Consider the following 137,697-nt stretch of genomic DNA (forward strand, 5'->3'; position numbering starts at 1 on the left):
CAAGTCCCGTGGGCTCCAACCCGTCCTCCCCGGGAACCAGTCCCACCTCTGGCCACGCCCGGCTGCTCTCACTTCCTCGACAGTCTATTTCGGCCGAACTCCCTCTAGACAGCGGACGCCTGCAAACCTGTGCCGCAACCGCATTTCTGTAAACTGAATCCCCGCAGGCCACTGGCATTCTGAAGCTCTCCGAGCCCCCCTCCCTCCCCCCGCAGCAAACCCTAACATGTGAACTCTGGCTCTGCCGCTGGAAAAGGGCCCAGAAGCTTCCAAAGGGCATTTGGTGCTGACCCTCTCACGCTCAGGATGCGCGTCCCATGGGGTTGCTTTAACCACTGTTCTGTGGGCTGAGCTCCTGGGAGCAGGTCCCGGGGTGCCCCTGGGTGGCCTCCCTTGGTGATCCTCTCCCCACCCTCACCACCCCCACCCCCACCCCTGCTCTTCTCCCCTCTGCACCTCACAAGGGTGACCTCGACAGGCGGATCCGCTGGGCCCTCCTGTCCCCTGCCTTCCGGTGGGGTTTGGCCCATCGAAGGCACAGACAAAGCCTGTGGGCAGGAAGAGACAGGGGTTGGGGTGTTGATCCCCCCTCCCACCTCCAGGGGCAGCATCCCTTCCCCTCACCCCTTGGGGCCCCCCGGGAGGAAAGGCTGCCCACTCCTGCTGGTCCCCGTGGTTCCCTTCCCTCTGCTCACAGGTCTGTGAGTGGTCGACCTCCTGATTGGCCTTTGCTGGGACCTTGGCCGGTGCCATCTGCTTGCCGCCGGGAGCCTGCCTGGTACAATGGTCGTCATGATCATGATGTGGCCACGCTCTGAAACTCCGAGCCCGACTCCTAACCCACCCAGGACCCTGGGGACTCCTTTCTGGCCCGTGGGTAGGATGGAGGACAGACGGATGGCTCTGTGGGGAAGCAGAGCCCCCAAGGTGAGGTACGCACCCCTCGAGCAGGCTTCTCAGCCTGTATATCAACATTTTGGCCCAGATCCTTCTCTGTTGGTGCTGGGGGCTGGAGGGGGGGGAGGGGGACTGGGGGGGAGGGATATCCTATGTTTGTAGGATATTTTGCAGCATCTGTGGACTCCACCACTAGATGCCAGTAGCACTTTCTTCCCCATCCTAATAATCAGAAATATCTGCACGTGCCCAGCCGGTGTGGCTCAGTGGTTGAGCATCAACCTATGAACCAGGAGGTCGCGGTTCGATTCCCAGTCAGGGCGCATGTCCGGGTTTCTGGGGCACAGTCACCCCCTTGAGAACCAGCGCCCTCCAGGAGGACGGGGAATGAGCTGAGAGTTCAGTGGGCTGGTTTCCTTCGTAGGGGAAGGAAAGGACCAGGCTGGCCTCCCAGAACCCAAGAGAGGAGTCCTCAGCCAGGTCCATGGTGGCCCCAACATGTGCCCCTCCAGCCCCTGCCAGCTGGCTTTGTGAACCCCACGCCTCACCCTCAGCCTTCCTGACCCTGGTATTTATCCCTCCTCCTGCCTGGGAGCAGGTTCCGGGGTGTCCCTGGGTGGCTTCCCTTGGTGATACTCCAATGACTGGCCCCTCTTCTGCCCCCTCCCGCCCTCCTGGCCCTCCGCACCCTCCCCTCCTGCTCCCCTTACCCGCCTTGAAATGATTTGGGGAGGTGGCTGGCAGCAGGGGAGTACAGCTGCTGCTAAGTTATCCAAACGATTTATCTTAAGATTCATGCAGAATTCATTGTGTGGGGACCGGGGCGGGTTGCGCTTTAATATTCATGCAGATTTGGAAGAGATGTTAATCACAGGTTTGGGTAATTTGCCCTTCTGCTTGATTCTCCGCCTCCTCCGGCTCCGTGGGCCAGCCCCCCGGCCCTCCTTCCTCCTCTCCTGCAGCCAGGGGTTTCCTGCAGCCCAGCAGGCACTGGGGCTGGGCGGGGAGGGTGGGCGGCCGGCCTGCTGTCTCCCAGGCTGAGCTGAGCCGCTGCGGCACCTTGGGGCGGGCAGGGGAGGCCGGGTGGGCAGCGGTGGAGAGGAGCTGGGGACTTCTGGGCATCTTGACAGGAAATAGATAACCGGCTCTAGCAACCAGATATGTGCAAATGAGTATTGATTATTCTCAGATTAACAGCTTGGGCATTTCAAACCCAAAACAAGGTCTCAGCTCAGCTCTGATCCCTCCCACTCCCCCTCCCCGTTCTCCACTCCCCCCTCCCCGCGCCCCACTCCCCCCTCCCACTGCCTGGCCTGCCCCACAGTGGCAGCTGTCTGCGCCCCACAGGGGAGAGGCAGCCTCCTGGGGAAGGGGGCTGGGGTCTCTGCCCAGATCTCACTCCCCCCAACCTTGTGAGGAGAGAGCTTTCGGGAAACTGACCCTGGTTCTGACCCCCCCAATCCTGGCTTGAGCCCTGCATGCACCTGAGGCCACGCCCCATGAGCGGGTCTCCCGCTCCTGCCAGGTGAGGGGGGGCCAGCTGAGCCCGGGGAGCACCTAGAAAAGCCCGAGTCCCGGGGCAGAGGGTCCGGGGCTCAGCAGGGGCCACCATCTGCGTCCCCCTCTCCCTTTGCAGGTAGGAACCGGACAGTCCAGTGACTGGCCCAAGTTCACACAGCTCGCTGGTGGCAGAAGAGCCATTTGAGTCCAAGCTCGCTGACGGCTGCAGGAAAGGGCTGCAGAGGAAGGTCTGGGAGGGGCATCGTGGGCCGGGGCCCCAGAGGTGACAGAGACAGCGGGGCCGGGCGTGACAGAGGGCGCAGAGCTGGGGGGGACGGTGGCACAGCCCCCTCCCCGGCTGGCTCTCTCCTCCGGGCCCTGTTCTCTCTCCCCTGCTGGCATCTGGGCAGCTTCCAGCCCCAGCGCCCATGTTACCTGTCACTGCCTGTCAGCCCCCCCCCTACACACACACACACACACACACACACACACACACACACACACCACAGCTGCCTCTGTCTGGGCCCAGAATAACAATCAGGGAGCTGCAGACGCCAGATGGAGGAGGCCCAGGGGACACAGAAGGCCACCTCTCACCCTACCTCGCCCTTGTCAGTTACGACGGAGGATCCCAACCCCTGGCACCCGCCTCCGCAACACACACGCACACACGCGCACGCACACGCACACGCACACACCAGCATGGCCTGGAATTAGGTGCCCGGAAGGTTCTCAGCCAAAGCAGAGTGAGTGACATGCCCACTGAGACAAGCCCCGGAAGTGACCCCGTCTCCCTGGCTGGTGGCTCCTTTGCCCACACGGTGGAGGGGCCTGTCCGGAGAACAAGTCCAAGCAGAGGTTTGAGGAGGAGGGAGGTGCGGGGGGGGGGAGGGGCGCGGCAGGGGGAGAGCCGACAACATTGGGTCCAGCTCTGGGTAGCGCGTGGTGAGCAACACGGCCTCACACAAAGCAAAAGTCCCCTTTACTTGATGACGTCACCCTGTGAAGGGGAGTCCAGCCCTGCGACCCGGCTCAACGCCATGGCCGGCAGATCCCCGCAGAGAAGAGATTTTACTAGAAGGTGCGGGGAGCCCCTGTTGGATGCTCCCCCAGAGCATCCTCCTGGCACCCTGTTTGTATATTGGAAATTACTGGCTGAGCATGGGGGTCTGGACTCCAGGGAGCTGTCACCTGGGTGCCCGGGGCGGACACTGCTGCAGCCTGCGCTGGGGCTGAGTCCATGAAGGACCTGCAGTTACTGACTTTCATTGAGCTGCCCCGGACCGTCGCCAACAGCGACACCATCTGGTAGTGGGAGGAATAGCCGTCGTGGACAGATGAGACCACAGTTGTGTGGACTCTCAGCTAAGGGAACAGGGCTGTAGCCCCTGGTACACTGTAAGTCCCCGGGGTTCTTGGACAGATCAGTGGAGGAAATTTTGAGTTTTCTGGAAAATAACTGAAAAAAATAAGAGAGGTATTCTGCTTACATGCCAAGCTGAAAAATCTGTGTTTTTCCCAAAGAATGTTCAGGCTAGAAGGTCAAGACTGTAGCCTGTGGCCTATTTAGTGTGAGACTTAGGGTGAGTCATGTTCATTCTTATCTTTTCATTAACACCCCACCCCCCTGAACCTCTCCTGGCTCCAATATTTGATGTGCTAGGACTGTGGTCGGCAAACTGCGACTCGCGAGCCACATGCGGCTCTTTGGCCCCTTGAGTGTTCTAACGCCACTTCTTCAAAATAGACTTGCCCAGGCCGAAAACTGACTTCTGCGCGTGGTCTACGAAGTTTCAGTCGCACTGTACGTGGGCGCCCGCACGTGGTATTTTGTGGAAGAGCCACACTCAAGGGGCCGAAGAGCCGCATGTGGCTCGCGAGCCGCGGTTTGCCGACCACTGTGCTAGGATATGTGTGCTTTAAGGAATAGGAATACAGTCCTGATGGGCTGGGGAAGGAGCAGGGCCAGGGCCTCCCAAGCAGGCGTGTCCCCTTCCAGCACCCACAGGCTGTGCGGGCAAAGCTCTCTGAGGGCCTCACCTGCAATCAGGTGGGAGTGGCTCCCGTGAAGCCCCTTTCCCACCACCCAACACCCTCAGTCTCTGGGAGGGAGCATCCTTCTGGGGGTGGCTCTCACCCTGGCCGCTCAGGACAACCTCCCGCCGAGCAGGCCGAGTGGGAGAGTCCAGCTCGGCATCCGGGTGAGCCTGCCTCCGATCGCGGCTCGGCCACTGCCTGGCCAGATGAACTTGAGTAAATTACCTCATACGTCTGAGCGCTAGTTCCTTCTCCTATAAAATGGCAAGATAGCATTCACTACTGTATTCGCTTTCTAGGGCTGCTGTGACAGGTGATCACAAAGGTAGTGCCTTAAAACTACAAATGTATTAATCTGAGGAGGCTAAAAGGCTAATTCCGATGTAACCCTGATATTTGGGGGGCGGGGGAGCGGCTAGCAATCTGAATCCATGCCAGCAAGCCCAGTGTACATTCTTGATAGCCTATCATTAAGTCACTGCCTCTTTCCCAGAAACTGGTCCTGCAGAACCTGTTACAGAGGCCATAGCACTGCGAACAGTGCACGGCCCCGGAGGGAGGGTGATTAACGCTGGCGCCAGGCCAGACCATCAGATATGGCCCCAGAGGCCCCCAACACCTTGCAAGGCCCGCGAAAAGGACCGGAAACATAATCCATATTTGCAGGACAAAGACCCCGGGAAGATATGAGAGGGAAGCCCCCTGCATGTTACTTTACTCAGATTTGGAAAGTTACTCTCTGAGTCCGCGGCGTAAATAAACAGTGTCACTCCCCTTCTTTAAAGCGTCGATCGGTTTTTCTTTGGCCTTCTGCCACGACCTTACCTTTTCACAGGGTGGAGACCTACGTGGTCTCCCTGGCTGCATTGGGATGTCAGCAGCGGGTGTCCCTCCGCAGGCTCTCAGGGCTTTGCTTCTCCAGCTCCCAGAGGTCGTGCCCATTCCCTGGCTCTCGGCCCCACCCCTCCACCTTCAAAGCCAACAACCCAGCGCCTCTCCCATTCTGCTGACACACCTCTTCCTCTTTTAGGGACCCTGTGATGACGCTGGGCCTCCAGGAAACCAGGACGAGCTCCATCCGAGGTCCTTCACCGGTCACTTCTGCAGACGCCCTTACGCCACCGAAGGGGACATCTCCGCAGGTTCCCGGGGTGGGAATCCTTATGGGGTGGCTTCGTCTTGTGACCATGGGAGCTCTGCCTGCATGCTTACATACCGGGCTCACCCACCCCCAGGCCCCCGGCACTAGCCGCACACCAGCAGTGCCGGGCACGGAGGGCATGCCCCCGGCCCACTCTCCCTCTGCACAGCTCCCGCCTCTGGCACAGACTCCAGACGCTGCCACGCATTCTGTTTATGCCCAGGCAGTTACATCTGTTTTCACAGATGTTCATATGCTGACATACATGTGTGCAGATACATGATCTGCTCAGGCCCAGTGTAGTGCAAACACACACACATAAACACACACACATACACACAAATACACACAAACACACATACACACACACACAAATACACACACAAACACACATACACACATACACACACAACACATACACATACACACATACATACACACAAACACACAAACACACATATATACACACACAAATACACGCACAAACACACATACACACACAAACACACACACACCTGCGCCTGTACAGGCACATACACTGCTCACCAGGGCCCTGTTCTTGAGCAGGCCCAGCTGCCCGCATGCCCCAGGGTGAGAGATGGGGACCCCCACAGCCCGCCCTCAGCACCCACCCTCCGCCTTGTCCTGGGAGCCACTGCCTCCCGCTCCCGCTCCCGGAGCCCCGCTCACTGATTGGCCCTGCGGCTCTGCAGCCGGAGATGCGCCCCAGCTGGAGGAGCGCACGTAATTTATGGAGTGTCTGATTTTTAATCAGTTTTTTGTTCCTGTGCTCTAATTGTCCTAATTAGATATACATGTTTTGATGAAGGTTTTTCCAAAATAAAAATTGTAATCGAATCTTGCTTGACATTCTTTACACCCACTCGCTCTAATCCAAACTTCCCCCGCCGCCGAGTCCAGAAAGGATGCCGGCGGTTTGCACGCCCTCCCTGGGCACCGCAGGCTGGGGGCCTCCGAGTGCCCCATCAGGGTGGCACCGCCTTGCCCCTGTGGGCTCGGCGGGACCTCCACGGCCTCCCTAGGCTGGGCTTATGCCTGGGGAGGGCCCTGGAGCCTCGGGCACCAACGTGCCCTCTCTCTCTCCTCTGCTTCTCCCGGGGCCTCCGCCCTCATCAAGTGAGCCCCCCCGCCCCGGCCTCCAGGACAAGGGCAGGCTCTGCACCCCCCTTCTTACGAATAAGCAATTCCTCCTACTTACCGAGTGTCAGCTGTGTGCCAGGCGCTGTGTTCCATACACGCTTCCCCGAATCCTCTGACAGCCCTCGGGGAGCTGTTCCAGGGAAGAAACCAAGACTTGGAGAAGGTCATTCTCGCGCTCAAGGTCACACACCAGTAAGTGAAGCATTGTCCCTGCGTCCTCAGTCTGAGCCGAAATGCCCAGAGGCAATGGCTGCTTGGGGGGGGGGGCGCGTCTGGGAAGCCCCTCTGGGTGGGAGCCCCCAACCCTGATCTCCCTTCTGCACCCCGACATCAGTGGCTCGTGATGCACATTTCCTCCTGCCAAGAGTGCTGTGTAGACCGCCTGCGGTGGGCCTGCAGCCCTGTCCTCAGGAGAGTCTCGGCGCCGGGAACCGGGTGCAGGTGCCGTGCCACCGTGTCAGCTCCAGGGCTGGGAGGCGGGACAGGGACTGACTCCCGGGGTCGTCGACCCCAGAGAGCCCCCCACCACCGCAAAGGGACCTCATCGAAGATTCAAGCCCAGAACTATCCGTGTGGGTCCTTCAGCTCCAAACCTGCCCGGTCCTGCAGGGCTGTGGGACGCGGGGCTGGGAAGCCCAGACCACGCTTCTGCTCTGCCCGTTGTGCCCTGTTAGCCGCTGCCAGCAGGGGGCACTAGAGGAACCGGTTCTTCGCCCTAGACGAGAGCTGGCTCTTTCTGGAATCGTGGGTTCCGGTTTGAAGTTTTCTGCCTCTGCACCAGCACCAGCCTCTGGTCCTTTGCCCGCTCAGAGATGCCAGCAATCACAGCCGGCGTGGGCCCTCCCACGGAGCTCTGAGTCCCAGCTCCACGGCCCTCACCTCCAAACTCCTCAGTTCTGACAGCCCCACCCCCATCCAACCAAGCTACCTGGCCAGGCCAAGATGATGTCCACCTTTAAACTCGGAAAAGCACGCAGGAGCTGGGGCAGCCACACCCACCCGGGGCTTGATGCTCTGAATCCTCCATCCAGTTCCCCGAGGCCAGGCTCCCACTGCCGTCCCAGAATCCCTCACAGCCCCTGGACCAGCACAGTCCTTAGCTGCTTAAGCCCGTGGTCGGCAAACTGCGGCTCTCGAGCCACATGAGGCTCTTTGGCCCCTTGAGTGTGGCTCTTTCACAAAATACCACGGCCTGGGCGAGTCTATTTTGAAGAAGTGGCGTTAGAAGAAGTTTAAGTTTAAAAAATTTGGCTCTTAAAAGAAATTTCAATTGTTGTAACTGTTAATATTTGGCTCTGTTGACCACTGAGTTTGCCGACCACTGGCTTAAGCTGGTTACATTGGGTGACGCTGGGTGACGTTGGGTAACATTGGGTGACATTGGGTGACGCTGGGTTTCTAGCCTTGCAAACAAATGAGTCCTGACTCACACGTTGGCTTCACGGCCTTTCTGAGAGCACCCCAGGCTCCACATGGTGCCCGGGAGCCGCCTGGCTGGAGCCTCATCCTGCTGGGAAGGTCTCGGGGACCCCCCACTCCCCTCCCCGGCAGATGGGTCGCGTTAGCCTCACCGGCCCAGTGTGGGTAAGAGTCTGTCCGTTGCCAAGCCTCTGGAGGAAATTTCCGTTCTCAGGGGAGGAAAGGGGGAGAGAGGGAAGCAGACGATCGCCTCGAACCCGCACCACGCTCGGGAGTGCCTCCCGTGATGGAAAAGCACGGGTTCAGTCGCCGGCGTCACACTGGCTGCCTTTGAATCCCGAGACGGCCCCACGAGCTGTGAGCCCTTCAGACATCTCCACGTCGCCCTTCCCCTCGTCTGCTCACTCCGCAAGCCCTTCTCTGAAGTTGCCGCTCCGTGAAGCCCCCCGCGAACCCCGCCCTTCATCACACCCCTTCTGCACCCCTCAGCTGCCCCTCAGATCCTGTCTGCTCCGCGAGGCCCACGTTCTCACAGGGGCATCGTGGGTGCGGTGCCCGGTGCAGCCCAGGCCCGCTCGGTGCCGGCGCACAGTAGGGCTTCAGAATGCCTTTGGATTGCACTGTGGGGGGCACTTACAAGAACCATCTCCTTGTGCCCCCTGCGAATACGTCAGCTCATGGTCTCCCTCCAAAATGCCCACTTCTCCTCCGGACGCCACCCCCTTTCTGTTAGGTGATATTTATGGGTAATAAGCCAAAGCACATCAGAACCGGAGGTGAAAATGCCTCTTAAAATAAATACTCTCCCCAACAAGTCAATCCATCCAGGCAGCACCGGCTCTGCTGGCAGCCGGGAAGTGCAGGCGGGAGCTGGGGGGCGGGGTGTCCATGGCCCCTGGGACCTTGAGGGATGGGGTGGAGGAGGGGGTACATCACTCCATCCCGAGCTGCGGTGAAACGTGGGCTGGGAACGCATCCCTCCTCGGCCTCTCACACTCCACGGCTGCCGGGATGGAGCGGGTCATTTACTGGCTGGCTCTGGAGCGGAGAAGACGGACGGACGGAGCAGAGCGACGCCGCTCCATCCGAGTGGGAAGAACGAGGAGTCAAGGTCGCTGAAAGTCAGCAGCGCCTCCTTCTGCGCTGGCTGCAGTCGGGGCGGTCCTGAGAAATGCGCGGGGCCTGTGCTAGAGCACCCACGGGCCCCGGGACGCGGGTGGGACTGTCAAGTAAGCCGGACCCCTTTGTCAGACCCCCCGCAGCCTATGGCAGCCTCTCCAGAGCCTTCAGTTCCTCCCCAGGGAAGTCGTCACGGGGGTGACACGGTCCCACGCCAAAGGGCTGCAGAATAGCTCTGCCTCCAAAACCCCTCCCCTCCCCCAGGATTTCGCCTGTTTCTGCTCCCAGGGGTGAGTTCTCCTCCCCTGAGGACCCACCTGCCCCAGTCCCCACAGACAATCCCGCCCGGACCCACACGCCCGGGCACCGCCATGTGCCGGTGTCCTTGACACGCACGCGCACACCCAACCGGCTCCCACAGCCCCGGCTCCCACTTGCACAGCCGCACGGAGCGACAACACGGCCCCGCACGCCGTTTAAACCAAACGCGGCCGGCAAAGGCTGCGGGGCTTGTCCTGTGCCGGGGACACGATGGGGAGGGCAGGGGGCCATTCCTCAGGGACCCGGGAGCCCAGCCTTTTCCTGCTGGTGCCCTTTACCCTGGCAGAGGGCACCAGGGGCCTGGGTCCCGGGAGCCTGAAGCTGCCAACTTCCTCCCCAGAACCAGGCTGCAGAAGGAAGGCCCTTAGCCAGAGGTCAGGGCAGCTCTCCCTCTTAAGTCCCCAGCTCCAACGGGCGGCGCGGAGCCCCCTGGGCCAGTCTGGCAGGAAAGGTGAGGTGGGGTGGGACAGGGGGCCGGGCAGGCGGGGGGGGGGGGGGGGGCCTCTGTCAGGAGCACCAGCTCGTGAAGCACAATGAGGGCTGCTTGTCCCGCCTCCCCCAGCGGAGCTCCCCGCTCATTGGCAGACTCTTTAAAAGATGCTCCAAGCTGCCCCCGCTGCCCGGCCTCTGAGTGTCTGCTGCCTGGGCACACGCCCCCGTGGGTGCCTCCCGTCTGGGTTGGAGCAGCTGGGGACCAGGATCTGGGCTTTCGTCTCTTTTCAGAAGACCGAGTCCTGGGTGGAGCCAGCAGCCTGGGGTCCCTGTCTCCGTCACAGGCTGCAGGCAAAGTCCCCTCGGCTCTCTGAGCCACCCGAAGGCAGGAAGGCCGGGGCCTCCGTTTCCTTTCTTCTAACCGGGTGCGTGGAGGCATCTGCAGTGGCATCTCTAGTGGGTGGCGCTGGTGAGACCTTCTCTGCCAGCAAGCTCCGTGCCACCAGGACGGCCTGGGAGCCATGTCTCATCCCATCCCTCGGGGAGGTGGGGGGTGTTGTCCACGAAGGAAAGGTCTAGCCGGATTCCAGCCGGTTGGGGAGTAGGTGTTTGATGAGGAGCGTCTATTAGTGGATGGATGGATGGATGGACAGATGGATGGATGGATGGACGGACGGATGGACAGACGGATGGATGAATGCACCATCCTTAAGAAGAACCCTCCCCTTGCTCATCTGCTTTATTTCCTTCTTTCTCTCCCCACCTAGCTGTTAGCTCTCCTTAAGCGGAAATCAGGAGTGTGGAACGTGGGCCCTTGTGGGCATTGCTCTGGGGGAAGCAAAGCCTGACTTGGCCAATTCCAGCTGCTTCGGCTGCTTCTCCCGCCCTCCACCCAGTCAGCTGACCTGAAAGGATCGAGAAGGATGCACTGCTATCGCCCGCGAGGCATCCGGCAAGATGGACGACCTGCGCCAAGCAGAGCCGAGCTCTTCCCGGGCCGGGAGAGGGGATGGGTGAGCAGCCACGGAGAAAGAACGACCTTTCCCATCGCCTTCAAGGTCGGAGCTGGGGGAGACCGTCTGCTGATCTGAACCCTCCAGCTGGAACGGAGCTTCTCAAATGGGGCCGCACGCGGGAATCGCTTGGGGAGCTTTTAAAAGCACAGGTGCCTGGGCCGCACCCCCAGAGACGCCGGCTTAATTGGTCTGGAGCACAGCCTGGGGCTTAGGGACGGTTTCAAAGCTCCCCGAGTGCTTCTAATTACAGCCAAGACCGAGGCCACAGGGCTGAGGGGAGCCTGGAGGAACCCTAGGCCAGTGCCTCTCAAACTGCCATGTGCAGTGACCCCTAAACAATGGATGGGTGAGGGGCCCCGACCCCCCACACAGCCAGAAGAGTGTATGACCTTTGACTCCACGTACATTCTAATTATCTGTTTAACAGGCAAACTTTGATTGGACCCAGGTTGAGGCCCAAAAGTCAGCATCTCTGACAAGCCTCAGGTGACGCTGCTGCGGGTCCCAGGCCCACAGCAGCAGGAGCAAGGATGGAGGCCAGTGGTTCTCAAAGTGTGGTCCCCGGGAACACAGCGTCAGGGTCACCTGGGCCCTAGTTAGAAATGCAAATTCTTGCGTCCTATCCCAGACCTACTGAGTCAAAAACTCTGGCGGGGCCCAGCTGGTGTGGCTCAGTGGTTGAGCATTGACCTATGAACCAGGAGGTCATGGTTCGATGGTTCGATTCCCAGTCACGGCACATGCCCGGGTTGTGGGCTTGATCCCCAGTAGGGAGCGTGCAGGAGGCAGCCAATCAATGATTCTCTCTCCTCATTGATGTTTCTCTCTCTCTCTCTCTCTCTCTCTCTCTCTCTCCCTCTCCCTCTCTCTTCCTCTCTGAAATCAATAAATAGATCCTATATAATAAAAGGCTAATATACAAATTATCCCCTCCACCCAGAGTTCGACCAGGGGGCAGGGGCCTGCTGGCCAACCGTCCACGGCCCCTCCCCCCAGCCGCCCCCGCCCCCCATCGGCCCAGGGGCAGGCCAGCTGGACCCTACCTGTGCATGAATTCGTGCACTGGGCCTCTGGTATATTTAATAAAAGAAAAAAACTCTGGTGGGATCGCTTACGTGTAGGAACCAGCGATCTCAGACAGAGGCCAGTCCCCTGCCTCCGGGACACACCTGTCCCCGGGTCGGCATGGTTCCTCCAGGAGTCCAGCCGGGTGGGTGTTGGGGGTGAGAACAGTGTGGGAGAATTAATGAGCCCATATGTCAGTTTCTGGCAGGAAATAAATGCACACAGTAAATGCATGAATGCCTAGTTTTCAGACCCCAAGGGAGAAGGAAAAAAAACACCTAAAACATACCAGAGAAATGGAGAGATGGAATCCAATTCCAAACTAAAAATACACGTTATTTATCATTATCTAGAAGGAGATTGGAGAAGGCCATTAGCAGGCATTTGCTGGCTGGGGCTGGTCGGCAGCAGGAGCCCGAGCCAGTGGGCTATTGTCCTACGTTCCCTTTTGTTGCAGCGGCTCCAGCGACGATGGCGGCCCACAGAGGGCCCGTGCCGCTTCCTTCCACCAGAAGCCTCTCCCATCATCTGGAGACAAGTGGGGAGGGCTCCAGGGCTCAGGCAGTGCCACCTCCTAAGGGGCAAGCCACCTCCACTTCCCTGAAACCCAGCCGGCCGTCTCAGACAGGCATCCCCAGGGCTGGGGGGTTCGGGCTGGGGGGTGGCTCACAGACTTGTACTTTCCCCGAGAAGCCTGGCATCCCAGCAGGCCCAGTCACCCCTAGGGCCCGGGCTGGACAGAGAGAGGAAGGGGCCTCCAGGGTGAGTGGCCGTGGCTGCCCCCGCCTGTCCCCTCCCGGGACGCAGGGCGGCTCTGCAGGAGCCCACGTGCAGATCTGGACCTGAACTAGCCTTGGAGAGCAGGGGCGGGCCCAGGAGAGAGGCGGCCAGTTTCACGTACAGAGAATAGGCTGACGGCGAGGGGGCCACACAAGAGGGGTGTCCAGGAGTCCACGGAGGCTGATTCTACCCCCAAAAACCAAACCGCAGCTGCCACCAGGGGGCAGTCCATCTGGGGAGGAAGAGGGTGTCCTTCCCCGCAGAATCTAGCGGGAACACCAGTAATGAAGTCCCCCAACCCTTGGCCGAAGGTTAGAAGCGATCGCTTGTCTCCCAGCTGGAGAAGAAAACAGTGGGTTTTGAGTGAGAACACGTGGGCAGACACGGATTCAGACCTGACTCCCCCATTTGCCAGCCGTGTGCCTTCGGACAAGTAGCATAACCATTCCGGGCCTCGTGTTCCCATCTGTAAAATGGGGAGAGAACAGTGCCTTCCGCGGAGGGTGTGTAAAGCGCATAGTGGGACGGCTGCACGGGGTGGGGCACCCCATAAATGAGGCTGAGCTGAGGATGTGAGGGCCCCCGACATCCCATGGTCATGCCCTCTCCGCTCTAGACTCTCGAAGCTGCCTGTAGAAGGAGCCTCTTTCTGCTCTGGGTCAGGGTGGAGGGAGAGGAGATGGAGAAGAAGGAGGGAGGCGGCAGGGACCAGGCAGGTGCAGGGCCAAGAGCAGCAGCAGCGGGCAGAGCCCCGGAAAGGCTGGGCACAACCCCCAAAGGCCACGGCACTGGGTGTGGGTCTCAGGCCACTGCTGGCCACTGTGTTCCCTCCTCATCCTCCCTCCTCGTCCACATGCACAAGTATAAATGGTCAAACTCGGCCCCAGGTCCTGTCCTGGCTGGGCTGGTGCAAATTCCCTGGGCAGCGAGGGTAGCTGCCGTGAGAGGGCACTGAGCCACGAGGTGGAACCCGGGTTCCAGTCCTGCCTCAGCCACCAGCTGTGCAAACCACCTCCCTGCTCACCCACCCGTCACCTCCCTGCTCACCCACCCCGTCACCCTGCTCACCCATCCCACCACCTCCCTACTCACCCATCCCGTCACCCTGCTCACTCACCCATCACCTCCCTGCTCACCCACCCTGACACCCTGCTCACTCACCCACCCCCCTGCTCACCCATCCCGTCACCTCCCTGCTCACCCACCCCATTACCCTACGTCCGTGTGCACCTGCCGTGTTCCCTGCGCTCGGGACGCCAGGAGAGTGCCAGGGTACCCGTCCTGGCATGCATCTCATTAAAGAGGACATCGTCCCCCTCAGATAGGGACCAGGCGCACTGGTGTGGGACACCTGGCTGCAGGGGCGGCATGATCTGAGTGACCCCGAGAGCTGTCTCCATGACGCGGCTGTATTTCTCTTCCGTGACACCTGACACCCTGGCTGCTCCGGAGCCCCGGGAGGTTCATACCGCCTCGTTCGTCCGTAAACCTTATTACATGCAATAGCCCGCGTGAGCCTCCAGCCTGACAACCTGGAGAACCTCTTACGGCTGTAGGTCAATTCCTTAAACCACCATCATGAAGACAAAATGAAAACCAGCCAACAAAAACGGAAGAGTTGACGGCAGCAAATAAATTCAGCAAATGGACCGTTGGGCGCACTGGCTGAGGGGTGAATTGGATTTCGGGGACTGGGGCTGCCTCGCACCTCAGGACTCATAGTCGGGAGCTGGTGAGCCTTGCCCGGGGATGTGCCCCTCCCCGCATGTCCCCATAGCCCAGTGGCTCCCTCTGGGTCCTTAACACTGGTTTCCCCTGACTTCCTCAGTCCAGCTGTAGGTTACACAGATGGCAGAGCATGGGACTTCTCTCCATAATGCAATGAGCAATTCCTATAAATGTTGATAGGTAGACAGATGGATGGATGGATGGATGGATGGATGGATGGATAGATAGATAGATAGATAGCTGGATGACAGATAGATAGATGATAGATAGATAGATAGATAGATAGATAGATAGATAGATAGATAAATAGATAGATAGATGATAGATAGATGATAGACAGATATAGATAGATAGATGATAGACATATAGATAGATCGATAGATAGATGATAGACATAGATAGATGATAGATGATAGACAGATATAGATAAATAGATAGATAGATGATAGACAGATATAGATAGATGATAGACAGAGATAGATAGATAGATAGATAGATAGATAGATAGATAGATAGATAGATAGATAGACAGACGATAGACAGAGATAGATAGATGATAGATAGATAGATAGATAGATAGATAGATAGATAGATAGATAGACAGATGATAGATGGATAGGTAGATAGATGACAGATAGATATAGATACATGATTGATAGATAGATAGATAGATAGATAGATAGATAGATAGATGATAGATAGATGATTGATAGCAGGTAGATATCCTATTGGCTGTTTCTCGGAGGCCCCTGACTAATCCGTCTCCTTGCTGCTCCTTGTCACACTGTGTGCTCCTGCTTCCTCCCCTCTGGCTGCTCCTTCCCACTTGCCTTTTGTTAAAGAACCTGATTGAGGCAGAATTTAAATACCATCAAATTTACCAGGTGACTTGCTTGACCCACACCTTTCACCTGAGTCCCAGGGACTTTGAACTCAGGGGTGTCAACTTCCGCTCATCCGGTTGTCTGCTCCTTTGCGTTCCTACCACAGAGGACAGCACCATCACCTGCCCGGGCCCACGCCAGGCAGCGCCCAGCCACGCTTGCCGTCCCTGACAGGCCGGAAATCCATGCCTGCTCTCTGGCGGCACCTGAAGGCGCCACCATCCCTCTGAGCGGGTCCTGCAGTGTCTCCACTTCGTCCTCCTTCCCGCCATCTTGGCCACCACCCCACCCCGACGTGGCACCAGTGGCATCTAAGACACACATGGTCACGCCACGCCCTCTTAAATCCTCCGGGGCCCCACCGACAGGGGCTGATGCAGCTCCCCTGTTGGTTTCACACGGCTCTGCTCCGAGCGCTCTGATGCGGTTCGGTTCCGTGCCGCTCTGACGCGGAAAGATTCTGGTGGTCCCAGCTCTGTCCCAAGGACCCTGGCCCAGGCGCTTGGTTAGGAACAGACAGACTCAGGAAGGATTTGGGGGTCACCGGTCTCCAGTCGGCTTCCTGTCCCAGTGGGCCGTGGGCGATTTCTGAATTCATTGAATGGACAGCTGGTTTGGGTATCGACTGGTCCAGCTTCAGAGACAAACAGAACAGGCCCTGGGACGAGCCGCCCTGAGCCGCCCTTACTGCAGCCTGGGGTTAGGGCAAGCAGGCGGCTTTCCTTCCTGCTTTGTCAGAGAGAGAGAGAGAGAGAGAGAGAGAGAGAGAGAGAGAGAGAGAGAGAGAGAGGAGAGCAGCTGGCTTTGCATCTCTAATGGGTTAAAAAAAAAAAAAGGCAATTCCATCTATTTATAAAATAGGATTACAGTTTTGCAGAATCCTGCTGGGGCCTGGGGGAGACTTCGAAAACACATTTATTTTGTTTCATCCTTATCAGAGCCACCTGCTCCGACTTCTCCCACCCCGACCGGTCTGTGCGTGAGCAGGAGACCTTTCCTCCCGCCCTTGGGAGCGGCTGCGGCTGGTCCTCGCCCACCTGGGCTCCTGGCCAGGAGGCGCCCACATCCTTGGTCCAAAAAGTGCCCCTCGAGAGAGAGACAGAAGGGTCAGCAGCTTTCTCAAGAGAGTGGACCTGCCCACGGAGGCCGCCCTTCCCCCGAGACCTCCCCGAGACACACGGAACCCCAACCCAGGAAGAAGGGCTCTCCCTCCCAGACCCCGTCTGTCTATCGGAGAAGGGAACAGGCCAAAGCAAGGAAGGGTGTGGGACGCGAGTTATGGTAGCTGGTGCTTGGGCTCCCGTAGTCGTAACGCGTTGGACAGATCGCAGGCTCCTGGTGGAACCACTCATCTGGGTGCAAAGCCTTTCCTCCCTGCACCGGAGCAGAAGCCACGGGACACAGGAGGAGAAATCAGTCCCAAGTGCCCTGTGTTCGTGGCGGGAGAGCATCCAGCCCAAGCCGGTCCCTTCCTCCTCTACATTAACTTGGCCCGTTTCCCACCGCCTGCCCCTCTTGTGAGTGGCTGACTGTGCGTGATGGGGTGGGTCAAGGTGTGGGAGGTGAGCTAGAGGGGGCAGACGATCCCCTGGGCTGGGCCATGACCTCTTCACTCTGTTATATTGGGGGTGGGGGCGGGGAGAAGGGTGTCCAGGCTGAAGGAAAGAAATCGCAGGACGTGAGGGGCCTTGGAGAGCATCTGTTTCAGCCAGCTGACTTCACACAGGAGGAAAAATGAATTTCAGGGAGGTCCAGGTCTCGCCCAAGGTCCTTTGGCCACAAGCGGCAGAGCCAGCCCATCAAGGAGCTAAATGAATGGAGGGACCCCACTTGCTCCCGCAGGTCCCGGGCGGGAAGGGGCCCGAGGCAGGAGGAAGCTGGCTCTGCGGCTCCTTGGATGTCGCTGCCGGAGGTCGAATGAAGAACTCTTCCCGAAATAACGGCTCCGTAACTCAGGCGCTAAGGTAACGGAGCCAGAGGGAAGATCGCCTCCCGACTCTAAATCTCGGGGGACAGCTGGAGGTGGGAAGGGGAGAGAAGTAATGGGGGCCTCGATGTCCCCGACACAAATCCAGAGAGAAGCGCTTAGGAACCTAATCGGGTCTCCAAGCGGGAGGCGGGTGCCCTTCGGAGAGTAAATCTCTCTATTACCAAGGACCGCTCCTTTCCTGCCAACGCGCAGGCCCTCCCGGGCTCCATCCGGGTGCTGGCGCCTCCCTCGCTTCTGAGCCTCCCCCCCCCAGGTGCCCCCACGGGTCCCTGGGCCGGTCCCTGGCACTGTGGCGGGCAGCTGGGAGGACCCAAAGCCCCCACCCCCTGCCACCTGGGGAAGTAAGTCACCAGTCTAGATTGGTATTGGCAGATTTAGCAAATAAAAACACAGACGCCCAGGAAAGTTTGAAAACTGGCTCTAATTGCCTCCCTATGGGAATGACCCGGGCAGGGGAGCTGAATGTGGACATGTAGGGTGTTCTCACCGGGCCGGTATGCGTCCTTGGACAACATCGTGAACACAGGCCTGTCATGTATGTGCAGGACTCCTGAGCACGCTCCCAAGCCCTGAGCCCCCAGCAGGTGTGTGGGAATGCGTCCTGCCGCCAACACAGGGGCCTGTCTGCTTCCTCGGGGTGGACTCCATCTCGGCGTCCACCTGGCCGTTTCAGTGTTTCCTCCGTGTCCCCAGGACCCTCCTCACCCAGAAGAAAAAGGCTCTCCAGGGTGGGCTGGTGCTTCATCCCAGGAGGACTTCCTGGTGGAAGCAGGCTTTGAGAAAAGGGGAAGGGGGGATAATTCCATAACACCCTAGAGCTCCAGCACCTCCTACATTTAAGAGGTTGGGGCCCCAGGGATAAAGCCAAAATTACCATTTACAAAGCATTTCCTCTGTGCCAGGCACTGTGCCAGGCACTGTCCATGGTAGGAATAATGGTATTCCCATTTTACCAACAGGAAACCAGGACTCCGAGACATTGAGTGGCAAGCCCAAGGCCACACAGCTAACACATGGTAGAGTCTGAATTTGTGTGTGTTTTTTTATTTGTGTGTTTTTTCTTTATTTATTTTTTTTTTAATCTATATTTTTATTTTTTTTAAATATATTTTTATTGATTTTAGAGAGGAAGAGAGAGATAGAAACATCAATGATGAGAGAGAATCATTAATCGGCTGCCTCCTGCACGCCCCACACTGGGGATGGAGTCCAAAACCCAGGCATGTGCCCTGACCGGGAATCCAGCTGTGACTTCCTGGTTCATAGGTCGACACTCAACCACTGAGCCATGCCAGCTGGGCTGGATTTGAACCCAGGTCACCTGACCCTGGAGGTCTTGTTATACTATGCAGACAAAAGGCTTTTATCATCATCATCATCATCGTCATCACAAGCTCCCTGAGCCCTGGTGAGGGGGTCTGACACCTTTCTAAGTCGCGCTTCGGGGTCAGGCCTGTGAAGTGCGGGGAGAAGAGGAGCACGCCAGGGGCCGCCTCCCGAAAACGCGCCGCAGGCAGGAGCGAAGGTTTTCCTTTCGGGGTGAGGACGGGCGTGCACAGCGGAGGCTGCGGCTCAGAGACAAAGAGGGAGAGAGATGGGCCTTCATATCATGATCAGCAGCATCTCCACGTCGGCACGGCTGCGTCTCATCTCCCCAGGTCCCCTCGGAAGGACTCGCTCTCCGTTAAGAGTGTGCGGGCAGCTCATCCATCAGACAGACCCGTGGTGCTCGGGGCTCAGAGCTCCCGCGTCCAGGAGAGGAGGGCGGCCACCCCAGGTCCCCACCCGCCCAGGCTGCCACGCCACCAGGGGAGGGAGAGATGGCTCGAGCCGCCTGTACATTAAGAAGCATGTAATTATGCATAATAAAAAGACGCCGGCCCTCGTGTATACAAACACAGCGATGACGGAGTACCTTCTCCCAACAGCCCTTCTGGCTCACACAGCCGCAATCCAACATCCTAAACATACGGCTGCCATCCAGGGCCCCGGGCGCATATGGACTGGGGTGTGGGAGGTGGGGCCGTGCCGGGGAAGGCTGCCTCTTTGGGGAAGGGGCTGAGCAGAGAGCTGGCGGGGCCGGGGAGAAGGACATTTATAATCAGGACAGAATCTGGGACAGAGATCAAGGCCACCAACCCCAAGATCAGCTGCCATTCTGTCTGCCCCCCTCCCTATTATTCTGCTCTCCCCCCAAAAAAACAAACACGGTAGGCAGCTCTGCCTCGCTTCTCCAGAGAGGGGGTGAGGGGCAGCTGCCGAGCAGCCGGGCCTGTCCATCAGGAATGCTTTCTAGTGTTGATTTGGGGGGTCTTGCCCAGGCCCGCCTACAATGATTGGAGCACCTGCCACCTGCGGAGAGGACGTGCACAGGTGGGTCCGTTGAGAGTGTTTACGATCTGGTCAGTGCAGCAGGAGCGGGCGCCCCCGCCACCGCCTTGCTCGGCCCCCCCGGGGTCCAGCCTGCTGAGCAGGACGGCCCTGTGCTGCCGGCTGCTCCTGATCGGAGCGGTCCCCCCAGTGCCTCCAGGCTGACCCAGAGAGCCTGCGCGGTGCCCCACCCCTCCCGCCTGGTGACTCCACGCTGCGTCGCGGGAGGGCCTGCTCCCCTCCGTGCTGGGCCCTCCCTGCTGTCACCTCCCCACACAGCCCACCGTCCTCCCACTTTGCAGGGAAAGAACCGGCTTTTTGCAGGCGGCCCAAGGGCCAGGTGGAGCCGCCTCCTGTTCAGGCCCCTCAGCAGGTGTGAGGCCCAGGTGAGCCGGGTGCTCTGTCCACGTGGGGTGGGGGGAGGGGATGAGGATGAAGCAGACGCTGGAGGACACTGTGCTCAGGGCCCTCTTGCTCCGAAGCCCCAAAAAGCTGTCGGTGTTGGCCTCGCTCCGAGTCCCCCTGGGAGTGGAGTCTGAGAGGAAGACTTGGGTTCGAGGTGGGGGAGGGGGAAGTTTACGTGGGAGGTGAGCCCAGGAAGCCGGAGTGCAGGGGGCAGGGGGAGTGAGGCTGGGAAGGGAGAGGCCGTGGAGGGGCGTGCCTGGGCACCGGGCTCACTCCCACGGGGCCCCTGCAGGAGCAGGCGGCCGTGCCCTCCGACTGTCCTGCTGCAGGGCCTGGACCAGGGCGTTCCTGTCACTGACTCCCTGCCCCCGTGGCATGAGGTGTGCCCTGGGGGTTAACGCCTGCTTTTCCAGCTGCTGGGATGCTCCTCCTCCTTCGGAGAAAGCCTGGGTGGAGACATCGGGCAGGTGGGGAGGACTCAGCACAGAGCGAATGAATGAATGAATGAATGAATGAAGACGTGGAAAAGGAACTTTTAAGAAGGCTTCGGAGCATGGGTGGGAGCGGGGAGACCCACTCTGTGCCTGAGTGTGTGGTCTCATGGGTCTCAGCTCTGCCTTGAACCCGGGCGATGCCAGGAACGCCGGGTCCGAAAGTGTTCCCCACCCCGCAGTCTCGGGACCTGAGAGGCAAAGGGGCACGCAGAGCGCAGAGCGTGGGGACTGAGCAGGGGTGGTGAGGCGGGGGTGGCTCGGGCCTGGAACGGAGGAAAGGGCCGACAGGAGGGAGCTCTCCGGGCAGGACTGAGATGGTCCGCTTTTGCTTTAGAAAAACCAGAGTTAAGGAGAGAATGGCTGGGAGTAGGGAGGAGGAGGGAGGGGTCAGTGGTTCCCAACCAGGTGTCACCATCCACGTGCCCCCTCCCCCCCCACACACACACACACACCTGTTGTGACTTTCTCCTTCTTACAATGACTGTGGAGCTAGGCGTCCTGCAGGGCACACGACAGCCCCCCAGCGATAGCGGGCCTGGCTGGTCAGGGAGCAAAGGGTTTGGATGGAGACAGTCTAGCTGTGTGGTCGTCACGGGAACCACCATGGGACTGCCAGTGTGAGCACTGCCATCTGGGCCGGGTCTCCGCGGTGCCAAGCGGGAAAATGGGCCGCAGAACCACTGCTCCTCCCGGCCCCTGGCAGCAGGGTCGCCGCGCCCCCAGCAGCTAGGTGGCTCCAGGCAGCGGGAAGGAAGAGGGGAAGGAAGGGGCTGGGAGAGGAGGGAGGCGCCTCCTGGAAATTCTAATATCTCCCTCCCGAACCCCACCCGGCAGCTGGAGGGGGGCTGCAGATGCTAATTTCATTTCATCAAGTCCCAGCAGCCCTCCATGCCGGCAGCCAGGAGGGAGGAAGCGAAGCTGATGTGGTTTAAAAAGCCGCCGTTTTGCGCTGTTTTTAATTTACTGCTGCCGGTAAAAGATGCCGCCTTGGAGTCGCTAATGATCCTCGTGAATTATTTTGGCTGATTTGCACACCCCTCCGACTTTAAATAACGAGGAGGAAGGGGAGCCGGGTCCCCCCTGGAGCTGCGAGCCTGCAGCTGGAAGGCCACGCGGCTGAGACGGAGACGCCAGGGTGCTTTTCTCTCAACCGTCTCCTCGGGGCGGGCACCCGGCTCCCCCCAGGTACCCCCCCAGGCACTGGGCATTCATAAACAGGCATGGCCCGGCCGGCATGGCTCAGTGGTTGACAGTCTACCTAGGAACCAGGAGATCCTGGTTCCATTCCCAGGCAGGGCACATGGCGGGTTGTGAGCTCGATGCCCAGTAGGGGGCATGCAGGAGGCAGCCAATGGATGATATTTCTCTCATCCAAGTTTCTATCTTTCTATGCCTTTCCCTTTCTCTCTCTCTAAAAATCAATCTATCTATATATATAAAAGCCTAAGCAACCGTTAAGACAGAATGACCAGTCGACCAGTCGCTATGATGCGCACTGACCACCGGGGGCAGAAGCTCAATGCAAGAGCTGCCCCCTGGTGGTCAGTGCACTCCCACAGCCAACCTCCCATGACTGGCCAACCTCCCATGGTCCCTCCACCCTGCCAGCAGGCCCCAATGGCCTGCTGCCCGCCTGTCACAGTGGTGGCTTGGGAGTAAGGGAAGGAGGAGGGGAGGAGGCGGGGCTCCTATGTCGGCGTCCGGTGTCTGTTCCTTCCGCACCAGGCCCGGCGACGCTCAGCCAGGTCTAGGAACCCCACCTGTGCACGAATTCGTGCACCAGGCCTCTAGTATATATATAAAAGGCTAATATGCAAATTGTGCGGTTGCTGTCACAATGTTTGTCCAGGCCAGCGTCAGTTAAGGTGCTATGACATGCAGTGGCCACCAGGGGGCACGCGCACAGGTGAGCAGGCTGTGGTGGGGGAGCGGGGGTGGGGGATCAGTACCCCTGCCACCAGCCCAGCCAGGGCTGGAGGGAGGCCGGAGACTGGCACAGCCGCAGGTGCAGAGCCATGGGACCGCCCCCCCCCCCAGTGCACAAATTCGTGCACTGGGCCCCTAGTAATAAATAAAAAGAAAACATATATAAACAGGGCATGAACTTGGGATGCCCATCCCTCACCCTCTCCCCAAGCCACGTCATGGTCCCAGTAGCCGTGAGCTTGCTTGGCGGCGATGGTGCGCCAGACCCCGAGCCAGGCGCTTGCTCTGCACACACTCTGAGGCTCACGCTCCACTGAGGACCAGTGTGACTCGCCCTGTGTCCCCGAGGAGTTCAGGGAGGCTCCGAGAGGCTGGGGAGCGTGCTCCAGGTCACCCCGCTAGGAAGTGGTAGACACGGGGCTCAACCTCACTCGTGGAAACGAGACCCTTCGGGTTTGCCTCCATCTTGCCCCTGCAGGCCTGCAAGGAATCAATGAGAAAATGGCCCGACATGTCTGACTCCAAAGACGGTGCCCCTCCCTTTAGGGCCCAGGGGGCTCCAAGGGGACCATGCTGGCCAGAAAGGCCAAGGCCAAAGACAGAGAGGGACCGAGAAACCGAGAAACCGAGAAACCGCTCTCCAGACCCCCAGCATCCCACAGGCATCCAATTAGCAGCGGCTCCAAGGGTCCTGTTCTGCCACTTGCCCCAGGGCCCCCTGGTGGGACGTGTCTGCCAGGAAGATGTCTCCTGTCTGCTGGTGCCCCTCTCCTCCTCCTTCCCCTCAAAATAAAACCAGCGGCAGCCGGCTGGAGCGTGAAGCCCTGCCCAGCTGTCATGTCAGGGCCCGGGCTCTGTGCTGCAGCTGGGAGTGAGGGTCTGGTGGGGAGCAGCAGGTGGTGGGCAGGGGCGGGAAGGAGCCCAGTTCCGGGAGCCAGGGGGAGGCCGGCCTCTCTGGCATCAGGGGGCCGGGGCAGCTGCATTAGAGATTCAGGCCCAGTGGGAAGGCTTTGAACCTGGCTGGGTCCAGACAATCAGAAAAACAACCTGAATCAGGAGCTGCGAAATCGAGGCCCCAGGAGGGAGGCGGGGGGGGGGGGGGGGGGGGGCCTTTCCCATTAAAGGAGAAGCAATCAGCGTCTATGCAAAGTGCTGCCGATTCCCCATTTCCAGCGCAGGCCTGGGACCTGGGCTCCCAGCTCTGGGCACAGCGAGGGCTCTGGAGACGGAGGCCTGGGTTCAGCTCCCAATTCGACTGCTGGCAGCGACGTGGCCTCGGGCAAGGTGTTGAGCTTCCTTCCAATTCCGTGTGCCCGATGCCAAGCAGACCTGGCAGGAAGCGATGGGGCTCTGGCTGAGCAGGAGAGGTGGGCGACCTCTCAGCTTGTCGGGAGGACTTGGGTTCACGGGATGAATGGGGTCCGGCACAGAGGGGCCCTCTAAGAGCCATTCCGCCTCCCCCCGGGCGTGTGTCACCCTCCTAACGCCCTTGTCCTCCATCTTCTGTCTTGCTTTTCTCTTACTATATAGATAGGGTTCCTTGTGGGGCCCCGCCCGGCCGAGTCTTCATTATCCGGTGGAATTTCCCGGCGGGGACACAGTGGCACTCAGCAACGCTGGTTCTGGGACGAATCCGCTTGTGAGGGGGAGCCACTTACAGCAAATCTGGGTGCTGCCTCGAGCTCCGCCTTCACGGGTGAGCCAGGACAGGGCAGGGGACCAAGCATGCTGGTCCCCAGGCTCTGTACCCCCCACCCCCAAGCCAGCCCAGGCAGAGGCTGCGGCCCTGGGGACAGCGGCCAGACACAGGGAGATGAAGGGAGAAGTGGGAGCAAAGCAGGGGAAGTCAAGGCCCAGAGCCACAGGGAGAGGCTGTGGGCGGAGGGGGGTGCTGGGTGGAAATGGGGGTGCTCCAGGACCCAGACCCCAGCCCACACTGGGGGCCTCTGCCAGCTAAGCCCTCCTGCCGGCCCTCAGGGAAAAGCCACAGCCAGGGGCACGGGCGCTCTCAGCTCTAGGTCATTGCAAGGTCACACCAGCCAGCGCGTTAGCAATGAGTCATCCTGCCTGGGAGAAGCACCCTTGTGTGCGGAAAACCACCTATGCCTCACGGGAGCCAGCTGCAGGCTGCGTGCTGGGACAGCCACATTCTCCCCCACCCCCCACCCCCGGGGCCCACTCTCCCCACAAAGAACGAGAGAGGCCCTGCCGAGGTCAGAGCCACAAGCCCAGGGAGTCCGTGGAGAACCCACGACGCACGCGGGGAGGTCCCTGCTGGTGGGGTGGGAGCCATAAGAGGCAGGCGTGTGGCGGCCGCTCCCATTCTCCACGGACTCCACCTATCGAGCGCTGGACACCCGCCAGGCCATGTGCCAGGCCATCAATGGAGGCGCTGGCCCCCACGATCCAGCTGTCCCGCTCTAAGATCCAAGGGATCAAGGCCAGACTCCCCAGGGAAGAGGATCCAGTCTCGGGCCAGTGCATTTGGACTCTTTTCCAAGAGGGCTTCGGGGCTGAGCCACAGAGGGACTGGATTTTCAGGCGGGGCCACGTGTCCAGCCCCCGCAAAGGATTGGACGAGAGCTGCTCAGCTGCGTGCGATTGACATTTTGGATCACGTCCTTCTTTGTTGGGGGCCGTCCTGTGCTCGTAGGACATCCCTGGCCTCTACTCTCTAGATCCAAGTGGCAAGCCCACCTCCTCGCCAGCGGAGAGGACCAAAGCGGCTCCAGACACTGGCAACCCTCCCCAGGGGGCCACATCGCTGGCCGCCGGGCTAACCGTGGCCTGGCGTGATGCTCAAGCAGCCCCGCGTGGAGCCTTTTCTCAGCTCGGGGTCCGTTTGATGTTCCCTCCTGCGGCTCACTCACACCGCCGGGGCCTTTTCATCTTCCGACCCCTTCCACCATCTTCAAGAGCACGCCCCTGGCCACGTAGCCCCTCTCACTCTGTAACCGGAAGCTTAGAACCAGGCCTGTTTCCGGCACGGGCGGCCGGGGCGCCTCCTCCGTCTTATCTCCACTCCACTCCGCTCCCTTTCTTCTCGCCCCCGAACTTTTCACTTACGTCCGCCTTCTTATGTTTTATGCATTCGCTTTGTCTGCTTTCAGTCTTTTCTAGAAGAACGGAGGCTACAAAGAGCAAAATAAATATCTGATGTCCAGGTACGTGCCCACAGGGATGACCTCAGAGAGAAGGCAGACACTTGCCCGGAGGGAAGTAAGATTGCCAGTAATTAGGGGCCTGGGAGGAGGCAGAACGGAGCCGGTGCCAGCCAATCGCAGGGCAAGACGGGTGGGGGTCGCCAGGGAATGACAGCAGCCGGGCTGGTCCGAGCGTCTCCCCAGGGAAGGGCCTGGCTGCACCTCCTTCCTGTTCACAGCGAGGTGTTTTCATAGACGGTGTTGGGGTGTCAGCCGGTGGCCAGACCCAACTGGCCAGCCACGTGAACGGACCATCGAACGTGGCGCTTCCAGCCCCGGCCGAGCCTCCCGTGCGGACAGACGGACGGACGCTCACAGAGCAGAGACGGGCTGTCCCCACGAAGACCTCCCCAAAGTGCAGAACCAAGAGCAAAATCAATGCCAGCTGCTGTTCCAGACACCGAGTTTTGGAGCTGTTTGTTACACAGCAAGGGATCGCTGGAAACCTGGGCTCCGTCATGTAACCCTCAGAGGCTCGGTTTCCTTAGCGGGACGGTGAGCCTTGCAGGGCCCACTGGGGGGCCTGACATGGAGAAAGGACTCCGCCATCAGCAGGGAGTATTAGCCGTGCTACTGCCAAGGGGGCAGGTACAAAGCCAAAGCCCAGCCACGCCTCCGAACGGCTGGCTAGCGAAACAGACAGGCAGCGACAGCAGGACCGCATCCGTTCCTTCTAAGCTCCCATCAGGAGCCCCCACGGGGCACCTAAAGGAGGCCTAGAAGGAAGTGCGGAACTGCGGGTCTCAATGAGAGGGGGCACCCCACGCTTGGTCTGACCCTCTCTTCTCCATCTCCACCCCCCAGGTCCCGGTTACTGTCCACGTCCCCAGGCAAAGTCTCTCTTCTAGTCCCTCGTGCACATTTGATATTGCTTTCAGGGGCCTCAAAGACACCCCCCCCCCCACTACCTCGACGGGTCCAAATCCAATCGTATGCCCATCCCCACCCAGCCAGCCACCCACCACCATCAACTTGACCTTCTCCTGCTCTTCCCAGCTAGTGAGTGGCTCTGTCCAGGGCCATAAGTCATAAACTGGCCACCCTGCCCCTCCCTCCATCCCCCCACATCCTAAATGTCACTGAGTCCTGATGGTTTTGCTTCCTAAATACCACTCAAACCGGTCCACTGCTCTCCATCCCCACGCCGGCCCCTACCATCAGCTCCTGCGTGGACCACTGCCTCGTCCCTCCCACCACCTACACATCCCTCCCACCTGTTCTACACACAGCACGAGCGAGCTTTTCAAAATACAAATCAAATCATTTGCCTCTGCTTGAAAGTTCCTGCTGGTGTCCCACGCCTCCTGGGACAAAGAATGGTGCCCGGTCGCACCTGTAATGGGCCCTGTGAGGCCTGGCCCCTGTCCCACCTGCCCGTCCCCCCTCAATCACCCTCACCCCTGCCCTGCCTTCTGTGTTTCAGCCACACTGGCTTCTTCCCGTTTCCCAAACTCCCCACTTGCCCTCCTGCCCCAGGGCCTTTGCACATGCCGCCCCCTTATGCTCTCCCAGTCACCCACCTCCAACACACACACGTTTAAGAAGCCTCCCTGCTCTCTCTGACCTCTCCAGCCCCTCCCTGCCCAGCCCACGGGTACCAGGCGGTATCTCCTTCATGGGGTTAATCTCCATTCCATGTTGCTTTCCTTTCTGCAACTCTTCGATGGGTGTCTTCCTTCCACGCTAGACTTCAAGGTCTTCCAGGCTGTGACTGGTTTTGGTTATTATTCTAACCCAAGGAGTGGTGTGGCACCCTGACACATAGTAGGTCTTGACAAACATTTGTTGAATATTGGTCGGAAAGGACAGCAAAAGTGGAGGAGAGGGTGCTGAGGGGCAACCCAGTTCATGGTCATCTGAAAAGCCGGGCAGCATGTTAAGGAGCAGGTGGGAGCTGAGCAGACCTGGACGCTGAAATAGGTTTTGTATTGCTGGAGTCATCTGGAAGGGCGTTCTAGGCGTATGGAACAGAACAAAGAAGTAGATACAACAAGTTTTGTGTGTGTGTGTGTGTGTGTGTGTGTGTGTGCATGCTCACACATGTGTGTTGAGTCCAAGGTCAGGCTAGTGGAGGAGCAGGTTGGGAAGAAGTGGGACATGGGGGCTGGTGGATGACTGCGGGTCCTGAAGCCAGACAGAGGAGCTGGTATGTGAGAAATGGAAGACTCAGCCCCGCGGGCATGGCTCAGTGGTCGAGGGTCGGCCTGTGAACCAGAAGGTCCTGGTCAGGGCACAGGCCCGGGTTACAGGCTTGATCCCCAGTAGGAGGCGTGCAGGAGGCTGGCGATCAATGGTGCTCTCTCATCATTGATGTTTCTATCTCTCCCTCCCTCTTCCGTCCTCTCTGAAATCAACAAAAGTAGATTTAAAGTGGGAGACTTCAGAGCAGTGGTGACTCCAGGCAGGCGGTCAGAGAGAAGCAGACAGGAAGCAGAGGGAGTGGACATAGGGGCGGGGCCAGTGAGGAGGCTGGTCAGTGCCATGGATGTTCCCGTGAGGCCCTGGACGGTGAGGGCGGTGAGGATGGTGAGCATGGGGAGGCCAAGGTGGATGAGGAGATGTTAAGAAGAGAGCCATCCTGCAGCCCGGGGACCCCTGTCGGCAACGACCTCTCGTCCTCCTCGCCCCTGAGTGTGAGGAGCCAGACTGCCAGGCAGAGGGAGGAGCGGCCGTGCAAAAGGCACCAGTGTGATGTCGAGGCTCTCTGTCCCCCGGGCGCTTTGCTCCACGCCGTGCCCCCTTCTGACCAAGCGGATCGATACCAGCCATCAGGAATGACGCAAGGGACGGAGGACAAGGTTAGCCGTCTGCACAGGACACCCTGAAAACCCCAGTGGCGCGGGGCTGCCTGGGTGACTTATTGCTTATTAATAATATAAATATGTAAATGTTCCCAGGGCCATATTGATCCCGACATGTGCACCATCCATCATGAGGGTGAGGAACAGTGTGTTATAAATATCAAACAATAAGTCTGGTGGGCAGAGGCCGGGACCAGCCCGAGGCAGCTTTACCAGGGAGAGCAACAGCCCCACCCGCTGTGCGGGGTTATGAGGGGCGGGGGAGATGGAGGGCCCCCCAGAGGGAAGGAGATGCACTCACGTAGGGATTCTCGGGCGAAATCCTCCCCTTTTCTCCTTGTCCGTGAGCAGGAAGAGCAGTCATGAGAGCTCCCGAAATCTCTGACTCGGGGTCCAACAGCCTGGAAAAGCATCCATCCAAGTGAGGGGCGGGGTCCCGTGTCCATTTCCCCGGGGACGGCGCTCAGAGGCTAAGGATTCGGTCTCGGAGTCAGGCCAGCCCCGGATCGAGTCCCGCCTCTGCTGCTGACTAGCTTTGTAAATGTCCGTTTGCTCATCTGGAAAGTGGGCATGTTGATGCCAACCTGCAGGGTTGCGATGGAGATTAAACCGGGCGATGTCTGTACAGGTGACCCTGTGGTGGTCAGGGTTTAAGCAGGACGATGTCTGTACAGCAAAGTCTACCTGGTGGAGCACAGCGGACCAGGTACGTACCATGTTCAAGGTTCAGTAATATCCTGCAGCTAAAAAAACAAAAAACACAGAAAACTATTTGATTTTATTGAGCTCAGCATTTCCCAAACTCATTGGCCACAAAAATCTTTTCCATAGAGACCTCCCTGGACCGATGTTCCACGTTGTCCTCTTCAGCAGACCCTGACCCGACCCGAGCGTAGCTTCAGAGTTTTCTGCCAGGTCCAAGGAGCCCTGCCAGGATCGATACCTGACCTTGACCTCCGCCCTTCACTCCCAGGTTTCCAAGATGGTCCAGGGGCTGGGAGAGGAGGGAGGGGCTTTAGGAGGAGCTGGGCAGGCAGTTTTCAGGGTTTGCATTGAATATTTCTGCATTGTTTGATTGCCTCCCAGCACACGAATTACTCTGGTGAGGAGGGAGAGAGGGAGAGAGGGAGGGAGGGAGGGAGGGAGGGAGGGAGGGAGGGAGGGAGGGAGGGAGGACTTGTCTCCAGCTCTTCCTGCCCATCCTCTTAAACTAAAGCAAACCTGCAGCACGGAGGGGGGGGGGGATCTATTCTGCAGACACCACCCTTTCTCGTGGCTCTTCCCTATTCCCCACTCAGGCTCCCCGACCTCCCGCCCCCCAAACAACCCTGCAAGCACATCTAATGAAAAGCCACCCCACTGTCACGGCTGTGCCTCTGCCTATGCCTTAGCCACACGGACTTTCACAACAACTATCTCTTGACTCAGTTCCCCAGAAAGAAAGGGGCGCTCAGGGTCCCGGGAGCACCCCAGCCGGCCCAGGGTCCCGGGAGCACCCCAGCCGGCTCAGGGTCCCGGGAGCACCCCAGCCGGCCCAGGACCCCATTGGTATGCGCATCGCCCCCGTCATGGGCCCTCTTCACGCCGGGTTGGTTTTATTATGATGCCAACAACACACCAGCTTAATTCTCCGCTGTCTTTCTTCTTAGTGTTTTAATTATACAATTCAGCACTCCTTAAAACATGAAAAACTGCTCAACTTTTCAAGCAATTAAAAGGCAGTGGAGTATATCAGCCGATCGGAGACGAGATGAGTAAATCACACAATTAAAAAAACTCATCTGGTGAAAATGCAGCCACCCCCCTCCCAGGAGCGAGTTTCCGGGCCCCCCTGACAAGAACGTCCCAGACAGGTGTCTCCTGCCTCTCACCTTCCACCTGGGCCCACGGGCTCCCCCGGCACCTCCCTCCCTCCCTCTGTGGAGCGAGCTGCTTGGGGGACCTCCCACGGGGCCTGCGCCACGGGAGCTGGGCGGGAAGAGCCAGGCGGGCAACCTGGCCACTGAGCAGCTCGTACACGTGGCTGTGTCCGTCCCTCTCGGCCTCAGTTTCCCATCTGCAAATGGGCTGTGTCGATGAGTCGGTGTTTGTTTTGGTTTGTAGTTTGGTAAACTACACATGACATAAAAGGCACCCCCTTACCGTGTGAAGTGCATAGCTCAGGGGTGGTAAGGGCATTCACCTTGTTGTGCAGCCGCCGCCCATCCATCTCCAGAGCTCTTGCAAAACTGAAACTCTGTCCCCATTAACCACCACCACCACCACCACCCCATCCCTGGGGCTTCCTGCATCACTGGTTTTAAACTGGCCTTTGGGGAGACTGGAGAGGGAGGGGGGCAGGCATCAGGGCTGCCTGGGAGGGAGGAGGGGAAGGGAAGAGTGAGCAGGGGGTTCTATTTCCATGGAAGTCAGCAGGCAGCTCCAGTTTGATCAGCCTAAGCCCCTGGGCTCCCGGGCGAGGCTGCATTTGAGGAAAAGGCTGCCATGCCATTTTGAAGTCTGAAACGGGGTGGGGTGATCAGAGAGGTCTTCTGCTCTCGGGGGAACCGGGCCCAGGGGCTTGGTCTCTAAGGAGCGCTCCGGCCCGAAGCAAAGAGGATTGGGGACCTGCTTCTCGGAGTTTAGAGCAGGACGGAAAGAGTCCCCCAGGAAGGGCTGAGCACACCCCAGAACCCGGCCTCCCCCACCCCCAGGTCTTTGTCTATTCCTTTCTCCCTGCACACTTGACATCACGACCCCAGGCTCGTGGGACCCCAAAACCACGACTTCCCTGCATCTGAAAGTAAGGGAGTGGGGACAGGAGTGCACAGCCCCCCTCACCCAGCACACGGGGAGCTGGAGAGCCTGGGGGTGCCACCTGGCCCTGCTCGCTGACCAGGGGGCGCCTGGGCTGGCTCGGGGGGACGGAGAGGCCAGGGGCCGCTGCCTCGATCCACAGCATCTGGTCGGGATGGAGCCTCCCTGCGTGGTCAGGCCTCCTCCACGCTTCCTCCCACGCTGACGGGATTGCAAGTGCTGAGTGGTGGGCCCGAATCTCAGCCAGGTGGGTCTCTGCGGAAGGAGGCGAGGTCGGGGGCCCAGGCATGGTCTCTAGGACCGGGGCCCAGGTTTCCTGCAGGAGGCTCCACACCCCAGAAACGTGCTGGCTCCACACAGCCCTGTGAGGGGGAGAGGGATGGGAATCCGGACGTGCCCTTCCCTTTAACGACACCTGAGGGTCAGCTGATCGGGCTCTGAACTGCCCGTCCCTGCGTGACCTGCTTTGCGGGTGCAGCCTCCCCTCTGGGTCTTTCCCGGGAGAACCAGGTCCCCAGCCACTGAGGGGGCCTGGCCGTGTGAGGTGGGTCGTAGGCTTGGGACACACCCATGTGCACTCGAGCGGGACAGGTGCACACGCAGGTCCAGCCTTTACGATCACTTCCGGCCCCTGGGCTCCAGCCTGGTCCACGCACCGAGCCACGTTCTCTGCAGTCACCTCTGCGGGGCCACCGCCCGTGCCCGTGCCCGTGCCCGTGCCAGCCACTCCTCGCTGACACCCCGCCCTGCCCCGCCCCTTCCCGGGGTCCACAGAACGTCCCCCACCTGGGCCCACACTCTCTTCAAGGTTACTCCCCCGAGCAATTTCGGTTCCAAACAGTTCCTGCTGGTTGCACTTGGTGATTCCAGAACCGCCATTAATCATTCTTAAGCCCTTTGAATGCGATATTTTCCCCAAGAACCGAAATTTCTTCACAACTCTGCACCCACCTGCCATCTCCAATTACCCACGCCCATCAGTCATTAACAGAGAGCATTAGCATAGCCATAACTCTGTACACCGTGATTGATCTGGCGTGGAGTTTCCTCCCCAGCCCCTCATTGGCTGAGGAGTGAGCTGGAGGGGGCGGGGGTGGCGAGGGCAGGCACCTCACCCCATCTCAGAGTTAAGATGTTGGAGCAGAAATAGAGTCCTGATGGCATTAAACCCAGCTCTTTCTTTTTACAGATGAGGAAACTGAGGCCGGAAGAGATGAAGTAACTCCTCTTCCTCCTCCTCCTCCTCCTCTTCCTCCTCCTCCTCCTCTTCCTCCTCCTCCTCTTCTTCCTCCTCCTCCTCTTACTCCTCCTCCTCCTCCTCCTCCTCCTCCTCCTCTTCCTCCTCCTCCTCCTCCTCCTCTTCCTCCTCCTCCTCCTCCTCCTCTTCTTCTTCCTCATCCTCCTCCTCCTCCTCCTCTTCCTCCTCCTCCTCCTCCAACCACCCTAGGCAGCCTCTCCTCCACTGTGTTTCCTACACACTAGTTGCCAGAAATGCTGTGCAGCCGAAACCGGTTTGGCTCAGTGGATAGAGCATCAGCCTTCGGACTGAAAGGTCCTGGGTTCAATTCCGGTCAAGGGCATGTACCTTGGTTGCGGGCACATCCCCAGTGGGGGGTGTGCGGGAGGCAGCTGATCAATGTTTCTCTCTCATCGATGTTTCTAACTCTCTATCCCTCTCCCTTCCACTCTGTAAAAAAAAAATCAATAAAATATATTTTAAAAAAGAAAAAAGAAATGCTGTGCAGACAGTAAAAGTGAGGAGGGGGTGGCAGGGGATGCCCGGAGCCCAGGGGACCTGTGATCCGATGCCTTTTGGGAAGCCTGAATATTAATTAGGTCACACGCCCGGGTATGGACAATGCCCCACAGGAGGGCATTCCAGGCTCCTGAGAAGTCTCGCAGTGAAGAAACTCCTTTCGGCGTTATCTCTTCCGGGCCTCGGCTTGGAGGCTCTCTGCCTCCGGGCAGCCCCCAGCCTCGGCGAAGGCCAGGCTGACTCCTCTCTTCCATGCGGGAGCCCCTCCTGAGCCCCCGGTTCCAGTGTGAAGGCGGCTCTAAGAAGGATTGAAATTTGCTAACACTTCTCAAGAGCTTATGGCGAGCCAGGCACGGCGCCAACCGCTTCCCAGGAGCTGTTTCATTTCACTCTCAATGACCCCGCGAGGTGGTTCCTCTATCCCCATTGGACAGACAAGAAAACTGAGGCTCCAGCCAGTCAAGGAATCCTGCCAACAACACCCCGCTGAGAGCGGCACGGATGAAATTAAACTGGGACTCTGATGCCAGAGCCCCAGCCGCTGACGATGGAGCGATATTACCTCCAGCTTCCAGGTCACCTGTGGCCTGGGGGCGTCTTTTCTAGCTCCAGCGACCCTGTTCTCTCACTTCACCAGGAGTTCCAGGGACCACCCTCCCCCAGGGCGATGCTCTGGATCATTCGATTTTAAAATGCCGTATACAGCCCTAGCCGGTTTTGCTCAGTGGATAGAGCATCGGCCTGGGGACTGAAGGGTCCCAGGTTCGATTCGGGTCAAGGGCATGTACCTTGGTTGTAGGCACATCCCCAGTAGGAGGTGTGCAGGAGGCAGCTGATCAGTGTTTCTCTCTCATCGATGTTTCTAACTCTCTATCCCTTTCCCTTCCTCTCTGTAAAAAATCAATAAAATATATATTTTTTAAATAAAAAATAAAATGCCGCATACAGAATGATATTTACAGAACATCGTCTCCCAACAACATAAAGGTGTCTTCTTCACCTGCCCCCTCAAAACAGGTTTTAAAAGGCAAACGAATATCCTGAAAGACAGCCAGTTAAGCACCAGTAAGAATATGAGCAGAAAGACAAGCGGCGATGCTGGCACGCTGGGTAACCGGAGGCCCGTGCAGTGAACGGATGCTTTACAAACCCGTGACCGGGTGTAAGAGGACGCAAAGGCGTGGTGGCAGGTGCACGTCCTTACTGAGTCCTCCAGAAGCGTTCCACTGCCCCGAACCCTGCGGGCTTCATGTCTTCACCTTCTCTCCCTCTCCCAAACCCCCGGAAACCACTGAATGTGTTACTGTCTCCATCGTCAGAGTTGCCATCCTTCAGCGCCTCCGCTGTCTTTGATCCCTGGGGCCCACCGAGCACTGGAGAACCACAAGGATCGTCCACACACACAAATGAACCGACTGAGAGACGCCCACATTCTAGGGGTTTAGAGTGGATCAGGAAGGAGTAAGCTCAGGCCCCTTCCCCCGTTGGAGGAAGAATCCATTTCACTCCCTTTTCTGCCCTCCCCACCCCCAGCCTCCCTTGCGTCCCTCATTCCCTTTAAATGATCCAGGTTTCCTCCTACGAAAGCTAATTTAGGCCCCAGAACAGAGACTCGGTTTAATGTAAATGGAAGAAGTAGACCCGGAAGGATTGATGGTGATAATAACCTGCTCGGAATGACGCCAGCGGGTCACCTGCTCACGGCACAGCGGACTACAGAGGACATTTGCCTACCCACAGGGCGTGGTGTCACCGGCAAACTGCCGGGGCACCGAGGCTTGGATGATCTTATTAAATCCCATAGATCTTACCTTTCCTACGGGAAGAGGCCACTCCTTCCCCTGGTTCAGACAGTGGCCAGGGGGAGCCCTGATGTGGAGATGGGGTGGAGGGTGGAGCGAGGGCGGTTCCCCAAAGGCCCAGAGTCAGTGCTTAGTGGACAGAGGGCCAGCCCCCCAGTGAGGCCACGTGCTGCGGGGACCCAGGGAGTCCTAAGGGTGGGAGGGGGTTCCTGGTGGGAGCGGAATAGGAGAGAAGGCAGCAGGAATGGCTCTTTGTGAGGGTTGGCTCGGACGTCACGGATCCAACCTTTCCCAGGCGGGGAGCTGAGCTGAACGAGGAAGGGGGAGGTTTCGCCCGGCCGGCGTGGCTCAGTGGTTGAGCGTCAACCTATGAACCAGGAGGTCAGGGGCACATGCCCGGGTTGTGGGCTCGATCCCCAGTGTGGAGCTTGAAGGAGGCAGCCAATCAACGAGTGATTCTCTCTCATCATTGATGTGTTTATCCCTCCCTCTCCCATCTGCTCTGAAATCAATAAATATATATATATTTTTATAATTTTTTTATTTATTGATTAAGGTATTACATATGTATCCTTATTGCCCCATTGCCTCCCACCCCCGCTCATGCCCTCACCCCCGCCCCCGTTGTCTGTGTCCATTGGTTAGGCTTATGTGCATGCATACAAGTCCTTTGGTTGATCTCTCCCCCTTACCACCACCCTCCCCTACCTTCCCTCTGAGGTTTGAGCATCTGATCAATGTTTCTCTGTCTCTGGATCTGTTTTTGTTCATCAGTTTATGTTGTTCATTATAGTCCACAAATGAGTAAGATCATGTGATATTTATCTTTCTCTGACTGGCTTATTTCGCTTAGCATAATGCTCTCCAGGTCCATCCATGCTGTTGCAAATGGTAAGAACTCCTTCTTTTTTACAACAGCGTAGTATTCCATTGTGTAGATGTACCACCGTTTTTTAATCCACTCATCTGCTGATGGGCACTTAGGCTGTTTCCAAATCTTAGCTGGGGTGAATTGTGCTGCTATGAACATAGGGGTGCATCTATCCTTTCTGATTGGTGTTTCTGGTTTCTTGGGAACTATTCCTAGAAGTGGGGTCACTGGGTCAAAGGGGAGTTCCACTTTTTTTTTTTTAAGAGGGAGGTTTCAGAAAGCTGGGACGCCATGAACGCCGAGCCCCGGGTGGTGGTTAGCCATGGCAGGAGGCTTTGGTGAACCAGAAGCTTTGCACATGTGAAGGAACTTGGGTTCCGATGCCAGCCCCATACTCCCAGCCGGCGTGGTGATGGACAAATGGGAAAACGTGCTTCACGCACGCCCAGCACTGAGTCGATCTGATGCGGGCGCGTTGGCCCCAGGATCTGGGTGGCCCTGGCCAGGGGTGGAAGCCTCCTTGCTGCTGGCGGGTCCACAGCCTGGGTGTCTTCTTAAGGACCCTCATCCCAGGAGAAACCCCAGCCCCCCGCCGCTGCCCTCACCCCACCTTGGAGAAGCAGAGGAGGGGTACAAACCCTGTCTGCTGTTAGCTCGGCCTCCGCAGCTGGTGGCCCCAGCCCCAGCCCCTCCCGCCCCCCTCCTGGCCCCTCCCGCCTCCTCCCGCCCCCTCCTGCCTCCTCTCTGTGCTAATGGTTCGTTAGGAAATGGGTAATCTGGGGAGGATCATTAATGCAGTGAACGGAGATACTGCACCAAGGATAACGGCAGCTTCCCCAGTGCACTGCGGCTTTTTAATGTGTTTGCATGAAATCACCCCGTTATGAGAGCTCCTCATGGGGGAGGAGGGCGCAAAGGGCACCACGCCCGGGAATGAGGGCAAAGCCATGTGTGCTGAGTCCCCTAGACCCAGTCTGGGACCCCTTAAATGACCGTGTCTCCACGGAGGCCTCCACCCAAGGCAGGTGCTGCACACTCTGGAGAGAAGGCCAGGCCTCTCGCTGCCAAGCAGGGGCCTGGGCCTCAGTTCCTTCCCCAGGGGCCTGCGTGAGGAGGCCTGGGCTGGGGGACGTGAGGCAGCCCTGGTCCCAGCAAAAACAAAGCACAATCCAGCCCCCGTGGGTGCTCACCACGTGCTTCCTGAAGGAACACACCGCCCGGGCCCCTACGAGCAGCGGCTGGCTGCTGTCCTACCGCGTTCATTGCCCCTCTACCTGCTGCTCCCACGTGTCCTGGGAACTCCCCTCCAGGCCCAGAGGAACCCAACCTCAACCGTATCCCCGAACCTCCACAGCGCGAGGCCCTTTCTAAAGCGGATGGGAAACCTGAGACAAACCCGGTGTTCTGCTCACATTCAAAATGCTGCTTCCACACTCAGAGGGTGGCTGTGGGCACCCACACACTCAGAGGCCCTCTCGGGGCCCCCGAAGCTCCAGGGTGCCCTGCAGGACGTGGGACAGGCAGCTCAGTCTGGCTCCCTCCCTCCGCTCACTGGTGCCCAGCTCCCCCGCGCAGGTTTCTCATCACCCCAGATGTCTTTGCACTCACGGGGTGCAATTAACTCGAGCCTCAGGAGCTCTCCTTTCATCAGGCCTCCTAATGAGACTGCGTCTCAGCCCACCACCCAGCACCGCCCGCCCGGTGCCCGGGGAACTGCTCACTCCGCCCTCGGATCCTGAAAGCTCCTCCTTCGAGGTCCCTGAGCTCCCCTGGGACTCGACCCTCACCCCCCTCACCTCCTCAAGCCCCCAGCACAGTGCCCACTTTCCAGATGGGCACACTGAGGCCCAGAACCATCCAGCGAGTTGGTGGCTGAATCGAGACCAGGACTCAGAGTCTCTCCCCTGCCCCAGCCACAGGCTCACCAAGAACGGGAAAGGGAACCGAGGTTATGGGGCAATGAGGGCGGCTCAACCTTTGCCTCAGGACTAGACCGGGCACGTCATGGGGGAGATTACAAGTATCAATTTATTTTCCGGGGGAAGGGGGGGGTAATAATCCTGGAAAACGCCTGCAATTACAGCTCATCACCGCTGCCCGTAACTGCAGCCTAAATACCTGGTAATCAGGAGACCGGAGACAATGAGACCTGGGCTTTATTTAGCTCCTCCCTACCCCATCTCCCCCCCCCCCCCCGCCCCCCCCCCACCTCCAGCTTCCTGTGCGAGTGACAGAGAATGGGGTCCCTCTAGGGACTCTTGGAAGGTCAGGCCACTGGCCCTTGGCAGCCCTCGCCCACGCTGACCCCTTCCCTTTCCCCAGAGGTCAGGCTGGGGGTCATGGAGCCGCCCGACTCCTCTCAGCCCCTCTCTCTTGTCCATGCACCTTTTACTCAGTGTTTATTGAGTGTCACCGACGTGTCACTCCTGGAGAGAGGAGCAGAGGGCCCGGCAGTGGACAAGCCAGGCCCGGCCCCGTCCTCAGGGAGAGTGTATTCTGGTCTGAGAAACAGTCGACAAGCAAGCGGATGTGTGACAAAGAGAATGACAGCACGCCACAGAGCGATGTATGGAAAACGCATAGGGTGATGGCATAGAGGAGACACGTCAGATCCCAGACCCCCTCCATCAGGCCCCTTCTCTCTCTCTCTCTCTCTCTCTCTCTCTCTCCATTGATTCATTCATTTAACAAGCCTGTGCTGAGACCCCTTAAATGACCCCTCCATACCCCAGAAACTGGGAAGCCATGAGAGGGTTGAGTGAGGCAAAGGCGCACGACCACGTGTTTGTCTTTGGACACGACCCACGGGAAGAGGCCGTGTGCCCCTTGCATCTCGTCTCCTTCCCTCTGGGAGGCTCACAGCCCGCCCTCCTCCTCCTTTTCCCCTTTGCTTTCTTCACCTGGCTCTCCTCCACCTTCACGCTCTCTGCCTCCTGCGCCTGCGTCCCTTTCTCTCTGTGCTCCCCGCATCTGTCACCCCTCTCACTGCGCCCCTACCCCAACCTCCCCCCTCAGGTAACGAGACAATGACCAGCGGAGCAATGACGCCAGGCGGTGGGTTGGCAGTGACCATATTTTCTGAGTTTGTTCGGAATAAAGATCTGAGAAATGCAACTGCCCTGGAGGGTGAGGGGCAAGGCTTGCTGTCGGCCTGCTGTGGGAGTTCTCGGATGAGTGTTTGACGTGACTGCATCGTGCATCTAAATGCGGGGATCAGCCCGGAGAGGAGACGAAATCACTCTCCCCGTGTGCCCCAAGTGTCAGAGGTGAGCGGTGCAGGAGCGATAGCAGCCCACACACCTGGCTTCTCTCCGAGGCCCACCTCCCACCTCCACTCGCCGAGCGACCATGGGCAAGTGACTTAACCTCTCTCACATGCACTCCCTTCGTTTTGAATAAAAAGACAAGACTACCACATGTGTTAGAACTCTTGGTCGCAAGCAACAGAAAGATACACAAACTCGTTTCAAACAAAGAGGGGGATTGATTCTCCCAGAACACCAGGAGGGGGTTCGAGCAGGCTTCCAGAGAGGATGGAAGGATAGGGCTCCTTATCTCTCCCAGACCAGCGCCTCCTTCCCAGCCAGGTCGCAGAAATCCAGAACACAGAGAGAGCTCCTGGGTGTGCATGGTCTGGCCGCACTCGCTCTACCCCTTCCCCCTCCACCCCCAATTCCAAATTCCCCAGAGGGATCTGGCCCAGCAGGTCAGGTGACTCTCGTGCACCAATCAGCTGTGGCTGGGGCATCGCCATCTGGGGAAGGAAGTCTGGGAGCCCAGCTGACTCAGGTTAGCCTGGACCGAGAAGCTCCAGGCACCCGTGGGCTGGTGATGTGCTGACTCGACCACAGAACCCCACGCTGGTGGGGGCTGGGCAGCTCATTGGTGCCCCCCACACCCACCTAATCCCAGAAATAGGCCGTGTGGGTGACGGGCCGTGGCAGCTGCATGCAGTGAGCGGCCCGGCTGCTGTAGCCCGAGGCCCACGATGCCGTGTATCTGCTCCTCCAGCAAAGCTCAGAGCTTCTCCGTCACTGCCTCCTCTCCACGCCTCTGCTGACCGCTCCACGGGGACTGGGACCCCACCTGGGAGACTGTGCTCATCAAACCGCTCCTGCTTCTCCACAGGCCCACGTCCAAGGTAATCCTTCTGCTCTCATCCCACAGTCGTGCTCAACAGCATCGGACAGAACCCCACTTTGACCTTGAAATCCTCACTTCACTGGCCTTGGTGATCCTACCTTCTCCCAGTTCTCCCTCCCTCTCCCCCCCCGCCCCCGCCACGTTCCTGGCCTGTATTTCTCTGTCTCCTTTACTGGTTATGCCTTGAGCTATGAAGGTTGCTTAAGTGGCTTTCTTCTTTAGAAAAAAATATATTTATTTTTATTGATTTCAGAGAGGAAGGGAGAGGGAGAGATAGAAACATCAATGATGAGAGAATCGTCGATTTGGCTGCCTCCTTGCAAGCCCCACACTGGGGATGGAGCCTGCAACCCTGGCACGTGCCCTGACCGGGAATCGAACCGCGACCTCCTGGTTCACAGGTCGGTGCTCAACCACTGAGCCATGCCAGCCAAGCCAAAGGCAACATCTTCAAGAAGAGTTCTGTGTAGTCTAAGTCATGGGTTGACATAGTGAGAAACTGCAAGATATTTTGAACTGATGAGGAACATAATTTTTCTCTCAAAAATAATTTTTAAAAATGTATACTTAAAAAAAGAATGTACCAATCATGATCTAAACATAAGCAAAAGTTTGAGCAAATGATGGAGAATAGAGAAAGGTGATCTATTTGATTTTGATGTGCGTCTCCTTCCCATCTCTGCACGAGGCGTGTGATGGAAGACTGAGAGAGAAGCCAGCACAAGCCCTCTCTACTCCCTGGTTCACGGGGGAGACGGTATTTCCATCCTGATCAGATGTCAAGGCTGTTGATTGGATTTCAGCTTTTAAGATCAATCTATAGATAAAACATGGGTGACTTGCAGGCGGTTAAAGAACAGAATGAAATGTTACTAACTTTGGCAATGTCAACCTAAAGATAAAGCCGGTAGAACTGGGAGGCTAACAGGGGTGGGGGGAGGCGAGGTGAATCGAAAGACAGGAGGTCTCGTGATGGCCACATCTTACGGCATAAGCACCCAGGGGTTACTGTCTCATAAGGGAATAAAAATTGAGTGTTTTAAGTGCATTGCTTAAAATCGCTAAGGTAACTAGTGTAAAAAAATACAATTACCAAAAATGGGATGATACAGAATCATCGTCGTTCATGGTAGGGAATCAGTATAGGTCTCAAGTCAACAAATCAAGAAATGAAGATATATAGCCCTAACAGGTTTGGCTCAGTGGATAGAGTGTCAGCCTACAGACTCAAGGGTCCCAGGTTCAATTCTGGTCAAGGGCATGTACCTTGGTTGCAGGCACATCCCCGGTAGGGGTCATGCAGGAGGCAGCTGATCGATGTTTCTCTCTCATCAATGTTTCTAACTCTCTCTCTCCTCTCCCTTCCTCTCTGTAAAAAATCAATAAAATATATATTTTTTTAAAGAAATGAAGATATAACAACATTAGAGACGACCCAAGGTGTACGGAAAACGAAAACATAGCGGTTGTCTCGGAAGGTCAGAACGACACGGAGGGAGTCGTAGGGAGTTCTCTGCGACCCGTTGACGGAAAAGGACGGAAGTCAGATCCGTGTACAGGCGGTTCTGCACGATACGTGGGCACCGGCCCGAAGTGGCCTGGAGCAGGACCACCCGGTCAGCACGGTGTCCCTGGAAGCGTGGTCAAGCAGAGTCCTCCCCACGGGCGGAAGTCCGAGCATCTCTCTGGCTGTCCCTTTGGCTGAGCTGAGAGACAGCCAGAAGGAAGGGTCTGAGTTACCTGGTGGGCTGTGGTTAGTGGTTTTACCGGATGGTCAGGGACTTGGGAAGACCGAGATTAGAAGACGGTGCCAAGGACATGGGGGAGGAGGTCTGTGGCTGGAGCTCCTGGAGTGAGTGCAGAGGACAAACATAGGGCGTGCTTTCCGAATGCCCACCAAAGGCAGTCGCTCCGGGGGAGGCTTTCAATAACCCCCTTAGACAGCAGACCCAGAGAGGAGGCGGAGCGGCAGGAGAGGAAGGGGGAGGCAGCCGGGAGGGACAGAGCTCCTGGGCTGCGGCCCCTCCACGGCTTCCCTCTCACCCCCCTCTTGGCGTCACCCTCCCCAGCTGGACTCACCAGGACCTCCCCTGCCGCTCTGGCTCCTTCCCACGCCCCTGTGTGCAGGTCCCTCCCAGAGGCCACAGGAGAGGCCGGTCCTGGAGGAAGAGGCTGGGCCGGGGAACGGGGAGTCAGAGGCCTAGGCTCCCGCAGCTGATCCCCTGCATATTACCCCGGGGAATCGTTACCCAGGCCTCAGCTATGTTCCCTGGTCTCATTGTTCCCATCTCTGAAATGGGCACAACCTGGAAACTTCTACCCCCCTAAGATGGTCCAGAACTTCCCTCTCCATCTTTCCTTCTCCAGACTCCACCTTCCATCCATTAAGAAACACCGACATCTAGTGGTTCGGTGAGGGACCTGCAGCCCAGACTCACCCTCCAAGGAGAGGGATACAGAAGGATCTAGAAACAGGGAAACCACCCCCCCCACCCCACCCCCTGCCACCCCAATCTCACATTATCCTCTGCAACTTCCCTCCCTGTCTCCCTGAAGTACCCCCAAATCCCTAGCCAGCCTGGGAGTCGGGAGCCACTGCTGAAACGGCCGTGAGTACTGATTCTCGCTAAAGACGGCCGGGCAGCCTCCTGGTCGGCGAGGGGGGAGACCTTGGAGAAAACACCAGGGATCATCCACAAAGTGAATCAGAGGAGCCGAGTACAAGCCCAGATTCCAGCAGCCACGCAGGGCCCCGCCCCCACGGCCACCACGGACAGGGCCACAGACAGCAAGGGGGATGGAGGTAGCTTCCGGCCAATCATCATCTGCCAGCCGCTCGGACATGTGGGCCACAGGTGCTCACTCAGCACTCCCAGGTGCCCAGCACCACACCGGCAGCTGACCGTGTATGTGTATGTGTCTGTGTGTGTCTGTGTGTGTGTGTGTGCATGCACATGTGCGGGCTGGGGGCAGGTGTGCAAAGGAAGGCGAGGATGTACACAGTGTGAATCACTGGCAGACATAAGCAGATGAACCATAAAATAATTTAAACTCATTTATTCAACACATCCTCCCCACACACCTGCTGTGCACCAAGCCCGGAGCCGCCTCCCAAGCTGCAGGAGGCCCCCAACCCTGCAGGAGGCCCCCCAGCCTGCAGGAGGCCCCCCACCCTGCAGGAGGCCCCCCACCCTGCAGGAGGCCCCCCACCCTGGCAGCTCCCCGGGCCTGCCGCCCCTCACTCCTACCCTCCAACTGACCTACTTCACATGGATGCCAAGCAACTCACTATCGTCTTCCAGGCTGCATCCCCAGGCCCCAGCACACAGAAGGTGCCTCATACGTGCTTACTGAAACCGTTCATCCAGTCCAGGCCCCAGAGCGGGAACCCCTCCTCATGACGTCACTGACGCTCTCTCACCTGCCTTCCTCGATGCCGCCACTGATGGCTACTCACTACATCACGTGCTGTTCCTTTGTCAGGGCTCCGTGACAAGTGAGAAACGAGGGGGTTAGCGGCCCCGTCACTGTAGAGAGAGGAGAGGTGCAGCTTGGTGTGGGCGGGCCTGGGTTCCAGGAGGGTGGCCCCTGTTTCTCCCCCCACCCCCACCCCCCCCCCCCGTCCCCATTTCCCTTGTTCTGTCTTTCTTGACCCCGACCACCAACCCCCATTTCCAGGGTCTGCCCTCTTGTCCTGTCCTTCCACACCCTGGCTTCCTCCAGGCAGCAGGAGGGAGGGAGGCGGCCCTCCAGGTGTGCATGAACCAGCTCAGGGTACCAGAGGGCCCTCCCTCCCTCCCTCCCTCTCCCTCCTGCTCCCACCGAACACAGGCTGCTCTTCAGGCGATTTGGGGGCTCCCTGGGAAACAAACACTTTGAAGCCTCTTCAAAGCCGATGACACCAAGTGGCCCTGAACCCCTGGGCGACCTCCAGTCACCGAGCCCCGTGCCGCCCACTCACCCCAGCGATTGCGAGCAAAAGCCTAGGGCCGTCCCCCAGGGGCAAAGCCCGGGCTGAGAAACTTCCAGGAAGCACAGTCATGAGCCCCCCACGCCACCCCTCCAGCCACAGCCCCCAGAGCAGGAAGAAGAGGGGTGTCTGTGTGGGGGAGCTCCTCCCAGGTAACCGGGAATCAAAGAGAACTGCTCCCGGGAAAACCAGCCGCTGACCTGGCACTATGCGCGGTGGTGGCCACGCTGCAGAGCTGGGCCTGGCCGACACTATGGGGGCACTACCTCCGCTCTCCTGGCTTCTCTCTCTCTCTCTCTCTCTCTCTCTCTCTTAAATATGTTTTTATTGATTTCAGAGAGGAAGGGAGAGGGAGAGAGAGAAACATCAATGATGAGAGGGAATCATGGATCAGCTGCCTCCTACACACCCCATACTGGGGATCGAGCCCACAACCCAGGCATGTGCCCTGACCAGGAATCGAACCGTGACCTCCTGGTTCATAGGCCGATGCTCAGCCACTGAGCCACGCCAGCCAGCCCCCAGCTTCTCTCCTCTGTGCTTTAAGCCCAGGCTGCAGAGCCCCCTCCCCAGCAGCCTCTGGTGCCTGCGGCCTGGGGCAGGGGCACAGCTCCTGGGTCCCGTCACAGCCACAGCCAGGCCCAGGGCCCTCCCCTTGTCCCTGCCTCATCCCCCCGGATCCTCAGTTAAAACCATGCCAGCTCGCCTTCTCCATTAGCAGGGTGATTTCAGCAGATGCCCGCAGAGCAGGGGCCCCAAACCTCCTCCCCCACCCCCACCCCCGTGCCCTGCAGTTTTTACTCCTCCCCACTCCCTGCTCCGAACCCCAGACCACAAGGGCCAACCAGGGGGACACCCCAGGCAACCAAGGGCCCTGAGAGATAACCCGCCCACCTGCCCCCTTAAGAACCCGAGCCCCCTCCCCACCCTCTGGCCCTGGCTTCCGAGTATGGGGCTGAATCTCATCAACAAGGAATCTGAAGCCATTAAAATATAATAAAAGAGAAATTAAACGTAATCGCTCTGTAAATTATAACTAATTGAAACATCAATTGTGATGTTTATGATCTGCACTGGAGTGAGTGATGCCTGGAGTCCCAGATGAAAGTTAAATGACGGTGCAACGTCCTGGACGGCCCTCCCCACCCCAGCCTCCCCCCGCCTCACAGGGGGGACTTGGAAAGGACACGGGGAGATGAGAAACAGGGGTGGGGGGGGCACTGGAGAGAGGGCTGGAGCCACCGGTGGCCTCCCTCAGGTCGGCCTGCTGGGGACCTGTGCTCCTGGCACATCTCTAAGTGTGGCGTGTGTCACCTCCCGAGCAGTCCCACCAAGCCCACCTGCTGGGCACATGACCTTCCTCATGACCTTCCTCGAGTCTCCTCTACGCAGCAGCTTTGGGCTGGGGTGTGGACGCCGGTTTCCAACCACCATAATCCAGTTTCTGGAGTCCCGGCGAGCACAGGGCTTGAGTGGATCCGTACGTTAGCGTCTCAGACTGTCTACTGGACCCGAGTTGTCTCTGTGCCCCAGCACCCACCTGGCGGCACTCCCTGCCCGCCGGTGAAAGGAATGTATGGAGCGGCCTTCCCGGAAGCCGAAGGCCCGTCAGCCAGGGGTCAGGGGTCCCTGCTGACACCTGGAGAAAAGAGCCGTGAGAAGCCGAGTCTGTAAAGCCAGGGCCCCCACGTTCCTGGGTTAAGGAGAGGCAGGGTCTCCGGGGCCGGGATTTGTGGCTCCTGGTTAAATGCCCAGTTGAATGGGCTTGCGAGGCAAAACTGGTTTTCGGGGAGCGATGCATGGCTCCCAGGTGACTGCAGCGGTAATTGCTTCGCTGGGACGATCTCCTAACACGCTCCTGGCTGGCAGGTGGGGAGGGCTCTGGGCAGAGGGACCAGGTCAGGAGCTGGGGCCAAGGGCACCTCTCTGAGGAGGCGGAGGGAGGAAGGAGGGAGAGACACAGGGCAGCCCACACCGGGGTGAGCTCTGATGAGAGTGTCCTGGGGAACCAGGGCCCTGCAGCCATTGGGTGAATGCTTCCAGTTGGATTACTGGGTCATCCAGCAAACCCTAGCCAGGCAGCTGGTAGCACTGAGGCCGAGCCCCGTGTGCCAGGCCCTGTGCTAAGCAAAGGCAACCATTTTAAAATACAGAGAATGCGTCCATGCTGTACGCAGCACGTCTCATCAGTACCCCTTCCAGAAGAAGGCGCCGTGGCTCCGAGGGGCCAAAGAATTCAGCTGAAAGGCACAGAAGACGGAGAGATCAATGAGACGCAGTCTCTACCCGGATGAGGTTGCAGTCCAGGGCGGGGTGGGCCAGACTCCAACCAGGCCGTTTTTAAGTAGCTTTTGTTTGCATTACAAAACACGCGTCCAGGATGCGCTGGCCGTCAGGACAGACAGCCCACGTTCACCGAGTGGACAGTGCCATGACCAGCCCCCCAGGAACCCCCTTTCGTCCTTGCCTGTCACCACCCTTCCCAAAGGTGACCATTGCCCGGGCCTCCGCCACCACGTCCTGCCTGAACAACTGGATTTTATCAGGGGTGACAAATGGGAAGGGGGCCGTATGCCGGCGGGATCCTGGAGGGACGTGTCCCACAGCCCAGGGCATGGAGAAGACTCCGGAAGGAGGCCGTATCTGAACAAAATTCTGTTGGATGAGCAGGAGTGCAGGCAGAGGTGGAGGAAGGGTTGTGTGGAGGGGGGGGGGGGGCGGGGGGGGCGGGGGGGGGGGTCACCCAAGTGCATGGGTTCCAAATCTCTCACCTGTGGCTACTGGTCTTCTTTCTGAGCTACAAAAAGAAGTGAGTTCAGGAAGGACTTAGGGCCCGGCCAGAGTGGCTCAGTGGTTGAGTGTTGACCTATGAACCAGGAAGTTATGGTTCGATTCCCAGTCAGGGGCACATGCCCTGGTTGTGGGCTCGATCCCCAATGTGAGGTGTGCAGGAGGCAGCCAATCCGTGATTCTCTCTCATCATTGATGTTTCTATCTCTCTCTCCTTCTCCCTTCCTCTCTGAAATCAGTAAAAGTATATATTTTTAAAAGACCTAAAATAACACGAAAAAAAAAAGTTTGAGGTTAATTTCTCTCTCTCACTGCAGTCTGGATGTTAGCAGCCCAGGGCTGGTCTAGAAGCTCTGTTCTGCACCGTCCTCCGAAGTCTCGCTCTTTATTTCTGTCCTGTTGTGCTAAGCTGCCTGGCTCCCAAGCCTAAGATGGCTGCCCCAGCTCCAGCCATCACACCCACCGTTCAGCCAACAGGAAGGAGGGCGTGAAGGAGAAGGGGTGCCCCCCTCGCTTTACACCACTTCTCCTTACACCCCATTGGCTATAAGTTAGTCACATGGCCACAGATAACTGCAAGGAATGCTGGGAGACGAGATGTGGGGATTTCTGGAAATCTCTGCTCTAACTTCCTGTCGTGTGTATGCAGCCTAAGGGATGGGATTGTCCTTTTGTATCAAATCCTTACCCACCCTTTCAACAACCTGGCCATGATTCTCTGTCCCTCGTTGTTTCATCAAACACATTTTTTTAAAATATATTTTATTGATTTTTTTACAGAGAGGAAGAGAGAGGGATAGAGAGTTAGAAACATCGATGAGAGAGAAACATTGATCAGCTGCCTCTTGCACACTTCCCACTGGGGATGTGCCTGCAACCAAGGCACATGCCCTTGACCAGAACCGAACCTGGGACCTCTCAGTCCGAAGGCTGACACTCTATCCACCGAGCCAAACTGGTTTCGGTTCATCAAACACATTATTATTCAGGGATTTCTTCCCTCACTCCTCTGTCCACTCATGTACTCACTGGTTCATTCATTCATTCATTCATTCATTCATTTCTCAACAAATTCTATCCCCGTGCCTTGCATTCAGGGCATGGAGAAGATCATGCAGGCCCTGCACTCAAGTTGCTTATAAACTAGTAGGGAAAACAGCCAAGGAAACGTAGCATTTTAGTGCCCGGACGTAGGTGCTCTGAGAATGTGCAAAGGCTGCCACCCAGACACCGTGGGCCCTAACCCATCTGGGGCTGCACGCAAGGTTCCCAGGGGGAGGTGATGTCCCCTCTGAGTCTTGGAAAAACAAACATCACAGGGAGCAAAAGGCACAGGGAGGACTTACCAGGCTGTGGGAGTGTAGAGCGAGGCTATCCCTGTCCATGGTGCTGACCCACAGCCCCCGGTCCCACCTCTCACCCGCTCGGGGCTGGCACTCTGGGTGGGCAGGTGGAATGGCATGGTGTGGCATTTAACTACACACTTCATTTTCGTAACGACCTTCCCATCTCCCCTCTCAGTCTTGCTTGTCAGTCTATGACCATTAAACTCCTCATTAGCAAATGAGATTTGGATGGGCTCATTAAGATGAGGGATGGCCCCAAGATGCAGCTGGCCGGGGGTGAGTTAGAACTCCTTTTCTCTCGCTTAATTAGAAAATAATGCAGCTCCCATTCTGGGCACCCCTCTCCAGGTCTACTATGAGGCTCCAATAGACCCCCGGGAGGTATTCAGGGGGACCAGCTTAAGGGGAGGCCAGGCCATAGTAGACAACAAATAGGATGCAGCTGCTGATTCACACACACCCTCCAAAGTCACCCTATCGGGGCCTAGGCTTCCACCACCTCCTACTGAAGCCCACACTCTGAATGTGACCTTCAAAACCCTGCCCAGCCAGGCCTCAGCCCGCCTGGCCAGCCCCCTGCCCACATGTGCCCTGCAGGGAGGCAGCGGCAGATGGCCTGGTGTGTGGCCTGCTGGAACTGGCTCTCGTGCCAGCTCGTGAGAGCTGCTTGTTACATGGTCAAAAGCTGGCACCACACGGGCAGCTTGAACTTGGCCATGGTGGGGGTATTTACACCACAGGAATTGGCAAATGCTCCAAAGTAAGATTTTTTTTTTTTTCTCATAAGGAAGCCAAATTTTAGACATGTGCCAGCCCAGCCCTGTCGGAAGGTCCCTGACAATGTCACGCACTCGGTAGCTCCCCGCCTTTGAATGTGCTGTTCTCTCTGTCAGCTTCCCCTCCCGTCCCCTGAAGGGCCTCCCCTGTCTCTGTTCTCTGCCTGGTGGAATCCCGGTCACTCATTGAGGCCCCGGGAAGGAGTCCAGTCCCCTCTTCTGTGTCCTGCACCGTGGGAATCATGTGCCCCAGTCAGACTTCTACCTGAGGGATCATCCAGCTTCTAAAAATGGAAACCCGTTCAACCCATCTACGGGGAAAGGCAGAAACATGGAGGACAGAGCACCTCCCCGTACCCAGGGACGGAGGGCTAGCTGCTGCCACCGGCACCGGAAGTTGTCCCACGGCTGCTCTTCTTCGGAGCCACTTGGCTCTGCCCTCTGCTTGCACACACCCATGTGGCTTCCCTCGGACAGGTGCCCTCGGCCCCCAGTTTGCATGAAATCCCGGCCCCGTTAGCCACAGACCAGGGTTGTTCCAGGTTAGTCCAATCCTCTGAGGCCACGGGGTGTGGTCACAGGTCATGGAAGCGGGGGGAGGGGGGTCCGCACAGCCACTGCCTCCTCCGCAGTTGCCATGGGGCTGGCTCTGGAGAGAGAGGTGGGGAGAGCTGGCCCACCTCCCAGGCTGGAGGGCAAGCTCCGTGAGGACCAGCAGTCCTCGCACAGAGGAGATGCTTAATAAGCATTTGCAGATTACATGAGTCACCTCACAGGTTGGGTCCTCCTCTCAGCAGCCTGTGACCCAGCTGGTCCCTGAAGAGGGAGGCCAGGGGCTTTGAGGGAGTCAGTGAGGAGGCACTTCGTGCCTAAGTAGGGAGGCATCCTTTTCCTCCCGTTACTCGCTGTGTGACCTCAGGCAAGTGGATCAACCTCTCTGTGCTTTGGGGGCCTCATCCGTAAAATGGGGGTTGTGATCTCGCCTAATGTAGAGCTGTAGTGAGGAGGACAGGAGACCACCTCCATGGAGCAGCTGGCGTGGCACCTGACACAGAGCAGGCAGTGTCCCCGCTCGATCCTGAAGCCACAGAACAGGGTCCCCCTGCTCAGCGGCTTCCTCCCCAGGTCTGATGTGACTCGGGTCAGCCACACACAGTGATGCTCTTGCAATCCCATGGGCGCCTGCTCTGAGGGTTACATCCCAGGGTAGGGCCTGCTGACAATGACGGCAGCCCCTCCTCCCGCCCTCGCCCTCGGGGACGACGTCTGAGCTGAAGACTTCATCTGCGGTAATTAACAGGCCAACTGCATCAGTCTTGCTCCATTAACCGCAGAGCAGCCCGTCAGGCAGGGGTGAGAGGGAAGTGATGATCGGGAAGGTGAGGAGGAAGTGGACAGGAGCCTGGGGTGACCCAGCCGGAGTCCAGCCTGCCCGCCACCTCCCTCCCCCTTCTTTCGCTTCCTTTCCCTCAGGCCCGGGCAAGGACTACAGAGGCCAAGGGACACATCTAAGCGGAGAAGGGACAGCCCATGTCACCCCGCCAGGTGCTCCTGAGAGCCGTGGGGTTCAGGGGAAGCCTTCTCTGGCGGAGCAGACTGCGGGGAGCAGCCAGACCCCTCCCCCAGGAAGAGCCCCAGCCCTGAGACTCAGCCAGGCAGGAGGCTGGCCGGGGCCACTCTGCCTCCATCCCTCCATCTCCAAAGACGCTGTGATTTCCAGACAGGGAGCCGTGTGGCGGCCCATGAGCCTTTGCGGGAGGCTGTGGCACAGGTTTCTCAGCACGGGGACCCCTGCTGTTGGCTCATCCTTATTTACAAGCAGGCAGCCGCCTCCCTGTCCCCCCCGGGATGAGTCTAGATTCATACAAATTGTTTCTCTCCGCTGGCAGTAGGCAAGGAAACAGGAAGGACATGGGAACCGGGGCTGCTGGCCTCCGGGCTGCACGCCCCCCGCCTCCACCGGGACCCTCTCCTTCTCCCTCCCTGAGCACGCGCACGAGCCCAGAGCAGGTCCACGCACGCACGCGGTGCCGCCCAGGCTGGCTCCCCACCGCCCCTGCTTCCGGCTGCACAGCAGTGACCCACTTCTCTAATCTCCTCACCTCGGGAGCCGCCGCAGCATCGAGAATTGCTTTTGGAAGCGCGGTCCCCAGTTTAATTGTAGAACTTGTCCTGGGCGAGGCAGCAGCACGAAGCCACCCTGGCCTCCCGTGTCTCTGGAAGTACGTGCCCAGGCTCACCTGTGCGCAGGCTCGCTCTGCACAGGGTTCCCGCCGGCCAGAGCCGGTCCTCCCCCATGAACGGCACAGGAGCCTGAAGACTGCCCGGGTTTGGGGATCAGGGAGTGTGGGGGACGGACAGGACAGAAGAGAGCCTGCTGGGCCCTGCGGGACGTCTCTGCCTTAGACCCACTAAGGAGACAGTGACCCAGGGACCCGGCCACCTGAGGTCACAAGGCCACCTGAGGTCACAAGGCCACCCGAGGTCACAAGGCCACCCCGTCCAAGTGGAGGAGTGGGTGGATGGAGTGTCTTCCACTGCCTCCGGGTCCGAACCGCCACCCTGCTCCGTGCCCCAGGGGGGGCCATCCTGAACCTGTTGGGCTCAGCCAGGGGGATGCCCAGCAGGAGACAGATCAGAGGGAGGGAGGGACAGAGAGAGGGAGGGATTGAGGGAGGGAGGGATTGAGGGAGGGAGGGACAGAGGGAGGGAGGGACTGAGGGAGGGAGGGAGGGACAGAGGGAGGGAGGGACGGAGGGAGGGAGGGATTGAGGGAGGGAGGGACAGAGGGAGGGAGGGACAGAGGGAGGGAGGGACAGAGGGAGGGAGGGAGGGACAGAGGGAGGGAGGGACGGAGGGAGGGAGGGACGGAGGGAGGGAGGGATTGAGGGAGGGAGGGACTGAGGGAGGGAGGGACAGAGGGAGTGAGGGAGGGACAGAGGGAGGGAGGGAGGAAGACAGAGGGAGGGAGGGACGGAGGGAGGGAGGGATTGAGGGAGGGAGGGACAGAGAGAGGGAGGGACAGAGGGAGGAAGGGACAGAGGGAGGGAGGGAGGGAGGGATTGAGGGAGGGAGGGACAGAGAGAGGGAGGGACTGAGGGAGGGAGGGACTGAGGGAGGGAGGGACGGAGGGAGGGAGGGACAGAGAGAGGGAGGGACTGAGGGAGGGAGGGACTGAGGGAGGGAGGGACAGAGGGAGGGAGGGAGGGACTGAGGGAGAGAGACAGTGAGCTTGAGATACTGGGTCCCAGCTCTCTCCCTGAGAGGTTGCCACAGTCTGAGCTTGTCCTTTGGCTGAAGGTATCGGGGCTGTGTGACCTTGGCATGTAGGTTCACCTCTCTGTGGAGGTCCAGAGGCCCACCCTCCATGCAGCCTGGCTGCCCCAGGTCAGGCCCCGAGTGGTGGTCTCCCTCCTGCCTTCATGCACCTGCCTGCACCTTCACAACCCGGCTCTTTATTCACGTGACCTCCAGTCACCTGGTCTTGCTTTGTCTGCCCCATGAGAGGGAGTAGTTAAAAGAGAGCAAAGTGCCGCTCCCCCCGCCCCCGCCCCCGCCCCCCGAAGGCCCCCCCCCACCCACATATCGCAGGCTCTGAGGCTGTCATTCATTTCATCTTGCTCCCCTGCCACACACCCGTCCAGCCCCACCCTCACCCCCACTGGGCATTAATAACACTGTTAATACAAGAGGCCTGCCCACTCTCTCCCCTCCCTCCCCACTCCTGCCCGGCAGGGGGAGCCAGGCCCGGGACACCGCTGCCCATCCGGGTCTCCTGTCACTCACAGCCAGGGTGCTCGCTGAGCCTCGTGATTTATGGACTTTAATTTTCCTGGAGCCTCCGCCGCGTCCCTTCCTTCCCTCTGGTCTGTCAGGGTGTTTATCTCCCACCCCTCAGCCCGCCCCTCCCCTGGTTTTTAATTTGAAGCATCCTTCTGGCGCATCCTGAGCAGGCCGTCTGCAGCGGGAATGCATTAAGCCGCTGACAGCTCTATTGATTTCCTCTCCGCCGCCGCATATGCAAGATCTGTACAAGCTGATAGGCTGGCCCTGTCCCCTGCTTTGAGGAGCCGTGCCCTTTCCCTCGCTCACGCGAATGTCCCCTCACCCTGCACGCGCCGAGGCGGGCGGAGGAGGGGCGCGCGTTTCTCGCAGAGGATGGCTTCCCCTCTGCCTGCCCGTGTGCTTGTCCTGTGGACCCCGCCTCCTCGGCAGCAGCTCGGGCCTCGAGCAGCCGCTGATGGGTGAGAGGGGCCATGGAGGGAAGCAGGGGGGTTGAGGAAGCCGGGGTTTATCATCTGTCAACACCGACTGTGCCCTGCCCCCCCCCCCCCAGAAGACCAGGCAGGCTCTCTGAGGGGTCCCTCTGCCTGTATCCCCGAGCGCCGGGGAGGGGATGTGGGCGCCTCCAGCCGCCTCCTTTCTCCAGGTGGAATTCTCCAAGTGCGCCGGCAGCTCTCGCCTTGGACTCGCGTTCAATGAGCAGCCACGGGGCCGGCTGCTGGCTCAGCACTCTCTGCGCCTCGTGTCTCCTGGCTTCTCAGAAGCAGGGCAGCCGCAGACGGTGGTGCAGCTGCCCGCAGTTGGCACGGGAGGTTGGGAGGGAGGGATTCGTACCTTCTCCTCAACAGAGACCGGGGTTCGGAGATGCCAGGAGGCTCTGTCAGGGTCTCCCAGCCAGACACAGGGTTTGACCCCAAGACTGACTGTCTCCAGGAACAGTTTTCTTCCCATCTCAGCACAATGCCTCCTCCAGGAAGACCTCCAGGATTGGTGCTGGTTGCTTCTTTATGATGGCCCCCCTCCCCGGAACATACATGCGGTGAGGGTGTGCACGGTCAGGCAGGCTGCTGTGCGCGTGTTGGGTGGGCTCTCCCCGTGGGGACCGGCACCACTGTTACTTGCTCCTGGAGGATCTCCCTGGGCCCACCCCCACCCCCATCCCGATCAGTCCCCCCAAGGCACCCATCTGGTCCCACAGTGAGAAGCTTTGGGGTTCCCCCAAAAGCACCAGCCCCCAGGCCCGCACCTGCCTTCTTCCCGTCCTCCCGCTCTTTCCCAGGGAGCCGAGCTCAGGGAGGACGCCAGACTCTCCCGCCAGAACCTTCCCGATTTAATAAACAGCTCCCTTCCGAGATGATGGAAGGCCAGCCCGCCGCCGCCAGATGCATGGGCCCCTCGGGGGCCGCTTGGAGATTAAATGAGATGGTAGATGTGAAAGCGCCGTCAGGTATGAAATGCTATCCAAACAGGACTTCTCATTTATATCAGCAGTCACAGCCTGGATGTTAGAATTCAAGGCAGACAGGGGCCGCTAGCTCTCCTTTTCCAGTCTCGGCCTCCATCCCTCCATCTCTGCCTCCCTCCCTCCACCTCTGCCTCCATCCCTCCACCTCTGCCTCCATCCCTCCACCTCTGCCTCCATCCCTCCACCTCTGCCTCCATCCCTCCATCTCTGCCACTCCATCCCCATGTGGCCACTTTGGGACACCACACCCAGGGCAGGGGGTGCCTTCCAGACCTGGAGGAAGCCGGGGTGGCGCTGCCTGGCTTTTTATTTTTTTTTTTTTTTTTAATATATTTTACTGATTTTTTACAGAGAGGAAGGGAGAGGGATAGAGAGAGCCAGAAACATCGATGAGAGAGAAACATCCATCAGCTGCCTCCTGCACACCCCCCACCGGGGATGTGCCCGCAACCAAGGTACATGCCCTTGACCGGAATCGAACCTGGGACCTTTCAGTCCACAGACCAACGCTCTATCCACTGAGCCAAACCGGCTTCGGCGCTGCCTGGCTTTTTAAATGATCCCGTTGAGGTTTCACAGCAGCCCTGCCAGGAGGAGAGGAGGCAGTGGACCCCACACGCCTCGCTTCAGAAGCCAGCAAGTGACGGAGGCGAGACTGGACTGGGCCACGGGCTACTGTGCGGTGAGCCCGGCGGGTGCCAGCCCAGGGCGCCCAGGCAGACCCACCAGAGCAGCGGAAAGTGGGGGAGGCCGCTTAGGGTGCCCCCCTCCTCCACCCACCCCCACCCCCGCCCCATCTCGAACCCGGGCCTCCATGTCCTGCGGGGTGCGCCCTGGGCCCCTGTAGACTTCTCCATGCGTCTTCACCGGGGCGCTCCTGGCTCCTCTCACAGGGGTCAGGGCTTGGGCCCCTTGGTTACCGCAGTCACGGCCACACCGTGACCTTTGGACTCACCCTCCCCTGAAGCGTGGGAGGTGCCCCCTCCGGGCTCCTGGCTTCGCCTTTCAGTAGCTGCGTTTATTTCGCCATTCATCCCCCCGGAGGAAAACTTTGGTACTTGAACAAATTTGCCTCTGTGTGTCATTACTGCTCATCTATGTTCGCTCATTATACAATGCAAGAGGGCGAGCATCTGTCTCTCTGGGATCTCTGCCAAAAGGGAGGCCCAGCCCCTCCCACCGTCCCTGTCCCTGTCCCGCAGGCCCTGCAGTGGGCAGAAGCACCAGGCATTCACTCAACAAATATGTGTGTGGACCTACTGTGTGCCCGGCACGGCGTGGTCCAGTTTAACCCTCCATCCCTCCCTCCCTCCCCATCGCTCCATCCCTTCATTCGTTCACTCCTCCATCCCTACATCTATCGACCCACCCTGCACAGAGGGAGTGAGCTCTGAAGCTGCATCCGGCTTGAGAATCCTAAGGTGTCCGCATTGAGCACCCACTGTATACATGGATGAGGAATGCATTTCAGGAGCTGTCCACCCACAGAATGTGGAACCCCTTTCTCGCCTTCAAAGAAAGTCAGCACAAATGTGTGAAAGGTTGAGGGCTGCTGCACGGTCTGCGAGAGGTGTGTGTCCGGAGTCGGAGGCGAAGGGTCATGCCTGAAGGGGAGGTGGGAGCTGAGCCCTGGAGGTGAGCAGGGCTTGTTATTGGACGGACAGCCCAGGCTCAGCCTGGGGTCAGTGCCCAGCGCGTTAAGAGGCTAGTCGTTCGGGCCCGGAGGGCGATCACCTGTGGTGGAGCCGGTGGAATAGAAAAGACCAGAAAGGCATCAGCCCAAGGTGGAGGAGGCCGGGCGGAGGGTCTGGGAACACGCTTCTCTGCTCGGGATGGAGGCACCCATCTCTCTCAGGCTGAACCCCAACCTTCAGACAATCTAAAGCGTCGCCCCTCCCAGTGGACTTTTCCCACTGCTGACACCCAGAGGCGTCCGCAGTTACAGAAACAGGGTTTGGCTTCTTCTAAAAGGCTCTCTAGTACAATCAGAGGAATTCGGGGGTCTCCCTGTTGGTCTATTCTTCCCTGTAGCCCAGCGCCCCGGGAAAATATGCTCAGCCTGGTCTCGTCTGACCCGAGAGAGATGGGCGAGTTCCAAGTGAAGTTCATGGTAAAGTTACACTCTCGCTTCAAGTGTAATAAACACACAAGGCAATTACATTCTGTTGTGCAGTTATTAAATTTTTGAGAAACAAATATAATAAAACGTAGACACTGGTAGAGAGGTTAAAAATAAAATAAAAGCGGAGCATAAAAATAAAGTCGATAACCACGGGTCTCCCGGAGCCGCCTGAAGAGAGGCTGCCTAAGAGTTGAGAGTAATTATGTGCCACGAAAATAACATCTAACAGCGGCGTGGGCCGGAGGCGGCCGAGGAAGCGCTGCCCTCCCCGACTGACGGCGGTTTTAGGTGCAGCCTCGAAAGTCCTCGGCAGCCTGGGCTCGGGGATCTGAGCATCCTGGGTTCAAGCCCGGACTTCTTTCCCGGCTCCGACAACCCTTCACGCTTATCTCCATGGGTAAGGACAGAAACTTGGCTATTGTTTCCAGAAGGAAATGTGTGGAATGCCTAGAAAGAGGTTCTAAAATATACATAAGAAGGTCCCGCCCCACTGGTATGGCTCAGTGGTTGAGCGGTGACCCAGGAACCAAGAGGTCACGGTTGGATTCCTGGTCAGGGCACATGTCTGGGTTTCGGGCTCCATCCCCAGTAGGGGTGCATGCAGGAAGCAGCCGATCAATGTTTCTCTCTCATCTGTGTTTCCATCTCTATTCCTCTCCCTTTCTCTCTCTGTAAAAATCAAGAAAAAAAACACACATTTTAAAAATAAAAGAAGGTCCCTTCATTCAAATGAGAAAAATCCCCGTGTAGATGCCCAGGTCTAATGACAGTGGTAGATATAAGATTTAGGTCTTCAAACTGAGTCTAAAATAAAATCTAAAAGCAAAGCCACGGGGTAGGGGGTAGAAAAGGGAAGGGAGTGGAGGAGGGAGGCGGCCCGGTCCATGCGTGGAGCTGCACTTTTAATCTAGGCCTACAGGGGGCAGAGGTGCTGCAATGGGAAGGGCGAACGCTTACATACTGGTAATTCTTGACCCTTTGCAGACACCGTACCCAGTTTCCTCCGGGGGAGGGTTTAGTTGCCCGGAAACGGAAGTTTCGTTCTTTTTTTTCACCCTCTTCGCCTCTGGCCACTTGGTGTAAGTCCCTCTTTGGCGGTACACCGGGACTAGGGGAGGTAATCCGAGGTAATCCACGGCCCAGTGAGACTTGTGGACCCCCGGCCTGGGTCAAGGGTGCGAGGAAAGAGGATGGAGTGCAGGGGGGCCAGCATTTCGGGGGCTCGGGGAGGGAAAGCGGGGGTCCCTGTGGGTCCCCGCGCCCTGTTCACGCTCATGTCTGTCCTCCCCGCAGGCGCCGGCCGCACGCCCCGTGCCTCGCAGCCATGGTGAGTACGGCCCCTGCCTGAGCCTCCCCGGGGGGTGGGGGCCCCCGGGGCGAGGGTCTCCGGTGGCCCGAGCGGGGCCGGGGACTCGACCCTCGCCAGAGATGCCTGGCCTGCAGCTCACTCCCCGTTTCCTCTGTGTCGCAGCCTCGCAAAATCGAGGAGATCAAGGACTTCCTGCTCACAGCCCGGCGGAAGGACGCCAAATGTAAGTGGGCGCTCTGGGGTGCGGGTGAGGGGAAGGGGAGGATCGCGTTGGCGTGGAGCCGCCCCCACCCCGGCGCTGCCCCGGGAGCGTCTTCCCACATGTCACGCGGGAGGCCCATTGGTTGTGGACATTTTAAAAAGCCGGCCCCTCGTGGCTTGGGTTTGGGGCTCTGAACGGAAGCCTTACTGGGCGAACGTCTGCAAATGCGTGTCCCGCAGACCCGGGATTAGTGCTTGCAGGTTCGGTTCTGGGCCGAGTGCAGGCCCTGCTCGCGGGGAACTTGATTGACTCAGTAATTTCGCCCCTACGGGTCTTCGCTCCTCGGGCTGTGTAAAGGGGAAAGGGAGCGAAGCATCGGAAACATCAGGGGCGAGCCTCTGCCTGCTGTGTGCTGGCCCCTGGTGCCCGGGTGGGTCTTCTCATTCCTGCACCAGGCAGCGGGGTCCTGCTGTTACCCCTTCACGGTAGTTGAAGGAGGTCTGGGGGCTTGTGCTTAGTGCAAGATAGAGCTTGGATTCCTGCGCGGTGTTAAACCAGAGTCATCTTTCTTCATAAGAGCTTCCTCTCCCCCGGAGGGTTCTCCAAAGGGAATGTCCTTCTGTGGAAGTGGGGCCCTGCCGGGCTGAGAGCCGGTCCTCGCTAATGCTCCTTGTCCCCACGGGACAGAGGGGTGTCGGGAGAGCCTTTCAGTGGGTTCTTGGGAAGGCGAGGGTCCTGTTTGTGTCCCTGGGACCTGAAGCCGGCTGCTGCCTTGGACCCTCCGGTAACTTGAATGAGATGGTGATCACCGGTTGGGGGATGAGCGGCGGCTGGGGGAATGCCCGCCCTGCCGGATGGTTGTGGGGACCATGGGTGCCGGGGTGGCCGTGTTGCTTTGCTGTCGTGCGATAAAGAGGGGGTGATCTTCATGTCAGTTTTAGGGAATTGGGGGTCACTGCCCGGTTCAATCCCAGCTCTAGCAATAGCTGTGTCGAAGGTAAGCATGACACCATTTCCTTGTGTTGAGGGGTGACAGTGGTATGATGATCCATTAGAGACCTTAATGCGTTGGAGAAATGACACTAAATCCATTGATTTGTTTGCATTTTAATTCTGTTTGGGGGCCTGATTCTAGACCGTTTGTCCTGTGAAGATGGGTTGTGGTCCCCTGGGCAGAATAGGGCATTTTTTAATTCTAAAATGTACATGATACAAATTTACCATTTTTAAGTATATGTTTCGCTGCTATGAAGTACATTCCCACTGCATCTCCAAAAGTCTTGCTCTTGCAAACTGAAACTGTACATGCCACTAAATCAGTTTGACTGACCTAGGGACCTCTTAAATGAGATCAGACAATGTTTGTTCTTTGTGACTGGCTTTCTCGTTTAGCATCATGTCCTCCAGGCCGAGTCCCCGTGGTATGGATAGACCGCGCTGTTTATCCGGGCATCCTGCTGCCGACATGGAGGGCTTCCTCCTCTGGCTGTTAGGAATAATGTTGCTGTGAACAGGGACATGCGGGTGTCTCTTGTCCCTCGGTGCTGGGTGTACACCTGTAACTGGAATTAATGCAGCATGTGACAATGTAGAATAAATATCTCTTAAGAGATCCTATTCCTTACAAGTGCGTGTAGGTGTACAGCAGGCGCTAGGGCCGACGCAGCTACTTGAGCGAAGGCGGCCAGTGCCGGGTGCCGGCTGAGCCACCGTGCTTCAGCTTCCTGCTTCGAGCCCTGTCCCCTTAGCAGCTGTTGGCAGGAACGGGGTTGTGGGTACAAGTTGGCCTGTGAGATGCGGGGGCCGAGCACAGGAGCCCTGTTGGGTCCTTACCCCGGCCTCTTGATTGGCCTTCCTATTAGCACATCCTGCGGGCGGGCGCCTGGGCTGTCTCTGAAGAAGTTGGGATGCGGGGTTTGGTGGGCCCTGAAATGACTGGCCCTCGGGGAAGCAGTTGTCTCCCAGTAGCCGGAGGAGCTGCAATGCATTGATGCTTGTCCCTGACCAGTCTCCCCAGGTCTCGCACCCTGCTCTGGGGGGGTGGGCTGCAGTTGGGGCTCCTCGCCACCTGAGTGGTGGTCCTGAAATGGAATTTGGCGGCAGTGAAGAGCCCAGAAATGGCTCCGTGTCCGTTTTAGGAAAAGTGTGAGGCACACTCACTGTCCTTTCCCATCACCCCCAGTGGCGTGTCATCCACAGAGTCCGGTTTCCAGAAGTGGAGCGGCGAGGTCTGGTCCCAGCAGTTAGCCATCTCCTTGCTTCATAAGCTGCCTCCTTCCCTTCAGAAAATAAGGCGGGACAGTGTCCTAGGGTGTGTTCAGCGTACAGATACATAAACAAGCCGTGAAGACCAAGCCCCAGGTTCTCGAGTACTAATAACCGGGAAAAGCAGGCTTCTGGCGGTTTTTGAATATTGGGGTCATAGAGGGAAGCTTGTTTTCTGTCTCGACAGAGGGACAGGACAGGTCAAGCACAGCTGTGGCCGTGGTTGCGGTCATAAGTGCCACTTTCTGCGTTTGTATAAAGCAGGTGAACCAGGTGATGTCTGTCACGATTAAATTATTGATTCTGGTCCATTTGGTAGCTGTCAAGATCAAGAAAAACAAGGATAATGTGAAGTTCAAAGTCCGATGCAGCAGATACCTGTATACCTTGGTCATCACGGACAAAGAGAAGGCCGAGAAGCTGAAGCAGTCCCTGCCCCCGGGTGAGTGAGCGGGATTCCTGGGCAGGTGCGCAGGCTGTGGGCGGTGCACGTGTCGCCATCCTGTTCTTGAGTTGTGCCCAAGTAGAGGCGAGTCCATTTTGTGGTCTAAGCATCTATCTGTTCTTGCCATTGTCGTGCGAGCGTGGTTATTTCCGACATGGTGCCTTGGCCAAGGCGAATTTGTTTGCCTCGTTCATACTTTTCTAGTGCAGAATAGTAACAGCTCACACCTCCTCTGTACCTCATTTCATCCCACCAGGCAGATGCTGGTTTTGAGTATCTCCATTTTTAAAAAATATATATGTATTTTATTGATTTTTTACAGAGAGGAAGGGAGAGGGATAGAGAGTCAGAAACATCCATCAGCTGCCTCCTGCACACCTCCCACTGGGGATGTGCCCGTAACCACGGTACATGCCCTTGACCGGAATCGAACCTGAGACCTTTCAGTCCGGAGGCCTGAGCCAAACCGGTTAGGGCAGAGGATCCCCATTTTTACAGGTTGGAAAACTGATTGAGTACCGTAGGCTGTGAGCATGAGTTAATAACAAAGGTCCATCCTGGGGTGGAGGAAGCCACCCAGGGAGCACCAAGCAGCACCGAGGAAGTTAGCCGGTGCTGCTCGAGTGTGAGAGCCCGCTGGGCCCGTTTATGAAGGCTGACAGGTGCTTGGTTTTTGTTTTTTGTTTGTTTGTTTTATCAAACACTAAATATTTTATTCGAAACCTCCCAGGTGGGCTTAATGTCTGAGCTTTGTGAGCCTTCTTGGCTTAAGAACAAATCCCAGACAGGCAGCTGTGACTGATCTTCTGATGCCTCGCGTTTGCCTCTCTTGCTCTAGGTTTGGCGGTGAAGGAGCTGAAATGAACCCGACATGCTGATCTGTATTAAAACGTTAAAAACTCTTCTCGTGTGTCTTGTCTTTGAATGCCGGAAGGGAAATGTATGAGTTGCTAGACACGGGTGGGGATGGGATGGGGGTCCTGGTGGCAGCCTCCTTGCATCCCTGATCTTGGGCTGTGGTCCCAATGGACAGAGAAAGCTGTTTTATTTGCTCCTAAGTTTGAACATCAATAGATGGCAGTAGGCAGAAGAGCCGGATGTTTGTGGAAATGAGCCAGCAAGCACTCAAGATTTAAAGTCACTTAGGTAAAAGGAGCTCCCTGATAATGAAAAGGCTGGTTAAAAGGAGGAGTTGATTAGCCTTTGTCCTTGGGATGTAGCCCCACCTCAGCCCGTCACCACTCCCAACCCTCTCCCCGCCCTGTGGCAGGAGGGGAGTGTCCTACTGAGAAACTGCTCCCCCTCTCCCCACCCCCAGCACTGCTCACAGGATCTCAGGAGCAGTGCTCTGCAGGAGGTGAATGCAGGGCAATTTGGAGCCAAAGCTGAGAGAACATGAGGGCTTGTTAGCCCAGCAAAGGAGCCGGGTTTCCTTGCAGAGGTCTGCCCTGGGCCTCCAGGCAGTGGGGCAGAGATGGAGTTCGCTGGGCGGTGGGTGTGTGGAGGGGCCAAAACGGCATGAGTGGCAGTTTAGGTCCAGCCAGGCCTGAGTCGGGATTAAATCCTGGTTCTGCCGCTTGCCCACCTGCTTGACGCCTCTGAGCCCCCTGAGGAAAGCGCTCACAGCTTGGAGCAAAGCTACTCCAGGAGGTGACAGGCCAGCACAGGCTGGGGGCTCCAAGACCCTTGGCAGGGAAGTGTCCCATCATTGCTTCACTTTCCGAATAGTTATGGCCAATGCCCATACTAGAACTTACCCCAGTGGTTTATTGTGAGGGTTAAATTGGGTACTGGTGAAGATTTAGAAGTGCTCTTGGCAAATTTGGAAGATTGAGGTGGTGGTCATGTCAGCATTGGCCACAAGGTGGAGACATACTCCAACATAAACCCTTGACCAGGCCAGTCGGGGAATGGTTTACCAAGTAGCTAAGAGCCTGAGGCCTGGTTTTTCTGTAAGTTTTAAGGGTGTTTGAATTGGGTCCTGAAGGACATGGGTTTTGTTTCTTCCGGGTGCTCAGTGGCCAGTAGCCCCAGGCCACTTTCAGTGGCTTCCGTCCCCATTCTTTTAACGTCTGGTGCCCAGGAGGGAGGGTGCACCGCTCTGGCTCCGTGTGTCCGGCACATTGTCCAGGGACTAGCCCCAGCTCCTAGGAGACAAGCCCTCCGGGGCCAAAGAAGGCAGCCTTTCATGGGAAGTTCTCGGCTCTGGCTTGTGCCCTGCTGTCACTGGCCCAGCTGACTCCAGAGCTGAAGCTGGTTTGAAGCACAGGTGTGTTAAGCCTTCCAGTGGCTGGTGAGTCGGCTTGGGAGGCTTGTTCTGACTGTGCTGGGCAGGCCCCGGGCCCGTTTGGAAAGGCGGGTACCGTTCTCACTTCATCTCCCCAGGAGGCCTGTGTGTTCAGCTTCTGCTTCCCTGGCGCACCTGTTGGGCGGCTGGGCTCCGGGGATGCAGCCAGAATACTGTCTAGCTGGGCGCAGACCGGCCAAGCAGGTTTGGGTCTGTCACATGTGAGGGAGCTTTTGCAGTTGCTGTCTTCAGTGGGTGAGCAGGCCTTCCCCTTCCCCCGCCCACTCCCTCGGGCCCAATCCCAGCTCTGGGAAGGCTGCCCTACACCAGTTCAAGGTCAATCCTAAAGGCAAGACACCCTGCCACTCCCCAGGAGACGGGCCCTCCCAGCTGGGGTCCCTTGTCCTTTCCCTCCTGAAGGACCGCCAGCTCCCAGTTGTGACTAATCCTCCTGAAGGAATGCAGCTGTCGCCTTCTGTGCTGTGGACATGGAGGAAGGGGACACTATAGGCCGCGGCTGCGTGGTCCCGCCTGTTAGAGATGCCCCCTGAGGGCCCTACGTGATTGCTCCAAGCCCATCTTCCTCTGCAGCCAGCAGTGGCTGCTTCAAAGACCAAAACCCTTACCACGTGTGCTCTGGCCCTTGCCTATCTATATTTAAAAATGCAGGCCCTGGCCAGGTAGCTCAGTTGGTTAGAGCGTTGTCCCGACATGTGCCAGGGTTGCGGGTTCAATCCCTGGTCAGGGCACATACAAGAAGCAACCAATGAAGGTGGAACAACAAATTGATGTTTCTCTCCCTCTCTAGAATCAATAAGTATATATATATATAGGTCTTTATTCTTGTAAAGGCATTTATTTTAAAGTAAGGCTTATTGGGTGTCATTTACAGTGACATTCACCCTTTTTGGTGTGCAGTTGTGCGAATTTTGACATTTACAGCCGTGTAACTGCCACTGCAATCGAGTGTTTCTGTCCCCCCTAAGGGCCTCTTGCACCCCAGCCGCAGACCTGTTCTCGGCAGTTTTCCAGTCTTTCCTCCTTGTCCCTCCCCTGACGCGGGTTTGCACTTGCCCAGCGTGGTCCCTGACCTCTATCATAGTCACTGCCCTCTGCTCAGAGTCCTCCCTGAGTTGCCTCCGCTCCGTCATTCTTCAGCTCTCACCTCATCTCATTCTCCAGGAAACATCCCTGGACCACCCTCCCTCCCCCCAGACTCCATCCCCCTCTGGGATCAAAGGCTGCCCACTCACCTATTAGATGCAGACCCCATGCTGACAGGAACCTGTGGTGTGTTTTTTTTAATATATTTTATTGATTTTTTTACAGAGAGGAAGGGAGAGGGATAGAGAGTTAGAAACATCAATGGGAGAGAAACATCGATCAGCTGCCTCCTGCATACCTCCTACTGGGGAATCGAACCTGGGACCCTTCAGTCCGCAGGCCAACGCTCTATCCACTGAGCCAAACGCAGGAACCTGTGTTTTATTTATCACTGTGTTCCCTGGATCCACATTTCTTGAATGAAAGAAAACCCCTGTGAGAGGAGCTTGGTCTCCAACCTTCTGTGCCCCAGCTCTGGGCATGCGCAGATGAGATGGCCCAGTCAAGCTCCGGGAAAACTGACCCAGACTGACAACCAGGAGGAGAGGCCGGGACACAGGACTCCTTCCCCTGCCCTGTGTCTCCGCGGCTTGGGGCCGCTGAGGACTGTCCACGGGTGTTTGTAGGCGTTCGCGGACTCCCGCATCCACCTAGTTCCTGGAGCCAGGAACCTGGGAGTTTGCCCCAGTCGCTACTACCCCTTAGGCTGGCTGCCAGGACCCCGTACCTCCACTCCCATCTCCCCAACCCCGGCCTGCCCTTTGCCCTGCCCTCCACCTGCCGGCCCAGCGTCCTCCGGTCACGCCCGCGCTATTTTTAGGTTCGGGACCGCGACCCTCTGCTGCCGGGGGCCTCTGTCGACCCTGAACTCCAGGGAAGCGCCTCCGAGGCTATCAGATCTGCGGCTGCCCCCACCGTCCTATCAGCTGACCCTGCTGCGCCTTTGCCTTTCTCCAAAGCACCCCTAACGTCGCTCCGTGCGTCTTTGCGTGTCAACTGTCACCATCTGCCCACTGAGATGTGCTGCCCTCGAGGGGGGGGTTCTGTCTGCTTCGCTCACGACAGAACAGTGCTGGCACACAGTAGGTGCTCAGTAAACATGTGCAGCTGATGGCCTGGCGTCCCTTCCCCCCTCCCCTCCAGGAGGCCCGCCCAGTCCCGCCTGCCCTAAAGAATTACGAGGTTTTCCTCGGCCCCTAGTGCCCCCCAGGGGACAACTACTAAATGTTGCCCCCTTCTGTCCCCAGTCTGTCAGTTCACCACCCCCTAAATAAAAGCCCTAAGGACGGCCAACCTCGCCCCCAGTGCCACGACGGCTAGCTGCACCCACTGACACCTTACACTCCGGATCTGATAGTAAGTCAGGAAGGAGAAACCGGGGGCTTAGAGAGGAACTAGGAAGAAACAGATTTAGGCCCTAACCGGTTTGGCTCAGTGGATAAAGCGTCGGCCTGCGGACTGAAGGGTCCCAGGTTCGATTCTGGTCAAGGGCATGTACCTTGGTTGTGGGCACATCCCCAGTGGGGGGTGTGCAGGAGGCAGCTGATTGATGTTTCCCTCTCATCGATGTTTCTGACTCTCTCTTCCTCTCTGTGAAAAAATCAATAAAATGTATTTAAAAAAAAAAGAAACAGATTTAGGAGCGTTTTGGGGCTGTTTTCACTTCTTCCACCTTTTTCTCCTAGGCCAGGACAGATCCCAGATCCCAAAAGGATTCTTGGGCAGGACGCCCTGCAGAAAAGTGGACGCCCAGAGGGCGGGGCCGAGGCTGGGGCGGGGCAGGGATGTGGGCGGGGCCGGGGGGGCCGGGGCCGGGGCGGGGCCGGAGGCGGGGCGGGGCCTGGGGCGGGCGCGCGTCCCGGGCCGGGTGGCGGCGGGCTGCAGCGGCGGCAGAGCGAGCGGGCTCTCCGGCTGGGCCATGCCGGCCGCACGCGTGGAGTACCTCGCGCCCTGGTGGGTGGTGTGGCTGCACAGGGTCCCGCACCTCAGCCTGCGCCTGCAGTGGGTGAACAGCACCTTCAACCCCCGCGATGAGGATTACCAGGAGGTGAGTCTGCGCCGCCCCGGACCCGGGCCGCCCCCCCAGCCTCCCACTCTCTGCCAGCCTCCCAGACCGCCCCCTCCCCCCTCTCCCCCTTTCCCCGGGGACCCTCGCCTCGGCGCTCCCGCCTGGGAACCTCGTGGGCCGGGACAACTGGGAATTGGAGTTCAGTCGGTGGTGGGAAGGGGAGGAGGGGAGCGGAGGCTGCCTGCGGGGGTGGAGCTGAGCGCGGAGCGGGAGGGCCGCGAGGGGCGGGGTGGGGACCTTTGTGCCGGAACCCGGGGACCTCCTCCGCGCCAGCGAGGGACTCCCGGAGTTTTCCTTCTGGGGCTTCGAGAAAAGCGCTCTCTTTCCGGGGCTGGGCGACCTGGGAGAAGTTTGGGCTGAAACTAACTGGAGTCTCCCAAGTGGGGCCCGCAGCACCCCTCCTCCCAGCCCCTGCCCGCAGGGTGGGAGCGGCGGGCACACCTCTTCCTGGGCCTTCCTGGGAGGCTGCAGGGCTGGGGGCGGGGGCGGGGGTCCCCACTGGCGCGTGGGTGTTCGGGGGAAGGACGGTGGTCCGGGGTCGGCCCCATCTCCCCAGCGTCAGCCTCCCGTACAAACAGCCTTCCATGCCCTGGGTTTTCGGGGTCTTAGCCGGCCACCTCCCTTCTCCTTGCACTTCTGCCATTTCTCTGTTGTGCTGGCCCTTCGCCCTGCGGTCTCTGTACCCCACAGGGGGAGGGGTACCCCCCAGACTTCCTCGCCCAGGCTGAGCTACAGAAGCTCCCCCACCTTCCCAGGTCTGGCCTGGGCCAAGTCAGTTCTCTGCCGGGTCACAGATCGGGCTGCAGCCCTGGCGGGGCCCGTTTGTTCAGAGCTATGGGCCCATTTCGGGACTTTGACCCCCGCGCGCTCTGCCTGCAGTCAGGTTCACGGGCACCGTATCCGGTGTGGGGCCCGGCAGGCCTGCAGGACGCTGAGCCTGGAGCCGGCTGTCCGCCTCCTGCCCGCCAGGCCCTTCTCCTGCCGGCCTGGGAATGGGGATCCCCACCGGGCAGTGGACTGGGAGTCTTAATAACCCCTGTGGCTCCCCCACCCTCCCCCTCCTTCCAGAACCCGGGAGAATCAGGACCCTCCCTGCCTGGCTCCCTCCCCTCCTAATCTGCACGTGCCCCTCCCTGTCCGAGAGCCCCGCCCGGGGAAGTCAGAGTCCCTGAGAATGCCTCTGCCCGGGGCAGCCCTGGGGGATCCAGTCCCCCTGAGTGCCGGAGAGGCGGATATGATTTCAGAGACAGCTGTGCCGGGCTGTGTATGTGTCCCAAACCCTGCGTCCCAGATCCTGCCCCTGGGCTCTCCAACCACAGCTTTCTCCTCCCGGGGCGGGATGGTGGGCGATCCCAGGCACAGCACCTGTGTGTCCAGCAGCCCCGGCTAGCACGGCCTGAGCCTGCCCCACCCCCCTTAGTCCCACGGAGAGGTGGCATCTGAGCCAGAAGGACCCACTCACAGCCCTGCCCCTCCCCTCCCGGGGTTTGGACCTGGCACACTGTGCTGGGTGTCAAGTGACTCCAGAGGGCATCCCCTTCCCCTGGGCCACTGCTCCTGGCAGCCGGCCCCACGGCCCCACCCCCATGCTCCTTGGCCCCGTCAGGCCTCCTGAGGACACTGAGTGGGAGATGAGGTGGATGAGCCAGGCCAGGGTGGGAGTGGCTCTGGCTGTTACTGAAGGAGGGTCCTATTTGGTAAGTTCTCCTGTCGTCTGACCCCCGTCTCTCCCAGAGGTCCACTTTCTCCTGAGAGGCCGTCACCGCCAGAGCCAGGCAGCAGGCGGTAGCACCCTGGATTGGGCACCTTCTGCCGCCAGTCATCTGGGCGCTCAGCAAACTTGATCCGAAACAAGCCCCCTGCCAGGCTGGGGTGGCGGGGTGACCAGGGCAGCCGTGACGCGGTCTGGGTCGGCATCCCAGTTCTATCGCTTACTGTGTGACCATGGCAGGTGTCTGTACCTCTCTGAGCCTCGCTTGTCTCACCTGCACATGTTAGGCCAGATGTCCCATGCAACATGCTTAGTACATAGAGGGTCCCACAGCACATAGGACCCCAGACACTGGTGAGCTAATGTACTTGACATATACCGATGTCTGAACAAGCCCCACGGCGCCGTGCAGTGCTCGCTGTTGCTGCAGTCACCGTGTGAGCGCCGCGTGCGCTTCCTGTCCCCTCTGCGGCATCGTAGACCCGCCCTTCGGGACACGCGTGAAGAGGCAGCGGTGCTTGTAACTGTATATTCGGGGCATGCATGAAGCAGCAGAGATATTTTTGTGTTTCGGCATGTACTTTCATGTCTTAACCTGGGGTGCTTCTGTTTATAGACTCCTCAGAGGGTGCCGAAGTATGTGCTCAGGCCAGGGAGGGGACAGTGTGGGGGCTAGATCCCGAATTACAGGCTCACCTCACTAACCCCCTCTTCGACGTGGGGGCAGGTCTCAGGGGGAGCGGACAGGCAGGGAGCCCCCGGGAAGGGTTGGGGCGAGCCAAGGTTGGGATGAGGAAGCACCATTCATCCAGCCTAAACGTTGAGTCATGGTCATCGGACAATCACGCTACACCCCCACAAACCCCACCACGAGAGGGTGGGAGGGCAGGCTGGGGGTGCTTAACCCTTCCCAGCCTGTGGGCTCCAGCTGCCCGGCCTCCCCGCTAGGCTGGCTCACTCTGTCTTCTGTGGTCTTCGGGTAAAGGGGTTCCCCCGCCCCCACTGAGTGCAGAAGCCCCTTGGGGTCCAGTCCTAGCCTCAGGCTTCCCAGAATGCAAGTGGGTCACTGCTGCCCCCAGCTTGGGGCCTGGATCTCTGCTCTGGGTTTCTCAAAACCAAAGTCACTTCAATGAGGAGAGGCTGGGACCGAGGGGCTGTGGGCAAGACGTTGGGGTGGGATGGGAGGTGGTGGCTGCAGGGCACTGGGGGGGCAGGTGACATGGGAAATTGTCCTGTCCAGGCTGTCAGAGCAGGACGGTGTGTGAGCTGAGCTCCTGGCTCCCTCCGGCCGTTTTCTCCCTCTTCCATCCTCCCTCACCCCTGCACACGGGGACCTGCTCCATCCTCCCTCACCCCTGCACACGGGGACCTGCTCCATCCTCCCTCACCCCTGCACACGGGGACCTGCTCCATCCTCCCTCACCCCTGCACATGGGGACCTGCTGTGCTGCTCAGAAGCACGACTATTATCCCCTCGACTATCATCCCCTGTGAGAGGGCGGCGGGGACACGGAGGTGGGGAGGTGGCTGTGGGAGCAGTCCTGCTGGTTAGCCCTCCACTTCCCTCCTCCTCCTCCCCCACCTTCCTCTTCCCTTCCCACCTCCTTCTCTCCCAGCCCAGCAGTAAACCACTAACAATGCCCACCCTCTGAGTTTGGGCTTCCGAGCCAGGCCTTCCGGCCCTCCCCCACCCCCACCCCGCCCTCCTACCCTGGGCTGACGGCATTATCTGTGACCTCATTGAGGCCAGATTCCCAGCTCAGAGAGGCCCCGGGCCCAGGCCTGCAGCCCCAGCCTCTGATTTTCAGAATTATCTCCCCCTGGGACCTGAAGGGTCCCAGCATCTCCCCCACCCTGCTGATTGCCGCCATCAGCACGGGGTCCCCGAAACAGGCTCCCGCCCCGACAGCCCAAACTGGAGCGCTGGGGGTTCTGGGCCAGGACCCACTCGGGGGCACGTGGGAAGCTGGGTGAGGCTGTCCCCTCAGGATCCTGACTGACAGCCAGGTCCAGCGCTGGCTGGCGGCCACCAATCCTGGTGCCATCTGGCGCCCATCTGGCTGCATCAAGAGATCGGAGGGCATGGAGTGGGCACGGGCCTCCTGGCAGACAGCCGCTCCCTTTACGGGACCTGAGGTCCTCGCTGGGCCTGAGTCAGCACCTCCTACCCTGTCAGAATTCTGGGTTTTGCTGCCACCATTGGCACGTGGGGTCGCTGTCCCGTTCAGGACGCGGTGAGAGGGACCCCAGGGGGTCCATCCCGACATCTCCCCTCCCCTAGCACAGTGCTGGCTTCTGGCTTCTCTGGATGGACCCCACACCTAGGACAAGGCTCGGAGGAAGCAGATCCGCCAGGACATCCCTTCCTGGGCCTGGCCCCGGTCCCACTGAGCTCCTGAGGGGTCCCTGTCCTTGCCTGTCTCCCTCAGTCACTTGGCACCCTCAGCCCTCCCTGCCAGCAGATGCCTCCTGCCCTGTGGGGTTCTGAGCGTCTCCTCGGGCGGGGCCTCATCCATGTCCATCCAGGCGTGTCAGCCACACACCTGGAGCTGGCCTGCAGCCGCCCCCGTCCCACACCTCCCCCTCAGCTGGTCCTCCCTGACCCCCCAGCACCCGTGTCTGCAGACGCACTGCTGGGCCTGGTTCCGACACCCACAGCCCTGTGGGCGCCCCAGGCCTGAGCGCAGGGCTCTCCCCAGACCCCCAGTAGGGCCAGCGCTGACTCCATGCCTCTCCCTCTGCAGTCGCTGCTGTTCCTGGGGCTGGTGGCCGCCGTCTGCCTGGGCCTGAACCTCCTCTTCCTCGCGGCTTACCTGGTGTGCGCGTGCTGCTGCGGACAGGCCAAGCCGCGCCGGTCCTGCTGCGTCACCTGGTCGGCCGTGGTGGCCGGGCTGGTCTGCTGGTGAGTGTCCCTCCGCGCCGGCCCCACGGGGGCGGCTCGGGGTCAGCGTGCAAGAGCGCGAGGGGGCACGGTGGACGGAAAGTGGGCCTGCCCACCGCGTCTTGCCCGTGGTTAGCCCATGACTGTGACACCCCTTCCTCACCCTCCACCATCAGCCCCCCAACAAACCCCAAGCGGTGGGTGCATCAGCTTTCTGGCCACGTCCTCCTGACGGAGCTCTGGGTACCTCATGGAGAGCCTGCCCCTGGGGTGGGCTTTGTCCCTTTTCTTGCCGGGCAGCGGGAATCGGAGGCCTGGAGAGGGGATGGGGCCTCTGCTGTGCTATGTCCCCTGCCCGGCTGCGAGCCTGCCCAGCAGTGTGTTGGGTGGCACATGCGAGCAGAGGGCATCTGCTCTGAGTCCCTGTCCCCTCCCAGCCGCTGCCTTGAATCTGAGGTTAGAGGAAGTCTGACTCCGGCCCAGATCAATCCATCTTCTCACGGGATCAGTAGCTCTTAGCACCCCAAAGACTCTTCTTTGGGATGCAGAAGTGAGGGTGTCTGACTTCGGGCCGGAGCCGTGCTGCCCCGGCTGTGTCTGCGTGCTCCCCTGTGGGGCTGGTTGTGTTACTCTTGTTTTCAATCCCCAGAGGTTCTTCCCAAAGCCTCAGGGCCACCCTGAGACCTCCCGGGTGGCCGCCCTCAAGGGGTAGAGTCCCCAAGTGCCTGGTGTCCGCTGCATCCAAGAACCCACAGCGGAGTGATTCCGGCAGGAGGGGACGCCCACGGGACCCTGTGAGCCTGGGAGCGAGGATGTGGGTTCTCACCCCAGGAGGCTCACCTGTTAGGGCACGTTCAACTGCAGGACGCAGGGGTGACGCAGCGCCGAGCACGTGGGCGGGACCTGGGCTGGGGAGACAGGCAGCCAGGGCCCAAGTCCTCCACGGAAAGCAGAGTCCAAGCCCGGGTCTGGAGTTTGCAGACACCTGGGGGTCCCTGCAGAGAGGAGCGCCTTCAAAGTGACCTTGGCGTCGGAAAATGGGACTGAGCCCATGGACGAGAGCGAGAGAGGCGGGATGTGAGACAGACAGACAGACAGACAAAGGAAGTGCTGACGCACAGGGGGCCCTGACTTTTTAAAAACACGACAAAGGACAGAAGAACCCCATGGAACAGTGAAAATGACTCCGGAGGGTCAGATCTCCTAAGTAATAATCACCTGCCTTTGAAGGGAAACTACACAGGAGTGTGCAGTGCGCTTAGCGTGGTCTACACGGTATTTGTGCCGGGAAGGAGGGAGCCAGTGGTGAGAAAGACGGCACTGTACCCGGGAGGGCCCAGCCCAGCCCACTCTGACACATGGGCGCAGGGCGGGCACCCGGACCTGCACTTTTTTTTTTTTTAACATTTTTTATTGATTTCAGAGAGGAAAGGTGAAGGAGAGAAAGATAGAAACATCAGTGATGAGAGAGAATCATTGACTGGCTGCCTCCTGCACGCCCCCCACTGGGAGCCCACAACCCAGGCATGTGCCCTTGTCCGGAATTGAACCTGGGACCCTTCAGTCCCCAGGCCAACGCTCTATCCACTGAGCCACACCAGCCAGGGCCTGACCTGCCCTGTTAATGGGAACACTGAGCTGGGGTCAAGGCACCTGGAAGGTTCCTGTCACAGTCTCCCAGGATCCCGTCCTAGCTCCTGTCATGTTTAAAGAGAGAAGAATCAGCACACACACGTATGCATGTGTGCATTCGTCACCCCCACCCCCGGGATCACTGTTTTGAATGAACACTCCGGAGGTTGCTTAATGAGGCCGCTCATGGCCCCCTGGGGTGTGGGTGAGAAACACGCCGTGGGTGACAGAGGCGGGATCTGAGCTGATTTGTTCCGCCTGGAATGCTGGACTAAATCCCACCCGATGAAGTTTCACAGAGATAGAGGCAAAGCTCTACTATTGGTTAAAACCAAACAAACACCCATTCAACGCTGCGGAAGGGAGGGGAGGGGGGACGGGGCTTCAGGGCAGATCCTGTGGAGAAATCCGGGGCTTGTGAGCACCGGGTCGGCGGTGGGGAGAGGGGATCTCAGGACATCAGCGTCCCCCCTGCCTGCCCCCGCCCGTGCTCAGAGCTGGATGGACAGCCTGGGCACCTCACTCAGGCCATGTTTAGGGGCAACACTGACCAGTTAGCGTGGAGCCTAGAAGACAGTAAGAATGTCGACAAGGGTCTGCAGGACCCGTGTCTGACCTTAGGTGTCCGACGGGGTGTCTGCAGAATTGGAGGCTTATTCGGGGGGACCTAGAGGACACCCGGGAGCCAGCGGGGGCCTGATTCAAGGAGGTGGGCTCCGGCTCAGGGTAAGAAGGGACTTTCTTCAGCTGGAGTCACGGGGCCAGAGCAGGAGGGTTTCCTGCTGCCTCGCTGCCCTGAGCTGTGGAGCGAGGCAGCCAGGCCGGGGACAGGCTGGCCCTGAAGCCACCCCGGAGAGAGCGCCTCAGCTAAAGTCAAAAACCCACCTTCTCTCCCTGGAGAGACCAGCTCTGTTCATAACATCAGACCTGGAAGCAACCAAGACTTCCTTCCGTGGGCAATGGCTAGATAAGCTGTGGTCCATCCAGACCATGGAATAGTTCTCAGCGCCAATAGGAAATTAGCCACCTGGCCGGCGTGGCTCAGTGGTGGAGCGTCGACCTGTGAACCAGGAGGCCACGGTTCCATTCCCCCGTCAGGACACGTGCCTGGGTTGCAGGCTCGATCCCCAGTGTGGGGTGTCCAGGAGGCAGCCAATCCATGATTCTCATCATTGATGTTTCTATCTCCCTCTCCCTTCCTCTCTGAAATCAATAAAAATATATTTAAAAAGAAATGAGCCATCCAGCCATGACAAGCTGGAGGAATGGGAGTGCGTGCTAGTGAGAGAAGGAAGCCGATCCGAAGAGGCCACGTGCTGTGTGGTTCCCACCACATGACATTCTGGGAAAGGCAAAACTGTGGAGACAGGGAAATACCAGGGGATGCCAGGGGCTGGGGGTGGGGATGGATAGATTGGACAGAGGATTTCTAGGGCAAGGAACATGCTCTGTGTGGTACTTAATGGAGGACGCGTGTCATTATATGCTTGTCCAAACCCGTAGCATGTTCCACACCGAGAGGGAACCTAATGCACACATGGACTTTGGGTGATACAATATGTCCATGTAGTTATAACCAATGTTCCACTCTGGTGGGGGCTGTAGACAGTAGGGGAATCTGGGAGGGGAGGCAGGAGGTATATGTGTAACGCTGAACTTTCCATTCAGTTTTGCTGTGAGCCTAAACTACTCTAAAATAGCACATTAAACAAGTTCTCTGGTGCCACCTCTAACTTCATTTGGGGTCTTGCCCACAGTGCCGCGGTGGGCGTTGGTTTCTATGGAAACAGCGAGACCAACGATGGGGTGTACCAGCTGATCTACTCCTTGGAAAACGCAAACCACACCTTCTCCGGGATCGATGCGCTGGTAAGGCTCTGGGCAGCGGGCCGGGCCGGGCCGGGCACAGCGGGTGAGGTCAGTGTGGTCAGAACAAGGGCCCAGTCAGATCCCGCCCGCTCGGCTCCCGGGGAGGAGGGGGTGTTGGACTCCATTTGGGGCTGCAGTTGGTCCTGCCAGGAACGAACAGGCAATTGCTGCTTCCCGGGCGGGTGGGGTGCCAGGGAAGTGAGGACCAAAGGAGAAAGGCTGTGGGGCGCGGGGACAGGGTGGAGCCGGATCCCATTCATCTTCAGGAGAGCAGGACTCCCTCCCCCTGGCCCGGGGAGACCCTGCACTTGGAAAATGAGCCCCACGGTGCTCCGATGTTCACATGTAGAGTATCATGGGTCCAGGAGGTGTCAAGGGGAAAACTCTTCAAAAGCAAGTCAGCCATGGAAGGCACGCCCGGGGCGGGTGAGACTGCCCGGAGCCCGCAAGGTGCCCTCGGCTCTGGCTCCTGAGCGCCGTGGGTGCGGCCGGGGCCTCAGGGTGAAGGACGTGCTGGGTGGGCAGAGATGTCGGACTTTTAGGGGACGAAGGAGCTGCTCTGCTGAGCCTTGGGCCTGAGAGACAGCGACAGGAGGGGGGGAGGGGGAGTCCGGGTTTCTCAAATGTAGACCTTGGCCCCCAAGTGTGCCCCCTTCACTGGCAGGGCCAGGTCACATGGGCTGATCTTTCAGGCCGCCCCCCGGCAGCCCCGTGCCCGAGGAGGCAGGCTCCGGGGCAGTTCTCAGGGAAACCAGTCCTCGGACGTCACGCCGTTCCCGACCCCTCCGGCCCAGCAGAGGGTGACCTCCCGGGTGGCCTGCTCGTGTCAGAGCCTCGCCAGGAAAGGCGGCCCCAACCGCAGCCTGGGCCATTGTCCCGGCGCTCCCGCAAGAGGATGCTGAGGAGGACTCACCCCCATGCCCTCCTTCTCCCTGAAGCTCCTCTACAGCCTTCATCCCTCAGCCCTTCCAGGCCTCGCCTTAAGGAGACAGCAGAGCTGCTCTTCAGTGCCCAGCATGGCAGGGGCCATGGCTCTGGCCTCAGAGAACTTCCTGGGGAGCTGAGGGTCCCCAGGACCCAGCTCTCCTGCAGGGCCTGTCCGTGCACACCTGTGCCCACGGGGCCCTATCCCCGGGGACTGAGCTCTGACACTGGTTTGGGCAGCTCTGGGGTGAGCGAGAAGCACTGGCTGGAGGCCTGGGCACAACCCGGCTGCAGGGAGCTGACCTCTGCCTGGTGGTCCCATGTCTCTGCCTCTGGGTTCTCCCTCTCCCCCCGCCCCCCCCTCCACACCCCAGCATCAGGACCCTGGAGGAGGAACCCAGCCCCGAAAGGAGAACCCCCGGCCAGGGAAGGCCCAGCGCCGGGACCTTCACTAGCTGATGGTGACAAGGAATGGCCTTGTCTCCGGGGCTGGAGGAAAGGAGAAGGACCCAGAGCCGTCCCCATGGGGACGCTTGAATTCTGTCCTCGTCCTGAACCGTGAGGACAGGAACCCCGGGCTTTGTGGCCCAGCCAGCGGAGCTGCTTCCATCCTGAGGACAACCCCTCCTGCCTCTGCGTGACCAGAGCTCTCCTGGGGCCAGGCTCCGGGCCTGCAGGGCTGGTTTGGGCCTTGGGGGAGGGGGAAGCCCCCAACACGCCCGGGCCCAAGGGCTCCGGGGGAGGCAGCAGGTCTCGGAGGGCTCCCAGGTCCAAGGGGTGAAGGCCACACGTCAGACAGGTGGTGAGGTGCTGTCCGTGAAAGGCCTGGTAATCTCCGAAGCGCCCTCCAAATTGGGGTGCCGAGGATAGACAATGAGTGCCATTATTGTAACTGATGTGATTATGCGTATTACTGTAATCACCTTCAAGGGGCGAGGAGGCTTGAATTGGGGGGGACGGGGACTTGAGGAACAGGTCAGGTGACTCAGAACAGAGCCAGAGCCAGGTGGACCCTCCCGGGCTCCCTTTCCTGGGCCCGAGCCCCACACGGGTGCCTCGGCGGGAGGGAGGCGGGAGGGAGGTGGGAGGGGCCGAGGCTCAAGGCTCCGGCTGGCCTAGCGGGTTCTGGATCAGCTAACGCTCTGATGTGAGGGTCATCCAGGGTCATTTGGGAGTGCCAGTGGGTCCTTCCTCTGGATCCAGTGCCCCCATCTGTGCCCCAATGAGGGGGCCTGGGCTCCAGTTACCCAGGGACCAGGCCCACCCCTCACCCTCAGAGGCTCAGCTGGAAGTAAGGGCCTTGGACTCTACCTCCCTGAGGCCTGTCGGGGCCAGGGTGCTTCCTCCTCCTCTCACCTGGGCTGCAGCAGCCTGTGGGCAGCCCCGGGTGGGGAGGGGGGGGGGGGGCCCTGGGCCAGGAGGCCGCATTCCTGTCCCAGGTTGGAAGCTGGCACTTTCAGAGCAAGAACTAGAACCCAGGTGTCTGGTCCTCACCCTCCCCTCCGAGGATCTGAGATGGGGCTCCTCCCCTTGAGCCTGCCGAGTGAGGCTCCCCCCCTCTGACTCCTAGGTTCTGCCCTTCCAGAAAACCTCTGAGAGAAGCTGCCTCCCTCCCCGAGGTTGCCCAGAATCCCCTGGGGAGCTTGATGGCCTGGAGTGCTGGCCCCCCCCGTGTCTGATTCTGTAGGTCTGGGTGGGGCTGAGAATTTGTGCTTCTAATGAGTTCCCAGCTGCTCACCCTGCTGCTGCTGCTGCATCCTATATCCTATGGGACCACAGCTCCATCCTATACCCTATGGGACCACAGCTCCATCCTATACCCTATGGGACCACAGCTCCATCCTATATCCTATGGGACCACAGCTCCATCCTATATCCTATGGGACCGCAGCTCCATCCTATATCCTATGGGACCGCAGCTCCATCCTATATCCTATGGGACCACAGCTCCATCCTATATCCTATGGGACCGCAGCTCCATCCTATACCCTATGGGACCACAGCTCCATCCTATATCCTATGGGAACACGGCTCCATCCTATACCCTATGGGACCACGGCTCCATCCTATACCCTATGGGACCACGGCTCCATCCTATACCCTATGGGACCACAGCTCCATCCTGTATCCTATGGGACCACAGCTCCATCCTATATCCTATGGGACCACAGCTCCATTCTATGGGACCACAGCTCCATTCTATGGGACCACAGCTCCATCCTATACCCTATGGGACCACAGCTCCATCCTATATCCTATGGGACCACAGCTCCATCCTATATCCTATGGGACCACAGCTCCATCCTATACCCTATGGGAACACAGCTCCATCCTATATCCTATGGGACCGCAGCTCCATCCTATACCCTATGGGAACACAGCTCCATCCTATATCCTATGGGACCGCAGCTCCATCCTATACCCTATGGGACCACAGCTCCATCCTATATCCTATGGGAACACGGCTCCATCCTATACCCTATGGGACCACGGCTCCATCCTATACCCTATGGGACCACAGCTCCATCCTATATCCTATGGGACCGCAGCTCCATCCTATACCCTATGGGAACACAGCTCCATCCTATATCCTATGGGACCACAGCTTCCACCACCTGCTAACTGGCCTGTATCCTCACCCCAGCCTGGGGCGCTGAGCTGCCTCTGCCCCTCGGTGCGGGGAGCTATTCAGTTCTGGAGCATCCCCCCCTCTGCCTCCCTGCTGGGAGCTGTCTGGAACCTCTAAGGCCTGGGGTGGCGTGGAGAAGGGGTGCTGCAGCAGGCCGGCGCTGGGGTCTTTATTTTTGCGTTGTTCTGTTTCCTTCGAGAAGACAAGAGGAAAGAGAGGCAGCTAGGTCCTGGCGTCTGTCTTTTCGAGGAGGGATTTAAGAAAATAGAGCAGTTGAAAACGTGGCGCTGTGGAGGGGAAGTGGCCTCACAGCTGAAGTTGACAGATCATGTTCACAGCCCTGGGCTGTCACGTTTATAACAGGAACGTGAAAATGCCACGGAGTTCACGGTTTGTGCCTGCGACCACGTGTGCGTCCATCTTATTGAATTAAAAAGGACAGTTTTTCGGGGTGACGTTTAGTTGCTGGGTTTACTTCCACGTGGTTTTCGCCCCAAGTGAGGCCAAAAGCCGCCGAGGCCCTAAGGGGTGGGCATCTCTGCACTCCGCCCCGCCCACTCCTCAGCCAGCCCCGCCCCCTCCTCAGCCAGCCCCGCCCCCTCCTCAGCCAGCCTGTGAGAGCCGGGCACTAGCTGGGAACCAAACAAGCCGCCGAGAACAATGAAACACAAAACAAAACAAAGAGGGCCTTTCTCCTTCTGGAACCAGGACCTCGCAGAGCACAGAGCGGTGCAGATGTGAAGGCCGCCCCCCCAATCAGGCGGTCATCTGCCTCCTGCTGAGCTCCGGCTGTGGGAAGCGCCTGCCCCTTCTCCTGGGTCATCTTTATCTTCCTTCCCGGCCTGGGCTTCACACGCTCCCCCTCCCAGCCGGTCGTGCTGGTCGGGTTAGTGTGACAATCTCAGAACAGCCCCGCTCTGCCTCCCCTCACGGCCAGCACGCCGGCCCGAGCAGGCCCGCAGGGAGGGAGGGATGCGCTGGCCTCGGGGCTGGGTCCCTGGGTCCCACGGGGACCCTAGGTCTGAGTTCCTTATCGTCAAGCCACAGACAGTCCCTGCCATCGCCCCTCCCTCTCGACCTTCGAATAGCAAGTTGCTTCCTTCAGGGTCTGCTCAACTCCGGGTTCTTGAGGCTCAGCCGGGGGACTGGAGCCTGTCCATCCGCCTGCGGGACAGACGTGCAGACAGAGAAGGCGTGGGTTTCCTCCCGCCAGGTGTCCAGGGGGCAGGATGGGGTCTCTCTGTTCGTGCAAAGCTGCCTTGTCTGCCTTCACGCGAGCTGGCAGCTGCCGCTGGCTGGGCTACGGGCGTCTCTCGCGCACGAGGCCTTTCCATCCTGTTGCGGGACGAACGGTCAGGCGGCGGCGGCAACAGGAACTCTGGGCTCAGACAGATGATTCCTCGCCCTAAGAGAGAATTCGTAATCCAACGTGTTGAGAGTTTTAGGAGAATCACAAGGAAGCAACAGGGGGATCCGCGTGTTTCCCCGCCTGGGTCTCTCTTTAGAGTGAGGTGCTGGATCGCGGGGCCAGGTCCTGGTCAGGCCGGGTCGGGGCCTGTCCCCTGGAGGGCGGGGCCAGAGGGCTGGGTGGGTAATGGGAGCCTCTGTCCTCCGTCTGAGCAGCAGCCTCTGGAGCCCTGCAGGGCTGGGGTGGGCGTGCGTGCGAGGTGCGCTCACTTGAGCCCAAGCGCCGACCTCCGCTCCTCGCAGCACTTCTCCGGAGTCGGGGTCCAGAGCTACACCCTCTGGCTTCCTCCCGCCCCCGGGCCAGATTCCCACCCCAGCCCCTCCCCAGGTGTCCGGAACCACCCAGAAGATGGAGGTGGACCTGGCGCGGCACCTGGCCCGGCTCGGTGAGATCTTCGCCGCCCGGAGCGATTACCTCCAGGTCCTGACGTTGGTGCAGCAGAGGGCCGCCAGCGTCATCGAGCAGCTGTCAGGGGTGCCCGTGTGGACGGAGGTCACAGCCCAGCTGACCCGGCTGGCCGACCAGACCGGCTACGTGGAGTACTACAGGTGAGGGGCCCGCGGGGGCAGAGCGGGGGCTACACTGGCTTCCTTCACCCGAGCCTGCGTCCTGGGCCCTGCAGGGAGGTGCCCCGAGGTCTTCCTAAGCCATTAGCTGAAGTGAGAGGACATGAGGGCGAGTGCTGGGCCTTAGACCAGCCTCCTGAGACAGGCAGGCGCGAGGCCCGTGAGGGGCGGTGCTAAGCCAGGACCCCAGCGTGGACCTCCCGCACCCAGCATGGGGCTCCCGGGACCAGCATGCTCCCCGGCTGCTGCTGGGTCAAGTGCAAGTGGTTGACAGTTCCCTCACCTGCCACGGTGTGTGGGGCAGGCGGCCAGGGACATGGGGGTCTCTTTGCCTGCACGGAGCCTCCCCTGACGGCAATGTCTTAGCAAGCCCAGAGGTGCCCCCGGCTGGAGTGATGGGGGCTGGGGGACACCACCCCCCCCCTTGCTATACTCGGTGCAAACTCATCCCTATGTCACCTGTTCTTTGGGGGCCCGATGATGTCTGTCCTGCCTCCCCACTCCTCAGACCCCGTCCCAAGGGAAGACGCTGGGCACTCGCTGGTCAGCCGAAGGGTCTAGTGAAGGTCCCTCTGGGAGAGCCGGGGAGGGCGGCAGCCGTCTGGCTGGGTGTCTCCCGGCTGAAGGCGGCACCCACTCATGAAGTCACTGCACCCAGGCCTGGCACCGAGGAGGCTCGAGGGCGGAGCAGATAAATGAATCCCGACCAAGAGGTGTCAGCTCTTTGAACCCCCTCCCCCACCCCCCACCCCCAATTCATTGGTTCCTTTTCAAGCCATTTGCAAAGGTCACTGCCTTTAGCCCAGCGTTGCACAACTTACTCTGGCTTTCTGGATTCATTTCCCCTTTATGGGGAAGCCCCACCCCCGGAGCCAGAGACCTCCCTGCCCTGGGCTCTCGCCGCCCCAGGGGTAGGGTCCTGCTGAGAGGCAACACATGAGGTCTTGGCTCCAGGTAGCGCCCAACCACCCCCCCCCCCCAACCTCCCCCTGCAGCCGTCCAGTCCCTGCCCCAGATGGGTGATCGTGTGCAACAGCGCCTTTCTCCCTGGTGACAGAAAGAGACGGCCAACTCTGAGGACTGGCTGTGACCCGTGACCCCAAACAGTGGCCTCTGATTAGTCCTGGGCCGTGAGAGACATTCATTGCCTGAGCCTCCGCAGTCTTTTTGTCATGCGGGGTCAGGGGAGGTCGGGCGCAGCCATCCATGGTGCCCCTGCTTTCTCTGAGAGGACCTAGCAGAGGGCGTACCTAAAGGAGCTCCTTTTTAAGGTAGTTTTATTAAAAGTGGGAGAGGAGGGTGGTGCCAACTGCCCAGAAGCTATTTCAATCTGGGTGATTGACAGGCACCCCTAGAACTCCCGTCCCCAACTCCCACCCCTTGTTCAGATCTGGGCAGCAGAGGTCTCCTCCAAGGTTAGCGCCTGCAGCTCCTGAGCCCTGAGGATGACCTGTCCCTGGTCCTTATCTTCCACTGTTTGCTCGCTCCTTCTCTCACCCGAGCGACTCTGGGCGCACTCTGTCTATTCTTGGCTAACCGGCCCCTCCAGACAGCCTCCCCATCTCTGCTTTCCGGATGGTGTAGAGCAGTGGTCGGCAAACTCATTAGTCAACAGAGCCAAATGTCAACAGGACAACGATTGAAATTTCTTTTGAGAGCCACATTTTTTAAACTTAAACTTCTTCTAACGCCACTTCTTCAAAATAGACTCGCCCAGGTCGTGGTATTTTGTGGAAGAGCCACACTCAAGGGGCCAAAGAGCCGCATGTGGCTCGCGAGCCGCCGTTTGCCGACCACGGGTATAGAGCATGGCCATCCAGCTCAGCAGACATTTCTTAGCACTTCCTGCAGGCCTGCCTAAGCATTGGAGGCATGACAAGCCTGCACAGACGACCTTGTGACGGAGTGAGCCCAGGAGTGAACCAGCAGAGGCCGGATGTGGGCGGGGCCATGGGAGTCAGGGCTGGCAGCTTCGTGGAGAGCCACGAGCCACGTTTTCCGTTAGAAATACAAACCCAGGTCATCCCCCAGCTCCTCTGGGGAAATGCATCCGCCTCGCAGCGCTGTTTCCAGGAACCGCCTGCGGCATGAGCGTGGCTGCAGAATGAGGGGTTGAGCTCGGTCCTGGAGAGGGAGCTAGAAGCAGTCCGAACTTGATTTCCTGCTGATGGGGAGAGAAGCCACGAGAAACCTTTGGTTTGAAACATGAAACCAGGACTTTGAGAGGGGCCTGGTGGCTGGCCTTGTCTCTCTCTCTCTCTCTCTCTCTCCCCCCCCCTCTCTCTCTCTCTCTCTCTCTCTCTCTATATATATATATATATATATATATATATATACACAGATAGATATGTGTGTGTGTGTGTGTTGATTTGTGAGAGAAGAAGAGAGAGGGAGAAGAGAGAAAGAAATAGAAACATCAATGGTGAGGGAAGCATTGATCAGCTGCCTCCTGCATGTCCCCTACTGGGGATCGAGCCTGCATCCCGGCATGTGCCCTGACCGGGAATCGAACCATGACCTCCTGGTTCATGAGTCGATGCTCAACCACTGAGCCACCCCATCCAGACATGGCCTTGTCTCTTGTAGGAAGGCTGGAGAGTTGGGGAACTCCTGGGCCAGGCTCCCCTGCTGCCGGCCTCAGTTTCCCAATCTGTGAATGGGGATCCTAACACCAGATGGTCCCCGGGTCCTTCTGGCTCTGATTCTGAGAAAGCTGGCTCCTTGATGGCCTCGTCCCAGGGGAGGGTGGGCCCTGCAATCTCCCCAGAGCCCCCACCTCCACGTCTGGGCACCACAGACACCAAAGGTCTGCCCCACTCCACGCAGGGGGTGTTTCCATCAGGCGCTTTGGGGGCCTCCATTCACAAAGGCAGAAAGAGCCACACTTGGCTGCCAGGCCTCCAGCGAGCTCCCTCCCCCTCGGAACCCTTTTGTCCCTTTCTCCCGGCTCCGTCCCACTTCCTACCCGCACGCCAGCCCTCTCACCCTCTTGGGGTAGCAGTGAAGCAGGAACCCAGCGCTGGAGAGGAGGGGTCAAACTGAATTTATTTGGCTCTGGCATCGAGAAAAAAATATGAGCAGGAAGCTTCCCTTGCGGGCACTAGGAGAAGGCCCTCCTGGGCCCCATCCCGACCCCGGGGCAGTGGTACAATGAAGGGTCAGTGGGCCTGGGGCTGCTGGTCAGGCCCCCGAGTGGGGAGTTGTGCCCTGCTCCCCCTGACCGTCCCTCGCACCCTCCCCCCCGCCCCCTCAGGTGGCTTTCCTACCTCCTGCTCTTCATCCTGGACTTGGCCATCTGCCTCTTCGCCTGCGTGGGACTGGCCAAGCGCTCCAGGTGCCTCCTGGCCTTGTGAGTAGCCCGGCCTGCGGGCCTGGGACAAAGATCTGGGCAAGCAGGTGGGGTGGCGGGGCCACCGGCAGAGAGAAGGGGACCCGGTCAGGCAAGGAGGTGGTGGGAACAACAGCCTGCAGCTGCCTCCTCCCCTGCTCAGTGCCCAGCCAGGAGGGGGCAGCAGCCACCACCTCGTTATCTGGACCCCAAGCAAGGGCTGGCCTTTCCTCTCTGTGTCCCCCTCCTGGGCCTGCCCAGGCATTAGCCTCCCACCAGCACCCCCTCCCTAGCCAGCACCCCCTCCGCTGTCTCCGGCACAGCGACCTATGTCCAGGGTTGGGCCCTTCTCCCTGTCCCGGCAGTCAGCAGGGCCGATGTCAGGGCCGGGACCAAGACTCAGGGCTCAGGGAGGGCAAGTTCATGCCAAGCGGAAGGGCGCTGAGGTTGGTGGGGTGACAGCCGTCAGGGGGTCCCCTGCCTGCCAGCCTTCGCCTGGACCCCACCGCTGTGCCTCTCTCCCAGGCTGCTGTGCTGTGGGCTGCTGGCCGTGATCCTCAGCTGGACGTCCCTGGCCGCCGACGCCGCTGCAGCCGTGGTGAGTGGGGGTGAGGAGGCGGGGAGTGGGGAGGTCTGACCAGGACCAGCTGAGGTGGGTGGTACATCAGTGTGTCCCGCCCGGATCCCCCAGGGCAGGTCCGCTTCCAGTCTCTGTCCCTAAGCTTGAACCCCAGAATCTCCAGGCTGAAGGGCCTGAGGTCTCCCGCACCAGCCCCCCCCTCACGCTTCAGAGGGGGACACAGGCCCAGGGAGAGGAAGAGGCTTCCCCAAGACCATGAGGCGTTTAGCCGAGATAATAAGACAGCTGAAGCCTGTCCTTTGCCCCCACCTGGCCCGGGCCTAGCCACCGGCTTCCTGCTTGTAAGGACGTGCGGGGGTGACGAGGTGACGGCTCTCTGGGCTGGAAGAAGTGACCGGGACGGACGGGTGGGGTCTGGCCCTCGGGCCCTGGGACGTGGCATTGAGCTTGCCTCCGCCCCCTTCCCTCCCACCCGGTCTGACACACAGCGATGCACGTGTGTGGATGCGGCGCCTCAAAAATGTTAGAAACTAAAACATAAAAACACAGGGTGGGGAGCTTCCTATGTAGATGCTCGGGCTTCAGTAGACCTGGCGTCGGAGTTAAGCTGCGTGCCGTGAGTCCTTCATTCCTTCGTTCCTTCATTTGTTCATCCGCTGTTGTCTGGCTCTGTGGCAGCCAGTGGTGCCGGGTGCCATGTCTGTTCTTCACTAAGTGGCAGGAGAAAGACCGGCAGGCATATCTGCACCCCCATGTGAATGGGGGTGCAGCGGAGGTGCCTGCTGTGTGTGTGGCGGGGGGCCCAGGATTTACCAGGGGGTTTCAGGGAGCCCCTAGCTGATTCAAGGGCCCCAGCTACCTGGAGCGAAAAGAATGGGCTCCTGCTGGGAGCCCTCTACCCAGACGTAAGCCCAGGGACCTCAGGGGCTGGGCGTTCGCTCACAGGACCCAGAGAATGAACGGCCCCAGTGCTGTTGGGCTCACGGCAGCTTTTGGCAGAGCCGGCCGGAAGGGAGAGGAGGCGGGCAGCTCCTGTTCGGCTTTGTTCCCCCAGAACTGGACGGGCGTGAGCATGTGTCCCAAGGTGGGGGGCCCCTTCAGATACAGGGAAGGGCAGGTCAGAGGGCGCACGTCATGCTCAAAGGCATCCTGACACCATCGGGGGGCGGGAGGGCTGTGCGTAGTCAGGGGAGTGGCTGCTGGCCAGGGCAACACGCACCGCTGCCTGGCCCACGGCCTCTCCTGGGACAAGTGTGAGCACGGGGAAGCTCACACGTGCTGGGCGATGCTGGGGCCTCCTCCTGCCCCCGGGCAGCCTCTGCCCCCGGGTGCAGCAGCAGCCAGCTGCCCCCTGAAGCTGCCCTATGGGAGGCAGCCTCCTCCTGGCTCCTTCTCCCCCGGCTGCAGCATCCAAGGAACCCAGCGGTGATTTACAGTCTCCCGGCCGGGCTCTCTGGAATGCAGGGCCGCCGAGAGAAAGGCCATTTACCTGACGGGTGTAGCCAGGCCCCCGGGTGCCAGAGCCCGTGAATGAGCCTTTGACTTGCTGCAGATCCTGCTGCATTTCAAACGGAAGCGGGGCGAGGAGGAGCCGGGAGGGGGAGGCAGGCCGTCCAAGGCTACTGGGGGCAGCTTTTGTGTGGCCTCCCTGGCCCTGCGCTCTGAGGCCTGGCTTTTGTTTGTGGGTTATTTTTAGAGCTGTGGGGTCAGAGAACTGACACTGTGCCCCCCTGCCTTTTCTGTCCCCCAAAAAGGACCTCCCCAAGGAGGCGAGGGGCATTAGGAGGTTTGGCTGCACAGCACCACTGATTTGAGGGGAGCTCCCCGGGAATCTGGGCACTCCTTCCCCGCAGTGGGCCCCTGGGAAGGTCACTGCGGTTCTTCAGGCCTCAGCCTTCTCCTCTGTAAAATGGGGAGAATCATAGCCCTTGCCTTAGGGGATGGTTTGTTGGTGGGATGAGATGGGTGGTTAATCCATGTGTGTGTGTGTGGGGGGGGCTATAACACATGCTCACTGAACAGCAGCTGCCACTGGTTAGCACCGTTGTTGTCATGGGAGGGTCCCAGGCTGACTCCTTCAGAGTCGGGAGCTGCCTGCAGGCTCAGCCACCAGCTGGGCACTGGGTGGCTTCTCCCCCTGCCCCAGCTGTGCTCGGCCCCCTTTCTCTCCCCTCCCCGTCCCCGTCCCCAATGCGTGGACAGTGCACACACAGGCCCGTGTCCTGGTGGACAGACAAGGGGGAGTCCTCCTGGCCGGAGGGGGGAGGCGGGGACGAGGAGGCCACATTCCTGGCAGAGCTCCTGACAGGGCCTCCTGCCCGTCTTAGGATCTCAAACTTCTCCGGGGTGACCCAGACAAAGATGGTGGCCTCACTCTCTCCCCACCACCCCCCTCAGGCTGGCTCCCCTCCTTCTGCCCCTCCAGTGACAGGGTGGGGTGCTCCTGGGCCTTGCTGGTCACTAGCCAGGCCATGCGGTGGGTCATCAGTGGCAGAGCCTGGAGCTCATGTCCTCTGACTCCCAGCCCCGTGCTCTGCCCAGCCCCCCAAGTCTTCCTGAGCAGGGCCTTCCCCCAAAAGCGCAAAGATGGATTCAGCACCAACATCGTTCTTTAGAGAGTCCAGGGAAGGCTTCCCAGATTGACACCCCGGAGGGTGTGGGACTGGATAACAGCAAGACAAACAATGAAACGGATGAGCAAGTGAGGCCCTGGTGCAAATAGCCCAACACCCGTCCTGCAGCCGCCCGTGGCCCCGGCTCGCCAGCGTCCATCCCAGAGGAGGCATCGGAGACGTGGGAGGCTTGATGGACATTAGTTCATAAAGGGAACGTTATAGGCAAGGCGCCTGCAACAGAGCTAGGAAGGGCAGAGCCAGGACTCAAACCCGGGAGCCCGGTTCCTGGCTGTTCTTGGCCACCCAGGACTGAGCTGAAGGGGTCCAGTGGCTGGGGACTGGGGGCACAGGGCTCTTACCAGGGCCCTAGAGTCGTGACTTTGCCCCGCCCCTCCCGTCTCTCCCTGGCTTAGGGCACCAGTGACTTCTGCGCGGCTCCCGACACCTTCATCCTGAACGTTACGGAGGGCCAGCTCAGCACAGGTAACCAGCTTTTGGGCCTCCGTGGTCAGAGCTGCCTGGTCAGCCAGACTGTGCCTCTACTTACCTGTTTCAGCCCTGTAGTCCCAGTCTCTCCCAAACCCCGCACTTCCAGCACCAGCTAGACCTCTGGGTCGTTTCTTTTTGTTATTTATTTTTATTGATTTCAGAGAGGAAGGGAGAGGGAGGGAGAGAGAGAAACATCAGTGATGAGAGAGAATCATTGATCGGCTGCCTCCTGCATGCCCCCCACCGACAGTGAGCCCGGGATCCCGTCATGTGCCCCGACTAGGAATCAAACTGTGACCTCCTGGTTCACAGATGGATGCTCAACCACTGAGCAACACCGGCCGAGCTGCCTGGTCAGCCAGACTGGGCCGTTTCTCAGAACCTGCCTCCTCGGGGAGCTTGGGGGTGGCTCCGCCACTGAGGATGGACGAGGGCCTGGTCCCTTTCCTGCCTGACCTGGTCTTTGCCTTGCAGAGGTGACCCGTTACTACCTGTACTGCAATCAGAGCATCAGCAGCCCCTTCCAGCAGGTACCGCACCCGCCCAGCCCTCACCCTGCCCACAGTCCCCTGCGTCAGCATGCCCCCCTCCCGGACCCCCGGACCCAGCACTGACCGGGCAGGTGGAGGCGGCCGGGTGTCCTGTGCTCCGCTGTGGTCCTCTGAAGGGGACAGTGCTCTCGGTCAGCATCTTCCAGGTCACACGTCGGCGTGTATGATGCCCGAGACCCAGGGTGTGGTTGGCGTGCAGATGCTGTGAAGTGGGTCTGGGTGGGGTCCAAGAGTCTGCATTTCTCCCAGGCCAGGCCAGCGCTGCTGGTCCGAGGACCACACTTAGAGTAGCAAGAAGCAGGAGGACCCCGCAGCTCCCAAGAAGCCTGGGGATGAGGGGAAGGTTCCTGCAGGCGGGAAGGGCCATAGTCAGGGGTGTGAGTGCAGAGGCAGCCGGGGGAGGGGCGCTACAGGGGAACAGCCCTCCGCAGCGGGGGGGGGGGGGGCCCTGGGGCGTGAACCCTCACAGTGGGGCCGGGTCTCTCCTGGGGCAGGCACTGACCGTCTTCCAGCGCTCGCTGACTGCCATGCAGATCCAGGTGGCCGGACTGCTGCACTTTGCTGTGCCCATGTTCCCCACGGCGGAGGTGAGGCGGTCTCCCCAGTGTCCACGCCGAGGAGGGGGAGCCCTGGGCCAGGGCTTCAGGGAGCCAGGCTGGGGAGAGGTTCCCGGCCCCCCCCTCCCCTCCCCCATAGTCTGGCTCCTTTGGCTTTAGAGGCCTCTGTGCACCCACTGCTGTGTGTGGTCTTAGCCACATCCCCGCCCCCACCACTCAATCTCTGCCTCTCTGTCTGTCCATCTGTCCGTCTTCAGGAGGATCTGCTCAGCATCCAACTCCTGCTAAACTCCTCAGAGTCCAGCCTCCACCAGCTGACGGCCTTGTTGGATTGCCGAGGGCTGCACAAGGTGCCGGGCTGGCCCTGGGGGCGTGCGGGGGGTGGGGACACACACACACACACACACACACACACACACACACACACCCGCTGGCCACATTTTCCCAGAGCAGCCAGGAGAGGCTTAGAAGAGGGATTGCCCGGGTGTCCTGCAGGCCTGGGGATGGCGAGGAAGCTGGGCAACGGGAAGGTGGAAGCGGTGCTGGCTGCTTGGTTCTCTCCAGCAGCTGCGACAGGGAGACTCGGTGAAAGCACCAGGGGGCGAGGTGGCAGCACTGGGTCAGGTCACCTCTAGGATCCTGGGGACCCTGACCTCGGTGAGGGCGGCCGCTCCCCACTGTCCACACTCCCGGCCACCTGGTCGTCCCATCCATCTCCCCGGGTTGCAAGTGGACATCCCAGGCTCACGGGCAAGGTCAGCTCCAGGAATGGGAACCATCAGACACTGATGCAGGGAACACACTGGGATTGTGCCAACAGCTTTCACATCTGGGTGGACGGGGAGCAAAGGGTCATCGTGCCAGTCCAGGCCGAGGGGGAGGGGCTTCCAGGGACAAGCCCAGCCCCCAGGCCGTGCCCACTCCCGTCCAGCTGCGTGTCCCTCTCCCGCAGGACTACCTGGACGCCCTCGCCGGCGTCTGCTACGATGGCATCGAGGGCCTGCTCTACCTGGGCCTCTTCTCCCTCCTGGCGGCCCTGGCCCTCTCCACCATGATCCGCGCGGGGCCGCCGGCCTGGAAGCGCTTCACAGCCAGGTGGGTGCCTGGAGGGGGCCTCCTGGGGGAGCAGGGGGAGGCTCTGCTCTGACGGAGCCGAGAGCTGACCACCCGGGACGGACCAGAGCGGCGGAGGGCGCAGGCACTCACCCCCAGCAGGCTCCTGGGTTTCCGCAGGAGCCGGGGCAGGAGTGGGTCTGAGGATGGTGACGGCATCAGACCACCACCTGGCATCCCTTGCTGGTCCTCTCTTCCTCCGCAGGACTCTGCGGTGTGACATAAATGAGGGGAGTTTTCACTGCTGGGAGGGGTGTCCCGGGATACCAGGAAGCATAGATGGTAGCACTGTTACCCGGACACCTACAGAATCATTGAGGAGGTAGACAGAGGAGAGATGGCAGGTCAGACGAGAGGAAGCAGCTTAAGGAGGTTCCGTGGTCAGCATGGGGGGCTGCCTGGAGGCAGTGGCTGTGAAGTTGGGATCAGGGTTGAGGGATCCGTGGGAGTCAGGGCTGAGGAGCGTGTTTTAGAGGAAAGTCAAGGGCACAGCTGTGGCCAGAGGGAGAGTCCTGGGAGGAAAGATGGGGGAGCAGGCCGGGATCCCGCGGCCTCGGAGCCTCCCTCGCCCCTCACGGCGGGCCGCCTCCTTTGTCATTCTAGGGACAGAGACTATAACGACATCGATGACGACGACCCCTTCAACCCCCAGGCCCGGCGCATCGCCGCCTACATGCCCTCGCGGGGGCGGCTTCCCAGCTTCTGCAGCTACAGCAGCAGCCTGGACAGCCAGCCCGGCCTGCAGCCGCCGGCCCAGACCGTCTCCAACGCCCCGGTCTCGGAGTACATGTACGGCAGGGCTCCGGGCCCCCTGGGCCCCCCTGGGCCGCCTCGCCCACAGGGAGATAGGTCTGCAGGTCCAAGGGGCCAAGTGATCCCCTCCCTGGAGCCATGGGGTGCTGGCAGGGAGGCCCCCAGGAGCAGTTAGTCACATGACCCCTGCATAGCCACGTGTGCGGAGGGAAGAGCCCACTGTAGGTGCCAGGCCTCCCGGAGCCGGCCGGGTGGGTCTCGGGCCTAGAATCTGCATTTCTCCAGGCCACGCTGCCCCTGGGCCCTGCCGCTCACCGAGGCCTCTTCCCCGGGCCCCCCCACACTTATCTTCCTGCCCACACTCCCTCGCTCTCTCCATAGTCCGTTTCCACCTGCTCCCTCCCATAGCCACACCCATGGGACCCCCCCTCTTTCCCCGCACCCTCCCCGCTGAGCTCTCCTCTCGGCCCTGCAGGAACCAGGCTGTGCTGTTCGGTGGGAACCCCCGCTACGAGAACACGCCGCTCATCCGGAGAGGCTCGCCTCCGCCCACGGTAACCGGGCTCCCGCGGCAGGGGTGCGGGGGGCTCCGGGCCCGGTGTCTGTCGGGTTAGGGCTGCACCTGCCCCGTCCAGTAGGTAAATTAGGAGCCCTGGCGTCCCAGGACCTGGGATCCGTGGCGTAGGCCTGGCCCTAAGACCAGGATGCTCAGGGGTGCCCAGCCCGGTCATCAGGAAGTGTGTCCCCTGCAGGGGCACTCGGGGACGCTGCTGCAGGAAGTGCCTGGATACTTAGGGGCCTGCAGGGAGGAGCCGGCCCCACTGCCCTGTGGGCCCGGAGAGGTCCTGGGGAGAGCGGATGGCATGAGCCAGACCTCAGAGCAGCGGGTCTCGCCCTGGGCGACGAGGCCCCCAGCGGACACCTGGCCACGTCTGTTGGCATTTTCGGTTGTCACCCCTGGGGGTAGTTGCCGCCGGCATCTACCCGGGATGCTGCTCAGCGCCCAGCACGGCCCCACCTCAAAGAAGGACCGGCCCCAGGGTCCCTCGTGCTGTGGTTGAGAATCTGCTCTGACCCACCATCTGACTCTCCCGGCCGGGGCCCCTCCTTGCTGGGTTTTGCCCAGAGCGCCTCCCCACTGTCTTTTGGTAAACAGCACTGGGTCCGGGCCCTGGTGCCAGGGGACGGGGTGGGAGGAGGCCTGCGTTCGGACTCGGCTCCTTTTACTTTATGTTTTTAAGTATATTTTTATTGATTTCAGAGAGGAAGGGAGAGGGAGAGAGAAACATCAGTGATGAGAGGGAATCACTGATCGGCTGCCTCCTGCATGCCCCCTACTGGGGGATCGAGCCCACAACCCAGGCATGTGCCCTGACCGGAATCAAACCGTGACCTCCTGGTTCGTAGGTCGACGCTCAACCTCTGAGCCACACCGGCCGAGCCCAGAGTCGGTGCCTTATAAACCTCGCCCGGCTTCTCTCTAACCGGAAGCCCCGTGGGTTCCTTGTCCTCGCCACCAGCTGCTGTGGCCCCGGGACTGTAAATTGACTCTAGTATCCACCTGAGCACTGAGCACAGTTAGGGGAGGCCTGCTGCGGGGAGAAGTGAGCCACTCGAAGCCCTGTGATGCCCGATAAAAAGGGTTTTCGGGTTACTTTCTGCTTGGGAAGATCCGGGCCACTCTCCCTGCCATTAGACAGTCAAGGACCGGCCTTATTTGCGGGGCTCAAGGACAGAATCAGCCGTCCGCCCTAGAATTGAGACCTGCTCAGAAACCCCCGTCACTTTGCGGGGAGACACCCCCATCCCTGCCTACCATTGCCAGGGCACGAGGAGCCCCAGGAGCGCACAGCTGGCTGGCCCGGCTCTCTCGCCCTCAGAAATCCCCGGCACCTTCGCGAGTACAGTGTCCGGTTTAGCTGGTGACATGTCTGACCCTGTGCTGCTGTCTCCTCCCCGCCCCCCCCCGCCCCCCCCTCCTCCCCCTCCCCCGCAGTACTCTCCCAGCATGCGGGCCACCTACCTGTCTGTCGGGGACCAGCACCTGCGGCACTACGGGAATGAGTTTCCAGCCTAACCCTCCCCGAGGCGCCTGCCGCCTCCGTCCGGCTTGGTTTGTGATTCGTTCGCCTGAAAGCTGCGTGTCTTCAATAGAAGCCAAAGGCCTCTGGGAACCGCCTGCGGGATGGCAGGGCTGGACGGCGCCTGGGCCTGGCTGGGACCCTGACCAAAGCCGCAGGCAGACGGAGGGCCCACCACCTGGACCCACCACCTGGACCAGCCTCTCCCTCCGCTGGCCTCCTCTCCACACCAGAAATGTCCCCCAGCTGCTCGGCTGCCCCTACACCGGGAGCCTGGATCCGCTCGCTCCTAATCCTGCCCTCGCCGGGTGGGGATGGCAGCCAGGAGGGGCCGGCTCAGGCCCGAGGGTCCCATTGCCAGCCCTGTGCCTCCTGCGAGCGTTTTCCTGCAGGCAGAGGTGGGAGCGCTGATCAGGAGATGCTTTTAGGAAGGCGATGTCCCCAGTGAGACCAGAGACTGTCCAAATCCGTCTCCTGGGGCCTGGGGGCCTCTTCCCGGGCCACAGGGAAGGTGCTGGGGACCCCCGCCTAGGAGGACGGCTGCCTCACGCCTGGCAGCTCCGCAGTGACACCAGGTGGGAATGTGGGTGTCAGTCTGCTCCATCCCCGGCCTTTCCGCAGTCCTCGGTCGCCTCACCTCCATTCCAGCTCGATGCTGGGAGTGCGTTCACGGCCGACAGGGGCCGTCTCAGGAATTCGCGGACACTTTGAAAGAGACTAACTCGTCTTTCCCCAGCGTTTTAAATGCTTGGATTAGCCAAAGAATTGAGCCTCAGGGCACAGTTTTTACAGTAGATCTGGCTCGTTCCCTTACCCCTGGTTTGGATCCCACTCCTTTTCCGGTCTTGCTGACACTGCCAGGCCATTAAGGACCTAGGGGAGGGGGGGAGATGGGGGGATTTTTAAACAGAATAAAGATCAGTGAGACCTCCTGTCCTAAGCTGCTGTTTGATGGCCCTTTAAGGGGGGAAGGAAGGACAAACGCCCGGGCCAGCGTTCCCCTCCCTTTTGTCTTCAGGCAAGTTTGTCAGTAAAGGTTTCAGCAAAGCTGGACAACTGTGTCGTCTTTCCTGCCATCACCGACCCCCCCCCCCCCCCCCCCGCCCAGCCCTGTCCCCATGCTCCCTGCTAGCTGAGAAGGCACTATTAACCGGGAGAAAACGGCCCACGGTTCTGCCCGCGGAGGAGCCAGGGTTAGGGTCTTGGGTGCCGCCAACGTCCTGCCAACTCGCAGTGCCCAGCCGAGGCCCCCACAGCCTCACGCGCCAACGCAGGGACATGGGTGGCAGGGCTTGGGACAAGGCTCTAGTTGCGTTTTGGAAGAGCCACCTTCGCATCAAACACGGACAGCAGAGTGGTTCTCAGCCCCAGCCAGGCCCCCAGGACAGAATGGGGCCACGGGGCAGCCGGGACTCACGGCATTGACCTCTACGAGCCGTGCACCGTAGACACGCCTCCGATGGCCCCGTCCTGTGCGGATGGAAACGGCGACGCCAGGCCCGTGCTGCTCACTGTGTCGTCGCTGACACCCGGAGAGCTGTTGCTAATACACGTAGGCCACACTGGGTGGCTCCTGGCGGGGCCGGGTGGGCACACCTCTGCCTGGTACAGTGCACCCTCCTGGGGGCCAATAAACCGCTTGTCCTAGAATGTCTGTACTCAGTGTCTGCCTCCCTTGGCTGTGGAGGAAGGAGGGGCTGTCGGGGCCCTGCTGCCTGGGTAATGGCTGGAGGGCCTCAGAGCAGGTTTCAGGGGCAATGTCAGTCTGCGGGTTGAAAGATGGGGCTACCGAGTGAACGTCTCGGGGCCTCTCGTGTGGCCCCCCGCTACCCTTACACTCAGACCTCGTGTCTGCCCGCCCCTTTCCCCAGCGATCCCCCGAAAGGGCGTTGCTCTTACTGTCGCTAATAATGAGGAGCTTGTGTCGGACGCCTGCAAGGCACCAGGGCCTAGCCCACGTGTTTCTGCTCCTTGCTGGTCAGACCTCACAGTAACCCTGTGGGTCCCTCCTTTTGCAGACAGGCCAACAGCAGCTCAGAGAGGGTCACTGGGAGCGAGGGCCAACCCAGAAGCCAAGCTGGGGGCCTCCGTGCAAACGCTAGGAGCACGTGTGTTCACGGAAGATGTCATTCATTTTACATGTGTGAGACTCTAACATTCCACCAACAATGGTGACAACTAGGAAATGAATCGGCAGAGTGGCTGCATTCAAGGTGAACACAAAAACAACACTTGCATTTCAACAATGAACTCCCTGAAAAGAAACTTGTTTTCATTCTCTTGACAATGGCACCTGCACAGAACACTGGGAAGGAGGAAAGGGGGTGGACGCCAGAGAACTGGGGACTGGCCTGGGGATGAGGGGGCCAGGGGGTGCTCTCGCAAACAACTTCAGTCGCCAGCTCCAGCTCGCTGTGAGTGGGCGGAGATCAGAGAATGCAGTTTTTCTGAACTTGATCCCTGTGCAAACTCCAAATTGTATGACCTCAACGCTGGCTTCCCAGGGTAGGGACCTCTGCTCCCCCTCTCTGAGCCTCAGTTTTAGCATCTAGAATATGGGCACAACAACCCAGTGGCTGGCTCCTGTCAACCCAGGGGCTCCAGGAAGCGGAGGCCCAGGCGGGACCCATTGGTGGGAAGGCCTGGGAGGTAAGGGCAGGGATATGGGTACCCTGCATCATCCTGTTGCTGAGGGCTCGGCAAGGAGGCGAGGCGTCCCTGAGCCTCGAAGCCTGCACTTCCCACCATGCGGCCTGCCCTGGTGTGCCCACTGCACTGTCACTGCCCAGGAGCCCCCGGGGCAGCGAGAGATAGGGCCCAGGCACAGACAGAAATGAATCTCCCTGCCCTGGCCGGCTTGGCTCAGTGGATAGAGCATCAGCCTGCGGACTGAAGGGTCCCAGGTTCGATTCCGGCCAAGGGCACATGCCTGGGTTGCGGGCTTGATCCCCAGTAGGGGGCGTGCAGGAGGCAGCCGATCAATGATTCTCTCTCATCATTGATGTTTCTATCTCTCTCTCCTTCTCCCTTCCTCTCTAAAATCAATAAAAAAATATATTTAAAAAAAAAAAAAAGAAATGAATCTCCCTCCCTGTGAGCCCCTGCACTGCGAGGTCTAGGGGGTCTCCTGTGCCGGGGGACAGGGCTCAGCTGTTCCCAGACCCGGTCAAAGCCCCAAAAGAGGGAGCAAGGTCAGGTCTAATTCCTGAAGCTGCTGCTCCGATGACTACAGACTGCCCGGAACAGACGGGACCATGGGCTCTCCCTGTTCTGGGGCCAGAATGTGAAATCAGGGTGTCGGGGGCTGTAGTCCCTCAAAGGCCTCCAGGGGAGGGTCCTTCCCGCCTATTCGCTTTCTGGGGGCTCCTGGCCGCATCCCTTCAATCTTCACGTGGCCCCTCTTGCCAACTCCAGTCCTTCTGAGACTTCTAGGACTCACCCCCTCCCCGCCTCTGTCACCTGCCCCACTTCCGGCCAGTCACTTGGCCCTCCCCCTCCCTGATCACCTGCCCCACTTTTTGCCAATCACTTGGCCCCGCCCCCCTTCACCTGCCCGCTGCAGGCTGATCAGTTGGCCTCGCCCCCTTGTTTAGGTGCCTACTCTGGCCTGATCACGTGCCCTTTGCCCCTGGGCAGCTGGGGGAGCTGCTTGAGAGCTGGGCTGAGTTCGGAGGGCCCTGGGCCTGACAGGGGTGATGGCTGTTTTGCCGGGGAACAGAGCGGCCTTCAGCAGTTGGCAGCAGGGCGGCCTGAGTGACGGTGACGGTGGGGGTGGGGAGCCTGTGTTAACATTGCAATAACATGAGGAAGGTGGCTACAGCTTGCCTTCCAGCTTTCCTCTTCCCCCTTTTGTACCTTCCGGGCACTTGCCCACCTGCGGAATCACGGGGGTGCAGAGGGCCTCACGTCCCGGGTCTGGGTGGGGTGAGGAGGGTGTCAGTGACCAGTGCTGGCAGTCTCCAGTCTCCACGCCGGAAGTGGTCTGCGTCTTACTCCCGGATGCTTTGTCTGGAACCTATTCGCCTCTGACCACACAAAACCACCTCAGTGGGGCTTTCAGATGCTCCGCCCCCAGCCCCCAGCACCCCTGAGCACCCACCCCAGGCGCTCAGAGAAGCCAGTGGAAGCTTAGGGGCTTGTCTTTTGGTTGGTGTGGTTGGGCAAAGTGCCATCTCGCTGGGAATTGTGTTGCCCAGCCCAGTTCAAGGCAGGTGGGTGGTGGTGAAGACATACGTGCAGAAGTTGGGGAGCTGGGAAGGGGGGGGGTGACTGATGCACCCTCTATCCCCCAAATGCCTTTCCTCCACCACCACCACCCCTCACTTGCTCACACCACACTCCCTCCCCCAATCTGGAATGCTCTCCTTTGCCCTGCAACTCACAACCATTGTTCAAGACCCGGTTCCCGCCCGAAATCCCACTTCTTGGAGGACACATCCCTTGTCCGCCTGCGCCCAGATCTCTAGCGCCTACCCTGGATTCAGGTCAGCCGGTCCCCCGCGGTGGGAGGTACAGACGGGCACTGTCAGGCACCAGCCCTGCCATCAGCACGGGGCTGGGCACGCGTGCATCATCTCAGTTGGCCCTCCCAGTTACCCTGAGGAATTACTGTCCCCCCACTTTGCAGAAGAGGAAGGTTGAGTCTTAGAAAAGGGAAGTAACTTGCCCAAGGTCATGCGATTAGTAAATGGCCGAGCTGGGATTCAAACTCACGCCTTCTGGCCCCAAGTTTTACATGATCTCACTTCATCCCCTTTACCCCAAGAGAAATGTCATTGCATCAATTCATTCATTCAGTGAACACGCAGCGCCTGCTTAGCCCCTCCTTCTGTCCAGCCCCTACTTTCCACTGTGGCCGGTTTGGGTCAGACTTAGGATTCTTACACGATGAGGTGTTTTTTTTTTTTGTTTTGTTTTGTTTTTGGCGGGGGGAGGGAGGCTGGCAGAAGAGAGGAGGCTGGGGTTATAATTCCCACTTAGTGGATGAGGTCACTGAACGATGGGGTGGTCAAAAGACCTGCCAGATCACAAGCAAATAAATAGCAGAGCCAGGCCTCCCCATCCTGGGCTCAGGACTCCGGGGGCACTGCCCACACATTGGCGTTTCCTCCGGATCCTGCCCAGGGCATATCGGTAGGCTTGGACCAGGGCCTTGGCAAGCCCTTGCCAACGCTTCTGTTCCCGGTGTTTGGCTAACGGTTATTTCCCTCCTCACCCTCCAGACCTCCAGAACAGGGAGCAGGGAGCCGCTGCGCCCCCCGCCGGCCGGAACGGGAAGGTCACCCGCTCGCGTTCGCCGCCGCGCGGTCCCGCGTCCCCGGCCCGGCCAGGGTTGCCAGGCAACGGGTAAACGCCGCGGCTGGGAGCCGTTTGAGAGGCGCTGGAGCGGGCACCGCGACTCGGGCGCTTCCCCCCGCTTCCCCGGGGCAGGAGGAGCGGACCCAGGGTAAGGGCGGGCGCGGGAGGACGTCGGCGGCTGTGGAGGGGAGTGGGGAGGGACGGCGGGAGCCCGCCCCCACCCAAGATGATAACCTCGGACCGGGCGAGGGACTCCTGGTGGGGGCGTCCCCCTGGGGGAGCTCTGCCGAGTGGTGGATGCCAGGAATCGCGCTCTCAGGGTGCCCACTCCGTTGGTCCTCTCTGCCCTCAGCACCTCCGAGTCACAGGGCCCTGCAGGTTCTAAACACCTGGCCTCCTGTGCCCTCTCCTCCCAGTCCGCTGGCCCCGATGCCATCTGCCTGCCGGCGGGGGTGGGGGGCCAAGGGGGTTACAGCGGAATGGAGGGGAAATACAGCCTGGGCTGGGGAGAGCCTGCTGATGAGGATGGAGGGGAGGGCACGTACAGTGACCGGGCACCTGCTGGGGGGCAGGGGCTGTACATGCACCATCTCAGCTCTTGGCCGCTTTAGAGCCGGTCCTGGCTCTGTCTGTCTGTCTGGACTCAAGTGCTGTGACCTTTGACCAGGTGCTTAACCTCCCCCGGCACCAGCTTCTTCACCTGTAGAACGAGAATTGTGATACCTGTTTTGGGGGCTGTGGTGGTGGTGGGCGGGGGGGGGGGGGTTCGCAGCGCCTGGGACCCAGTCGGTCTTGATCGATTCGGGATCCAAGCCCTTTATCAGGTTTGTGATTTGCAAGGACTTTCTCCAAGCCTGTGTCTTGTCTTCGTGTTGTCGTTCGAAGTGCAAAGGTTTTCATTCCTAATGAAGTCCAAGTTATTGTTTTTTCTCTTGTGTGGACCGTGCTTTTGATGCCATAGTTAGGAAATCTTATCCCAAAAAAGCTTATCTCAATCAGGGTCAGGATGATTTCCCTCCGTGTTCTCCCGCTGTAGCGATGCAGTGTTTGCTCTCTCATTTATGCCTGTGGCCCCTTTGAGCTCAGTGTTGAGTGTGGTGTGAGGTGGGGTCTGTGATCATTCTTTGCAGGTCAAGGCCCAGTTATCCAAGCTCCATTTTCATGTTCTGCTGGCTTATAAAGTGCGTTGGTAATTTTACCAAAAATCAGTTGACCATAAATAGAAAGGTTTTTATTTCTGAATTCTCAATTTCATTCCATTGATATATATGAGCTTAAGTGACCATTACGGCAGGTTCACTGGTCGCTATGACGCGCACTGACCACCAGGGGGCAGACGCTCAACGCATAAGCTGCTTCCTGGTGGTCAGTTCGCTCCTACAACCAACCGTCCACAGCTGGCCAACTTCCCGCCGTCCCTCCCCTCCCACTCCTTCTGCCGGCTGGTCCTGATCGGATGGCCAGCCAGGCCGAAGGATCCCACCCGTGCATGAATTCATGCACTGGACCTCTAGTTGATGTATGTATGTCTGTCCTTATGCTAGTACAACACTGTCTTGATTAGTCAGTTTCAATAATGTCTGCTGAATAAGTGAAATTATAATCAAAACAAGTATAAAGCATACAGTTGGCACTCATACAACCTGTAAATTCCTAGAAAAATCTGTATAATTAGATTTTAAAAAAATAGACTCATTGTGGGTGCCCCAGAAAGCATTTGTGGGCACAAACTATGGTACAGAGTTGCTTAGGAAAGTGAATTACCACTGTTGCATTTTTTCATCTTTTCTTTAAGTTTAAATATTTGTTTTTACTTAAATCAGGGGCCATGTCCTCCAAGCATTTTTCTACCAGGTCCCCTTATCATTCAAAGATTAGCAACACCTGCTCACAGGTAAGACCCTAAACTCTTGGGAGTTGAAAGGCCCTTGGAGGTGAGTCCTACCACGGCGAGGCTCTTGTAAAGTTGACCTTCCCCACGCCACCCCTCCAACAGCTTGCTCCCTAGGCCTCCACGCAGGCCCAGACCCTCACAGACCCACATCAGAGACGTGCCATCAGACACACTTCCTGAGCGAAAGGCGTGGCCAGCAGGTGGCAGCTCTGCTCAGCTCCACAGCTGACAGGCCCCATCAGATGGCCAGCCATTTAGGCCACTGAGGAGCAGTCACACCCCACAGTCTATTGCCGTGACAGGGGTCAGAGGGGTCCAGGTCTCTTTCGGGGGTGAGTGAAGAGCCATCTGTGGACCTGCCCACGGCATTGCCGAGCCTTCCAATTAGCGCCAGTGAGAAAACATTGCATTGGAGAGCTTGCGTTGCCCTCTCTCCCCAAAGTGTCTGGTCTCAGAAGGACCAAGGTCAAGCCGCGGGTGAGTGTCAAGGCCAGAAGTTGAAGTTCGAACCCAGCCCAATCCTTCTTTCCAGTTCCACACTGTGCCTTTCAAAGGAACAAATCAGAGCGGTTCTCCAAGGCCTACCTATTCTGCCTGCTGCGGTCCAGCCTTCTGGCCTCCTCAGGTGGACTCCCAGGCCTGTCCTAGGGGGAGTGAGGTGGAGGGAGGAGTTTCCAGTGGGGTCCCCAGAGAGTGGTGGCGGGCAGAGTCCCAGAACCTAGCACTCTGGCATGGGTGAGCCTTTGGACAACTGGGCGGTTGAGGCCTAGACTCTCAAATCAGTGTGCTGTGTGGTCGGTCCTGTGACAGGCCAGGAGCCCAGCCCAACATAGTCACCACCAGTGCTGCCTCCTGCCTCGCAGTAGACATATTGGCTCCGTGACAACTGTACCGGCCCTACCACATTCTAGCTGTGTGATCGGACAAGGCCCTCGAGGCACCCCTGAGCATCGGACTCCTCCAAAGTAAAATGGAGATGGTCCGGTCCATTCGGAGGGCCACTCAAGGACTGAGCAAGATAACACTCAGCTCGCGATCGTTACTCCTCAGTACATGGTGTGTTTTTTTTTACTTTTTTAAAAATATATTTCTTTATTGATTTCAGAGAGGAAGGGAGGAGAGTACATGATGTTTTAAAACGCAGACTCAGCCTCTGGACAAACCCCTAGGCCCCCTGCCCTCCACCAGATGGGGAACCTGGAGCCGGGCCCAGTGAGGCCCAGGGGGACAGGAAGCGGCCAGGCGGGTCCCTCACCGAACACTGCACCCCCGCCCCCGCCCCTGCAGCTGCCGGCACCATGGAGATCGTGTACGTGTACGTCAAGAAGCGCAGCGAGTTCGGGAAGCAGTGCAACTTCTCGGACCGCCAGGCGGAGCTGCACATCGACATCCCGCCCAACCCCGAGCTGGCCGAGCAGTTCATGGAGCGGAACCCCGTGGACACGGGCATCCAGTGCTCCACCAGCATGTCGGAGCACGAGGTGGGTGTGTGGCCCGGGGAACTGCATCCACCTGGAGGCCAGGTAGCGTGGCCCAGGGCGGATGCCGGAGGGTGAGGGCAGGATGGCACAGAGCCCCGCCGCGATGCTCAGGGCCGGGGAACGGGCGGGAAACCCCGCATGGAGCAGCCCCAGGGCCAAGGGAATGTCAATCACGACATTCTCTCTCCCGGTGGCTCTGGCCTCACCTCTCAAATTCTTTCTAGAATCCTTCTAGGCATTTGGGACAGGGGACGAGGTGTTCTGAGGGGCAGAGTCCTATAGCCACAGGCAACTGCCCAGCTGTGAAAAATCAGGGTTGCACACTACCTGGTTTGGCTCAGTGGATAGAACGTCGGCCTGCGGACTGCAGGGTCCTGGGTTCGATTCTGATCAAGGGCACATGCCTGGGTTGTGGACTCCATCCCCAGTGGGGGGCATGCAGGAGGCAGCCAATCAATGATTCCCTCTCATCATTGATGTTTCTATCTCTCTCTCCCTTTCCCTTCCTCTCTGAAATCAATAAAAATATATATATATATATTTTTAAATATATTTTATTGATTTTTTACAGAGAGGAAGGGAGAGGGATAGAGAGCTAGAAACATCGATGAGAGAGAATCATCAACCAGCTGCCTCCTGCACACCCCCCACCAGGGATGTGCCCGCAGCCAATGTACATGCCCTTGACCGGAATCAAACCCGGGACCTTTCAGTCCGCAGACCGACGCTCTATCCATTGAGCCAAACCGGTTTCGGCTAAAAATATATTTAAAAAAAAGAAAAGAAAGGAAAAGAAAAGTCAGGATTGCCCTAGAAAGTTCTGGGGAGAGGGGCTCCGAGATCAGAGAACTGGGTCACGGTGCTGTTCATACGCCAGCCAGCGCCCCGCCTGTCTGAGCCAGGTGGCCAGCGCCTGATGGCGTCGGGAACTGCTGCGAGGAGATCAGATGGACGGAGAGAACCCATTTATCACGTCCCAGACCACCTGGCGAACCTCACCTTTGATTCATCAAAACGCGCGGGGGTGGTTCTGATAACTCAGTCCCACGAACGGCGTTGCTCGTGGTCCCGGGGCTAGCTGCCGGCACGGGGCAGGGCAACGTTGTCCCTGGCAGAGAGTTAGGGACTGCTGTCAGCAGCTGTGCCTGCGAGACCTCTAACTTGAGGGAGCGCTTAAAAACGCAAAGGAACCGAAACCGGTTTGGCTCAGTGGATAGAGCGTCGGCCTGTGGACTGAAGGGTCCCAGGTTCGATTCCGGTTAAGGGCATGTACCTTGGTTGCGGGCACATCCCCGGTAGGGGGTGTGCAGGAGGCAGCTGGTCGATGTCTCTCTCTCATCGATGTTTCTAACTCTCTATCCCTCTCCCTTCCTCTCTGTAAAAAATCAGTAAAATATATATTTTTAAAAAATACAAAGGAGCCCGGTCAGCGCGGCTCAGTGTTTGAGCATCGACCCCTGAACCAAGAGGTCACTGGTTCGATTCCCGATCTCGGCATCTGCCTGGGGTGTGGGCTCAATCCCCAGGAGCGGGTGTGCCGGAGGCAGCCGATCAATGTTTCTCTCCTCTCCCTCTCCCTTCCTCTCTCTCTATAATCAATAAAAACATATTTTTAAAAAATGCAAAGGAGAAGCAAGTGACTGCTTAACGAGAACGGGGTCTCCCCAGGGGGCGATGCAGAAGTCCTGGAACTAGACGCGGTGGCGGCGGCACAATCTTCGCGTGCCCAACGCCATGACCTGCGCACGTGAACTGTTTAAAGTGGTAAACGTGATGTTATGTGCCGTTTACCACAATTTCAAAAACGGGGGAAGATGGAAGGTGGCCAGGTGCTAGGTTTAAAGGGTAAAACTACCTCCGTCCCCTCCTCACTGCCACAGAGAACGGCCGAAGCCAACCCCCACGCCTCGCTGGTCCCTGTGCCACCGCACACGGAGGGCGGAGAGGCGGGCTCCATCCCTTCCTTGGGCTCTTAGGGAGCAGGTGGGTGCGACTCAGAGGGGGCTTTCCTTGGCCTCTGGCGTCAGCTGCGAAGATGGGGCACGTCCATGGCTGCCTGTGACCCCCTGAGGCCCCCTGACCGCCTTCCTGGTACCCGAAAATCGTGTGGCTTTGGCCAGGCACCCCCTCGGTCCATCCTGCGCGCTCGGGGCTCGGGGCAAGTGTCTGAATGCTCACACCAGGGCCGGGGGTCCTCACCTGGGGCTCTCTCTTCAGGCCAACACAGAGCGGTTCGAGATGGAGACCCGGGGTGTCAACCACGTGGAGGGGGGTTGGCCCAAGGACGTGAACCCCCAGGAGCTGGAGCAGACCATCCGCTTCCGGAAGAAGGTGGAGAAAGACGAGAACTACATCAACGCCATCATGCAGCTGGGCCTGGTAAGGCTTCCTTCCGCCCCGGCGGTCAGAGCCACGGCCATCGCTCAGGCTCCCCAACGGCATGGCACGCCTAGATGTGCCTGGCCCTGTGCTCGGCTCCCGTGGCCGCTCAGGGGAAGAACAGCGGCTGCCGCAAGGAGCCTTCTACCGGGGAGCAGGCACATCCACCACAGCAGGCCAGAGGGGAAGCCGGGAGGTGCAGGAGCGAACAGGCTCTGGGAGGAGTCTGAAAAGTGGCCCCTGTGGGCAGAGAGAACCCCAAAGAACCCCACCCGCCAGCTTCACTAGGGAACATCCTTTCACTCGGCACATTGGGACCACGCTTCTGGTCTCTGCCAGGCACAGGAGAGACTGCAGAAACGAAATTCACACGCATCCTGCTCCAAAGAGTTTATGATCCAACAGAGGGCCAAGATAAACACAGAGATATCACCACCCCACGTAGAAATAAAGGATGTTAGAGGATCGATGACTTGCCGTTTTGCCCCGTTAGGAGAGAGAGAGTCCATTTCCTGCTGGAGGGGATCACGGAGGGCTTCCTGGAAGAGGTGGCACTCGAGCCTGGGCTTTTCCATGAGGGACATCTGGAATAATGGGGAGGGCTTTCGGGGTGAAGGAACAGGAGATGGGTGCTCTATGTGGAGTCATGGATGCTTCTGTTTGCCGGGAGCAGTGTTTTGTCACCGTTTTTCTTTTTCTTTTCACTTTTGTCCCCAAGGAGTCTTTTTAGATATTCTTTTCCTAATTGCCTCCCTCCATGAAACGCCAGTGCCATAGGTATCCGTACATCTGTTCATGGACTGTACGTCCGTCTGTGCTTTGTATAGAAAAAGCAGTATCATTCACCACTGAAAACCAGTTTCCGCCCTGTTGGGGGCGATGCTGCCTCATTGGGAATGCAGGGGCTGAAGGGTGGGAAAGGGCCACCAGCTACGTCTCAGCCCTCCCAGACCTCATCTCAGCCCCGGTCAGCCAGCAGGGCCCCCCCATTCCCGCTGAGAGCTCCTGTGTGTCCCCCTCAGATCATGGAGCACTGCATCAAGCAGAACAACGCCATCGACATCTACCAGGAGTACTTCGATGACGAGGACGCCGTGGAAGTGACGGAAGAGGCCCCTTCCGCTAAGACCATCAATGTTTTCAGGTATTTTCTAAAAATTGATTTCGGAGAGGAAGGGAGAGGGGGAGAGAGAGAGAGAGAGAGAGAGAGAGAGAGAGAGAGAGAGAGGGAGGGAGAAAGAGAAAGAGAAAGAAGAGAGACAGAGAGAGAGAGAGAAACATCCAGGATGAGAGAGAATCATTGATCGGCTGCCTCCTGCACGCCCCCTACTGGGGATCGAGCCCACAATCTGGGTGTGTACCCTGACGGGGAATCGAACCAGTGACCTCCTGGTTCATAGGTTGACACTCAACCAGTGAGCCAGGCTGGCTGGGCTTCAGGCATTTCTAGAGTCAGGCAGGTGCCGGCCAACCTCGGTCCCCTCTGTGGGCGGGTGTTCCCAATGTGACCATCGGGCCTGTTCCCAAGGTTCAACACGTGAGACCAAAACAAGGTGCAGGGCGGCGTGCAGAGAGCACCGCTCCGTTTGAAACACTCCTGGGTGTCTGTGCCTGTGTGCATGGGTACATGTACGTGTGTACATGTGTGTGTGTGCTTGCATATGCAGAGAATACCTGGGGCTTCGAAAGTGTCTAGCCGCAAAGGCCAACCCTGGGAGATTCATTTTGCGACCAGAACCCCCGGAGGGGTCTGACCTCGGCGGAATGACGCATTACAAATCACCCCGTCCAACCCCCGGAGGAGGAAACGGCCCCCAGGGAGGGGAAGTGCTCGGAGCACACGGTGGGTGGGGGACCCAGCCAAGGCTGGAACCCTGGTCTCCTGACTCCTCCAGGGAGGAGGGACGGGGCGGGGGGGTGTGAAGCACACACTGAGACAGCAGGTTTGTTCATTCCTCCTGTATTCTTCAAGGAAACAGTCTCAGTTTGGGGCCCTTGTCTTTAATACTTAACTCTTTTTCATGCTCTCACCCCCCCCCCCCCCCCCCCCCCGCTTGCTCTTTAAATGAAGAACTTTTTTAAAAAATATATTTTATTGATTTTTTACAGAGAGGAAGAGAGAGGGATAGAGAGTTAGAAACATCGATGAGAGAGAAACATCGATCAGCTGCCTCTTGCAAACCCCCTACTGGGGATGTGCCCGCAACCAAGGTACATGCCCCTGACCGGAATCGAACCTGGGACCCTTGAGTCCGCAGGCCGACGCTCTATCCACTGAGCTAAACCGGTTAGAGCAGAACTTTCTATTTTTTGAGCAATTTTAAGTCCACAGCAAAACTGATCAGAAAGAACAGAGTTTCCATACACACCCCTCCCCGCTCCGCCCCATTCACACAGCCTCCCCCACTGTCACCATCAGCCCCAGAGTGGCAGGTACATTTGTCCCAGTGATGAGCCAACTTTGACAAAGATCATCACCCTGTCTGAATCGGCCCCAGGCTGCGGTAGCAAAAGACCATAAAAAAAATATCATAGCAAACTAGGTAGCTTAGGAACTACAGAAGTCTATTTGTCACCGTTCTGGAGGCCGGGCGTTAGGTTGGGTTCTGTGTCAGGTGAGGACCCACTTCCTAACTCACGGACACCCACCTCCTCGCTCTGGGGTGAGGCTGCTCCCTGGAGCCCCATTTAAAAGGGCACTAATCGCATCACGAGAGCCCCACCCTCCTGACCTAATCACCCCTCAAGGCCCCCACCTTAATGCCATCCACATTGGAGATTAGGTCTCAGCAGATGAATTTGGGGCGGGGATGGGGACACACATACCTTCAGCCTATAGCACACCCCAAGTCCGTAGTTTACAACTCACTCTGAGCTGTCCGTTCCATGAGTTTTGACACAATTATCATACACAATAGCTGCACTGCCCTGAAAATCACCCGTGTCTCACCTATGTATCCCTTTCGCCCCCAAACCTTTGGCGACAACTAATTTCTTCTCCTGTCTCCGTGGTTTTTACCTTTCCCAGAATGCCATGGCCTCTGGCATACAGTATGCAGCCTTAGCAGGTCGGCATCATTTCTTTTTAATACTGAATAATATTCCAATGTGTGAATGGATCACAATTTATCCGTCCACCTACTAAAGGACATTTTGGTTGGTTCCAAGTTCTAAGAATTAAGAATAGCTCAGTGGTTGAGCGTCGACCTATGAGCCAGAAGGTCACAGTTCGATTCCCGGTCAGGGCACATGCCCGGGTCGCAGGCTCCATCCCCAGTGTGGGGCGTGCAGGAGGCAGCCGATCTATGATTCTCTCTCATCATCGATGTTTCTATCTCTCTCTCAATAAAGCTGCTGGAAACATCCACGTGCAGGTTTTGTGGGGACGTACGTTTTGGGCAAATACCAGAGAGCATGATTGCTGGCTTCCCCATGCCCCCTTTTATTTTAATATTAACGGGCAATCAAGCCTCAGGCTCCGAACCTTCAGCAAGTGAAAAAGGCCGACTGGAATTTAATACTTCGTTTCCATTGTTGTAATTTGTTAGCTTTCATTTATGGCTGGTGGGACTGGTGTTTTGATTAAGGGAGTCCTATAAATTTGGTTTTAAATAAATTTCTCTGAGTGGATGTTTATGCTTCAACATGTTTGAATATTTTAAAGAAAATCTTTAGGAAATAAGACATTTGGGGAGCCTGGCACTCCAACTTTCTGCCCTTTGCTGCCCCCCTAAAGGGACCCCCAGGAGATCAAGCGGTCGGCCACACACCTGTCCTGGCACCCGGATGGCAACAGGAAGCTGGCGGTGGCGTATTCTTGCTTGAATTTTCAACGGGCACCTGAGGGCATGAGCCACGACTCGTACATCTGGGACCTGGGTGAGGGGCGGGAAGGATGAGGGGGAGGACTCGGCAGCAGGAGGGGGCTCCCCCAGGGAGGGACCGGGACCAGGAGGAAGCCTCTCACTGCACCCCTGTCTGGGGTTCAGGCGCCCTTAAACCCGGGGAGCAGGAGACTCGCTTTATTTCCAGATCTGTAATCAGGGCATTCAAGACCGGACCCCACAAAGTCCCAATTGTGGGCCCCCGGAGAGCGGGTCAGATTGAATCCCAGCAGCCTGAGAAGGGCCCAGGCGAGCGGGGGGGGGGGGGGGGCCTCCCCTCTGCCCAGCTCTCCGGGTGCTTGTCCTGAATGCCTGGCCAGGAGGCGGGGGGGTGCAGGGTGTCCCCCGGGGAGCACTCCAAGGGCAGAGCCTGGCAGGTTTTGCTGTCACTGAAAATAAGCGTAGGCCGTGGTTAGTAGGGGCAGGTGCCGAGCTCGGACCTGAGCATGCTACCCTCCGGAGCAGCGCAGTGTGCTGGGGGTGGGCCCCATCATCCCCAGAACACAGACCAGGAAACTGCAGAAGCCGGGGGGCGGGGGGTGGGGGTGGCTTCCGTAAAAACCTTAGGGTAAACCTTCGTTCCATTCCAAACCTGGGAAATGGACTCATTACAATCACAGACACACAATTCTAATTCCCCTAAACAAAGCCATTAGGAGAGCGCCTAGGGCCAGATATTCTGTCCTCCCCCCACCCTCCCAAGAGGGTGCAGCCTGGAGAAAAGCTGGGGCTCCCCCTCCTGCAGACGGGGTTGACTGTTTGGCTCTGTCCTTTCCTTTCCAGGCCTGGTGGGATATACACTGAATGGGCAGATTATTATGACCACGTGACGTTTGTAGGCAAATTAGCTATAATTTCACGCTGAAGTTGCTAGAGGGCCAGACCATTATAAACAGGGAAGCAGGTTGTTTGCCATGACAGCAGAAGTGATTTTTTTCTGAAGATATGGGTAAACAACACGATTTAACAGCCTTTGAACGTGGGATGATTGTTGGTGCTCAGAGCCATGGAGCGAGTATCAGCAAAACTGCTGAATTCATTAAACGTTCGAGAGCAGCCGTTGTTAAAGTGTTTGAAGACTGGACTGTTAGCCAAAAATCTGGGTCTGAACGTGCGAATTGTGGCCGTCAGCGACTAGTCAATGTTAGGGCAGAACGGAGAGTGGCAAGACTGGTACAAGACAACAGAAGGGCCACAGTGCATCAGATTACTGCAGATCTTAATCAGGGATCCTCTCAAATGATCTCTGAACACATAATCATCTGGCCACTCAGTGTCTATATACCAGTACACACACACACACACACACACACACACACACACACACATACAAATATAAAAAATAAAAGTGTAATATGCTAATTAGACCGGATGTACTTCCAGACGAAGCCAGGGCTTCGAGGGAAGCCCGGGTCCCAGGTGCCAGAGGGAAGCCGGTGCCAGCAGCCCGGGGAAGGAAGGCCCACTCTTGCACGAATTTCGTGCATTGGGCCTCTAGTATATACACATGTTATATATATATTCCCCCCCACACACCCCAACTGCTTTTTAGAAAGCCCCAACAGGCCCGAGACTGTCCTGAAGCCGTCTTCTCCTCTCGTCACCTTGGAGTACAACCCCAAAGACTCGCACGTGCTGCTGGGAGGCTGCTACAACGGGCAGATCGGTAAGAGGGGCCCCAGCGCTTAGCCAATGGTCACCTGGATGAAAAGACCTTTTGCCCTGGACAAGCTCAGATATGCGCAGCCTTGCCAGGGGGGTCTCGGGAGCCACCAGACAGTTCCTGGGACAGAGACCCACTCCGCGGCCTCCGGGTGGCCAGGCAACCATTTCACCGGGAAAGGGGGTGCTGTCTCTCAGAACAGCTGCGGGATGGGGAGTGTAGGTAGTAAGCAGGGCGACTTCCGATGGGACAAGACCCCTGTTCCTACCGGAGCTAGCTGTGTCTGAATCGGCTCTCTCTGGTGGCCGCAAGCCTTCGCCTGGTTGTTGAGTTCTGAAAACGTTGACCGTGACAGTTTTGCTAGTTTTCTCATTGCCTTTCTGGAGGGAGGTCCATCTTCAGAGGTCCTTGCTGATCACACATCCAGAAAATGATACTTTTTTGAAAAATGTTTTTATTGATTTCAGAGTGAGGAAGGGAGAGGGAGAGAGATAGAAACATCGATGAGAGGGAATCATGGAGCGGCTGCCTCCTGCACACCCCCGACTGGGGATCTATCCCACACCCCCCGCTTGTGCCCTGACCAGGAATTGAACCTCGACCTCCTGGTTCATAGGTCGATGCTCAGCCCCTGAGCCACACCAACCGGTGAAACGGACTCTTTTGATTACTAATGAGATTGCACAAGCCCTGCCCACATGGGCTCTGAAGGTCCCTGCCCGCCCTCCGCCTCAGGCCCTGGGCAGCCTGTCTGCACCCCAGGCCAGACTCCCCGAGCATGGAAAGGGTTCCCCGCCCTCCTACCTGCACAGGCTCTTACCCTCCCTTCTTCCCCAGGAGCAGGAGCCAGCCTGGCTGGGGGAGTTCTCAGAAAGGCGCTGTGGCCAGGCTGCCGCTTGGCGCTCAGAGTCTCTGGGTCTCCCTCTCAGACCTGCCGCCTCCTTCCCGGGGAGGCCGCCGGGTTAGGGAGCAGACGTGGCTCCCTGGTCTCCCTGCCCCGTCGCCTGTCGCCTGGGGGCCAGGCCAGCCGACTGAAGCAGAGCCGCTCAGCCATGTTTTATTCAGGAGCCCTGCCTCACTCATTATTCATCGCCCCTCCTGGTGGCCTTCGTGCGCTCCCCCAGCCCAGGCCCTGGGCTCTGCTGCCCGTAGGGACCGCCACCTGGGGACCTTGCGAGCCCCCCCCCACCCCACCCCTGCCCCCGCCTTGAGCGCTGCTTCTCCCCAGCAGGGCAAGCTTGGCTGGTGCAGGGCAAATGCTTTACACGTGGTGGACTCCATCAGTCAGCACTTAAGTGTCAAGAACTTGGATTTTACAGAATCAGCTTTCCTAGAAATGGCTCCGAGTGCGGGGGCGGGGGCGGGGTGGGGGGAGAAGGGGGAGGTCCTCGCTACTCATTGTGGGAAAATGGAAACAAAATCGATTAGGACAAAAAGGAGTTAAGCTTCGGGTCCTTCTCGGTCAAGCAGAAGAGGTGAAGCCCTAATGGTGGGAGGGAGGGCGAAGCTCCCTCTGGGAGTTCTGTCTCCATCAGAGGCAGCAACAGCCGCAGGATGAAGGGGAAGGAGTTTGTGCAGCAGGAGAGGCTCACCTGCATGCTCCTGCCACGGAGCCTGTCCCCGGGGTGCAGGCCTCCCCTCTCCCTGCCGGGCTCACTCCATCCCAGGCTCATCCTCAGTCTCAGTGCCCTCTCCCCTCCTCCAGGAAGCCCTCCTTGACTACCCCCGTGGCCCCACCAGGGAAATCACATCCCGGGCTGTATTTGCAGGTCCCCTTCCTGCCTCTCGGGGACAGTGTCTGTCCTTTTCTCAGCGGCCTCCCCTGGGCCCGAGGGGCGGGGGTGCTCAGCACATGGTGGGGGCTCCGCAGAATGAGTGACTGAAGCGTGCAGCCTGGGGGTCACTCCGCGAAGATTGTGTGGGGGCTTCAGGGGCTGGCAGGAAACTCGGCTGGTGTGAACCCAGCCCTGATTCTGAGAAACCACGTCCCGGCCAAACCAAGAGGAGAGCACCCTGCCCCTGCTCCCCCACAGGAAAGCAGGCCTTGCCCTGTTCACCGGCCCCTCATGTCCCCCGCCAGCCTGTTGGGACACGCGGAAGGGCAGCCTGGTGGCGGAGCTGTCCACCATTGAGTTCAGCCACCGAGACCCCGTGTATGGCACCATCTGGCTGCAGTCGAAGACGGGCACCGAGTGTTTCTCGGCATCCACAGACGGGCAGGTACCCACAGGCGGGCAGGTACCCACAGGCGGGCAGGTACCCACAGGCGGGCAGGTACCCACAGACAGAGAGGTACCCACAGACGGGCAGGTACCCACAGGCGGGCAGGTACCCACAGACGGGCAGGTACCCACAGGCCAGGCGCTGCAGGGGGAGGGAGTGGGGAGCAGTAATAGTTTCCTGGTTCCCCCTTGGAATCACCAGTGAACGTTTTCTTTGCCTCTTACTATTAAATTGAAAAACACGTAACACATTCACTCAGAACAAAATGCAACAAAAGGGCAGCCGCCGTCCCAGGAGGCACCGCCCATACCACGCTCTCCGGCCAGGGGTAGGGTCTGCGCCCAGAGGCATCTGTCTCCGCCCTCTGTTTGCGCACCCTCCACGGGCCTCTGCACCTGATGTTTCCCTCCGTGTGGCGTGGAGGTGGAGATGGTTTCAGAGTTCATAAGCATTGCCCTGTGCCTGTTAAGGAGAGCGTCGGGTATGGCATCACTTATTGCAGCGGATTTTAATATTTTGTTGTGACCAAAACAATGTAGTAAAGAGTGCATTTGCACACACATGGTTGCACACATGGGCAGGTACATCGACGGCATGCGTCCCTGGCAGTGGGCTTTCTGGGTCAGAGTGTATGAGCATGTATGACATTGCTATCATGTGCCATCGGGTGGGAGCCTGTAAGAACAGGGATGCCGGGGCCCCCAGCGGGCGATTTCGATGCCGTGGGGGTGGGGTGCAGCCCCAGCATCTGCATTTCATGACTCTTGCCCATGACTCTGATGGCCAGCAGTCACTCTCAAAGCCTGTTGGTCCCTGGGGGTCGCTGTCTCACCCCCTTTTGACCAGAGTGACTGACGCCAGGGAGCTGGAGGAGGTGAGGGGGACCTAGGCCAGGAGACTCGCCAGCCCCGGGTCTCACGCTGCCCCTCCTCCCCCCAGGTCATGTGGTGGGACATCCGGAAGCTGAGCGAGCCCACCGAGGTGGTGATCATGGACATCACCCGGAAGGAGCAGCTGGAAAATGCCTTGGGGGCCATCTCCCTGGAGTTCGAGTCCACCTTGGTGAGCGTCCCTTCCTCTCCCTTCCCCTGTTCCCGTCGCCGGGGCAGCTGGAGCCGAGAGCGGGGCCTTGGCTGGTGTATCAGATGCTTGTGGAGCCCGGGCTGCTGCTGACCTTGTGCCCTGCACAGCCCCAGGGAGCATCATCCCAGACCTGGTGGTCCTTACAACAGCGGTCCAGCAGGGGGCAGCAGAGCTTCTTGAGGACGGAAGCCGTGCTCATTCCCGAGAAGTCACGGGCTGGGGGCGGGCGGAACCAAGGCAAGCTTCAGACAGGACCGGAGTCCAGAAGCGCCCACTCTATGTCGGAGGCCAGGCTCTGCCTCGGCCTCGCGTGGGGCCCTGTAGGGAAGGAGGAGGTGTTAGAGAAGGAAGTGAGGCCAGAGAAGGCTCCGAGGAAAACCACAGCACATACCTGGGAAGGAAGAGTAAAACAATGTCAAAGGTGGCCCAGCTGGTGTGGCTGAACCCCGAGCTGATGTTCCACGGAGCCATCCACTCCCGTGTCACCCCCTCCGCAGCCGACCAAGTTCATGGTGGGCACCGAGCAAGGCGTCGTCATCTCCTGCAACCGCAAGGCCAAGACGGCGGCCGAGAAGATCGTGTGCACCTTCCCTGGCCACCATGGCCCCGTCTACGCCCTCCAGAGGAACCCCTTCTACCCCAAGAACTTCCTGACCGTGGGCGACTGGACCGCCCGCATCTGGTCGGAGGAGAGCCGCGAGTCGTCCATCATGTGGACCAAGTAAGGGGGGAGAGGGATGCAGGAGGGTGGAGGGGACGGAGGGGGCCCAGCCCAGCCCAGGAGAGGCCTGAGCCTTTGTGTGCCCACAAACACCCCTCCACAAGCACCCGAGCTTATGCTAGGAAGTGGCCTGAAGGAGGACCGCACTTCAAAGCACCCAGATGAGTAATAATAAAGCCATGGGTTCACTTTGCTGACCCTCAAGACAACCCGAGGGGCAGGTCGCCTTGTTCCCCGGGCCCTAATGGCAGGTGTGAGGGAGCCGAGCCACAGGGAGGCGGAGCTGCGTGCCCCTGGCCACCGCACTTGGTTTGCCCACTTACATGCCCATGGACTCGGGCTGCTGTCGCCTCTGAGCTGCTGTGAATAGAGAGGCTGTGCGCTCGGGTGGCCAGCCTAGGCCAGTTTTGCAGGGAGTAGCTGGAGGTGGGGGGGGGGGGCTCTTCGAGACCCATGTTTTACGTTATTCATTCATTTCCTTTATCTGCGAACACATTCCGGAGCTTTCTGGCAGCATGCTAAGGGGACACCTGCTGTTTTCTGCAGCGGCTGCGCCAGTTGGCATCCCCACCCACAGCGACAGAGGGCGCCCTTCTCTCTGCGTCCTCGCCAACACTTGGCTTTTCTAAAATACCCGTTTCGCCCCGCGAGACACTGTCGCCTCGTGGTTCTGACTTGCATTTCCCTGCTGATTCGTGGTGTTGGGCACCTTTTCATGCGCCTGCTGGCCATCTGTAGGGCTTTTTTTTTTTTTTTGGAGAAATGTCTGCATGGGTCCTTTGCCCATTTTGTAATTGGGTGATGGGGTTATTTATTTTTTTTGCTATTGGGTTGTATGAGTTCCTTGTATATTTTAGATATTAACCACTTATTAGATATATGGTTTGCAAATATTTTCTCCCATTTCGTAGGCTGTCTTTTTAAAAATATATATTTTTATTGATTTCAGAGAGGAAGAAAGAGGGGGAGAGAGAGAGAGAGAGAAGCATCAATGATGAGAAAGAATCATGGATCGGCTGCCTCCTGTACACCCCCAACTGGGGATCAAGCCCGCAACCCGGGCATGTGCCCTGACCGGCAATTGAACCGTGACCTCCTGGTTCATAGGTCAATGCTCAGCCCCTGAGCCACGCCGGCCGGGTGTCCTTGGCTGGGCAGAGGCTTTTTGGTGTGATGTGGTCCCCTTGTTTATGTTTGCGCTTTTGGGGTCACATCCAAAACCTCACTGCCAAGACCCCTGCCAGGGAGCGTCCCCCCTGTGTTTCCTTCTGGGCGCTTTGTGGTTTCAGGTGGTACACGTAAGTCCTCAGTCCACTTCGAGTTGCTTTCTGTGCATGGCGTCAGGTAAGGGTCCGGTCTCCTTGTCCACTGCAGAAACCTTTGAGAGTCTAGTCCAGGCGTCCTCAAACTACGGCCCGCGGGCCACATGCGGGTGTTTTTGCCGTTTTGTTTTTTTACTTCAAAATAAGGTATGTGCAGTGTGCATAGGAATTTGTTCATAGTTTTTTTTAAACTATAGTCCGGCCCTCCAACCGTCTGAGGGACAGTGAACTGGTCCCCTGTTTAAAAAGTTTGAGGTCCCCTGGTCAAACCGCGTAGGCGTGGAACACTCTCCTGATTTAGTGTGAGGAGTTCTCTGGGCACATCCTCCCTCTAACTCCTTCAGCGAGTCCTGGGACGGGGCCCCTGGGCCAGGTCCAGCACCGCACGCCTGCCCCCTGCAGTTGGCTCTGGAGAAGGGCCAGCGGCCAGCCCGTGGGAAGGACCTGGGAGCTGCGGGTGGGCGAGGGGGGCATGGCTAGAAGTCAGACGCGAGGAAGTCTCATTCCTGGCCAACAATGAGACCCTGCAGCCCGGGAGGGGCCAGGCGAGCAGAGCCGAGGCTCAGCAGCCTCGCCATCCCTGCCAACCACAGGGGCCCCTGACGGCGGCCCCGGCTGCCCGCAGGTATCACATGGCGTACCTCACGGACGGCGCCTGGAGCCCGGTGAGGCCGGCGGTCTTCTTCACCACCAAGATGGACGGGACGCTGGACATCTGGGACTTCGTGTTCAAGCAGTGTGACCCCGCCCTCAGCCTGAAGGTCACGCACACCCACTCCCCACGCATCCAGGTCAGGGGTGGGGAACCTTTTCTCTGCCAAGGGCCATTTGAATATTGATAACCTCGTTCAGGGGCCAAAATATTCAACTTAAAAGTTAGCCCGCGCTATTTGGTCAAACATTTCATGAAGGCGCCCCTCATGCCTTGGCAGGGCCAGGCCAAATGATTTTGTGGCCTTATACAGCCTGCAGCCGGACGCCCCCCACCCCTGACCTAGGCCCTCGGGCCCTGGTGGCATGGATGAATGTGAGGCTGAAGGGGGGGGGGAGTGTGTGTGTGGGGGGGAGACAAGGTGGAGATGAGGCTTGGGAGGGAATGACGAAGGGCCTGACAGCCAGTCTCTGAGTGTGCCTTCCTCCTGGGGGTCGGGAGTCTCCGAGGGTGTGTGAATGGGGCCAATTGGCCAGCCTCCTGGGAGCCAGGGAGCCAGCCTGAGGCTCCCTGGCTCCTCTCTCCGCCTCCACGCGGGCCTGCCTGGCCCTCCCCGCAGGTGTGCGACGAGGCCCTCTTCTGCCTCCGGGTGCAGGACAACGGGGGTTTCATCGCCTGCGGCTCCCAGCTGGGGACCACCACCCTGCTGGAGGTGTCGCAGGGGCTGTGCAACCTGCAGAGGAACGAGAAGAACACGGCTTCTTCTGTGAGTGCCGGGGCCAGGCCGAGGTGCCCTCCGGCTCACCTCCCACCAGGGCCCTGCAGGGCAGGCCCGTCCGAGGGACATGGAGGGCCACTCCCCCTCACCTCCTGGGAAATGGGGGACGTTCTGGGGAGGCCGCGTGGTGTCCTGAAATGCGAGCTGGAAATGGGTGCTGGGGGCACTGGGGGCTGAGCTCTGTCACGGTGCCTCCCCCTGGCAGGTGGCCCTGGAGGAGGCCCACGATGCTGCAGAGCCCTGGTGCTGAGACCTGGGAGGGCCCCCTGGCCGTGCCTGAGCCTGTGGCCCCCATCTCTGAGCTGGTCCTTCCTGGGCCCAGGGCCGCCATATTGTACAAACCCAGGGGGCGCTCTTCACGCTGTCATCTCTGTCCTTAGGACCCCTTAGAATTGAGGACCTCACCATCCAGCTCCCACCCCCGACCCCAATATTTAGCCCTCTGTTCTTTATTATTGTGATTTTTATTGATTTTAAAGAGGAAGGGAGAGGGAGAGAGAGATAGAAACATCGATGATGAGAGAGAATCACGGATCGGCTGCCTCCTGCACGCCCCACACTGGGGATCGAGCCCGCAACCCGGGCCTGTGCCCTGACCGGGACTGGAACCGTGACCTCCTGGTTCCTAGGTCAAGGCTCAACCACTGAGCCCCGCCGGCCGGGCTGGCCCTCTGTTCCTGCTGTCAGCCCCGAGTGCAGGCCTCTGTGGGAGCTGTTGTGCGTAGAGCGAGGAGGACCCGTCTGGCCCCTGTGCCAGGAGCCCCGGCTGCCGCCCCCTTCCCACGGGCCTCTCTGCCCCTGTTCGGCCCAGATATTCGAGCGGGAGACCCGGCGGGAGAAGATCCTGGAGGCCAGGCACCGGGAGATGCGGCTGAAGGAGAAGGGCAAGGCGGAGGGCAGGGAGGAGGAGCCACGGGAGGAGGAGGGCGCCATCAACCTGGAGGAGCTGGTCGCCAAGGCCGAGGAGGAGTTCTACGACGTCATCTATTCGGAGCTGAAGAGGAAGGAGACGGAAGCCTTGAGGAAGGAGCCCACGGACGTAAGGGCCTCGGGCGGGGCCCACGTGGGCAGGTGGGAGGCATGGCACGGGGGTTCTGCCTCTTTGCTGACCTCCTGGGTGACCTCCAGCAAGTCACCTTATCAGGTGGACCTCAGTTTGTCCATCTGGCAAATGGGAGGCATGACTCCCTTCCTCCAGAGGAATCCAAGTCCCCAGGTGGACGCGGCCTCCTGAGGGCAGGAGCCGTGCTCCATGCTGGTGGGAATCCTCCTCACCCACCCCCGGGGGCGCCTGGAGCACCCACGTGACCAACTGAATGAGGGCCGGGGGCTAAGGGAGGAGTCGGGTAAGAGTGAGCCGAGGCCCATGGCGGGGCCGTGACGTCCATGGTCTGGAGGGCGTTCTGGTGTCAGGGTGTGACCTGAGCCGAACGCCTGTACCCGTGGCCTGGCTCTCAAGCACCCTCGAGCGGTAACAGCTGGGCTGGCCCCTTCCCTTCCCGGTCCTTTCCGCTTCCCTCAGAACATAGGAGATTAGCCCCAAAGGGAGTGTCTGGTCCCCTCCACGGCCCTCTTCCACAGCGGGCACAGGAGAGGGGGGACTGTCCGTGTGGGTCATCGCCTTGAGAGACCCACAGATCAGATACCAAGATGGGCAAGTGCAAACGGGCAGCAGGGAAGCGCAAGAACCGGGGAGCGCATGTCCACGTCTCCCTCGTGGGCGAGGCCAGCGGCATGGTCTGGGGGCGTGGCCCAGTGCAAAGTGAAAATGGGGAGCCCTGGCTCCAAAAGTCTTGAGAATTTCAAGACAATGACAGCAGGACATGAAAGCAGTGTGGGGCCCCTGCCAGCACAGCCTCGTGTGCCCGCTCAGGGTGCCCGCACAGCATGCTCACACACGGTGCCCACACACAGTGCCCACATAGCATGCTCACACACGGTACCCACACAGGATGCCCACTCAGGGTGCCTGCACAGGGTGCCCACACAGGGCACCTGCACATGGTGCCCACACACAGTGCCCGCACAGGATGCCCGCCCAGGAAGCCGGCTCTGCTTGAAGACTGTGTGGCAGGTTCTCGGGCGCTAATGCGTGGCCGGAGTGACGGAGGCTGGTGAACACATGGAGAGGAAGCGGCTTCCATCTCTGGCTTCTCCCGCTCCGCCTCCCTCTCATAGGGCTTGGGGGGAGGTGTGGTTTGCAGGCGCATTCTGTCTGGAAGGCCTGGGTCCGAGCGGCTTTATTCTCACCCTGCCTGTGTGTACCGGTGGGCGGGCGCTCCCTCCGTGTGTGGCGGAGGTGAGATTGGACCCACAGCCCCAGACTCCCCACCCACCACCTCTGGGCTCCCCAAGCCCTCCGAAGGCGATGCCCACATTGGCACCTCACAGTGCGGTGCGGCTCACACCCCCCTTCCTGGTGGGGGAGGCCCCAGACGTGCCCCCCACGGCAGCAGCGGCCGCGTGAGCACCGGACACAGCAGCTGGGTCACGGTTCACAGAACTCAGCCCCCCACCCCCCTCCTCTAGTCTCTCTCAGTCTCTGCACTTGGCCAGCATTTCCGGGGTCGGAGCTTAGAAGGCCCTCCCAGGTCCTTACAGCCATTATTCCAGCCCCAGCCGCAGCCACGGGAGGAATATGGGGAGGGGGCCAAGGACCCTCAGGAGGACGAGCCGGGTCACCCAGGCAGCAAGCGGCAGAGCAGGGCTTGTACCTGAGCCTGTGGGACACCCCCACGGCCCCCACTGTCCCCATCGTCCCCGCTCTGAGCGGCCACCAGGCCCTCGTGGCCACGGTGCTGGCCCCCTCTCCTGGGCCAGGTGGCTGCTTTTGGCCTCGGGGTTAACTGCCCCAGGGGCAGGGGAGGCCTGCCCCCGGCCCCCCATGATTCTGTGCTGTCTTTCTTTGGCAGAAACAAAGTCCCGAGGAGGGGGAGGAGCCGGAGGTTGAGGTCCAGCGCGAGGGCGAGGGCGAGGAAGAGGTGGAGAAAGAAGGCGCTGAAGAGACTCCAAACTAAAAGGTCAGGCCTGCCTGCAGCCCCCTCCCCCACAGGCGCCTCCATCTCCTGCCTCTCCGCACGGCCCTGGCTTTATAAGTGGGGGGCTGATCCCCTTCCTTAAAGTGTCACTGGGGGGAAGGATGGGGAGCAAAGGGGCCCTGAGCCCAGTCCCCACACCCCACACATCGCTGGCCCACGCTGACTCACTGAGCCCGGTCCCCAGTGACCCCTTGGAGGGAGGAGGGGACACACTCACCCCTAAGATGGGAGCCCCTGTCCCAGCCACCATGGCCACCCCCACTTCGGGCCTCACACAGCCTGGCTCTGCGTGTGCCCTTCAGCTTCTCCAGGGCTTTCCGGGCCGTCACTTCCCTTCACCTGCTGGCCAAGCCTCCCCGGGCTCCTCATGGCCCAGGCGGGGCCTCGGACGGACCTGTGGCTGGGAGCCTCCTCCCTGACCCTCCCCGTCCACAGCCGCGTACAACCCCGGACGGAAGGAGTTCCATTCTGCGAGGCCTCCCCGAGCGACAGCCCGGGCGTGCGACCTCCAGCAAGGTCGGAGCCGATCAGAATCAGCTCAGCTATTCTTGGGCTCTGCAAGCTTCCTGTGGTCTTAATGAAATTAAATTATAATTAAATTAATGATAACAGTGCTCACACTTACCAGTAGTGCTTATTACGCAGCCTACACCGAGAGCTTCCCACGTGACCTCGTGTCATTCTCTTTACAAGTCCCCGGAATGTTTGTACTCGATTATCCTCCCTCTGCAGGGGAAGAGCAGGGTCCGGGAGGGGGGGGGGGGGGGGGGGGAGGAGGGAGACTTGGCCAGGTGACAGAGTGAGTGAGCGGCAGACGGACAGGAGGCCACTGGGCCGCCCTGAAACCGTGGCACAGCCGAGCATTCAACAACCATCGTCAGAAATGTCACAGGTCACCAGAAATATCACAGGCAAGAGGACACTTCAGAGCCAGCCTTGTCCCAGGAGAAGTGCCCGACCACCATTCACTCTGTGGGTGTCAGGTGGCCCCTTTTAAAAATGCCTGTGGCCCTGACCGGTTTGGCTCAGTGGATAGAGCGTCGGCCTGTGGACCAAAGGGTCCCAGGTTTGATTCTGGTCAAGGGCATGTACCTTGGTTTCGGGCACATCCCCAGTAGGGGGTGTGCAGGAAGGCAGCTGATCGATGTTTCTCTCTCATGGATGCTTCTAACCCTCTCTCCCTCTCCCTTCTCTCTATAAAAAATCAATAAAATATATTTTAAAAAATAAAATAAAAATAAATAAAAATGTGTGTGCTGAGAATCTTATTGGGGAGAGACCGCTGCTCTTGTGCCCCAAAGAAAAGACAACAACACTGAATGTCCACCGCGGCTAGACCCTGAAAAATAGTCTCCGCAGGTCACACTGACTGGGCCCTTGAGCTTCAAAGTAGAGTGCCATCAGCCTCGTCCATCCCTGAGCCACGGATGTGCCCAGGGAGACGCACAGGGCGGGAGCACGTGGCCCGAGTCCCACGGGAGCGAGGGGCAGACCTGGACTCCAGCCCACAGTCCCGCCCCAGGGGCGTGTGCAGGGGCGTGTGCAGGGGCGTGTGCAGGTGCAGGCACATGTGTGCACGTATGTGATTATAGGGGTGCACAATGGAGGGGCGTTCCAGGCAGAGGAGAGAAGGCAGTGGCTGCTGCTGCTCTATGGACTGACAGGGAGACGTCCACGTGGCTGAAGCGCAGTCACCGGGGCTGGAACCAACCTGGGAACACGGGGGCCAGGCAGGCAGGGCCTTGCAGGTCCCGGTAAGCATTTCCGCCTTTCTCCCAAGATCATGGAGAAGCAGGGGAGAGGTGTGGTCAGATTTGCATATATATATATATATATTTTTTAATTCTTTTTACAAAATCCCTGGGCTGGTCATGGATGATGGCCTGGAGGGAGGTAGCCCGGAGGCTGGTCGGGAGGAGATGCTGAGAGAAGATGGTGGCCCGGGTGGAGTGACGGCTGGTCACGTACCTGTCTGCACCTCTGTTACCTACATTTGACACGTTAAAGGGGTGTATCAGGCGGAGGCACCGGCGTGAGCCCAGGCCTGAAAGCAGGGCCCGGCACCAGCCTGTGTCCGGGACCCTCGGTCAAGGTGGGTGGAGCCTGAGTCCGCAGAGCAGCATGATGGAGAGGAGGGGCAGGAGGGTGTGGGGAGCAAGGCAAGGCGCCTGCTTGTGCTTTCGTGTCACAGCCGCACCTTCTGAAAGTGGGGACAGCAGGGAGTGGCCATGACACTGCCCAGGTGACGATGATGGAGCCTGGGGGAGTGGCCGGGAGATGACGAGGAGGAGGAGGAGAAACACCTGCAGAGGTAGAACCTCGGGGATTCGCAGGTAGAGGATGAGAGGAAAGAGGAAGTCAAAAATGACGCAGAGACGTGGGGCCAGCGAGGACGGGGGTGTCACTGACCGAAGCACAGAAGTCGAGCAGAGGGAAGGGTTCGAGAATAAGGTGGCTCCGTGATGAGGCTCCACGTAAGACGGGTGCGCCCTCCTGCCCAAAGCTTCTCTCGCCCTCACCACCCTGGGAGGGGCTTATGCACACGGAGGGACAGGGAAGAGAGACTCAGGGTCTGCAGTGTAAGCCAGGAGGGTGTCTTCTACCCAACGACACATCTTCCAACTTACTCGATGCTCATGGCAGAACGCCCGTTTGCAAACCCGCCAGCCTCGGTGCGCAGGCTCGGGGCAGCCTGGGCCAGAGAGCAGGACAAAACCTTGGGACAACCCCCAGTTCCCCCCCCCCCCCCGCCCCCGAAGGAGCGGTTTCCACCAAGCTTCCCCCGCTTTATCTATTTGCCAAACCCAAGGCCACAGGTGGCTCTCAGCATTGCTTATTAATAACTCTAACACACAAGCTCCTGGGGCAGCCGGGGAAGCCAGCCCCAGGGCACACGCTGGCAGCCTGCTCCGCCTCTGGATGCCCGCCAGGCCGTCTGTGGCAGCCCCAGGGGGGGCGAGGGGGGGCGGGAGGAGCACTCCCTTCCACGCTGAGTCCATGGCTCCCCTGGCCCAGGGAGGCTGCCGGCTCAGCTCAGGTGGGGGCAGGAGAAGACAAGGAAGATGGGCCTTCAGATGCATCATCGCCCAGGAAACTAGGGCCCCGGGGGCGGGAACACTGGCTCCTGGCGAGCTGGATGCAGAGCGGGACCAGAATCCTGGTCTCCAGCCTCCTGAGGCAGCGTCTCTCCGCTGTGCTCCTGGCTGTGAAATCGCTGTTCTGCTCACCACATGCGGGGCCGCAGCGTCTGACCCCCGCTCTTGCACAGCAAGACGATGAGGTGGTTCTGGCATTGTGTCTCTTCCCGCCGGCGGGAGCCAGAGGGCACACAGACCCCACCGGCTCGACCTAGATTCCGGGTTTCCCGATAGGGCCCCGTTGGCCAGTGGGGTGCATGGAGGCGGGCTCTTGTGTGACACAGGAATACAGGTGCCCCCCTCCACCCCGCGGGTGGGCAGCCTGGGCAAAGGGCCAGCTGTTTACCCCTCTGTCACTGGAGACAGGGATTAGACACCAGCCACAGCCACGGTGCACGCAGCGCCCATGGGAACACGGGGCAGCCAGCCACCGCCCTGGAGACGCCAGGAGACAGACAGACAGACGGAAAGGCAGGCAGGCAGGCCGACCGCCGCCGCCGCCGCCGCCGCCGCCGCCGCCGCGCGAGGGGCAGGGAGCGCCGCGGTCCAGCGAGCGGCGAGCCCGCAGGGCGCCCCCTGGAGGGCAGAGGGAGAGGGCCCGGCCGCGAGCGAGGGGGCACGGGGAGGCGCCGAGAGCGGCCAAACCGACACGGCGGCGGCGCCGGGCGGACGCAGGGCCTCGCCGAGGGCCGGAGGGACGCGCAGGCGGGCACTCGCTGGCAAAGCGGCTCAGGCTCGAGCGCCTCCCCGGCGGAGGCGGCCCACCCCGGGCCGCAGCACGGGAGGGGCGGGGGCGCAGGGGGCGGGAGGCGCCGTCGGGGCCCTCCCCTCGCCCCGCCTCCCGGTCGGCGCCCTTGGCCGCGGGCGCGTTGTTGGTTTCGGGTTGTCAGGCAGCAGCAGCCCGGGTGAGGCTGCGGGGGACCCGGTGACGGTGGGGGTGCGGCTCGGCCATGCCCGCTGTCGCGGCCTGAGCCCCTCCATCCCCGCAAGCATGAAGGACAGTGGGGACTCCAAGGACCAGCAACTCACGGTGAGACGCCCGCCGAGGGCCCGTCTGTGGCCCGGACTCAGATTCCACCTCCCGCAGACAGAGCCGGCCTGTCCCCTCGCCCCCCTCCCCGCCCCCACAAAAGGACCCCCGGGACCAGGCAAGGCGACTGTCAGAGAACTTTCCCCCAGTCCTGGTGTCAGGAAGGAGGGCGTCCTGCTGAGCCCGAAGTTAGCCCAGCTCCGCCCCTCCCTCCACACCTTCCCACCAGGGGCCCCCAGCCCCCAAGCCTGCGCCCATGGGTCTCTGGGACAAGACTGCTCCCCCATCCAGAAACACCAGGGCAGGCTTGGCCCGCCTCCTAGAAGAGGAAGGAGGGAACCAAGGGGTACCCCAACCCAGTGGAGTCGGGAGTGAACTAAAGAAGCTGGGGATCACAGGTAGACAGACGAGAGCCTCCAGGTGCCAGGGGAGCTGGCATGGGGCTGGGGTGGCTGGCGATTGGGGGGAAGCGATTGCAAGGAAGATGCTGTCCAAGTGAGGACTAAATGGTTCAGAGGATGCTGGGAGCCGCTGAGAGGCCCCCAGCCGAGCCCTGCGGTTGGGGGCAGATGAAGAGGTGTGAGTGGGGGGTGGGGCTCAGGTAGAGACTGAGGGCGGACTCCTGATTCTCAGTGGTGCTGGGTCAGAGTAATGGGGGGAAGGCTCAGTCACCCCAGGGCCACGGCCCCTTCCCTAACTTCTGAGATCTGGGAACGGGCCTTTATCACCAGCAGGTGGGTGGTGATGTCACGGGAGGGTGATGCTGCCCCCAGACACTCAGCCTCTGCAGGGCGAGCTAGCTGCTCCAAACTGGAGCCTGGGCCCCAGCCCTGCAGCAAGGCCCTGGCTCTGGAGCATCCTCTCTGGCTGTCGGGAAGGGTCTCTTTGAAAGCGGCTTGGTTGGCATGTGTGGTGTGCCCGCTCCGCAGGGCGGGAGGGTCCTCCCCTCCCAGCAGTGGAGTTTGGCTGAGGCGTCCGGTGCTGAGGCTCTGAGCGTGGAGTTATACCCACACGCCTGGCAGGCATTTCCCCTTCATCAGCAGAAACACACATGCCTCCATCCCTTTTTTTTTTTTTTAATTCTTAGTTTTCTTGTTTTCCTTTTTTGTTAATCCTCACCTGAGGATTTTTTTCCATTGATTTTTAGAGAGGGTAGAATGGAGAGGGAGAGACAGAGAGAAACATCGATGTGAGAGAGACACATAGATTAGTTGCCTCTTGCACCCACCCTGACCAGGCCGGGGGATCGAGCCTGCAACTGAGGTATGTGCTCTTGACCGGAATTGAACCCAGGACCCCTCAGTCCGAGGACCGACGTCCTATCCACTGAGCCACACCGGCTAGGCATGCCCCGTTTCTTTGGGCGAGGCTCGTGCAGAGAGAAGAAGCACTGTCACCCAGTGGCTGGAGAATAGAGAGAGTAGGGGCCCCGTGGCGCTGTCCTTGGGGTAGGAATGTGGACCCAGGCTGAGGAGGGGGAGGGGAAGTTCCCCGGCCTCCGGCCCCTTCCTGCTGTCCTCAGTGCTGCCCCTTTGGTTGCAGTCCCTTATTCACGGGGCACAGACAGCCTACTCCAGTGCCCAGGGCTCCAAGTTCAAAGCCCAAGGGAGCTGCAGCTGCTGAACGTGGGCCTGTGACTGATGCAGCCCGGAGGAGCTGCCACGGGGACCGCCCTGAGCCACGGGCTCCTGGGGAAATGCGCAGACTCAGACCCAGCCCCCATTCTCTGGCCCTCCCGCCCTTGCCCAGGTGGTTGTCCTGACCACTGAGTTTTCCGAACGACGAAGGAGGCCTGAGGTGGCCGGACAGAGGGGAGCCCTGGGGCTTGCCCTCGCGGACTCCCAGGGTCCCCTCATCCTTCTCTCTGGGCCCAGCACAGCCCTTTTCGTCTGATCTCAGGGGTCTGGCCTTCCCTCCCAGGTGGCGCTCCGGGTTCGGCCCATCAGCGTGTCGGAACTGGAGGAAGGAGCCACCCTCATCGCCCACAAAGTGGACGAGCAGGTACGAGGGGTTGTGGCTGGGCACTGCAGGCCAGGGCGCAGGTCTGTCCATACCTCGCGGGGGCAGGTACCTGCTCACCGGGTAGTGACGGGAAGGGCCCCTGTGGCTTGCCCACTGAACGCGTGGCTAACACTGACCTGGCGACATCATCAAGGAAACAGGCTTCTTTTTCCAGGAAGCCTTCCTAGATTGATCCAAGGAGAGCTGACAGCTTCCCTAGCCTGGGTGGGTCCCGGTCCCTAGTCCAGTTCTAAAACTTCCACTTCCATGTGCCCGTGACACGACTTTCCCATTTGAATATGTCTGCTACGCATAGAGGACGCATTTACACAGTATTCATGTTTGGCTAAGTCCTGGGATGCCTGTTTGCTCTCTTGATCCTCATGTCACCATGATGAGGTGAGCAGGGCAAGTCCCACCTCTATTTACACAGGAGGCAATCAGTCTTTGTCGAGTACCCACAACACACTGGTGACAGTGCTATGGTGAAGAGAAAAGACCCTGTCTTCCCTTCGTTACCTTAGAGTCCAGTGTGGGCGGACAAGACATTAATCACAGCATTGCATCACAAACAGGCGGGGTTAGCGGCCCACAGGGACTACAAAGAAATGCATAGGAAGTACGAGGGGCACTTGGCCTGGTCCCGCAGCTCAGGGGGAAACGGTGCCCGCGCTGAAGCAGGAGGGGTGAAGAAGAGTCAGTAGGACTGTGCCATGAGGGAGAACTCTCAGCCACAGGGATTGGCATGTGCAAAGGCCCAGTGATGAGAGAGACTGTGATGGGCGTGGGTAACTGAGAAAAAACTGCCCTAGCCGGTTTGGTTCAGTGGATAGAGCGTCGGCCTGTGGACTGAAGGGTCCCGGGGTTCAATTCCGGTCAAGGGCACATGCCCAGGTTGCGGGCCTGATCCCCAGTAGGGGGTGTGCAGGAGGCAGCCAATCAATGATTCTCTCTCATCATTGATGTTTCTACCTCTCCCTCCCTCTCCCTTCCTCTCTGAAATCAATAAAAATATATTTTAAAAAAAGAAAAAACTGCTGTGGCTCAAGCAGGCGAGAGATGCAGAGAGCGGGCTGGAGGTGTGAGCTGAGGCTGGAGGTGTGGGCAGGGCCGGCCCACACACTCTGTAGGTCATGGCCAGGATGTGTGCTTGGGCAGGCAGTTGAGGACTCAGGTGCTGGGGTAGGAGTGGGCACAGAGGTACGGGCACCAGCAGCAGGTTTGTGCCCAGGTGGGAGCATCCCGGTGGCATGGCCCTCGGCGACCCGAGAATGATCACTTGCCTCTGCTCAGTGGCCGCTGCACTTGCGTCTCCTGCGTGCAGCGGGATGTGCTGCAGATCAGGGAAGCTGGGGTGGCATGATGCCATGCAGAGCAAGTACAAGTGGGCACGTGCTGGCCCTGGGCATGGCAGGCTAGACTCAGGACGCCCAAGGGCCATGGGAAGCAAACTGGAGGTGGACAGCTCAGCCCGCAACACCTGCCTGCCGCTGGGCTCCCCGAAGGGGGTCCGGGGGTGCCCATCCAGCCTGTTCCTTCAGCCCCGACAGTGGAGCTGTGGGCATGCGAGCTGGGTGGTCCCAGCCTCCTGGCTTCTGCTCTGGTCCCTCTTTCAAGGAGCAGCCTTCCTCAGAGGCCTCGGGGAAGCAGGGATGGCTGGGAAGATCCCTTCTAAACTGATTCGGGCAGCTGGAGCGGGAGGGATGTGCGGAACAGTCACGTAGGGGAGTTCAGCCATCGGCGGCCCCGGGAGGGCTGCTTCCGAGACCCCCGTTGCCTCTTCTGCAAGCGGGGACAGTAATCAGGCGGCCTCCTCCAGGGGGCTGTGTGGGCTGATGGACACACAGTGCTTCCCAGTGCCTGGCGCACAGTAGGAGTCTAATGGATGTGCTACCCGCCTCTATTAGAGACGGAGAGTCCCCGGGCTGCTGAGGGGCCGTGCGCAGAGCCAGAGAACACGGGAGGAGAAACCTCCTTCCAGGCCAGGCCGCTCCCTGTTTGTCCAACTTGTCCCCAAGGGTATCAGGTCCTCAGCTGGGACAATGATGGCTCTCTCTCGGCCACGTCTGGCTTCTGGCCGGCACGGGGGCTGAGAGATATGAACTGATGCTGATGGAAACGCTCCGGGCTGGGCACAGCCCATTGTGTGCCCACACACGGCAGACACTGGCTCCTTTCTGTCCCCGCCAGTGGAGCGGGGGTCCGGCCTGATCCGGCCGAGCTGCGCCAACTAGAGGGGCCCGGGCTGGGCGTTCCCTCCCCGCCTGCTCCTTGGTCAGCGGGAGGGGTGTCTGAGCAGCGTGAGCTCGGGGCTCTCCCCACGGACTCTGGGCCCGGCAGGGACAGCCAGAGGCCGCTGGTCCCAAGTCCTTTTGTCCCCACAGATGCGCTGCTTGGCCTGCTGTTGGAGATTAGCCACAGCCAACGGCAGGCTGGGAACCTCCAAAAAGCCCCGCTGTCCCCCACCAGCTCCATTCCTCTGACAGCAAGGCCCTGGCGAGCAGGAGGCAAAGACAGGAGTCCCCTTGCCTGCCACTCCGACCAGCCCCACCCTGGACCTCTGTCTCTCTCCAGCGACCCCCACAGCTGGTCTGTGGCCCTGGCCCAGAGGGAGGCTTGGGGTGCAGGCTTGGGCAGCCGTGGTCATGGGCCAGGTGGCCGGTGGTAGCTCTGGCCCCCGCCCCCCCCTGAGGTCTGGAGCCCGGCGGGCTGCTGGGGCGAGTCTGGGAGGGGTCTTAGCGCAGCCTTCCTTAGAGCTAGGCATGTTCTCCTGGGGACGTGGGAGATTTCAGCAACGAGGCTGTGCAGAGCGGCCCTCTCACAGGACAAGTCCCTTGGGGACAAGAGGCCGGGTTCTGGGGAAGTGGGAGTTAGGGTTCGGATTTATAAAAGGGGTTCAGGGACCTCCCCACGTCCTGGAGCCCCTGTGCAGTTTGGGACAGGAGCCACAGTGCCTTCTTTTTTTTTTTTTTTTTTAATATATTTTTTATTGATTTCAGAGCGGAAGGGAGAGGGAGAGAGGATAGAAACATCAATGATGAGAGAGAATCATTGATCAGCTGCCTCCTGCAATCCCCCTACTGGGGATCGAGCCCGAAACCCCGGCATGTGCCCTTGACTGGAATCAAACCCGGGACCCTTCAGGCTGCAGGATGACGCTCTATCCACCCCCAGCCAAACCGGCTAGGGCCACACTATCTTCTTTAGCCGCCTGCGGGGCCAATGTGCGCAAGAGCTTCCCCCCGCGCCTGGCACACAGTGGGGTTAACAGGTGTTAGTCTCTTTAAGGGCTGAAACGGGATGGTTTGGGGCCCCAGAGGTAAAACTGAGCCCACCTCTTGCCTTTCCGTTGCCTATGCCAGAGCTCTCAGGCCAGGGGTTCCCCCGTGGTCACCTCCACACGTCTGTGTTCCTAGAAGAGTGTGGTAACCCAGCCGGCATGGCTCAGTGGTTGAGTGTTGACCTATGACTCAGGAGGTCACAGTTCAACTCCCGGTCAGGGCACACGCCCGGGTTGCGGGCTGGATCCCCAGTGTAGGGCGTGCAGGAGGCAGCCTATCAATGATTCTCTCTCATCATTGATGTTTCTCTCTCTTCCTCTCCCTTCTTCTCTGAAATCAACAACAACAGAGTGTGGTAGGAGCTCAGTCTCCTAGTAGCATCAGGGGCAGGACTAGACCCTGACACCCAACCCTTCAGGGGTGCCATCGATGACCACAAAGTGGGGGGCGGGCAGCCTGAAAGGTCTGGGGGGCCCAGGGCTTCCAGGGTGGAAGCAGAAACTCCACACCAGCCTCCTTCCCCTCCGTCTCTCCCCCCACAAAGCCCACAGCCTGCAGACCCCCTCCCAGCTCTTTACCTACAGAATTTAAGTCACCTGACAATATGGGTCATCCCATAATTAGCCTTTATCTGCTCAAAGCCCAACTGTCACCCCTGTGCTCCTGGGGTCCTTGTCTGAGAGTCCTGGCGGGGCCTCCGTTTCCTCATCAGAAGCTGGGATAGTAACCTGCTCTGCCCGCCCTGCCATGCTGAGGGCTCTGAGAGGATTAGGGGAGGTCTTGTACAGGGGAGCCGCAGCCACACAATTGGGAGGCTGTTGTGAAAGATAAAGTGTCAGGTGACAGATGCCAAGTGTTGGGGGACGGAGTGCTGGGAGGGGCAGCCTGTTAGCCCCCTTTCCTGCCCGGCTCCCTCCACACCCACCATCTGGATGCTTTGTGCCCCTTTGCCCCACAGAGCTGAGCCTGGTGGGGAGTGACTGGGGGAGACTGGGAGGGTTCTTCACCCTGCCCCTTAGCCGTCACCCCACCTCCTTAGCCAACAACTCCCCTTAGCCCTCACCCCCCTTAGCCATCACCCCTTATCTCCCCAGCCCCTCCCAGCCCCAGGCAACCACTGACCTACTTCCATTTCCGTAGATTGACTATTCTGGACATTTCATATGGATGGAGGCACAGTGTGTTGTCTTCGTGTCTGGCTCCTATCACTGAGCGTAATGTTTTCAAGGCTCATCCACATTGTAGCACGTGTCAGAACTTCATTCCTTCTTTTTGAATATATATTTTAATTGATTTCAGAGAGGAAGGGAGAGGGATAGAGAGATAGAAACATCAATGATGAGAGAGAATCATCGATCGGCTGCCTCCTGCACGCCCCACACTGGGGATCGAGCCCACAACCCCGGGGAACAAGCCCTGATTGGGCATCGAGCCATGACCTCCTGGTTCATAGGTCGACGCTCAACCACTGAGCCACACCGGCCAGGCAGCACTTGTCATTAAAATGACCTGTTCCCCCTCGACTGAAGTGTCAGAGGCAGGAAACCATGCCTCTCTCCCCGCCCTTGCTGAAAGCCTGGTCCATAAGGTGCCCAGAAAGCATGTTCACCGGGGCCGGCTGCCTGTGCTGCCCTCTGGGGCTCGGCTCCAGCTCACCTGGTCAAGGGCACAAGGGCTCCTTTGTATGCCGAGTGGACAGGGAAGGGGCGATGCTCTGGAAGGTGGGGTGCGGGCTGGGACCCAGACAAAGCCCTCTTTAAGGGGATCATGGCTGCCCAGCTGACAATGCACTGATTCAGGAGCCTGCATATCAAAGGAACCAAATGCCCAGGAGCCATGAACTTGGCAGTGCCGGGAGGTCGTTTGGAGGTCATCAGTGGGATATGGGCATCAGTGAATGCCGCTCTCCGGCTCTCCCTCCCTGCACCAAAGCCCCTCCTGAGGGCACCCCTCAGCCCTGCCTGTGTCCACACTGGCACCGGAGAGGTGAGAACTGGTACTGCTGGTCAGGTTCCCGCGCGGCCCGCTGGGACCCACGCCCAGCCCTTGTCGCTGCGTTTATCTTCAGTTGGGCTGAAACTTGATCGGGCTCCTGCTGCCGGCAGTGTTAGGGCTGAGAAGGAACTGGATCCTGGACGAGGCTTACGGGGCAGTGGGCAGAAGCCCTGAGGAGGTGGCTGGACCAGGGGGGCACCCCGCGGGGCAGTGCAGCCAGACGACCTGACCTGCGCTCAGCTCAGGGTGACCCCCCCACCCCGATCCTTGGCGAGCTGTGAGGGGCCTGAGTCAGTCTTTCCCGCACAGCCCAGCCCGGCCTATCTGGGGGCCCCTCCAGCTGGCTCACCTGAACCCCACCTGACGGGTGGGTGAGACTCCTGAGGCCGGGCCTCCTGGGGAGCTGCCTTCCCTCTCCCCTCCCTCCTCCTCCTCACACCTCCCTCCTCCCTCCTCCGTGGAGAATCCCAGAAGGAGGCGGTCTGGGCCCCGGGTCTTAGGCCAGTGTAGGTGCAGGGAGCCCAGGCGTGCACCTACGGCAGGGGCCGGTGGTGAAGGGGGCTGATGTCAGGGCGCACAGAGAATGCTGGAGAGTCTGGCGGAGTCCCAGGCTGTGCCCTCCCAGGCCTGGGCCTCCTGCTTCCTCCCCCCGTCACTGAGCACCAGTGGCTCTTGGCCCCACCCCTGGGCCTGCCAGTGGATGAGAGGGAGTGTGGGGGCTGAGGCAGGGGTGCAGGGGTGAGGCAGGGGTGAGGCTGGGGTGAAGCTGGGGTGCAAGGTCCTAGGTGCCTCACGGCTGCAGTGAGATGAAGGATCTGCAGGTTTGGAGCCCCGGGTTCGAGTCCGTTCCCCCACCGGCTAGTGTGTGAGCTTGGACAGGTCACTGCTCCGGGGCCGTCTCCTCTGTGAAGTGGGAATGGCAGCCTCGCCGCCTGACCTGTGTGGGACTAACGGGGTCGGGGTCCGGGAAGTGCTCAAAACACGTCCTGACACTATACACGCCGGATGCCCCCAGCCCGTGTTAGTGCCGCTCCTCCCGTGGGGACAAGCGCGGGGCGTGGTGCAGGCAGAGGAAGGGGGCCCGGAGCTGGGGGGTCGAGGGCACATGGCACTCGGGGCTCCTTTGGGCATCCAGGGCCAAGTGCCCAGATGGGGCACACGGGCACTGATGGGGGCAGGGCTGGGCCCAGGACTCAGGGGCCCGGGGCCGCCCAGCTCTGGGCCCCCTTCCTGCCGGACCTGACTGTGGTCCCCTGGCTTCTGGCCCCCCACCCCTGGCCCACACCCTGAGTGAGGAGGGGTGAGGTCAGGGCCAAGGGTGTGGCCGGGGCTCCGGTGACCGGGGCTGCCCTGGGCCCTTTGCAGATGGTGGTTCTCATGGACCCGATGGAGGACCCCGATGACATCCTGCGGGCTCACCGGTCCCGAGAGAAGTCCTACCTGTTCGACGTGGCCTTTGACTTCACTGCCACCCAAGTGAGAGGGCTGGGCCTGGGGACGCCCTCCGCCCCGCGTGAGAGGGACCCTCAGAGGACCTGCCAGCAGCCCTCAGCCCGCCCGCCACCACTTGCTCCCTGCCTCCCCCCTCCTGGGGCTCCGTGCGTGCAAGCGTGCGCTCGCCTGCATGGCATGTGCACGGCCCCCCTCCACGGGACCCACACGGCACCCCCGGCAGGTGGCCCCCCGGGAGCGGGAGGGCGGCACTGGAAGCCCATCTGGTGTGAGGAAGAGTCTCGGGGAAGCCGACACCCTCCCGGGACCCCCGTCTTGCCCATCTGTGGGGCTCCCGGGAGCAGGTGTGATGCGTCCCCGAGGCTGGGGGCCAGCCGCCAGCTGTGGGGGAGGCAGCTCAGGTGTCCTGAGCGCTCTCTCAGGCGGGCGTCCCCCCATGGGGTGAAAGGGGAGACACCATCCTCCACGCCCACCCCCACTTCTCTGGGGCCAAGGGACAGAAAGCGCCGCTGCTGGGGGCAGCGGGAGGGTGCCCGTGGGCAGTGTGCCCCGCCCGTGCCCAGGCCCCTGGCGGCTGTCCTCTTCCCTCCCCTGCAGGAGATGGTGTACCAGGCCACCACCAAGAGCCTCATCAAAGGCGTCATCTCAGGCTACAATGCCACTGTCTTTGCCTACGGCCCCACAGGTGAGGGGGAGCCCACACAGTGGGGGGGCCCGGATGCTTGTCCCCCTTGAGAAGCAAGCCCCCTCGCCCTGTGCCAGAGAGCCAGTCTGGCCCCAGCTGGGGCAGGACTCAAGGATGTAGCTGATCCGCCCCCTCGCAGGGCCCTCAGGCCCCAGCGGCCCCACCCCCAGGCAAGACCCATCCTCCCCAATCCTCACCGCCCTGCCATCTGGGGGTCCCAGCCTTGAGGACACACCCGATAGGCCAGGACACCCTGTCCGGCAAGATGGCACTCCCGACCCACCCTGCTCACCCACCACCGTGCTGTGCCCAGGCTGCGGGAAAACCTACACCATGCTGGGCACGGACCACGAGCCAGGCATCTATGCCCGGACCCTCAATGACCTCTTCCGCGCCATTGAGGAGACCAGCAATGACATGGAATACGAGGTGTCCATGTCCTACCTGGAGGTGAGCCTCCCCCCACGCCGGCTTAGTCAAGGGGCCCATGGGACACGGCTGGCCACCTGCCTGGGGCCCTCACCAGGCAGTTTCCCGGGCTGCTCCCCACGACAGCTCTCCCGCACACGCCGCTGGCCTCGCTTTACAGAAATGGGAGGCTCAGCGACGTGAAGCAACTAGGCCAGTGTCACACAGTAAAGAGACAAAGCAAGGATTTAAACTCAGGAGCCCTGCCCCCGGCCCACACTCCAAAACAGCCTTCCGTGAGCGCAGGCTCAGCGCCCTCCATCCGTGGGCTCCATTTAATTTTTTGTTTTTAAAAAATATATTTTATTAATTTTTTATAGAGAGGAAGGGAGAGGAATAGAGAGTTAGAAACATCGATGAGAGAGAAACATCGATCAGCTGCCTCCTACACACCGCCTACTGGGGATGTGCCCACAACCAAGGTACATACCCTTGACCGGAATCGAACCTGGGACCCTTCAGTCCGCAGGCCAGCGCTCTATCCACTGAGCCAAACTGGCTAGGGCTCCATTTCTTTATTTATTCTTTTTTTTTTTTTAATCCTCACCAGAGGATATTTTTCCCATTGATTTTTAGAGAGGGAAAGACAGAGAGAAACATCGATGTGAGAGAGAGAGACACATCGATTGGTTGCCTCCTGCACGCGCCCCAGCCAGGGCCCAGGCTGGGGATGAGCCTGCAACCAAGGTACGTGCCCCTGACCGGAATTGAACCCGGGACCCATCGGTCTGCAGGCCGACGCTCTATCCACTGAGCCAAACCAGCGAGGGTCTCCGTGACCATTTCTTAAGGCCGACCCTGTCTGCCCTGCCAGGCTGCCTCCTGGCGCTCGGTGAACGTGGGGGCGGCTGAGCATTGTACATACATGGACAGGCTTGAACCTGCCGGCCTTCGCTGCCTAGCCTCAGCCCCCGGCACCCGGCGCCCACCTGTGGGGGTGCCGCCACCGGCAGGGCGGGGGCAGCGGGGTGGGAGCCTGCAGAGGCCAGACGAGGCGAGAGAGCCAGTGGGCCGGCCTCCATCTGGCTCCGGGCCTCGAGGCTCCGTCAGGAGCTGATAATCTCCTGGGTGACAGCTCGGGCGGAGCAGCGATGCATCACCGCCAGCAGCTCTCCCACCAGCATGGCGTGGACTCCGCCAGCCAGGCGCACTGGGGGTGGGGGTCGGGAGAGTGGTGTAAGGGTTGCTTGGCAACAAGCAGGGCAGGCCATCAGTCAGGTCCCCATTCTCTGCCCAGTGCCCAGCCTGCCCGCAAAGGGGGTCCCTCTGTCCTTGGCTCTGGTGGCCCCATGTTTCCAGTGGATGCTGAAGCCCCCCCCCCCCCGACACCCCATAGAAAGAAAGGGGCCGGTGAGCTCCTGTCCATTCTCGCTCAGGAGGGATGGGGAACCTGGGCCTTAGTCTCCCATCAATACCTGTCACCCACCTGTCCCATCAGATCTACAATGAGATGATCCGGGACCTGCTGAACCCCGCCCTGGGGTACTTGGAGCTGAGGGAGGACTCCAAGGGGGTGATCCAGGTGGCGGGCATCACCGAGGTCTCCACCATCAACGCCAAAGAGGCGAGTCTAATGCAGCCAGCAGGGCAGGGGGCAAACAGTGACCCCTGAGGGGCAGGAGGGGCAGAGGACTGACCAGGCAACCAGCCTCCTCGTGGGCGCACAGCCCCTGCCCTCCACAGGCCCCTCCACCCCCAGGGGCCAGCCCACCACCGCCTGGGCCTTTCCCCGATTTGTGGGAGCACCCCCACTGGTCCCCGAGAGTGGCCTCCCTCCTGCCCACCCAGATCATGCAGCTGCTGATGAAGGGGAACCGGCAGAGGACCCAGGAGCCCACGGCCGCCAACCGGGCGTCCTCCCGCTCCCACGCGGTGCTGCAGGTGTCCGTGCGCCAGCGCAGCCGCGTCAAGAACATCCTGCAGGAGGTGCGGCAGGGCCGCCTGTTCATGATCGACCTGGCCGGCTCCGAGCGCGCGTCCCAGGTGAGGGAGCGCCCCCCCGAGGCTGGGGGAGGCTGGGGGGGGGGGGGTGTGACCTCCCAGATGAGGTCAGCTCCCCCAGGACTGGGGAGAATGTTTTTGGGGGGGTGGGGAGGGGGGAGCAGAGGGCAAGGATGCCAGCCTCCCAGTTCAGACCGAAGGAGAGAAACCCACTCTCCAACACACACACACACGCACACACACACACACACACACACACACACACACGTACATCCTGGAGCCTGGGGCGCCCTCTAGGGCCCTGTGCCTGTGGGTCTCCTGGCTCTGAGCTGGGGCCACCACCTCCCTCCACCTCATGGTCAGCAGGGCACCAAGCTGTGCAGGGGGCCTGCCCGGGGGAGACAGAGGGTGGCTCTCTCAGCCCCGCCCGAGCGAGGAGCGAGCCGCGCGTCCCTCACTCTCACTCAGGGGCCTCCTTCTCTCCCCTTGGAGCATGCCCTCGGGAGGGGGCAGGGCAAGGCCTGGTGGGTCATCTCCTCCCCGGGGGAGAGGGAGAGGCTCATAACCCAGGGTCCCCCGGAGTTGGGGTGAGGCCCGTCCCCCGCCCCAGGAGGCCACAGCTCTCCCCCCTCTCGCCCCCAGACGCAGAACCGTGGGCAGCGCATGAAAGAGGGGGCCCACATCAACCGCTCCCTGCTGGCCCTGGGCAACTGCATCAACGCCCTGAGCGACCGGAGCAGCAACAAGTACATCAACTATCGCGACAGCAAGCTCACCCGGCTCCTGAAGGTACCAGCGCGAGCCGGGCCCGGGCGCCGGGCACCAGGGGAGGCTGCCAGGCTTAGCCAGTGACACACAGGGTGCCCAGCCACGCTGGAATTTCACACAGACAACGGATTGTATTTGCTTAGTCTAAGTACGTCCCAAATGTTGCATTTGTATTTTATCTGGCGACTCTCACCAAATCCAGCCTTCATACGACGATCCCCACTCCTCACGCTGGCCAAAATCACCGTGCCATCAGCCGTCGGGAAAGGAGGGCCCTGGGCAGCCAGACGTGGAGGAGGGAGGAGGGAGGGCCCCTCGGGCCCCCAGCCAGCCGCGCCTTCCCGGCTCCTCTGTGCGAGGGGAGAGAAGGAGGGCCCGGAGCCCCTGCCTGGGATACTCGACATGGCCAAATGAGAACTTTGGAGAACAAAGTGGAAGTGAGAAGTGGGGGGGAGGGGAAATCTGGACTGAGGGGGACCATGACCTGCTCAGCACCAGAGAGAGAGAGAGAGAGAGAGAGAGAGAGAGAGAGAGGCCGCAGGGGAACCTGGACAGCCTGGCTGAGCACAGGCCCTCCTCCCTAACCCTCCTCCCATCTAGGACTCCCTGGGGGGGAACAGCCGCACCGTGATGATCGCCCACATCAGCCCCGCGAGCAGCGCCTTCGAGGAGTCCCGGAACACCCTGACCTACGCCGGCCGGGCCAAGAACATCAAGACCAGGGTGAGGGCCCCACTGAATCCCTGGACGGATGGATCCCAGACCCTGCCACCCCTCCCGCACTCTCTGCAACCAGCCACCATCGCACTGGCCCCATTTCCCCGCGGAATGTTATCCCCATGCCCTCTCCCTGCACCTCCAACACCTGCATGCTTGCCGGGAAGCCCGCAGCTCCCCAGGGTCCCCTCCTTCGTGTTCAAGGTCTGAGCTCCCCTGGCCCAGCCCCTCCCTCTTCCCCTTTGCATCTTCAGATGCTCATTCAGACGGTTACGTTTCAAAGCACCTCATCATAACAGCCACCCACACCGAGCCCTTTGCCATCCGTCTCATAGGCTCCCCACGCGAGGCCCGAGTTATCAGTCACGTTTTATGGTTTGGGAAAATGAGGCCGAAGGAAGTGAGGGGACGTCCCCGCCGGGCCTGGATGGCACTGAGACTGTCCCCGCTGTCTAGGAGGGAGTCTATTTCGATGTGTGTGTGTGAAGGGGCAGATGGATGAAGGTCAGATAGGCTCATTCTCCCGACACTGCAACTTTCCAGCCGCCGTTCCCTCCCAACCCTCAAGGAACCTAACGGGGAGGAGACACGTCCTGAAACAGTTGATAGCTCAGAATATTAAGAACAGCAGGTCAATGATGCCAGCAGCGGCGGGCTGGTGGCATTCCACGGAGCTCTTTGGAGACCGTGAGTGAGACTCGGAAGGATGGGAGGACATTCCAGAAGGGGGAGCAGCAAGAGTAGAGGTTCCAAAAGCAGGAAGGAGAGGGTGTCTGGTGGGATGGGGAGAGCTGGATGGTTCCTCAACTATCACAGAATGTTCACACCAAAGCAGAGAGTCAAAAGAAAATCCAGACAGCCCGGCCGGCGTGGCTCAGATGGTTGAGTGTTGACCTATGAACCGGGAGGTCACGGTTCGATGCCCAGTCAGGGCACATGCCAGGGTTGCGGGCTCAGTCCCCAGTAGGAGGCGTGCAGGAGGCAGCCGATCCGTGATTCTCTCTCATCATTGATGTTTCTATCTCTCCCTCTCCTTTCCTCTCTGAACTGAATAAAAATATATTTTTAAATAAAAAAAGAAAGAACAGGGAAATCCAGACAGACAGTGGTGGGCCGTCAACACCAGGTGAAGGAACGAGGGCGTCCCCCAGGCAGTAGGGAGCCAGTGAAGGTTCAGCAGGGGAAGCAGCATGTTAGGAGTGTGGCTCTCCCAGAGGCCTGTGGTGTGACAGGCCATGGGGTTGGAGGCAAGGCCACTGCTGTCACCCAGAAGCACTGGGGGTCGGGGAGGAAGAGAAAGGAAGGCCCGCCGGCCGGCCCTGGCCCCCGGGCTGACTGCACCTGCTCTGCCCCGTGCTCCCCGCAGGTGAAGCAGAACCTGCTCAGCGTCTCCTACCACATTGCCCAGTACACCAGCATCATCGCCGACCTGCGGGGCGAGATCCAGCGGCTCAAGTGCAAGATTGATGAGCAGGGAGGGCGAGGCCAGGCCCGGGGACGGCTGGAGCGGGGTGACATTCGCCACATCCAAGGTGTGTGTGTGTGTGGGGGGGGGGAGGCGGGGGGTGTCTATATTAGTGTCAGCCCGTCTCCCACAGCCCCTGCAGGCTGTCTCAGATTGCTCTGGGGTCAGGCAGTGCTGGGGTCAGACTCTGGCTGGGTATCCGTGGCTGGTCACGCCACCGCCCTGAGCCTTCGCTGTAAAATGGAATGGTGATCGCTGGAGATTAGGTGGGATCACACGAGTGAGGGACACAGGAGCGTTCAGCTGCGTAGGACCTCACCCTCCACGCCGCAGGGTAGGGCTGCAAGGCCACGCCCGGCATCACCAGAAGGGGCACATCCTACATTCTCTTGTAGACTTGAGTTTGCCGGGATGGTTTGCCGACTGGTGGCAGTATCATGTCTAAGGGGCACTTTCAAAAATTGATTTCCGAGAGGAAGGGAGAGGGAGAGAGAGATAGAAACATCAATGATGAGAGAGAATCATGGATCGGCTGCCTCCTGCACGTCCCCTACTGGGGATGGAGCCCACAACCCAGGCATGTGCCCTGACCAAGGAATCGAACC

The 137,697-nt window shown here is 59.5% G+C and overlaps 4 protein-coding genes across 5 annotated transcripts in view; all 4 read left to right on the forward strand.

Annotated features, from left to right (window-relative positions):
- The first annotated feature begins 56,255 nt into the window (after positions 1–56,255).
- RPL38 (ribosomal protein L38) lies at positions 56,256–61,433 on the forward strand. 2 transcript variants are annotated; one of them, XM_028132268.2, is made up of 6 exons: positions 56,256–56,297; positions 57,294–57,388; positions 57,603–57,636; positions 57,781–57,841; positions 60,405–60,527; positions 61,369–61,433. In XM_028132268.2, the coding sequence occupies exons 1-6, from the start codon at positions 56,271–56,273 to the stop codon at positions 61,392–61,394; spliced, it is 366 nt and encodes a 121-aa protein (XP_027988069.2). In that variant the 5' UTR covers positions 56,256–56,270; the 3' UTR covers positions 61,395–61,433. The 2 variants fall into 2 exon arrangements, with proteins under 2 accessions (XP_027988069.2, XP_054565179.1); XM_054709204.1 differs by lacking the exon at positions 56,256–56,297 and having other exon boundaries at positions 57,353–57,436.
- Positions 61,434–65,778: 4,345 nt separating this feature from the next.
- On the forward strand, positions 65,779–92,836 carry TTYH2 (tweety family member 2). The gene is made up of 14 exons (XM_008156245.3): positions 65,779–65,968; positions 70,445–70,602; positions 73,971–74,082; positions 79,431–79,651; positions 82,923–83,018; positions 83,523–83,595; positions 86,606–86,675; positions 87,156–87,211; positions 87,727–87,819; positions 88,047–88,139; positions 88,742–88,884; positions 89,506–89,691; positions 90,131–90,209; positions 91,652–92,836. Exons 1-14 carry the CDS (start codon positions 65,840–65,842, stop codon positions 91,730–91,732), a joined length of 1,590 nt encoding a protein of 529 aa, XP_008154467.2. The 5' UTR covers positions 65,779–65,839; the 3' UTR covers positions 91,733–92,836.
- Positions 92,837–97,094: 4,258 nt separating this feature from the next.
- Positions 97,095–118,759, forward strand: DNAI2 (dynein axonemal intermediate chain 2). Its single transcript, XM_054709351.1, has 14 exons — positions 97,095–97,182; positions 100,216–100,409; positions 102,627–102,788; positions 103,811–103,932; positions 106,525–106,667; positions 108,225–108,338; positions 110,416–110,555; positions 111,498–111,620; positions 112,139–112,362; positions 114,310–114,445; positions 114,956–115,102; positions 115,926–116,153; positions 118,027–118,134; positions 118,455–118,759. The coding sequence occupies exons 2-13, from the start codon at positions 100,227–100,229 to the stop codon at positions 118,129–118,131; spliced, it is 1,827 nt and encodes a 608-aa protein (XP_054565326.1). The 5' UTR covers positions 97,095–97,182; positions 100,216–100,226; the 3' UTR covers positions 118,132–118,134; positions 118,455–118,759.
- A 3,521-nt stretch (positions 118,760–122,280) lies between these two features.
- Positions 122,281–137,697, forward strand: part of KIF19 (kinesin family member 19) — a 20,372-nt gene continuing 4,955 nt past the window's right edge. The window contains exons 1-10 of the mRNA XM_008156244.3: positions 122,281–122,319; positions 124,240–124,320; positions 130,962–131,072; positions 131,646–131,733; positions 132,047–132,183; positions 133,640–133,765; positions 133,990–134,184; positions 134,785–134,931; positions 135,511–135,633; positions 136,994–137,159. Coding sequence (XP_008154466.2) covers positions 122,281–122,319; positions 124,240–124,320; positions 130,962–131,072; positions 131,646–131,733; positions 132,047–132,183; positions 133,640–133,765; positions 133,990–134,184; positions 134,785–134,931; positions 135,511–135,633; positions 136,994–137,159 — 1,213 coding nt within the window. The remainder of the gene's footprint in view (positions 122,320–124,239; positions 124,321–130,961; positions 131,073–131,645; positions 131,734–132,046; positions 132,184–133,639; positions 133,766–133,989; positions 134,185–134,784; positions 134,932–135,510; positions 135,634–136,993; positions 137,160–137,697) is intronic.

The sequence above is a fragment of the Eptesicus fuscus genome, chromosome 20, assembly GCF_027574615.1.
Source record: "Eptesicus fuscus isolate TK198812 chromosome 20, DD_ASM_mEF_20220401, whole genome shotgun sequence".
NCBI classification, from domain to species: domain Eukaryota; kingdom Metazoa; phylum Chordata; class Mammalia; order Chiroptera; family Vespertilionidae; genus Eptesicus; species Eptesicus fuscus.

Bases quoted from the DNA above. Each gene is read 5' to 3' on its own strand.
- RPL38 (XM_028132268.2), top strand. From the start codon at position 56,271: ATGGGCGAGTTCCAAGTGAAGTTCATG. The intron at 57,637-57,780 runs GTGAGTACGGCC...TCTGTGTCGCAG, and splicing joins CCCCGTGCCTCGCAGCCATG to CCTCGCAAAATCGAGGAGAT. The intron at 60,528-61,368 runs GTGAGTGAGCGG...CTCTTGCTCTAG, and splicing joins GAAGCAGTCCCTGCCCCCGG to GTTTGGCGGTGAAGGAGCTG.
- TTYH2 (XM_008156245.3), top strand. From the start codon at position 65,840: ATGCCGGCCGCACGCGTGGAGTACCTCGCGCCCTGGTGGGTGGTGTGG. The intron at 83,019-83,522 runs GTGAGTAGCCCG...CCTCTCTCCCAG, and splicing joins TCCAGGTGCCTCCTGGCCTT to GCTGCTGTGCTGTGGGCTGC. The intron at 87,212-87,726 runs GTACCGCACCCG...CTCCTGGGGCAG, and splicing joins TCAGCAGCCCCTTCCAGCAG to GCACTGACCGTCTTCCAGCG.
- DNAI2 (XM_054709351.1), top strand. From the start codon at position 100,227: ATGGAGATCGTGTACGTGTACGTCAAGAAGCGCAGCGAGTTCGGGAAG. The intron at 114,446-114,955 runs GTCACGCACACC...CCCTCCCCGCAG, and splicing joins ACCCCGCCCTCAGCCTGAAG to GTGTGCGACGAGGCCCTCTT. The intron at 115,103-115,925 runs GTGAGTGCCGGG...TGTTCGGCCCAG, and splicing joins AGAAGAACACGGCTTCTTCT to ATATTCGAGCGGGAGACCCG.